This window comes from Xenopus tropicalis, chromosome 1, assembly GCF_000004195.4.
Source record: "Xenopus tropicalis strain Nigerian chromosome 1, UCB_Xtro_10.0, whole genome shotgun sequence".
Taxonomy (NCBI): domain Eukaryota; kingdom Metazoa; phylum Chordata; class Amphibia; order Anura; family Pipidae; genus Xenopus; species Xenopus tropicalis.
Window position 1 is genome coordinate 107,369,214 of NC_030677.2, and position 144,179 is coordinate 107,513,392.

Consider the following 144,179-nt stretch of genomic DNA (forward strand, 5'->3'; position numbering starts at 1 on the left):
GGAGGAGGCAATGTAAACATTAGTATAACAGAGTTGTTTCTAAACAACCTGTAATTATAACTGTTATTTCTCTGGTGACCAATTAAAAATAAGTGAGGCCTGGGTGTTGACTGATAAGCACATGAATCCTCAGACAGCAAGTCTATATAGAAAGATATAGTGCTTTAACTGGAACAATGTGGGAAGTGCAGCTCTATTGTAATTGCAGGAGCCAAGAATGTGACGTCAGCTTGAGAGGCAGTAGTTGTGTGCCGAGAAGTTCAGCCAATTGTTCCACTGCCGAGAGCTCTCCATTGAACTGTACAGGGAGCAGCCTGAGAACAGTCTTTCTGCACAGACAAGTTCATCCTGGCCACACAGCTTGCTTAGCTCTCTGCCTATAGTGTGCTCTGCAGAGCTGTACTGCATTCAGTCAGTAAGTACAACTTTTATTCCTTATTATACCACAGACCTCACATTGCTTAATCTGTTGCCCGTGCATCCTTGCTGAGCTAGGACCATATCTGGTCAAAATATTCAGTTGTCACCAAGGGGGACTGAGCACAGCTTCCCCTCTATAAATAGCATGAGACAGATTCAGAGAGAATCAGGAGCCTGACTCGATCTCTTTGGGATTCACTGAGAATGGGGCTTAGGGATTCAGATACTAGACACTATTTCTAATTATTAGTTTGTAAAGAAGGGTCTTGATAAATATGCCCCCCCCCTTATTTATTCATTAGACTTTAGGAGTATTATTTATCGGTTATGTAAATGTTATAGAAGCACAGTGGGCTTTCTATTCCTCCTGTTCAGCTGTTTTTAAATCTCCTCATGGCACCAAGTGGTTTTGACCTTGGCCCATACGTTGCTTGCAGGATGCAAACAGCTGTTGCTGGTAATATGCAGGGGGCTAAAAAATGTCACTGAAAATCTGCACTGCTGCTCACACAAGGCCAGTCACTGGGGAAAGTTCTCATACTTTCCTATATAGCAACTACCACAGTGCCTATTTAGCAAATATATGCCACCGTAATTCTTTCTATTTTAAAAACAGTGAAATTTGCAAAGGGAAATTATTCCAAAAAAAAATAGTGCATGTTTAACACCATGGTTTGTAAATCCCAGGTGTTTCATAACAACATTATGTCACATAAGAAATTGAATCCAGAATGTTTTTCTTTCAGCAAGCTAGGGAAATGATTTTGGCTTGCACCTCTAACTTCTTTTCAGGAGATTCTAATGTCCTGTTGCCAGTACTGGCCAGGTGGCAACCCTAGACAAATTCAAAACACAGTGGTAATGCCAAGTTAAATTGCTTCCCCTAGGTGCTAAACCGTGCCACTTATTCCATGGGTTTCATATCACAGTTTCTCTTGGAACCATTTCCCATAGATAGCAGTGTCACACAAAAGCACTCACTATTTTACTGTTTATACTTTAGTTCTGTGCTTTCTGATGAATAATGATTCCTTTGACGAGAAAGCCAGTAACTGAAATGGAAATGATTGCACCAAGAGTAAAACAGAATATAGAGGTTTAGGAAAGTATGCCACTGCTTACACAGATATCTCTGTAAATATTACTATGTGCTCTGTTATATATGCAGCTTTTGCATGAGTAATGGCTTCGGCTCTTAAAACTGCCTTCAATTAAACCAAATCAATGCACTGTTTTCTTCTACTACTTAATATTTTTCCTTTTCTCCCATGATTGCATCTTTAAGCTTCAGTATTCAGATTAGTAGAGGCAGTCCTATAGAAAAGTGCTATCACACTAAGTGGCACATCGATGACGGTTCTCTTTGCTGTGTTTGTGACAGTGGCCAGAGCTTGTACATATCAACAAGATAATCATGTTTGCTTGATGATAAGCAGCTCCATCAGAATGAATTATCAGGGACACACTTTAGCTGCCATACTGTGCTAAAAATATTCTAATACAGGTATGAGACCTGTTATCCAGAATGCTCAGGGCATGGAATTTTCTAGATAAGGTTTTTATGCAAAATTTGGATCTTTAGGGCTCTGGCACACGGGGGAGATTAGTCGCCCGCGATTAACTCCCTGTTCGCGGGCGACTAATCTCCCCGAGTTGCCTACCCCTGCCATCCCACCGGCGAACATGTAAGTCGCCGGCGGGATGGCAGACGCGGCGGGGCGATTTGCGCGAAATCGCGCCGCCGCGAACAGGGAGTTAATCGCGGGCGACTAATCTCCCCCGTGTGCCAGAGCCCTTAAGGGTAAGGACACATAGAGCTACTAGTAGCAGCTACTTGTCGTGGCTACTATAAAAGACAATGCTGATCATGTACTGATAATTGTCTCTACGTGTGTTTTAGCAGGGGCAGTTCTGATTGTTGTCTATGGCAGGGTATTTTCTGGCATTTAGTAGCCATGACAAGTAGTTGCTACTAAGTAGCTCTGTGTGTCTTCACTCTAAATCTACTATAAAAATCATTCAAACATTACGCCAGAATCTCTCTCTCTGTTTGTTGGAATACAAGCAATCGTTCTTGCTGTATATTCATACAAATAGCAATACTCATTAGAACTGCTAAATAGCATGTAGTTCTATAGTCATATATAAGCTTCGCCAACCAACAGGATGTTCCTAAAATCTGCTTTTTTTATCCACCCCTTCACTGGGCACTGTGAGGCTAGTGGAATGGAATCAATAACTAAAGATGACCACCTTGAGGTGGGCAATATCAGACTGATCCAATCGCTTGGCCATCTTGATGTGGGCGATATTAGACTGATCCAATCACTTGGCTCTTGGGCCAAATGATTGAATCACAATGGGGATAAAGGCCGTCGGGGCAAGCACTACATAAATGAGCTGATGCTGTCATCGCTCCAATAAACCTGTCTGAGCGATATTTGTCCAATTTTTAACCAGATATCAGTGGGTAGGCCTCTCAAAAGTGCCTCATACACAGGCAGATAAGCTGCTTACTCAGAATGATGGCAGCTAAAATCTTCCTGTGTCATCTTTAGATGCTCACTATACTGGATTCAATAGATATGGAGTTCACCATACCACAGAAAAGGAGCACAAAAGCTACAGTTCAGTATTTCTGTACATGTAACCTGTATAAAATGGTTTGGATCTGGGGCTGATATTATTTAATGTCTGAACATGATCATAAGATATGCAGTAGCATTCCTACCCTGGCATTACATCTCCAGCAAGTATTACTAGTTAGGGAAAGGAATACTGTCATCGTGTAGGTATACATCATTCTGATTTGTTTATACTTTCTTTCGTAGTTCTGTCACACACACTGATTCATTTTTCTAGTTATGGGATCTATTACTAGGCTTGTGACCTGGGGCTTTCCAGAATTTGTACCACCCTTCCTTAGGTCTATTAAAGACATTTAAACACAAAATTGTAAACATGAGGATTGTTTTGCCACCATAATGGATTCATGCAACTTACTAACCATCAAGTACAAGGTGCTGTTTTATAATTATGACAGAAAAAAAAAGGAAATTGTTATAATATAATATTTGCTTAAAATCTAGATAATGGGTTTATAAATAATAGATCCCATGCCTATTTTAAAAATGCAGTGCTTTTCTTTGCTATTACCCTGTCTTGTGGCTAAATCAGTAATATGTATCTCCAGGCAGCAGTGTTGTTAACATAAAGGAGCATTTTAAGAGAAGGGTTGTCTATTCATACTTGAGACACTTTAAAACTCTGATCTTAAGTATACAAACAGTGTCATACATCACAGGATTGCTTTTTTTCTCTTTATGTTTGTGAGCCACAGAGGGAGTACAACTAGGGGAGTAAACCAGTTTTTCCAAGACTTAACCCATATATTTCAAAATGATTCAATTAATTATTATGAAAGTATTTCTCAAGGTGAAAGTACATTTCAGTTTCTAAAGCACTTCAGGCATGGAGGCTTCAAATCACTGAGACATTGTTGTTTTATTAAAAGTAAATTGGATTTTAGGCTAGTGCTACACAAGTCTGATATTCAGCCTGTGTAGAAATGGCCTTTGACGCTCACAGGCACTGCTTTTGCCTTGGAGCGGACACACAGAAGAGACTTTGGCATGAATATGCATTTTCGTGGAGAAATCCACTCTGTGTGTCTGTACCAAGACCAACGCACAGGCACAGTAGGGGGCAGAGGCCAAACAATTGGAGAGTCTCATCCCCTTGTGATACAAGTTTTACAGGGTTATATAATAAAAAGTGAAAATAGCACAACCTAGCAATCAGAGCAGGTTTATTTAGAGACCAGATTTTCATTAGTTTTTATTATTATTTATTGTATTTAATTTATTAAAGGAAAATTAGAACCCCCAGAAAGAATATTTAGTGCATTTTGCTATTTTACAACTTTTATCTTGTGCCACCATTTAGTGATGGTCTGTGTGCTCCCTCAGAGATCACCTGACAGAAAATAATGCAGCTCTAATTGTAACAGGAAGAAGTGTGGGAGACAAAGCTCTGTCTATTAATTGGCTGATGTGACCTAACACCTTGGTTTGTTTGTGTGCACCATGAATCATATGATCATTTTAATACTTAAAATGGCAATTTTCTATTTAGGTTACACAAAAAGTATAATTTTATGAAAATGGTTTATTTGTATGAAGTAAGGTTTCTCATGAGCTGTTTTATGTGATATATTTTTATAGAGATAGAGACCTACATTGTTTGGTGGTAGTTATTTATTATTTTACTACAGTTCTTCTTTTCATATTTTGTCTATCACTCAAACTACTGTCTGGTTGCTAGATTAAGTTAGACCTTAATAACTAGGTAACAATTTACATTTCAAAATGGGGTGAAAAAATTCAAATTGACCTTAAAATAACAATTTCTACTTAATTCCAACAGTTAACTTTAATATAAACATCCTTTTTAATATAGACAGTGCCTGCATGTTGTGATCAAAATCATGGCTTTATATTATAAAAACTAGTACAATCTGGTATGCATATCATTAAGGACTTTATTTCTTTTGATCTCCATCTATCTCTGTGCATGTTCCTGAGATGTGCTTAAAGGCTTTGACTGAAGCAAAGTTTATGTGCTTGTCTGAATGTCACACTTCATTCCTATTGGGTTCTACCCAAGTTCAGTCTCTTCTTGGAACGTACCAGGAGAATTAACTTTTATAGTGAAATAATGGATGTGCTTGATAACTGTTGGCATTCACAGCTGCCATTAGACAGCAATCGATTATTAAGGCTTAAGTGGTACTGATGAGTTTGATGGTTTTGTTTTTCATTCTGCATCATTTAAAAAAAAAATCTAATAGCTTGGGGCCTGGTTACTGCCAACACCTATAGTTTAATACACTCAGAGAAGATCCTTGGGTCTGTCATAACAATATTTTCTCAACTAATGGGGTTCTGGGTTCAAGCCCTTGTTGCCACACTGGTGAATATGTACACTGCATTTATTTACAACCAATGTAATATAAATAGGCCTACATTTTAGACACAAGTTGTGTCTTGTGAGCCAGATGCCTTTTTTTCTGCTGAAAAAAACCCTTACGTGGTATCAACATCAAATGTTTAAAAGAGAATGATCAAAAAGTGGTACACAATTTCCCGACAGAATTAAATAAAGACATGTCAGAAATATAATACAAAGGCTTATTATTTACAGAAGACCAGGGCAGTTTGGTTTAAACCCAATCTAGAGGTTATTTGCTTTGGATTAACAACTACAATTAGGTTTGTTTGGAATTAGAATTATTATATATAATGATTATATTGTTTTTGTATTGGCATTGTAATATATAATTGCACTTGCTGATTCATGGCAGTTCTCTCATAATAATGGGCATGTATCAAAGGCTCTAATTATAATCTTGAAATGACACCAAAATCTTTAGGTGTTCAAAGAAGCTGTTTATGGCCTTTGTATACTTTGTATACCTATGTTGTAGAACATGGTACACTACCTGGTCTTCCCTTTAGTACATATACTTTTTTGACCCATAACTCTGTGCCTGTGCCTTCCTACACATTTGCTATAAGCTATAAATAGCTGAGCAGTTGCAAACATTCAAACGCCATTTACAGACAACATGGATGTTGGATGTTTTCTATTGTACAGGAATTAACCTTCTCATTTATTATTATTTATCACAGAGGAAGTGATAAGGAGATAGAAGCATGAAAAGGGACATTGCGGCTTATATGATACCACTGATTATGTAATACCCAGTTGTATACTTGTAATTAGATTGCCTTACATAAAAGGTTGAATATACTGTTTGTATTCAGGTAATGTAGAGTACCAATTTGAATAAATATGATATTGATGTCACAGTTTTCTACACAGTTTTTCACAAAAAGCCAAATAAATGGTCTTGTCCCTTTCCAAAAGAATTATTACTATAAAGTACATTTACTGTTAGCCTTCCAACAATATCAATCATGTGCCTATTTGGCTTATGTGTCTGATTTGTGATAAATTTCAGTTACACAGTATTAAATTAGGGATAAAACACCATCAGGGCCATTTTACTAAATGGGCAATAGGGGCATTTGTCCAGGTTCCACTATGACAGGAGGCTCAATATAAGACATTTCATCTGCTATAACTCTTGAATGAAGCATCCCCCTAAAATGGCAGACTGCTCATTTTGATCCACTGGGAGAGCATAACAGTTATCCAATCTCTATAAGACTGTATTTTATATGTTTTATTTTCCATTTTGTAATTATGGTTTAACTGCTTCAATGGCCATTAGTTTAGGGAGGAGCACCTGGACCTCAATTCTGTTTTGGTAAACAAAGATTACTTATGTAGCATTAATGCAATAATAGCCAATACATTATATTTGGGCCAGAAGTCTTTAGTAAACCTGCTCTTGCTTTTTTCTGGCCAGGTCATTAATCGCTGTCTATCGCACCTTAGTAAATGGACATCCACGTAGGGAAATAGGACCAGAATAATAATAGTATTATACTCAAGAGGAGTCCAAATGGTAAAGCTCTGCACTGCTGTAACAATTGGATCTCTGTTTAAATGAGTAGAAAATATAGATTTTTTTACCCAGTTCTGATCAGAGTCCATTCCATGTAGATACAGGTTGTATTAAAATCAGTCAATTAACTGTCAATATATCAGTAAACTGATTTGTCGACCCCCTGGAGAGCTGTCAGGCAATATGCTAAATGTTAAGACAACCAAAAAATGAAAGAATGCTTACCACTGGTAATGTTGAATCCAGGTCCACACACAGGTCCAGGTGTGTGCAAGAACACCAAAGTAGTTGAGACCAGGAGCCTTGTATTGTTTGAGCCTTGTAAGACTTTTTGTCTTATGTATTTCGTGTCACCAAGAAACACTTAGGGGCAGATTTACTAATCCACGAACGGTCCAAAGGTGTCCGAATGCGTTTTTTTCGTAATGATTGGTATTTTTGCGACTTTTTCGTCACCGTCGCAACTTTTCCATATGTTCCATGACTTTTTCGTCGCCGGCGCGACTTTTTTTTGTATATTTTCTGCGACTTTTCCGTCACTGGCGCGAAAAAATCGGATTGGTTTTTCCGCCGTTTACAAATGCTCAATACGAAAAAATCACGCCGGCGACGAAATAGTCGCGCAAAATACGATAAAGACGCAGCGGCAACAAAAAAGTTGCGACAAATACGAACAAGTCGCAACGGCGACGAAAAGACAACAAAATTTTTGTTTAAAAACCGAATTTTTCCCTTTTGGGATTCTGATTCGTGGATTAGTAAATCTCCCCCTCAATCTCACAGTAACAAATATAGCATTCTATTTTCTTCATTTCTTATCTTTTTGAAGGACAAACTGTCGAATGTGACTATTGTTGTACAACCTATATTTAAATAATTTGTCATTATTCATCCTACATGTTTATTGCAAAACTTCAATAAAATGTTTAAAAAGAAACAAAAAAAACAAATATACAATATTTCAGCCCAATTAGTGACTAAGTAAAAAATCCATTTTGCTTCCATTATAAGAAGCTTAGAAACTGTATTCCTTCTCTTACATTTTGGATAATTTTGTCTGTACCTTTTACTTTTAAAAACTCATGTCAGAGGTAAATCATATTTCCAAAGTTTCCCAAAGCTTAGTTTTTTGTAGACACAAACTTGTATCCTTTTTTTGCAATATTTTCTTTAAAATAGAGCCTGTCTCCAAAACAACAAAATAATTATTAATAATATTCTATTGTAATAATATGAATAATATTCTTTATCTTATTATATGGAGGACTGTAGGTCAGGATACAGGAAACTACTTCAGTCCGGAATTTGTGCCAGCTGGTATTTGTGTTCTAAGGCAAAATGCTGAAACATGGCACTTGTGTTAGCATTTAGTCTCAGAACACAAGAATTTTATGATGGTATACAGAATTAAATACCTTTATATCTCTATAGTAACGTAATAGTCTCTGATAGTGCCCACCCATCCAATATACAGAGCTCACATTATTCCATAAAACTAGAAAAACACGGACCATAATTCCATCAAAACAACTCCTAGATCTTTAAATGACAGAACTAGAAGAGAAAGCCAATGCTGGCATTGTATACTGGGCTTGTAGCAAGTAGTTAAATGAAGGTACATGGTGGTGGGTGTGTAAGATCTTCGATCTGGTCTGATGAAGCATTTTGGCTTTTGTGTTTCAGGGAGGGCATCAACCAGTAGTTCAAGTTGCAGTTCAGGCAGCAGGTTTGAACAAGTAAGGTTTGGGGGAAATGCTATACTTAATAAGCCCTGTTTCTGTTTTTCCTGATTTTTTTCCCTTCATACCAAATGATAAAGAACCATAATTGCTTTAGCAAAACTGATTTTTTTGTTAGGATATGGAGATGTGAAAGTTAATTGCCATCTCTGCAAACTGAATGTTTTTGGGGAACTTGGATAATTCAAGGCCCATAGTATTCTTAATAGTAGAAGAAAAGTTTAAATCACTGGGGTGCCAAAATTTTAGACCCCCCCTAGTGATTAAAATCACTTACCCTGGGCCAGTGCTACCTCTTCACTAAAATCTGCGCTGGCCATACGCAGTCAAAACCGAACTTAGAAATGAAAAGCCGGCTTTTTCTCTCTATTGCGCGTAGTGCATAACGCAGTGAAAAGAAGAGAGAAAAGGAAGAAAGATTGCACCAAAGAACGACTACAGAAATATCCCCAGGCGGTGTGGTTTTCTGCTAATAGGAGCACCGGCTTGGGGTATCAGGTAAACTATTACAATCACTGTGGGGCACCTAATAGTTATGGGCAAAATTTTTTGCCAAACATGGATTTGCAGCGAATTCCGAGTTTCGCCATTGGTAGATTTTTTTGCAAAACGGGCATCAAAATTCACCACAGAAAAATGCACCAAAAAATTGTCAGCCACATAAAACAAATTGTTGCATGCATCAAAAAAATGGTCACGCGCACCATTGTTGCCCTTTCACTAATATTTTGAAAGATTTGCTAATTTTTCGGCAAAGCAAAACAGGGCAGATTCGCTCAACTCTAGTGCCTAACATTTGGCACCCCCAGTGATTTAGACTTTCCTTCTGCTTTAATGCACTACTGGCGATGGAAAGGTTAATATCTGCAATGCTGCCACAGTACACAGTTTACATATTAAAATGTCAGAAGTACTATATATTATTTATTTAGTTTTCTTCACACTCCATCAGTGCACAACATCATGTTCACACATTTTCATTTTAAAGTCTGAGATAATGGTCTTGATATTCAAAGTAGTTTGATGGTTTTCTTTATACCTTTATACATTATTAGCATTATTCATGTACTGCAACCACAGATAAAAGCAGCAGCATAACTGCTGGGAAGCAGAACCTGCCAATGCTGAGGTGTCTGGGGTAGAATGGGCCTTGTAAGGACTGGCAGAGTTGGTGCTTCACCTCCAAGTGTGTACATGGGTGGATGTTGACCAAATCATGAATTATCCATATATGACTATCACTGGTATATTTACAGCACATATTTGCACTGGAGGTGCCCACATTTGTCTAACTGTTAGAATGGGGATTAATCTGCATGTGTTTGTAGTTGTTGTGGGTTTGTGGTACATATGATATGTGTGTTTTTCTTTCCATCTGCACCCTGCTCATTATACAATATGTCCATTATTTGCTGATGTTATGCTTTATTGTACATATTCTGCTGTGATCTGAGAAATATTTTTCAACTTTGAAATGGTGACTTTTCCATCGCTAAACACACTTTTCTGTACCAGGAATCAATCAAGGTTCAACTGTAAAAAGCTTAGAAAATGTCACGGAGAAAAGACTTAGAAAAATACAGAGACTTGGATGAGGATGAAATATTGAACAAACTTACAGACGAAGAGCTGACAGCCTTGGAGGGGGAACTGGAAGAACTGGATCCTGATGTAAGTATCATCTAGGTAAAATCTAAATATACTCCTTTTAAACCTGGATTTTAATGTAGTTTGCACCATTCCAGATAATAGATCCCATGCCATATAACATAAGCATGTTATCCTATACCATCTGAGCTATGTAAAATAAGCTTTGTGTGTTTAGGTTGAAGGTCGCCTTTGAGACTAGTCTTGCTGTGTTATAATTACTGTAACGTAGTATAAATTGTCTTTGAAAGTATGCAACATTAATAATGTTCTCTATGGGTATTTTAAACAGTTTATAGAAGGTTTGGCCCTGTATAGTATAACTTTTGTGTACATTTCTGCAAAATTTACAAAATTCACCATATATAGCATAATACAGTTATTGCAAAATATATAGTAGGTGCGTTATCAGCACATTTCAGATTTTAAAGTACATTTTCTTTTTTAATTAAAAAAAGTATTTTATTGGGTTTACAAAAGAAATTAGGTATAAAAAGAACAAGTTATGGAAAAAAGCATAAAAAAACCATCAATGACAATGACAATATAAGTGAATGTAATGTACATATTTTAGTGTTATAGTTCTCTTAAAGGGGAAATAACCCCAGATTTTTACTGCTAGCACCCTGGGTATTCCCCACTGCCCCCTCCCCCATTACATAAGCCAATTGCTTAAAAGTCAACTATTTCAAAATACTTGCTGCCAAACTGCTGACTTCTGGGGGAGGGGGGTGGGTTGGCATCCATCATTGTTTCACTTACATACCCAGGAACCATGGCTATAATCACCAAACAGAAGGTTGTAGTTAGCGATCATTGCCATGTAGCCTCAGACCAGGACTGGCACAACCAGAGAGCTCTGCAGTTTAGCACCATGTACTTAGGCACAGTTGATTTAGTCAATAGGGTTAATGCAGTTGGGAAAGATGCAGGGGGGTCCTTAAACCATGCATAGTGTATGGAACCTTTAAATTCCAAAGCAGTGCCATCCTAAACCAACCAAAACAGCATGGAAATGATATTCTGAATGAAATATAAACATTACATTTAAGTATCACGTTCTTAATCCCAACTTGATGTATGTTTATATAGGCCCTTGAGTTTATATCTACACCAAAGGCTTCCTGTAGTTTATGTCTTTTTGCCATGTATTCTTCTTTCTCCTTGAATAAGGTGTATATGTTACTGCATGCTCATTTCCCAGCAGTTTTTGATCGGCCTTAGCAAATATAGTAAATGCGGTGCAAATGCATGTCTACTCGTACTAGTGTTTTATTAAACTGCATGCCATTAGCTGGTTTTGGATTACAATCTGAATGAATCACTATACATTACTCTTTACTGTCTCTCATAAATTATTTAAAAACATTGTTTACTGTGAATGACATAGTTTTGGCTCAGACTAGCACTTTAATAGTATACTATGTCCCAGGCACCCAAGAAAGGCTCTGCTAACAGGACCTTAACTTAACTTAGAGATGAACAAACATTTCACAACTGTAATCAGGCAGTGAGCATGCCCCTTCCATAACACTCCATGGGATTTTTTCCAAACTTACTTGCAAATGCAAATTCATAGCCCCCCCCCTCCCCAAGTGGGGAACACAGTCATAGCCTAATGGCAAGCCCATTTATTTCCTCAATGGAGCTCAAGACTGACTACCTGGCATCTACCTAGGCCTCACAAACCTCCATACTTCTCTAAAGCTTTGTTCTTCCCCAGCTCTAGGAGGCCAGAAAGCACATTCCTGCTGCTGAGAAAGAGAGCCCCCCCTGACTTATTCAAGGAGTTATACAATACACAAGTAGTATTAACAATCCACAACTTGTATAAATGCAGTAGTTTTTGTATAATTCTGTATTGTACGTATAATTCAAAGTACTTTTACTTTTAATATTTGTATCTGTTGATCAAGCACCTAAAATAAATGCAATAATTTCATAGTTTATTTTTTGTCACAAAATTTCCTGTTTTAGAAAGGTTTTCATTTTATTGTGTTGTAGAGAGCCATGACTATCATTTGACCTCATGTTTATTTTATTGTTCAAGAACAAAAACAATTGTATTATATTTATAACCCTGATTATACCCCAGTTTACATGCCCTGCACCAGTGGCCACCATGCTCTGTGTCATTACAAGGCACAACAGACACTAGGATGAAGAGCACAGACCTACTCTTCCCCAGCAGCAATGCATACAATATAGGTATCATTTATGACCTTCTGTGCAGTATGCAAAAGGCAAAAGACCTAGTGTGCCCTTTTTTGCACTTTGCACATTGCCTTTTGCAGGATGGCTCCATTGTGGAGCAACTTAACCCTCCTCAATGCAATATTGTATGTGTTGAACAGCTCTCTGTTCAAAACAGACAGGCACTGGGCTAGCTGTCCCTAACTTGCACATTTTTCAGATGTTGAAATTACAGTGGCAAAGGATGCAGGCTGCAGGGGGATGCTGTCCTTACTACCAGCCCCATGGTGCAATCTTTTATCCTGTTTTATGTGTCAACCGCAATCAGACTTGTGAAAAAATTCCTTGCTAAATGAGCACTAAGGATCATACTGTTGTGCCCTTTAGCACTCTGCACTTCTGCTTTCTATAGTAAAAAAAAACATTATGTGCATGCTAATGGATGCTATGGTGTGCATAGTTCTTTTGCTTATGCTTGTGTATTAAAGAATACACCTTTTACACTGTTTAGAATTATTTATTATCTCAGTCTGTAAAATAAAGTATTCTGCCAGTATATGGAGCATGTAGAAAATATTAAAAGCAAAGAAAACAGCCATGCCCCTATGTTGGTGCAGCCGCCAATTTAATAAACGTTCCCCACAAGAAAGAATAAAGGCATATGATTATCTTGTTTTTTCTTCTCAGAATGAGCTATTACCTGCAGGACTAAGGCAAAGAGATCAGACCAAAAAAATGGCAACAGGGCCTTTTCAAAGAGACGCCCTTTTGGATCATTTAGAGAAACAAGCCAAGGAAATTAAGGACAAAGAAGACTTGGTGCCCTACACTGGAGAAAAAAGAGGTCAGTTTCTTCATTTTACAAAGTCACCTTATTATATAGTGATGTTTACAATTTGTAGTCTGAAAAAAAACAAATAGTTGAATGTCACATAAGGGCACATGTATTTATTTTTTGTATTAACGTTTTACTCAAATTTGTGGTTCCATATCTACAAAATTGCAAAGCACTGAGCTATAGAACACTCAGCACTCAGGTGCTGGGGTTGGGCAAGGGGAGGTGGGCTTATCCACCTCCCCATTACATCAGTATCTGCTTTTTTTTAATCCCATTACCGAAGACAGCACTGCAACATAACACTGCCTATGCCATGCTGACCATGGGTCAATTGAAAAATACATTGTACCATTACCCAATTACTAGCTAAGGCACTCATGCATAATTTTTACATTCAAAGCCAAGAAAATACTGGCCAGCCAGGTGACACCCAAGTCCTGTATAGTTGCACTAAAATAAGAAGGCAGAACAATGAGTATGTAAAAGGTTTCCTAGCCTAAATGTTAAAGAGCAAAAACTTCCCTAAGCAAAGTCACGCAAAGCAGGTTCTTTGTTTTATGGGTGGGGAGCAGAAAAGGCACACAGCTGGTTCATCTTTGGAAGGCTAGTAAGCATTTAAGACAGCGGAGTTTTATCTTGCTCAGTGCCTGCTAAATTCATTCTTGATGAGTGTTTGTTATATTTGGTCGTTGGCTGCTATTTTAGAAGAACAGGGCTGCTCCTTTGTTCCCTTTGTCTGGCTATCACTCAAGCTTTTCTGACTCTTCCTTAGGGACATGCCATAAATAGCTCCTGTGTCACATTCTTGTTTTATCCACTGTGTGGAAAACCCCTCAGTTCTTGAGTGATAAAATCAGCTTATTTATTATTCATATGCTGCTTGTAATACATAGCTTTTACAATGAGCAGAAACATTTTTCATCTTCTTACAGACAAATAGCAAATGTTTTAAATTTGGGCCCAGAAGCAAATACACTATGATCTGAAAAGGTCACAATAACTTTGCACTACCAGTGATAGTACTGTAATTATATGTCAAAAACCTCACCAAAAACTCTCAATTGCATTTTCAATATTATGGTATATATACTATGGTTATTGCATTAGTGAGTCCATTTATTATATAACTTTGGTTTATTGGTATTGATCTTTTATGAAAGAATGTAGGAGATATTGTAGTTGCTGTTTTATAGGAATGGAAATACCTGGGGTAAAAACTAACCATACAAGGATCAACACAGCTGAGCAGTTTGGCTGATTCTGACCAGAAAGGAATCCAATAGTGTTGAATAGTTTATTCTGTTTGCAGGTGCTCTGGCGAGACATTGTTATCTGCTGCTGTCACTTGGGAGGTGAGATGTGCTAGTTTCTCACTCGGGTTAATTAAGATTTGCTACTCCATCATTAATCAAATAAGGGAACAAGTGTCAGCCATAAAAAATCTACTATGTACTGTATATTTGAGGGTTTCTATGATATGATATGTTATGAATATGAGAAATCAACCTACACAAAAGGTCTATAGCTTCTCAACAGAACATGGGCGATAAAAGGGGTCATTTACAACACGCAAGGCAAGGTGCAAAGTGCAAAAACCATGCACAAGCCACCCTGTTTTTGCACTTTGCACCCTGTGCGCTAATTGAATTGCTGCAGGTTTGCGCCCACTCCCCCAAAATACCTGCCTGCATTCGAAAGCGCTGTATACACTTGGGGTGGGAGGGGGCACGTAACCTGTTGTAAAATTGTTGGGCCAGAAAATGTGCATGGATCAATCCATATTTTGTGTGTGTAGAAATGTTGGCCAAATCAGTTGCACTTCCATTATATTTTAATCTTCATTTATTTAGCTTTGGATTGTTCCCACAACCCCATTATAATTTTGCCTGTGTATTCAGCAGTGATAGAATTACCAGTATATTGTTATTAAAGAGGTGGTTCACTTATTGCTAGCAACTTTGCTATTGGTCGTCATTATTTCTTTTTTTTTTTTTTATAGTGTTTTTAATCATTTGCCTTTCTATTCTACTATTTTCCAGCTTACAGATGGGGGTCACTGACAAAAACCTATTGCTCTGTGAACTTACAATTTTATCATTGTTACTTTTTTATTTCCTATCCTTTTTATTCCATCCCTCCCCTATTTGTATTCCAGTCTCTCATTTAAACCACTGCCTGGTTGCTAAGGTAAACAAGACCATAGCAGCCAGCTGCTGAAATTCCAAACAGGAGAGCTACTGAACAAACAGCTAAATAACTAAAAAACCACACAAATTAAAAAATCAAAACCAAATATAAACTGTCTCCAAATAACACTGTCTACGTCATACTAAAAGTTAGTAGTTGTTCACCTAAAAGTTAGGTGAACAATGCCTTTAAATATCTGTCTGCATTATCCTGTGTTTTTACATTATGGTGACCTTTGAATTTGTATGTTTAGTCTTGTTGTGCTATGGCAGTTTTCACACCAATGGTATCCTTTTTTTCCCTAAGGATAAGGGCACAGGCAACTTTTTGTCTCCTTTGTGATATTGCCATTAAAAATGCCCTAAAATACTTTTGTATGAAAGAGGGTTGAAATGGCCTTATCTTAGCAAGTGCAATTATGTAATTGCGCAAAAGTACTAGGGTCTCAAGTCTCAAATATTGCTTATAATTTGTTGGTTATTCTATCCAGACATATAATTACAATTCATCACCTCACACCTCTGATGTAAAGGAATTATCTTATACTGTGTCAATCTTTTCAACAGGGATCGCTGCAAAAGATATCTATTGGCAGTTCCTAAAATAATTGTTATTAAATCAGTAAGGGCCTGGTTTATGTGCAAATTTGAATAAAAATTTCATTTTTCTCTCATAAAGAGTTTTTACCATTTAGGAAACATTTTTGTTTTCCAGCTATTTACTATTACTTTTTTGCCTAAACATTTAGCCTACTGTGATGTGTCAAATCCTATTTTGATACATTGACAAACTGTAACCAGTTTTCCACTCTGCTATCAAAATTGTATCTTTTAATAGGCATTGTATCTTTTAATAGGCATCTCTAAAAAATTATTCTTATTTTTTCTCAGTTTCCTAAAACTACTAGTAAATCTGCCTCTAAATTAGATGAATGTCAGTTTACTGCATGTTGTTTGGATAATGTAACCTCAAAATTATTCTGGTATTCATAATTCTGATAGGAAAGCCATGGATACCCAAAAAGACTGTTGTTGATCCTGTGTTAGAAAACGTAACTTTGGAACCAGAACTTGAAGAAGCTTTGGCCAATGCCTCTGATGCTGAACTGTGTGACATTGCAGGTAAGTGCCGAATTATGCTGAAAACACAATATGAGAAACAGCACAACATAGCAGATACCAGAGGTTTTAATGGGGTTATGTATTAAAAGGCACTAAGTTTGCCCAGGAGCAGTAACCCATTGCAACCAATCAGCAGAAAGCATTTACTAGTCACCTGTTTAAAAGCAAAACTCTTATTGGCTGCTATTGGTTACTGCTCCTGGGCAAACTTATTGCCTTTTATTACTTACGGGGTTATGTATCTAAATTAGACTTTAGCTAACAATATCTCATATCTCACAAGAATATATACATTAATCATCTATTACTTTACTTTTAACATCACCCTAAAAGCTGTAAAGAATCACTTTTCCAAGAAAAAGTTGCCAATTTACTCCAAATATGCCACCCAGACAGCTCCTTAGATAGCTGGTGATTGCTGCCAATTTTCATGCATTCCTGGTTGATTTTTAATAAATGTTCGATTAAGATAGTTATCCTGATACAGTCAGCAATATGTTAGCCTTGTGTAACTAGACCCAAAGTCTCTAACTGGTTGCCATGATTTATATTGGCACAATTTACCCAGTATAAATAACATTCTGATAGTACATGCTCATAGGAAAAGATCTCACCCGTAGTATAGGTATTCGTGAGAGGTAAAAGTAAAATCAAAAAACTTTTATTAAGTTAACACATGATACAGAGAGCCTGTGATGATAACACATGATACAGAGAGGCTCTCTGTATCGTGTTAACTTAATAAAAGTTTTTTGATTTTACTTTTACCTCTCACGAACAATTGCTTTTCATTACCAACAATACCGGAGTGCCTGCCCTCTCTCTACATTTGTGACAATTTACCCAGTGTTAATAAATGTGCCACAGTTATTAAAGCATAACTAAAATGTGCAGTAAGTTTATTCTTAAAAGTCTGAATCTAATAATTGTTAAAATAATGTATATTCTGGATATTTCAGCCAGAAAATTAATTGTTGTGAAAACTATGTTTATAATTATGATATAAATTTTGTTCCTCCAGCTATTCTTGGAATGCACACACTGATGAGTAACCAGCAGTACTATGAAGCCCTTGCAAGTAGCAATATTGTCAATAAAGAAGGTTTAAACAGTAAGTCTAGTTTTCTAATGTCATAAATTGCTTAAATTTACATTACTTCCGACACGTACATAGGGGGCCGCATTTGATTCTAATGGGGGCAGGCATGTAGGAGTCCTCCCCTCCTGCCCCTACCTTGCATTCTGAGGCTACTCTTTTCACTAAGTGCTGGATTTTTTATCTGACGAATAGTGCAGAGTGCAGTGTAGAGAGAGGTGCAAGTGCTCCATAGATGAGCAATATGGGGCACCACTTAGTGCTCTTGCACTTGCACACCCAGAATCTTAAATGACCCCTAGTAACATAGATTAAAAAAAGCCACCTGCTAGTTCATACAGAGCAAGGAAACAACTCCATTTGAAGCCTCTCTAATATGCCTTTAGAGGGGAAATATTCCTTCCTGACACCGACATGGCAATAGGACCAGTTCCATGCATCCTACATTTTCTTCAGCTTTTAGTTGCAAGATTAAATATTCTGTGACTTATAGTCAACCAGTCCAATCTGTACTATTGTTAACACTGTTATGCCCTTCTATGTCTGTCTGGCCCATGCTCCTGGCTGCCTGGTGCTGTTCAACATGAAAGAGTCATGGCGTATGCTTCCCACTGAGCTGCTGCTTGAAAACAAAATTGTGATAGAATATGGTTTCTATATTATGTAAAGAATATATAAGAAGGGTAGGCAGCAGGAAGGTTTCACTCCAGTTTCATAACCTTGGGTCCTCAGATGCCGCAGATCTACAACTTCCAGAATGCCTTGGCTCTTGACTCCCTGTTGGAGGATACCTTAAGTTGTAGCTTTATAAAATTGGGGACTTGTTTAAAAAAAACAATGCTTTTAACCCTCCTTTTTCCATTTTTTAGGTGTAATCAAACCAACACAGTACAAACCAGTTCCAGATGAAGAGCCTAATTCAACTGATGTGGAAGATACTTTGGAACGAATAAAGAACAATGACCCAGATCTTGAAGATGTCAACCTCAACAATATTAGGGTACCTCTCCACAGGAAGTTAAAATATTTTAATATAAAGTATAGTTTGACAATATGTTGTGTAAGAAATAATGATGGTGAAATTGTAGCATTAATAATATAGTAAATAATGTACCCACTACTGTAAATTAGGGGGATATGGTCTATGCCCATATATTGGCACAAGGCAGAAGGCCAAGTGGTTTTACATACACCATGGAACTCCTAGGTGACATCTATTATCATATTAAAGAGGGGTTCAGTATTTTTATAATACACAAGTTTCAGTGAGTCACATGACAAATTACATCACTGAACATCATTTATAACTGATGACATCACTAAGCAACATTTATAAGAAGATCATTTACAGGATATTTATGACTCCTGCTTACTAAATAGTGTCAAATATAAGGATATTATAAGTTACCAAGGAGTTCCATGACCATATACATACACAAGGCTGAGAAGGTAAAGGATCTCTGAGGTGACTTCTAATATCCTTATATCTTTCAATACTTTATTTATTATAATACAGTATAAAGTATAAAGTGAGTCATAAATAATGAATTATAGTATTACCAAGCATCCTTATCGTTTATAAGAATAGAATTTACAGGATATTCATGACTCTTGTGTATTTTGTGTATTATAAATATATAATTTTCCCAGGAAAAGTCTTTATCCTCTGTTACTTATAACTTCTACTTCTGGATTACAGAACATCCCTATACTAACATTAAAGGATTACGCTGAAGCAATGAAAACCAACACTCATGTACAGAAACTGAGCATAGTTGGGACAAGAAGCAATGACCCAGTTGCTTATGTAAGTATTACAGTATAGTAGCAAAACATTGTAACTTGAAATATTTATAGACTTGCATATACACCCACCTTGCTGAGCAGGGGATTATGCTGCCATGAACACTAGCGATACACACAGACTCATAAAGAGTATGTACATTCTTAAAGTGAATTACTTTTATTTGAGACATCTATTCTAACTGCTAAGGGATAATAACTTAGGTGCATTAAGTGCAGTGAAATGGGTCACTTGTTACGAGTTAGTCAGGTGGTTTGCAGTCAAACCACCTTAGAGTGCAGCCAGTTGTCCATTGAATGGAACTTGGATAAACTAAAGCCAGATGGCACACTTTCTGCTGTGAAATGGAAACATATATAAAATCTATAAAATTATTGGACAGAATGCAGTTATTGTCATACTTATCTGGGAAAAGTTCTTTCTGTGGCACACAGAACTTTTGTCTCAAGGTCTCTAAAGGTGATTAGTAGCTTGATATGCTAAAGTGCAAAAAATACCTATCCCTTAAATTGGCCTTTAATGAATACTTTGTGGTAGTTGTACTAGTGTGCTGTAATTTAAGCAAGCTGTGAAAATGCATTCAGATTGAAGGCATGTACTTTGTTCCAGGCTTTGGCAGACATGCTGAAGGTCAACAGCACATTGAAGAGTTTAAATGTGGAGTCCAATTTCATCAGTGGATCAGGCATATTGTCTATTATTGAATCACTCCAGTACAATACGTCACTGGTAGAGCTGAAAATAGACAACCAGGTACAGCAAGTTCACAGATAAATGTATATGTATGTGTATATAATGTCTGTGTATTCCTTTTCCATATATATATAGAAAATAATCATCTGTGGCCAGCACACCCTTCAATGTTTTATCAAAATTTTTTTATTGTAGATATATTGTTAAAACAAACGTTTCGGTCCTTAATAAGGTCCTTAATAAGGACCGAAACGTTGGTTTTAACAATATATCTACAATAAAAAATTTTTGATAAAACATTGAAGGGTGTGCTGGCCACAGATGATTATTTTCTATACAGACATAATTTTGGCTAGCACCCCGCAGAATATTGAGCCTTGGAGTGCGGACACCATTTGGATTGATATATATATATATATATATATATATATATACTGTGTATATATAAAAGAACCATAGATGAGCACTCCCTATATTAATGTAGCAACTTGCCCGGGTGCTGGTAGCAATGTTAAATAGAATAGCAAGAGCACAGTTGGTGTGTGTGTATATATATATATATATATAGTAGTAGGTAGTGACGGCACTCAAAGGCTTTGCGCAAAAATGAAAAAAAAGTCGAAGAATCACATATCAATTGCAGGTGGTGAAGATTTATTTGTCCAACGTTTCAGTCCATTACTTGGACTTTCGTCAGTCCAAGTAATGGACTGAAACGTTGGACAAATAAATCTTCACCACCTGCAATTGATATGTGATTCTTCGACTTTTTTTTCATTTTTGCGCAAAGCCTTTGAGTGCCGTCACTACCTACTACTAGAACTACTTTAGCTCTGGCACCAAGGTATCAATTTGTTTATTGGCGTGTGCTCCCCACTCTGGACTATATATATATATATATATATATATATATAATGCAAAAAATAGCTGCACTCATTATTGAGAATGCCTCGGTGCACACCGCTAAAAAAGTACTTAACAAACTTTATTTATTTTTCACCATACTTTTTAGCCCTGTGAGTGCCCTGATTTATATGAAGTTATATATATATATATATCCTGATGATGGTGCACAAGTTAATCAGTTTGAGTCCGAAAAACAAGATAAATCATTCACAATTATTCTGTTTTATATATATATATATATATAATGAAAAAATGTTATAGAATGTCCTATTCCTACTGACCCCAGCAGCAAGAAAACTTTTGCTTGGTGAGCAAGCAGTTTCTCTCGTAATCATATTCCAGTCTCTCATGCAATCCATTGCATGGTTGCTAAGGTAAACAAGGCTCTAGCTGCTGAAATTCCAAACTGGAGAGAGCTGCTGAACAAAAAGCTAAATAAGTAAAAAAACACAAAAAAAAATTAAAATCAATTGCAAATTGTCTCAGAATATGTCTTTGTCATGCTAAAAGTTAATTTAAAGATGAATAACCCCTTTAACTATATTTTCTTTTTAACAGAGCCAGCCTCTAGGCAACAAAGCAGAAATGGATATTGCAAGTATGTTGGAAAAAAACTCGACCCTTTTGAAGTTTGGCTATCATTTTACTCAACAAGGACCCAGACTTCGAGCTTCGAATGCCATGATGAACAATAATGATCTTGGTATGTCGCAGCAAGGCATGGTACTGAAGATCTGTGCTATTTTAGTGAAGAGGTGGCAACACAAGTGCAGGGTCTAGTTAAAAACCCTAGAGAACTAGAGTTAAAGGAAGGAGGTTGTGAGGTTTATGGGTTTAAACTCTGGCAGCCACTTTAACTCCCATCTGTAGCTACACTCTCCACCTAAAAGGTAGGCCCTCATTTGTTAATAAGATCTATTTTTAATATATGGACATAACTTTCTTTGCTAGGACAAGTAAACAACTACTACTTTACTGCTATACTACTAATATACTACTTTATGTAAGGTAGTGATCCCTAACCAATTGCAGGAGCATTATGTTGCTCACCAACTCCTTGATATTGCTCCCAGTGGCCTCAAAGCAGGTGCTCATTTTTGAATTTCTGGCTTGGAGGAAAGTTTTGGTTGCATAAAAACCAGGTGCACCACCAAATAGAGCCTCCTGTAGGCTGCCATTCTACATAGGGGCTACCAAATAGCCATTTACAGCTCTTATTTGGCACCCCTGGTAAAGTTTTTCATGCTTATGTTGTTCCCCAACGCTGTTTACATTTGATAGTGGCTCATGAGTAAAAAAAGCTTTGGGATCCCTAATATAAGCTAAACCTGTGACCTCTTTAGATTTGAAAGCTGTGGCCATTTCTTGCTATGCCATTATCTACATTATCTTTCTGACCCCCTTCTTGTTTACAGCTCGTATGCATAGAACTGATGGGCCGTGGCACAACTTTTCAGCTCTGGACCTGGAGGATGTATAAGTATAGATAAAATCTCTATACATTTCTCTTGGCTTCACCTCACCATACCTGTGCCACTGGCAGTGCTCTAAACTGCCTCCTTCTGGCTCTTTACAAGCCTTTACTGTAATTCTTGCTTTCTCTATTTCACCTTCAATATATTTTAACTTTTATCATCTATGGTTACATTTTTTCAGCTTTGATTTTACATTTTGACATGACTGATTGTAAAGCTTTACTCCATCAAGAAATTAAAGAAAGCTCTAGATTATACAATCTTATCTTAACAACTTTTCAGCTGGTCTTAATTTTTCTTGCATTTTTTTCAATTATTTGCCTTTCTATTCTGCCACTTTCCTGCTCTCAAATTGGGGTCACTGACCCCAGCACCCAAAACAACTATTGCTCTGTAAGGCTACAAATTTATTGTTATTGTTACTTTGTTTTCCTTATCTTTCTATTCATGCCCTCTTCTATTCATCTTCCAGTCTCCAATTCAATTTACTAGCTGGTTGCTAGGGTAAACTGGACCCTAGCAACCAGATAGGTACTGAAATTCCAAATTGGAGGGCTGCTGAACAAAAAGCTAGATAATTATACTAAGGGTAATTTTAACAGAGGGCAACCCCTTTAAAGGAGACATATCCTATAAAAATAATGAATGTACCAGTGAATTATACTCCTCTAGATATAGAAGGAATGCGCTTAAAAAGTTGTGTTTCTGACTGATTTATTGAGAAATTCCACAAAAACCCCACTAGTCCCGCCCATCTGTTCCACTTCCTGCTGGCTGGATTTTCTGGAAGTGCAGGGGAGCCGGCGGCCCTCCTTACACTGCACTGTAGCATGGGAACCAATCAGCAGCTAGGCTGACCTGATAGGGAACTGAAGCCGGTCTTTGCTTGTGTGAGTGCAGGGCTGTGATTGGCTCTCCCCCTCCTACTGTGCTTCTGGCAGGGACCGATAGGACACACCCACTCTTCATTTCACACAGGACGGACAAGTGATATGATTTATAGGGAGCTCCAATAAAGGGGCCATTTTTACAGAAAGGATTAATGTTTAGCCCAAAGTGAAACCAGCACCATATATTATTCATAATTGCCTACAAAATTAGCGTTTTTCCCATTTATCCAATATGTCTCCTTTGAAGTGTAAGCACCAGAAGAGCTTTCAACATAGCACACTATTAATGGCCCAACCAATCCTTGTTTGTCTGGATTCCATTAAGATTGATAAATAATAAAGCATATAAAAAGGCTATGGGTCCGATTCATAAACAGTTTTTATGACTTTTGACAACAAGGAACATTTTCTTGAGAGTCAGGAAAGTTTGTGAAGAAATGTTACACACATGTATCACGTGTCGGTTCATTGATGTGTAGCTGATCTGCAGGATGTTAGCGCTCAGTGGCAGCAGTCTTCTAACACCCTGTTCTACGGTACAAATGCTATCCGGGCTTAATGATCTTGATAATTATTTCCTGCATTGGAATGATTAGAAAATAATATGTTAACTCAGAAATCATCTATATTTTTTGACAGAATTATAACCACTCAATATACCATTAGTAAATCAGCACCTAATTGAAAAGATTGCTAAATAAGCAATTAATTAGAACCTACAGAGTAGGGTACCTGAAGCAGGAATTAGCATGTGGCTTTCTATGAATGTTATAACCCAAGATCCCTTTAGAATACATTATTTTTATATACTGTAATTCACTCCCATATATTAAAAATTCTGTATATTTGGTCTGTTAGTTGGAAGAGGTTGAGCAGCACAACATTAATTTTGTCAACTTAAAGTTAAGCACTTCTAACAGGAAATATTTAAAATCTGCTTATTTAGATAAGTCATGATATGTAAAGAGACATTTATTTTTTCCCTGGGGAGAAGTGCACCAGCACTAAGTGATACAAGAGTGCATCCCTTAGTGCTCATCCTGTGGGGGAAATCCTGTGCACTCCATGTCAGATAAAAAAAAATCCGGCACAAGGCACACAATGCAGTCAGGAGGCACAGGCCAGCCCTGTTCTTATGCTTCTGGCCTCCCAAGATGTTCACTGTTGGTGTTATTTTCAGCCAACTAGGTATTCCACTTTTTCCAACCTCCAGGCCTCAAAATGACCCCCCCTTCCTTATTGGAGACAACTTCAAGGAAATTCTAAGGCCAAACTTAGAGGTTACTGCCCTCCTGTAAAAATATGAAAATTCCATATATCCATGAAAATACATGAAACATAAAAAACACATTTATTTTTTTACAAGAACCATCCATAGGGGTTGCTCTGGTAGGGACTTAGCTACATAAATGCCTTGCTTACTGCTTGGAGTGTGGAAGGGGACAAGCCCCTGCAATGTTATTATTGGCTTCATAGAAACAATTTCTTCCAGTTTTCACTTGTGTGTTTCACAGGCTAGCATTAGGTATAGTGACTTGGAGCAACAAGTAAGTTTTCTTAAGAAGCTGCAATACACTGCAAATTAACATTATATCTGGTTCACAGGGCAAAATTCTGCTATTTATAATCCCTAAAAAAACCATAAATGTGCAAACAATGCCTGCTGTATGCACATAGCATATTTTCTTTGCTGGGAACTCTCCTGTTGCTTTCCTCCTCTGCAGCAGGTATTCTTCACATACTGCAATAGGATATCAATAAGTAGAACAAATACAATCCGATAATGAATAACATTGTACTGTTTAAGGCACTAAGAATGCCTTTCCATAACAAGCCATATAAAAACTCCCTATGAGTTATAAGCCTTATATCCTTTATATAGAAAACTTTAGGCTTGGCTGTAAAAGCTCTGTATTCAATATTTGCTGGTACATTAGAAGCACCTTATCACTGTTTTGTATAAATGCATTCTATAAACAGATACAATAAATTGCCAATGGAAACAATATGCACACTATATTGTCTTACAACCTACATATTTCTTACAATTACAATTCCTTTATTTTTTTATTTTTTTTTGCCAGTGAGGAAGAGGAGGCTGGCTGATTTGGATGGGCCAATCTATCCCAAATGCCGAAGCGGGGTGTAGAGCCAAGATGGAAACTGCACCATATCGCAGGGCCACTTCCAACGAATCTTTGTGCCAGAGTGGAATTTGCTGAGAAGAGTTAGAGCACAAACAATGAGATGTACCTTCTGTTACACTCAAGATGTTAGATATGCATAAATGGATCACTGCAATACCATTTACAACTCAAGCAACCAGATTTTAAATTCCTGTGTTTTTTAGTCAATTACTTTGTTTGTGACCTACACATTTTTGCAGGCATCTTGCAGATGATCAATCCACAGGTTCTTCTTTTGATCACAAACATAAAAGACAGCCCCTTAATGTGGAACAGAACACAGCAATGCTTAGCGGAGGGTGGTTGGTGGTGATGATATATATCATGTGGTGCTAAGGTGTCAATGTGTGGTGACGTAATTGCTGCAGCCAACTAAACCTGAGAGGTAAAAATCATATATATTCTATAAAGAACCTTATTATTTCTTTTGTTAATGTCAAAGCTAGTAGTGGAATGCATTTATAACTGTTTGAATATGAAAACGTCTAATTTCACCCAAAAAGTGGTCTTTCATGTTTTTTCAGCTTGTAGTATTTTACATTTACCAAGGATGTCTCCCCTACAATGAATAACATTGTACTCACATCTATTTTTTTTTTTACTGGTCCTTGATTCTCCACAAATAAGTAAAATAGAATTTGCAATGGCAGGGTAAAAAATGGCAAGAGTCAGCAAAAGGAAAAATAGTGCATGCACTTTAAAGCAGTCTTTTATATTGGTCTTTGGCTTAAACCTCATCCCAGTATTACCAATTGCACATGAGCCAGATACTACAGGGTTATGAGGATAAACAAAAACAGTGATAAACAGGTTTTTCACTTTAATAAATGCAGCTTCTACTCCTTGGTTAGCAACTCGTCCCTTTAATATTGATAGTGCTGAGTGAAATTTTTCGGCAAGCATGGATTTACGGCAAATTTACACGTTTCGCCAGGGCCTATTTTAAATCCCAGTCTGGGTCTGAGCAGGATGGCAAATGTCTGGTTGCTATGAACTATTACACAGAAGAAAATTTCACCTATATCAGTAAATGTGCCCAAGGGGAAGTAATCCTCAATGTTGAGAGATTTGAGCTTCAAAGCTTCAAAGTGACACAATTCTTTCACTGATGTTTAAATGCAATTTTAGCAGAATAAAATAAGTATCATAGTCAGAAATCTGTTAATGGGCCACACAGTCTGAGAGATTCCTGGTTGAATTTATAATGTTAGGTGTATGCACCCCGCTACACAGTAATTTGGCTCATCGTGCAAGCATGTTAAAGCTTATTAGCCAATAAAAAAGGGAAAACTTATAGCTGATTAAGCTGATGAGCCTTGTTTTCCAAATTGCAGAAAATGTGCACAAATTCCTGAAGTCACTCACATTTTCTTCACATAATTGATTCCAAATAGGATTTAAAAAACAAAACAAAAAACTAGTGTCTTTATTTTCACCACAAGCGTGTTTTTGCCCAAAATAATTGGCTTGTTCCTAAAACCTGCCAAGCTTCTTATTTTTGGCAAAAATCTGCATAAAAAAAGACAGTCAGAGGCTCATCTGTCCATAAATCTGCCAAATAATATGTGAGTTTAGAGCTTAATACATAAAAACTCACCCATGTTGTAATCATTCCTATGGGATTTTTAGAAGCATATTTATCTATGGGTGAAATTTAGAATTCGTTAATTGCTAAATTTGCTCCCATTGGAATGAATAGAACGTGGGTGAGTTTTTATGTATTAAGCTCTAAACGCACATTTTAATATATTTGCCCCTAAGAGGGTGTAATAGGTTAACATCTAAATTTAAAAAATAGGGGCTTGGCATCCCTGCACTTGAGTGATCTAATCAACAATTAGATCAATATGGCCATCTATATGTGCATGACCAACTCATACTGTAATATCTGGCCAAATGTCCAACAGGACATACAATCCATCTATTGTGGCAAATGCAATCCTTGACTTGTAATAACAGATTTAAATACCTGCGTGCAAAAATACACTTTAGAAAGGAATATTACATTTATGTGTGCAGCACACTTGCTATGTATGTACAATCAGTTAAGGCATACACTGTACCTTGTACTTCAGCTGCTACGCACCTATTTCTACATGAGATGTTTGAGTGATAAGATCCATTATTATTGTGTTTACATGAAATACTACATTGAGCAAAATATCTAATAAAATATGTAATTTTTAAATCTAGTAAGATTGTTTTTTTTTTCCAGTAACTCAGAGATTTACCTATTAAATAAAAATGAAATTAGTATACATATTCATGCAATGAATCAAACTGAAGTACAGGCATGGGATCCATTATCTGGAAACTCATCTAGCTTTTGCGTGTGTGAGCATTTAGGGAAAAGTAATCGTAACATGGTGCAAACTTTGCCAGTATAAGGGCATCTCTACATTATATTAACTGGGGAAAGCGTTTTACAAGGTTAAACACAGAAGGAATATCTTTAAAATGTTGCTTAACAAGTATACATGTCAGTATATTCCCCTTGTAAGCAAGGAAAGGCATTACAAAGCAAAACCTTTATGGTCTGATAGAAGCGTTAGTGTACTTTTAAAGCATTCAACTTAGCTAGGACAGCAGAAACTTTCATAGAGGTGGGCATAGAACGTATGGTTTCTATTTTTGCTGACAATACTAAATTGTGCAAAACTATAAGTTCCATGCAGGATGCTGCCACTTTGCAGAGTGATTTGACAAAATTGGAAAACTGGGCAGCAAACTGGAAAATGAGGTTAAATGTTGATAAGTTCAAAGTTATGCATTTTGGTAGAAATAATATAAATGTAAATATAAATATATCTTTCTATGCTATTATCTCGTTAGTCATGGGGCCCTGAAATAATACATAAAATCAAACAACAATTCCACGTATAAAAGCTGATTTGTTTCTAACAATGTAGAAGAAATACAGAGAAATAATAGATTATCTCCCCACAAAATGGTATGTCCTGGCAAGTCTCCTGAACCTTTTTTAAAGGCTCTACAGAATGTATCAGTATACTGCATCATGAACCCATACTGTAATAATAAAGCAATATTCTTCAGCATGACAGTGGCTGCTGCTGGCTGTGCCTTCTAATGTAATTATCACCTGATGAATGAAGGGTTATGTGGCCAAGAAAGGCAATGCTACTGGGGAACCATCCAGTTCAAAGCATGATGTTCACCTTTTAAGATAATTACTGTCAAAGACACAGCAAAAGAAAGCAGCACTAATACTAAGAGACAAATTTATTTACAGAATAGTTACAGTAAAAAACATGGCTTAGCTATCATTCATGAGTACCATGTTGATATTTTAACAATATGCAAAATTTCAGTAAGAAAGTCATGTTTTATAATTTAAGGTCAACATTAAATCAAGTAATGCAGGAGCTGTTGTACTGTATTTCTTTTTACTACACACACAAATAGTTGTTAAGGACCTCTTGCCACTTTACCAGTCATAACAAACAGCTTCATGATCCTCAGTATGCTATTGTAGTACTTCTTAAGCTAAGGAACCAAAGATGGACCCAGGCCCGTACTGGCAAGCTGTTGATTCTGGCAAATGCCAGAGGGTCTGCTGTAAGATGTCATAAACAGACACTATTTATTGGGCTGGTGGGGGGGGGGGGGCTGTTTGGGCTTCTATGTACTTGAAATGGCAGGGCCTATTTTAAAACCCAGTCCAGACCTTGATGCACCCCCAGTGCTCTGAATAGCAAGACTCTGTTCACCTTCAGTTGGATAGCTGGCTGGGGTTGCTACACTGGTAATAGTGCATACAATGGACATTTCTTCTCTGCATGTTTGTATTTATTCATTAGAGTGGAAGCCTGGCCTCAGTTTATCTATAGGGTTCAATAGACCAATGTATTTTGGCCACTGTTCTATTAAAGAAGGAAAGGTAAAAACTAAGTAAGCTTTATCAGAAAGGTCTGTGTAAATACAGCCATAAACACAGGGTTTTTTGTAAACATGTTCTTAGGGTATCTGACTTCCTCTCTCATAAAGCAGGAAGCTATGAAGATCAAGCTAAGATGGCAGCTGCTACCTTAAATAAACAGAAAGATTCTAGGGCTGATTACTCAGGTATGGTAATGCTTTCTGCAGAATAAAAAATGTTGGCAGGAAAATGCCAAAATGACTTTCCTTTTCCTTTAAAGTGATACAGACATGTTCTGGGTTGTACAGAAACAGAGTGCTTTAAAAACTACTTACTCCACTACCTTACAACAACTAGGTCCCCTCCTTTAATTAACAGAGTCGAGCAAAATATTAAATATTTAAGAGCAGGATTTCCATGTTTGTGGCCATTATAATATTACAATAATACCATGCGAAGAGATTTGTGGTGATCTTAGACATGATGGGCACCATAACAATATCACGGAGGGCCATTTTTAGCCACCATGCCTCCAATGGACAAGCCTTGGTTAGAACTCTGTTATAAACATTGTCTATGATTTTTTTTGCCACCCACTGAAGCCCAACATTACAGTTGCAGAAGCCACAGGAGAATAGATGTAGGAACTGCACACTGGAAATGAAAGGGGGGGGGGATGGGGCAGAAGGTAAAAAAAAGTCCTAATAATATGTAACCCAGTGCTGTCCAACTGGTGTCGCCCCTCCACCTGTCTGGCTGCTTTGATGTATTACCTTTGTGTAAGCTTTAAATGGTATCAGTACTGTGATTAACTGCCCCCCTGCATGGTTCACAACTCAGATTCAGGCTGTAAGCCCCTGTATTATTTAAAAATGTAAACCCCTGCACTGTTCGCACCTTTTAATGCCTGAATTATTCACACCTCAGGCTCAGACTGTAATTAACCACATTGTTCACCTGTTTACACCTCAGACAGACTGCAGGAGCAGTAGAAAACCACAAATAAACCCTGCACACTATAAAAAAACATATACTGAGGAGGTACTGCAATTAAAAAGTTTAATATATAGTTATTGTGCAAACTGTAGGTGCAGTGCCAGCATTGTGTCACTGTATGCTGTCTGTGTGTGCCATACTCTGCCTGCCCTATGCTGCCTGTGTGTGCCATACACAAAGGGAGCATAGGGCAGGCAGAGTATGGCACACATAGGCATGGTAGGGCAGGCAGAGTATGGCAGGTTTTTGCTGTACTACCACCATTAATTTGGGTATGTTCATGTGATAACACAGGTGTGGTTTAAAAAGGGGGAGTGGTCAAAACTGGCTTCCATTATCGGCCCTTCACCATGTAGGCCGGAAAAATTCCAGCCCTCGGTACCACAGAAGTTGGACAGCACTGATGTAACCCTTAGATACCCTAGAAATGTCAGCTAACCAAATATATCACCCAATTAACAGTTAATGTGGGGAAAAAACCCAAAGCAGATGCATGAAATCCAAAAGTCATTAGCAAAGTAATATCAAGATAAATATTCTAGTCTATCCCACGTGATACTGCAGAATGTTTTCAGCACTTTTTATTATAATTTTTGTAAACATGAGGATTTGCTCATCAGTTTTTCTGATGATTCTGATCAGGTACTATCAGGTACAATGCTACAGTGTAAACAGCTGATAGTAAATAGGCACTTTACTATGGATTGAAACTGGTTAAAGGAACAATAACACCAAAAAATTAAAGAGTTTTAAAGTAAATTATATATAATGTACTGTTGCCTTGCACTGGTAAAAGTTGTGTGTTTGCTACAGTAACTCTACTATAGTTTATATATAATAAGCTGCTGTGTAGCCATGGGGGCAGCCATTCAAGCTGGAAAAAAGGAGAAAAGGCACAGGTTACATAGCAGGTAACTGATAAGCTCTGTAGAATACAATAGTGTTTTATCTGCTATCTGCTATCTGCTAAGTGCCTGTGCCTTTTCTCCTTTGAATGGCTGCCCCCATGGCTACACAGCTGCATTCTTTATTTAAACCATAGTAGTGTTTCTGAGGCAAACACACCAGTTGTACCAGTGCAGGGCAACAGTACATTATATTGGAATTTCTTTTATACACTTGAATTTTTTGGTGTTACTGTTCCTTTAAGCCAGCAACAGTTTGGACATTTCTGAACAATCGGCATGTCCATTAGATCACCTTCAAAAGCTTCACTTATGTATATGTATGGAATCATTGGCTGACCCAAGACAGATGGATTGAATAAAAATCTGTTAGCAAAAAGTTTGACTCTTCATTAGATGGTATTTAAAGTCAAGTATAAAACAAAAGCTCCTACGGCTTCTTCTAAGCATTCTTGCAAATCACTTTAATTTTCTGTTTTTAATCAATTATGACATATTGTTTTTCTACTACTAATTATGGGTTTTTGGCTAAAAAAGCTCAGTGGCTCCTCTGGAAGGGGGTTTGTTAAAGGAGACATATCCTATAAAAATTAAGAATGTACCAGGGAATTATACTCCTATAGATATAGAAGGATTGTGCTTAAAAAAGTTTAGCCCCGCCCATCTGTTCCACTTCCTGCTAGATTAATTCTCTGGATGAGCTGGGGAGCCGGCGGCCCTCCGTACACTGCACTGTAGTACAGAAACCAATCAGCAGCTAGGCCGACCCGATAGGGAACTGAAGCCTCTCTTTGCTTGTGTGAGTGCAGGGCTGTGATTGGCTCTCCCCCCTCCTACTGTGCTTCTGGCAGGGACCGTTAGGACACGCCCACTCTCCATTTCAAACTCGGACAGAGAAGTGATACGATCTATAGGGAGCTCCAATAAAGGGGCCATTTTTACAGAGAGGATTAATGTTTAGCCCAAAGGGAAACCAGCACCATATATTATTTATAATTGCCTACATTAGGGTTTTCCATTTATCCAATATGCCTCCTTTAAATAAACTGTTAGTGTCTCTACTAAGGGCAAACTAAGTCCTCTTGATATTTTAGTGCTGTGCTAGTTCCAAAGTACATTTACAGTTTCAGGAGGGCTCAGTTAAAAACCTTCATTGCCCAAGGCTGGTATATGACTGATATCAAATATACCCCCATGTCTAAACACTAAGTTTGCCCTGTGAAGACACACAGAGCTACTTAGTAGCAGCTACTAAACGCCACCATAGACAATACTGAGAATTGCCTCTGCTAAAATACATGTAGAGACAGTTATCAGTAAGTGATCAGCATTGTCTATTTTTGTAGCTGTGACAAGTAGCTGCTACTAGGAGCTCCATGTGTTTTCACCCTAACACTTAGCAACCAATAAGATGTTTCCTTTAAGGTGAACAGTAAATTCTATTAATTGGTTGCTATGGGTTACTGCACCTCCACAAACTCGGTTCCTTTTATTATATAACTCCCTTCATCTGATCCAGAGTCTGAAACCAAGATAAGCAGGATAAGTGATACACTTGCTCAGTGCGTACCATCTGTCCAAGTGAAACTCTACAAAAAATGTCAGTGGTGATTTAAGCAGCACAGTGGTTGACTGCTTATTAAACTAAGATGCGCTGAGTATATAAAAGTCTCAGATTTAACAGAAGCATATATACATCAGAAAATAATCTTGCATATTTAGAATCTGTGTAATAACTCTGGAGTACTCTGGAGTACTCTGGTTGTCCAATGTTCTTATTCCTTTGTAAAGTAGACTTGGCTGGAAGGTAGCTTCCTAGCTTATTCCTAAATGTGCATGGTAAGTGTTCATTGTAAAGCTAGCCAAACTGATGGACTGCCAGACTGATCAAAAATCCAATTTATAAGGACCCCAACAGCTCATTTATCACTAGACCCAAATAGGTGCTCATTATGGCACGGGGGCCAAATCAGCCGGTTAGACCCAACTCAAGGGAGGCCAATTCAAGGAAAGATCTGCTTGTTTGGGAACCTTACCAAACAACTGGATCTTACAGTGTATGGCTATATGTTCATGCAGCTTTGAAAAACACCCTTGCCCACCTGCAGCCATTCCCTGTCATTCAAGGAAATGACTACAAAAGTGAGCATTCCCAAATATTTCTTGCAGTGTGAGCAACTGCAATAGCCAGCACATTTCTGTTTAGAAAGCAGCTCCAGGGGAACAAGAGGGATTTTCCTGAGAGGTCCTTAGTATTAAAAACGGTACGGGGCAGATTTACTAAAACCCTATTATATATTTTTAAAAATTTGACTAAACTCATTTCCATAAATGTCTGACATTTACCAAAAAATCCAAACTGAAAAAGTCAGTGTGTGATAAACTCGCAGACATGACAACTTTTCCGAGTTGTTGCCACGAAAACTCAAACTTTCCAAATTGTCGCACAAAAACCAGCATCAAAACTGTAAAACCTTCATAAAAGGGAAGGGGCATCTGCCATTGACTTCTACATGATCTCGGCAAGTTTTAGCTGGCTGATTGTCAGATTCAGACTTTTAACTGTTTGGACGCTCAGTATATCTCAAAAAAGTTGCAACTTTTTTCCTCGCAACTTTTAGTGATAAAAATCAGAAAAAACCCCCCAAAAACCAAATCTGTGCCATAAACCCGAGGAGGCACAAGATGACAACTAAAAAGCCTTTTCCATATATATTTATATATATATATATATATATTGAAATATATAGAATGCCTGAGCTGATTTGTAAAAATAGTAAAAAACACGTATCTTTAGCATTAAAAAAATGTTTTATGTTTGGCTTAAACCTATTTTTATCGATCGGAAGATTTAGTTGTTTTCAGTTGGTATTTTAGGTCTCTTGTCTGTGCATTCACACTCTTCTTTAAAATGTTGCTGACTTGATTCAGGAGACATGTTAACCTCTTTCAGCTGACATGTGGGGCAACATGCTGTGAGGCCTTTCCTCCGACATTCTGCGCACGTCAGTACAAGCTGGCAGCAGCGTGTAGTGGAGCAGAGCTTGTATTCATCCCAAGCTATACCACAGTAACAGCAGTCTAGACAGAGAAAGTAGGAAGGAAACACTACGTTAGCCAAGTCACTGTTAGCAGAATAATTGTCAGTATATCTGTTAATGCAACACATGTTTCAATGTGCTCTCACTAGAATATGTCTCATTTTAGAAGTCACTGTTCTAGACACAATTCACTGTTATAAAGAGCTTTAGCAATGAGATGCACATATAAGCAGACTGCTGCACTTACTGACTATGCGAGTGTGCCCCACTGTGCTAGTATGCCAGCATTAGGAGCTCCCTACTGCTGCAGGTGATATTGCGGTTAACAAAGGGGGGGGGGGTTCTCTAAGAAATACTACTGTTTCCCCCAACAGCAGTGTGACTGTAAAGTAGAGTTTCTGGTTCCTAGGGCCCAGTTTACCCTGGCAACCAGACCAGAAGTTTAAATGAGAGGCTAGAATATGAATAGGAGGGAGCCGTAATGGAAAGATAAGAAATAAAATGTTTAATTTAAACTGTAGCCTCACAGGGCAATAGTTATTTGAAAGCTGTAAGACAGACAAACAGAAGGAAGAAGAGGAAGGCAAATAATCCAAAAACTATAAAGAATAAAAAATGAAGACCAAATAAAACATTTCTAAGAATATGCGATTCTATAACACTAGGGGGCACATTTACTAATCCAGGAACTGGCCGAATGCGTCTGAATGCGTTTTTTTCGTAATGATCTGTATTTTGCGATTTTTCGGAAAATTGTCGCAGCTTTCTCTTTTTTTTTTTTTCGCAGCTTTCGCGCCGAGTACGAAAGTTTCGGATTCATTCAAGCTTCAGTATGGTGACTTTTCTTGGGCCAGGTTGGAGCCGCAGAGTGCAATTGAGTCCTATGGGAGGCTTCCAAAATCATGCTATGTCTGAAAGTTTCGCCCGCCGCTTACGAGCGCTCAATACGAAAAAGTTGCGACAACATACGAGCAAATTGTAACGGCCACGAAGAAGTCGCGACTTTTCGCGCAAGCCGTAATGGTTACGAAAAAGTCGCAAAATGTTCGTTTTCCAATCGGAATTTTTCCAATTCGGATTCGTGGGTTAGTAAATGTGCCCCTAAAAGTTAACTTAAAGGGGAAGAATACATAATTGAAAAGTACAATGCCTATTTAGTCAGTAAGACACAGACAAACAAGAAAGAGTAGAAGAATGAGGCTGAAATTTTTAATGGACAATTGCTTTCCCCTCAAAACAGGGAACTCAAGCACTCTACTTACTGGATATGATGTCATTGTTAGAAGAAATTGTATAACGTCCATCAAAAACAAAAAGCTTCCCTCGGAAATATCCATCCGGAAACTGCTCGAGGTATTTATGTATGCCACCTTTAAGCTGGTAAACTTCTTTGCAGACAGACTGACAACAGAAAAAAATACTTTCATTAGCAAAATACATATACAAAATAGGGCCACCATCAGGGGGTACTACAGTGAGGTGCCCCAAAGAGATATAAAATTGCAATTTTCTGTGGTTGTAAGGCTTACAGGAGAGGGGCTGAGGTGGATCAGGGGTGTGGCCATATGTCTGCAGGTCTTTTTTTTTCCAGGGGCTCAGGTGACCAATTTATAATTTGAGGCCCCTTTGGAGGGGGGGGGGTGCGATCGCCCTACCAACATAGTAGCATGGGGCCTACATGATTCTTGTTGGCTGCCTTGTACAAAAATATACAGACTGAACTGGATCAGATGGGCAGACAGCTCTTTAGAATGAATATGTTGACTCTTCTATGAAAATTCCATCATCTGAGTAACTTTTAGGTGAACAAAAGATTACAATACAAACCCTTTTAACTCTTGGGGGCTCACTAAACTCAGGCTCTTAGTGCCTCATTACCATCAGTCCTCTGGTTAAGGCAGTAAAACAATAACAATGCAACCGCTTACTGTATCTTTGTTGTACAAAAATAAGTGCCTTTCCAGGCATTCTCCAGGAAAGAATATTGTATAGTAGCTTTTAAAAGCAACATTCATATGGAAAATATAACATTTAAGATTTATTAAAAGAAAAAAAAAAGTGATATAAGAGCTCACCACAGAAAAATTCACCTACTTTCTGTTCATTCCTATTGGATTTTTAGAAACTTATTTATCTAATATTGAACTTTAATTTTCACCCATTGATAAATACAATTCTAAAAATCCCCATATTTTAATAAATCTTCCCCTAAAAGGGCAGCACAATGACTAAGAAAGTAGCACCTCTGGCTTGCTGGGATGCGGTCCTGAGTTCAATTCAAGCTTGGGCACTATCTTGAAGGAATTTGTATGTTCTCCATGTGTTTGTGTGGATCTCCTCTCTATACTCTGGTTTTTACTCACACTACAAAAACATACAGGCAGGTTAATTGCCCACTGATTAAAAACTGACCCTACTGCTAGATTGTAAACCCCACTGGCACAGGAACTCATATGAATGATATATAATCTCTGTAAACTGCTGCGTAAATGAGTTGGTGCTATATAAATAACAGATTAAAAAAAGGACCTTTATAACTGGATACAGTCTTGCACTCACCTTGGACCTGAGATAAGCAGAGCCCCTTTCACAACGAATTCCTCCAGTGCAATACATTAACACTGTCTTATCTTTAAAGAGCTCAAGGTTTTGATCGACGTAGCTTGGAAAGTAGCTGAATTTTCTGATATCTGGAGCCAAACAATTTTGGAATTGACCCTTGAAAATAAATAAAAGACAGGACACACTATAAATGCATAATGGGCTAATGCCACAACTGTTTTGTCAGCATTTTTAGCCATTAATTACAAAATTAGCTGTTACAAAACATGGAAAGTAACACAGAGCAATTCCATTTCTTTTGTTACCATTACTGTCACATAGGGAAGCTGCGGCCTTTTATACAGACTGCTTGGAACCTGAGGTTTTCCTGTTAAGGGATCTAATGTGAATTACCATACTTTAAAAAATAATTTAAACATTAAATAAACACAATAGGTTTATTTTATTTTTTATTTATTATAGAGGGAATGGCCATCCTGTAATTTGGAGGTTTCTAGGTAACAGGTTTCCTGATAAGGGAACCCATACCTGTATCAACAATAAAGAAATGTGTTGTAGATGATTCAAAGGTAGTCTGGGTTGCTGAATTTGTCACTGCACCTTATGGGAATGAGCTGATATAGAATGCATCACTTAACAAAATGATATTTGGAATCATAAATGACAGTTACAAATCATAAATAGACAGCAGGGGGCGAACGATCCGAGGTGTTTCTGCATAGTCTAGCTATGGACACCACAGCTCATACCTAGCAACAAAAGTATCAGATTATAACTAATCAAAAATAATTAGCAGTCAAGACTCCAACACAGTAAATGCAATAGCACACTTACGATTTTGCTTTCATAAAAATTGCGACAGTCCAGTAGAATTGTATTCAGGTCTGGTTTACTAACTTCAGATAAATATTTTGTAACTTTTTCATGAAATTCCTTTGGGGACAAATGAATAGCTGTAAAAAATATATATATTATTATTAACATTTATTTATAAAGCGCCAACATATTTTGCAGCGCTGTACAATAAGTATATAAACACTACAATCAAACTTACAATAAATCTATTTACAATCTGGTGATTCCACACTTGTATAGATTTGCAGGCTATCTTTACTTTAAGCCAATATCCATAAAACACGTGTTAATTCTCTGCTCAAACTATTTTGCATTACAGGAATGCAGGGTTATACAGTTATGTTATTGAAATCTATGTTAAAGTAGTAGTTCACCTTTAAATTAACTTTTAATACAATGTAGATTTTGATATTCTGAGACAACTTGCTATTGCGCTTAACTGTTAATGGTTTTTCAGTTATTTAGCTTTTCGTTCACCAGCTCTCCATTTAATATTTTAGCAACTATCTGGTTGCTAGGGTCTTATTTACCCTAGCAACCAGGCAGTGGTTTAAACGAGAAATGATAATATGAATAGTAGAGGGCCTGCATAAAAAGTAATAAAAAGTAACAATAAGAACAAAATTGTAGTCTTACAGAGCAATAGTTTTGGGCTGCTGTGGTCAGTGACCACATATTAAAAGATAACTTAAAGGTGAACCACCCCTTGAACATACCACCATTAAAATTACTTCTTATAGACTCTCAGCTGCGAAGAATAACTCATCTAGACAATTCCTACCAATAAAAAGAACCTTAAACATTTATTATTGGCACATACTACAATCTTATATTTGCATGTTATACAATTGCCTGAAGCATTCACATACCATTTTCTTTGTAAGAGACTTTTTGTGGCTCAATTCCCATTGGCACAATTTCTTGGAAGACACCAACTCTAAGGTCTGGAAAGCAATGTGCTCCACCATCACTTGTCTAAGAGTAATTCAGAAATACAAATAACAATGCACATATCTTTACACTAGTTAAAGAAAGCATATTTTCCATGTTTACACTGTATAAGTGCACAGTAGCATAACATTTTTTATGGAATTAATAATCATAGTAGGATGTTGTTGAAAAGATATTTATGGGTCTATTTTAAACCATAAAAAGAATAATTAGGCCTAAAAATTAATGGCACTGAAGTTGCTTTAAAGAGCAAATCTGAAATAAAGTGAATGGACTGTAATAAGGTAATATGTTCAAAGGTTTACATAACCATATACAAGGGATACTACTTATGTATATGTGTTCAGTGCTTGAGCACTTGACCATCTTTTTTTTAGCTATGATGACCATCAAATGTAAAAGGGTACAGGATCTATAATCTGGAATGCTTGCTGAATTTTTTTGATAATGGTCCCTCCAAATGTGATGGAGCATGCCTAAAGAGTTGTAAAAACATAAAAACCCCAATTCTTACACAGAACTAATTATGAAGGAAAAAATGTTCCGTGTTTATTCTATGGAACTTTTAAGCTGCACAAATAATTATCTCATGATATGTTCTATAAAGGTACATTTGGCATTTAGATTTGGCAATGTTCCACCATACTACTGGTGTTCCTTTAGTAAGCTGCTTTACCTACTTTATATGCAACAGCTTACCTTAAAATCTTCCAAACACATCATATCCCTGAAAAGTGGATGTGACAGCATGGTACTAATATACAGCTTGGTGGATACTTTGCTTCCGCCAACAGTTCCATTGATTCCTTCTGCAGCAATTCGGATCTAATAAGCAGAAAAGAAAACAATTTCTATTACTGAAGACCTCAGACTCAAAAAAGCTGAGGGTTCAGGCAGGGACAAATACAGTAAGGGACCCATTATCCAGAATGATCGGGACCTGGGGCTTTCCATAATTTGGATCTCCATACCTTAAGTGTACTGAAAAAGCATTTAAACATTAAAAAAAAACCTCATAGGATTGTTTTGCTTCCAATAAGGATTCATTATATATTAATTGGGATCAAGTACAAGGTACTGTTTTATTATATAATATTAATTAATAGCCATCCTGCAATTTAGAGCTTTCTGGATAACGGGTTTCCAGAAAACAGATCCCACACTTGTACTTGGTGCATTCCAAATCTTTATCAGCAAAAAACACAAAGTACACCATCCAAGTACACCAAAACCATCACTGGAGGTTGGGTGCAGTAGTTTAAATGATGGTTAGGCTGTTCAGCATTAATGTTACACTATGGGGGAGATTTATGAAGACACGAACGCTCGGAGAGTACTTTCGCCGATTTTTTCGCAACTTTTTTTGTACGCCAGCGCGACTTTTTGGTACGCTTGCGTGAAAAATTCAGAAAGGTTCGGCCGCTGTTCACAATTGTTCTGTACGAAAATTTTGTGACTGTCGGATCGGCAATACGATATTATCGTGACTAATATGATTTTTTCATAAGCATTTTCGTGATATTTGCGATCTTCAGAAATTATCGCATCCAATCCACAAACTCGTGTTATAATGAATCGGCCCCTATGTGACAGCATTTGCAAGACCTCTCTGACAGTCAGATGCACAACCTAAAACAATAAGTGAGGTGCAGACTAATTGGAATTGACTCTTTACATACAGTAACATGGCAAAATATGCATCTGATTAGTATTTTAAAAAAGATTAATTTCACAAATAATATTGAGGTAAAACGGACATTTTGGGAACATCAGGACAAAATTGTAGTGTAAAACCTGGGTAAACAATGTAAAATCAGGGAAAACACCCACTTAAATACACTGTGGGATCACAATCAGGGTATGTAAAATTGAGGTTTCACCGTAGTTAAAATTGAATATATATTACACAGGGTTTCTACACAGCACTATTCAGAATGCAAATAGTACAAAGAACTAATTGGCACGTACTTTTCCTGTTAGATGAAGCAGCTGACACATAGCCCGTTGCCAGTTACAGATCCACTGCGGATCCTTTACATCACAGTAGCAGTAGTATAAAAGTACTTCCCCTGGCTCACTGGTAAAACAAAACAAAATGATTAAGTGTCACTGGCATTTCTCAGCAAGTATTTACTTACTGTATATTTCATGCAAACCCTCTGCCCCACTGACTTCGTAAAAATATGTCATGCATAAATCTAAATATGTTACATATAGCTCACTCAGCGCTTAAGTCACCAATATAGGGATACCGCTATGCTATAGGATATAATATTAAAGTCTTAAATGTATACTTAAGTGTACATGGGAACAAAAAGGTATTTTTTCATGAAAATAGGATTTGAAATGGCAAATCCATATGTATTGTAACCAAAAGCTCAGTTGTCAGACGTAAAAACACTCCCCATTGGTTTTCAATGACAATGGCCTGCAAACGCAAAAATGCTACTTGTGCTATGGGAGGAGGGAGGATTAGAGGAGAGTTAATACCATTGTTATTAAACTCATATAGGAGATATAAAATATGGACAATATATGAGAAACATAGATATACATCTATGATCTCCCAGTAGGACGAAATCTTTGGGCAAATTTTTTTACCTCACTAATAAAATAAGCTCAGCGTGTAAAAACACTCCTGCAAACAGTCACCCTTTACATCAGCTTTAATGGTACCCCTGGACCTGTGGCACTGAGGAGTACCTGGGCCTAAGAAAAGAAGTAGATATTTATCTAGGTGGGTGTGCACAAATATTCATTTAAATAACCTCATTAAATGATTTAGGAAAATAATTTCGAAAAAGTTAAAATGTTGTAGAATATTTCATAGAAAACCAGTCTACCTTGTTAGATCATCTTGGCTGACGTCACTTGTGTCTGGTAACCAATCAAAAATAGGACACCTGTTCCAAGAGTCTATTAAAGCACCAGAGTTTTCTGAGGGTTCAGTACATGGCACAGTGGTTGCAGCAGCTAGAGCAAATTCTTCTAAAATGTATTCTGTTAATTGCAAAACTTCATTTGAATGTTGTGCAGCAACGTGCTTGTGAATAGTTGTCAGGTCCATGAATTCCAGCCCACAACATTTCCAGTGAACATCAGAATGCATAGTTTGAGGCTTATGAACAGTTGCCTGAAGTTCTTTCACAAAAAGAGCAAAGGCCTGTGGATCAAAGGCATTGTAGAGGTAATTCAGGCTATTTTAATTAAACATATTTTCAATGTATTTTAAAGTTTAACATATCCCCAGAATATAATTTATATAGTATTTATACAATTTTATTAAATAACTGTGAAAAATAAACTGCGAGGTACTTAATTATAATAAGCTTTTGCGGTTTAGAAATTCTACAGTGTTTGTAGCACAGGGGGCATGACCTTCTTCTACAATCTACATTTTTAGGTAAGAGTACAATGTACAGTTTTATTACTACAGAGAATTAATAATCCTTAATGAACAAGTAAAAGGCTAATTCACAGGGGAAGGGGGGTGCCAAAATGTTAGGCACTCCTAGGGGCTGATGTACTAAGACACGAATTCGAATTGGAAAAATTCCGATTGGAAAACGAACATTTTGCGACTTTTTCGTATTTTTTGCGATTTTTTTCGGCGCCTTTACGACTTTTCGGAAATTGTCGCGACTTTTTCGTTACCAATAGGATTTTCGCGAAAAAACGCGAGTTTTTCGTAGCCATTACGATTCGCTCATATCTTGTCGTGACTTTTTCGTATTGAGTGCTCGTAAGCGGCGGGCGAAACTTTCAGACTTAGCATGATTTTGGAAGCCTCCCATAGGACACCAATGGCACCCTGCAGCTCCAACCTGGCCCAAGAAAAGTCACCATACTGAAGCTTGAATGAATCCGAACGCTACGAAAAAATCGCAACATTTTGTGCAACTTTCGGAATGGCTACGAAAAAGGCGTGACTTTTCGCGCAAGTTTTAACGCTACGAAAAAATCGCCAGATTTTGCACAACATTCGGAATGGCAACGAAAAAGTCGTGATAATTTTCCGAAAAAATCGCCAAATACCGATCATTACGAAAAAAACGCAGTCGGACGCATTCGGCCGGTTCGTGAGTAAGTAAATGGGCCCCCTAGTGAATCAAATTAATATTTATTTTTTTCCATTTTGTATTCCTTTTTGGAATAAAATGCACCAACCCAGGGATAAAACATACCCATCTTACTCTATTCCCAGGCATCCCTTGCTTGGATTTGTGTAGTAGTGTAACATTTTATAATTTTACTTTACTGCACATGCTCAGGTGTAAGTCAGTGCTAGGGACACCTGGTAAAGGTAAGTAAAGTACTTACATTGTAATGGGGACAGATCCATCCTAAAAGTGGGATTATTTGTTACACACCAATCTATTAAGCAACTGCTTGTAAACTGGGAAGCTAACCTAACATTTAATAAATCACTTAATAACAAACTGTTTAATGTAAATATGAATATCTATACCTGGTGTATAGTGTAATACAGAGTGCAGGCAGCAGCATATTTTAACTAATAAAGCTGGCCATACACGCACCGATGATATCGTATGAAACCTTGTTTTGTACGATATGGCGGCTCAACGAGGTGACAGACATTGGAAAAGGTTGCGGCTTTTGGGACCCATGGCAAAATCTACGTTCAGGGCTGAATTGGCAGAAGAAGGTAGAATTTCTATTGTTTCTACCTCCATATCTGACGATTCAACCCTGAACGTTAGTGGAGGGTGGGAACGATCTTTCGCGTGACCAATGGTCGTATGAAAGATCGAAAATTGCTACGTGTATGGCCACCTTAAGAAGCAGTGAAAAATGTATAACGTAAACCACAAGTCTGAAGTTAATGTTAACAATAGACACTTGCAAAAAAAAAAAAAAACCAGTTACAATGCCTGCTACTGTACATACACAAAGGTACACACACGGCATGAAACTTATAGACACAATACCTTCTTTTTTGCAAATGCAAATTTCTTCCTTGTGTTGACATCTAGTCCAGCTTTGAAGTTTCTTGCTGGGGTAGTGGTTTCAGAGCCATTTACGTCTACATCAGGGAATTTCAGGTCAAGTTCCAAGCATGTCAGCATCTCTGTTCCATTGCAGCAGGAAGACAGGGACATTTTCACAAAGAATAAAATCTTGGATCAATCAGAATAATAATTTATGGTAAAAACGATTTTAGTATTTAATATAAGGCACACCTGGCACAAGTCAAACGAATGTATACAAAAAATGCCGCACATTAAAAAAAAAATGTATCTTTTAAAAGCTTTTTGAATGAAAAACCAATATCCCTTCCGATTCGTAAATTTAACAGGCGTTCCAATAAGAACTACTTATGAAAGTGCAATGCAGGAAGGCACAGCATAAGGAATCAGACGCTGTGTATCTCTAAAGTCTGAATGAAGTAGCTTCTTGGCAGAGCATGTTTGAGGCCAGCCCCCTCAATAAGGGATCAGCTGCATTTCCTAGCTAAATCTAGAGAAGCAGAGACATATTTACATGACCTGCTCCAAGAAACAAGCAGGTCAGCTTTTTGCACACATTCCCTTGACTGAAAGCAGGTTCCGGAAGTTAACGCCCTCCGCAGCCATAGACACCAAGGGAAAGAACTGTCAAGAGCGTCTAAAAAAAACCTTTTTTTTCCCACCTGTAGTCCGGAAACGGGATGTTAGTTTTTTAGCCCCCTCCCCTCAGCTTTACGCACTTTCCTGGTCGAAACAGGGTTTTTGATTGGCGTTCAGAATAGTGCCGGCTGTAGGAATCGCGTAAGAAACTCAGTGGCCAATTAGAGCGTGTAAAGAAGACGCCGCTCTTTTTCCAAGTTATCGCGAGAGCTTGAATAGCTCCTCCATCAGTTCGGTTCGCGCGACTGTCCCACGTTTGGCTTTGTGAGAAGCTGCCGGTCCCTGCGGGTGTCGCTTTACTCTGAGGCAAAGTAGTGTTTAGCATCATGTCCAGGAGGAGGCACAGTGATGAGAATGATGGTAAGCTCCGCTGTCCGGTTCTTGTGTGTGAGTTTGAAAGTAGTGCTACATATAGTATGGTGGCTCGCTTGTACTCTGTGCTGTATAAGTAGCGCCGCCAAGTCACTGCTAGATGTTTCCATGTTTTACTTATTTTAGGAGAGTGTAGTGGCTAAAAGCCGCTAGACAAGTGTAACCTCTATTTCAGCTCAATAGTTGCCTTCCCGGACTAGTACCAGTAGAACATGGGTTACACAGTACTCACTTACCCAGAATGGGCCTTCGCTAAGTGGAAGAGGAAGGTGAGGGTGTTGTGCAACTACACCTCTCTTGCTGCTATGCAGAAAAATGAAAACAGAGGGCGCCAGAGGTTCTTGCAAATAACAAAGTAATAAGTGTTTATTGAACATCCACAGGGTTTACTCACAATACAGCTTCAGAGGCCATTGGTACATGCAACACATACCGAGTGTATATTCAGACTAACACTCCCCTACGGGCAGACTGGCAGGAATCTCCCTTCACCTCTGCGACACCCTGTAGTGGATCCCTCAGGGAATTCTCTATCCTGATTCCATATTCACTTGGATCCCTACACTACAGGCAATATGGCCTGGGAGAGATATCTCCAGAAAAACTGCAAATCCTATGCAGGAGCTCAGTACTGCTCATTCTAGCTCAACCCTAACTGCCTTACACTCCTAGAGTGTACTATAACGGGAGCTACACTTGCCACTATCTAATGCCTCATTCACGGGGCCCTGTTCCCCGACTTCACTGGGCCTGGGCATGCCCTGGGCTCTTAGCACACATCCACCTTGTCCCTAAGGTGGAAGCAAACAGACAGGAATGTGCCACTCCTCTCCCAACACTATAGCAAAGTCAGGCAGGATGTGGTCACCATACCTTCTAACCAATAGCACACATATGTTAATGAACTCACTTAGATACATACAAGGTGGTCGCCAAATTAGACTTAGGGCTTGCTTGCACTGATGCAGATCCAGGTAATAGGCAGGGAGGGTCAAAGTGGAATAATGTACAGGCGATTTTTCCATCTAAGTGAATTATTGGAATCTTTCCAATCTTTTCTTATATGGTGCCCAATGAACAGAAGTGCGTGCTACCAAAATTTCTGGCCATGCCCCTTGTGTGTACAATATAAACAGCTGATGTTACTCTGTAATAAGCTGTTCATATAAAGAGTTCCATTAAAGGAGAATGAAAGTTACAATCAATTGGGGGTGTTTGCTGTTTAGAAATTCTACAGTGTTTGTAGCACAGGGGGCATGACCATTTTCTGCACCTGCCTGGGCTTCATGTGACCAAGTGACCCTCTTCTTTTATTTGTTTACAGTTCATATAATCAGTTGATAATATAGTTTGTGTGCTAATAAGTTGTCTTTTACTTGATATACAAGTTCATAACTTTCCGGAAGTTACATAAATTGTGTATGGTTTGATGTATCTTTATATGTAACTTGCACAATTTTCATAACTTTTTTGACAGTCGGGCCCCCTTCTGAACCAGATTTCACCAGGCATGGCACAACAGTACTCCTCCCCCCTGATAGTGGCCCTGCAACCATCAGTAATTATGGGGCCACACTACTAAGTAAGGGGAGTCACAATGGAAGAAAAATTTCCCCTTGCCTTCATGAATAGCCACACCCATTATGCCAACGCTAGGTGTAGAAGTGCCAGGCTTTGTTAGCTTTGATTAGTTTAATGCAAACTAGCCTAATAAATAGACATGTTTGAGTGCTATAATTTACTATTAGTAAATGATCTTCCTTGTGTCTGACTGCCTATGGAACTGAACCATTCTTTATTCTGTTTCAAGAGCCTCCATGGGTATATATGGGCCAGTGTGTGATCATTCATACTGAATTTATATTTTTACTCTACACAAACATGATTCTATAGCTGAGGGTACAGCTTGAAAATATTCTCTACAGTCGTCGGCTTTCTATAGGGGTTTTCTCATGCAGCAGCAGCTTAACAGTGCTAAAGTTCTTGCTGGTTCGATTGTCTGAATGCACATATTAAAGGAAGAATATACCCTGTTTTTACACTTTGTTTGTATAAACTGGAAAAAAAAATGCAAAAAATCTTGTGTAAAAGTGTCTTGTGCAAATTATTTCTTCAGCAATATGTTACTTGGGTAGTAGATTTGCAAAATAACATTCTTATGTTTTTTTTTCTTATAAGGAGGTCCACATCATAAAAGGCGAAAAACATCTGAACCCCTTGAGATTGAAGACCGATTGGAATCCTTGATATGCAGAGTTGGAGAAAAGGTTAATATTGAGAAAATGTAAAGGGCACCTAATGGCTTGTGCTACTGTTTTATTATTATCCATGTCAGAATATGTTTTTAGGGAATGACAACTTTTTTTTTTAGTGCTAAAACATTTTGGTTTTAAAAGGAATTATTGCCAGACTGACGTGTTTTGCAAAATTGCAAGTGTTTTTTTTTTTTTTGTTTGTTTTTTTTTACAGTAGTGACCCCTAAAAACACTACAGTTGCTATTTAACTTCTTTATATGATGTTATGCATAGTACTAGCAGCAAACTTAACTCCTATTAGCTGTGTCTCCTGTCAGGTCAGTCTGTCACAGGCAGCAATGTCAGAATGCTGCAAGAAAACAAAACAGTATGTTAGATTTGTGATATGCTGAGTATGTTTGCCTGTCATTGCAAGGTAGAAACTAATTTCAATGTATGCAACTGGTTAGAGTAGGGCAGGAAGAAAAGTAAGGGCAAAGCATATATGTGATAATGTAAGCATATAGGAAGTATATAGGAAGTATAGGAAGTAAGACTGATTTAATAGGTGTGGAGGGCCCCCCCCCCCTTTTTTTTTTTTTCATTTTTTTTTTCTGAAGTTGCTTCCAGTAGCCCTCTTCCATCTACTTTTCTGCTAATTCACAATTTGGTAGCCTCCATGTGAAGTGGCAACCTACAAGATGCTCTATTTCAACCGCATAATTCTTCATTTGTAATGCATACTTTAAAGCAGTTAACTTACAGTACAAATATTAAATATGAGTTCTTCATTGTTATTGATACTGATGGGTTTTAGTTATTTAAAATCAATTATATCGTCTTTTTCAGAGTACATCCTCACTGGAAAGCAACCTAGAAGGTTTGGCTGGTGTCTTGGAAGCTGATCTGCCTAACTATAAAAGCAAGATCTTAAGAATTCTTTGTTCAGTGTAAGTATGACACATCTTTAGATATTGCCGTGTGTAGCTTTGGCTACTAGAGTGGTGTGTGAAGGATAAAATATAATTTATGAAGATTTAAGGGGGATGTAAACTCAAAATTATAAATGCTGCCTAATGAAAGAAATTGGCATTTAAAATTTATTTTTAATTGAAAGCTGTATTTGTCTGTCCTTTTCACATGTTGTTCTGAGTTTTGAAACAGAGTAGTAGATTCCAGATCTCATCCAGCCAAAGACCAATATTCTGAAAGTGCAATCCAATTTACAGGTATTGCAACTTTTGCAATTGGTCTTCATTTTTTACAGTTTTTGAGTTATTTGCTTTTCTCTTCTGCCAACTTTTAAATCAGGGTCACTGACCCTGGCAGCCAAGAAACATGTTTTTAAAAAGCTGAAATTTTATTGTTGATACACTAAAATAACAGAGAAACCACATATTTAAAAAATGAAGACCATTTGCAATTTGTCTTAGGGTAAAGACACACGGAGCTACTAGTTGCAGCTACTTTTTCATGGCTACTAAAGCCAGAAAATACTGTGAAATGGCTCTGTTAAAAATCAGACAGTTGTCAGTAAATGACCAGCATTGTCTATTTTTGTATCCATGACAAGTAACTGCTACTAGTAGCTCTGTGTGTCTTCGCCCTTAGGATATCAAGGTTTACATAATACTAATTTAATTTCAAGGCAAACTACCACTTTAATCACCTGGCTTTTCTTAGACACTTATTACAGTCAGAACCAGCAAGGCAATGAATAGCAAGATGTAGACAAATGGTGCTTTCAGTAGCAATTATATTTACAAGAAACTTTAAAACTAGTAAAAGTTTTATTGCTATAACCTTTTTAAGACCAGGTTGTAGCAAGAGGAGTGCCTTTATATCCACTAGTTTTCCTGGCAATGTAATAGCATAACATGCTACAATTTGCTTCTTACATTGTTGTCTGCTGAAATCATGTAGGTCAGGGGTTCTCAACCTTCCTAATGCCGTGACCCATTAATACAGTTCCTCATGTTGTGGTGACCCACAACCATAGAGGAGCGGTGTTTCGGTTACCTAAGACCATTGGAAATGGTTCCGATGGTCTTAGGCAACTCCCAAAGGCGTCCCGACCCACAGGTTGAGAACCACTGATGTAGGTGGTTATTACTGGAGTCACAGACTGTGGGGAATGACTTAAGGTTATTTTTTTTTTTTTTATGTCAAAGATTATTTTCTACAGTTTTAACCTAAAAATGCACAAGCAAAAACGAACCATTTCTGGCCATTTTCCCATAGGCAGCAGTGGAATGGAGGAGAATGGATGTGCATTGTGTTCTTAAAGGGATACTGAACACTAAATAAAACAAAATATTACTGTACATTAAAAGTTGCCTATAGGTCATGTTGATAGAGTTTGTAATGTTAACAGACTACTGCTGCACAAATTTGGAACCCTCCTCATAGAGGAACATGGGTATCAGATAGGTAATGTAAAAGCACTGAGCAAATACTTTTAAGGTAACATTATAAATACCACGCAAAGACAATGTTATGATAGATGTAAAAAGGGGTTTAATATATGCTGTCAGTATCTCTTTAATATGATCAACACAGTTGTCATAGACCTCAGATTTGCAAAACTGCTGTACTTATACCACTGCTTTTTTTTATGTAGTGCCCGAACGCTGCCTGAAAAAATGACTGTGTACACTACATTAGTTGGGTTACTTAATGCCAGAAACTACAATTTTGGTGGTGAATTTGTGGAGGCTATGATACGTCATCTCAAGGAGACAATTAAACTGAATGCTTACAATGAAGCTGTATATTTAGTAAGTGTCCATTTACTCTTAAATCTGTGTCTAGTTTGTTTTGGCAGTTCTTTTGCACTCTCCTGATGCATAGATTCAAACACTATGGGGGTTATTAATCAGTGGTTTTTTTTTTTTTTAAGATTTAAGTTTTTTGGACTAAAAGCCATGATTTTGAATAATGGATTAAAAAAACACAAGTTTTCAATAATTAAGCAAAAAAAAAAAAATTGTCGACCCATTAAAAATTCAAGGTATTGAATTGGGTAACAGCACTTTTAGCATTTTTTTTTTTACATGTCGAGGTTATTCAAAGTTTGAAAAAAAATTACAATTTGAACGTTGATAAATAATGCCTGTATATCCATGGGGATGCCACATTCTCTTCAAGACTCATTTGGTTCATTTGGCTTAAATGGTTTTTCTATACACCGAGAAATAGCATTGCATTTGGCATAACTGCTTTATTATTCTGAAAATATTTAATTGGGTTGTGACTCTTACACAAAGCCACTTTTATTTCCATATTAGTTATGGTGCATACAAACGGTACCTTCTTAAACACTCCTTTTTTTGTGTGTCACTTAAAGGAGAACTAAAATTATTTTAAAGCCCCTCATAGGTTACACCAATCACTTAACTAGACTCCCAAAAGGGGCCCCCATAACCTTGGTACTGTCCCTGACCAGGAGCATGCTTGCTAGCAGATGGACATAGGTCAGTCTTCTGTGGTTCAATTTTTCCTTGGCAGCTGCCCCTGTAGAGCCTCAGACAGGATGTGACCTGCACAAACATGATGGCCACCAACCCAGATTCATAATCTGCTTTGGGCGCACAGGAATGGGGGTCCTATTCAGGAGTTCGGTTGATGCAGTTGGGAGGGGCACTTATGAAGGCACCTAGGCTTTTTCAAATATCTTTACAGATAAATATCCAAGTAGAAAGACTTTTCTACCTATAATTACTTTTGAGAAAAAGTTGCAGAATACTGCAAATCTGATCCACAATTTTCACTTTCTAATGCTGTATTGTATGCAAATATCAGATTAATCAAGCTACTAATTCAGCCCGATGGATCTGACTGCCATCACACAATATGGAGGTATACATTAGGCCTTTGAAAAAAAATCTTGCATGCTAGTGGAATCTATGCTTCCAGGTAGCATTTTGACAAACTGAAAAATCTTTTGCAGTCGAGAATGTGAAATAATTCAGCCCATTAATTGATTTGATTGCAGTTGTTTTTGGATGCAGTATACAGTCAGTCACAACTGAAGAAGGCACTCTGAGTTTTCTTGAAACCGTTTCACCACTCAAAGTTTAGTTTTAGACTTAATTCTACTAAAAACTGTAGTCACTACGTTCATATTTGCTTGGTACTGTGTGAGGTAAAAATGTTTTGAAAAGTTACAAATTCATTTTTTCCTCTTGTATTCCAATGACTCCACTTATAGGTTCGTTTTCTTTGTGACCTTGTAAATTGCCATGTAATCGCAGCTCCATCAATGGTAGCCATGTTTGAAAGCTTTGTTGGAGTCACTCAGGAAGAAGATATTCCCCAGGTAAGTTTGAAACACCAGCAAAAGAAGGCAATATACATATGAAGAGACAGTGATTAAAATAAAAATGTAAAATTAGGCCATAAAATATCCCTAATGTGTTTCATGCCTGTTGGGGCACTTGTAATTTAATTACCAATGTGTTTTGTGCCTGTTGGGGCATTTACTCAAATGCTAGTCTATTATTTTTGTTTACGTTAAGGGATGCCTTTGGATAATGACAATTTTGGACAATTACACCATTCCTATTCTTTAAATAGCTTTACTTTATAGTGTATATCTTTGTTTTTGGTCTGTTTAAACACAGTATTCAGTATACATATGAGTTCAAAAAGACTGCCTGCATAATTGATTTATTTTAAGAAAATGATTTGTACCCTAAAGAAAGCCTATAGAAACTGTTTTCTACTGATATAATTAAAAATATTTTCTTTTGTTTCTTCATACTTTGGACAGTTGCAAAACTGCAAGTGTTGGAAATGTACGCAAATGTTGCCTAAAGAAGCCAATCTGCCACTTTATACACAAAAAGAGTTTTGCCTATACTCATAGTGCACTTGTCATTAGTGATGTATGGGTTGACCCGAAACCCACAGTTTAACTTGCTGGTGGGGTGGGTTTGGATTTAGATTTGGGTGACCATTGCAGGTTCAGGTTGGGAGCAGGTCAGACTGGTGAAGTACACTCCTGCTCCCAGAGGCATGCACAGAAAAAGCATACAGAGTTGGAAGATGCGGGTGGTATGGGTTGGGTGCGGGTCCTACAATGGCAGTATTTTGTGGGTTAGGGTCTGGTATGGATTGAGTTTTTTCTGACCAACACACAGGGCTGTCGAGTCGGTACATAAATTCTTCGACTCCAACTCCTCAGTTTATGGTACCTACAACTCCTCTGAACACCAAAAAATGAGAGCAAAAAATTAATATATTATATTCTTTTGCTCTACACTGGTAAAAGTTGTGTTTGTTTCAAATCTCTACTATTGTTTATATAAACAAATGTGCTGTGGGGGTAACTATTCAGATTGAAAAAGGCCCTTGTTACATAGCAGAAAACAGATAAATTGTGTAGATTGCTATTGTATTCTGCAGAGTGTATCTGTTATCTGCTATGTAACCTGTGTCTGTCTTCTTTTTATCCAGCTTGAAAGGCTGACCCCGTGGCTACAAAGCAGCTTTGTTTATATAAACTATACAAGTCTTTCTGAAGCAAACATGACCCTTTTACCAGTGCAGGGCAAAAGTAGATGACATTTTAATTCCTTTAAAACATTTTTATTTTTTTGGTTACTGTTTCTTTAATATACTAATGTATTTCCATGTTGCTTGAAAGAACTAAACATACAAGACACTTCATCACTGCCAAAGCTCATCAGCTTTAAAGCTATATCAAGATGGTGTCTTCTTTTAAGAACAAACCAAAGAACTACTGGCTAGGAAGCTGATGCACTAACCTACTGGCCATCCAAGCCTGGCACTGCCAACATGGATGAGGATACTGTTCAAGTTTGGGTCTAATCTATAACTAAGCCTATGTCATTGTGGCTTTTTGCTTTATTAAAGAAACTACAAACATTCCTTAAACCTAAAGTTTAAACAGAAGACAAATATGAATACAATAAGCTTCTAAAAGCTCTGCTGGACTTCACCCTAGTGAAACGGCTATGCACTGGGCTATATTCTTACAGCAGAGAAGTACAGGTATGGGACCTGTTATCCAGAATGCTCGGGACCTGGGGTTTTCCGGATAAGGGATCTTTCCGTAATTTGGATCTCCATAACTTAAGTCTGCTAAAATTCATTTAAATATTGAATAAACCCAATAGGATTGTTCTGCCTCCAGTAAGGGTTAATTATACCTTAATTGGGATCAAGTACAAGGCACTGTTTTATTATTACAGAGAAAAAAAGAAATCATTTTTAAAAATTGGAATTATTTGCTTATAATGGAGTCTATGGGAGATGGCCTTTCCGTAATTCAGAACTTTCTGGATAACGGGTTTCCGGATAAGGGATCCCTTACCTGTACTTTATTATGACTATTATCTTGGAAATAGGACATTGTAACATATTGATTTTTTTTTTTTTCATTACAATTTAAATTTGTTAGGTGTTGGAGTCGGTACATTTTTGCCAACTCCAGGTACCCAAAATTGCTTCTGACTCCACAGCTCTGCCCACACATTACTACTTGTCATATATCCAAAATTAGCTGGAGTTAGGGTTATTAAATTAACCCTTTCAAACTGAATTCACACCTTCTTTTAGAATCTTACTGCAAAATGAAATATAAGAATGCTTTGATTACCTCTCTAATGTGACTCTCAAGCATGTGGTCAGAGCCATTGTGTAGTTTAAACCCATTATTTTAATTGCAGGTGCGAAGTGACTGGTATGTATATGCTGTTCTTTCTTCACTGCCATGGGTTGGAAAAGAATTATATGAGAAAAAAGATGTTGAGATGGACCGTATTTTATCCCAAATTGAAGCTTACCTGAAGTGAGTTATTTCCCAGTTCTTGTTGTGTATTTGTATTCTCTAAATTGAGCCCACAAGTTTTGGCTTGTGCTAATCATAGCCTATAAGGTTTTATGTATGTACAGTCAGTGTTTATTTTTTAAAAAAACGAAAACTAAGATTTTATTTTCCACCCTTAAGGCAACGTCAAAAGCTCCATGTATCTATTCTACAAGTATGGTCAGCAGAAAAACCACACCCACAGGAAGAGGTAAGTTCTTGTCTTTTAATGCATTCTTTTAAATATATAATATATACACAAAGGATGGCACACCGCTACATAACATACCTCGGGTGCTCGGTAAAGGGTTCCAATAGTCCCCGATGGGGACCGAAACGTTACGTCGGCTGTTTATGCTACTTTGAATATATGTTTTGATTTTTCACAAGAAATCCCGGAGTTGCTGGTCTTTTTTTATTATATATATATGTATATATATATGTATATATATATGTATATATATGTATGTATATATATATGTATATATATATGTATATATATGTATGTATATATATGTATGTATATATATGTATATATATATATGTATATATATATATATATATATATATGTATATTAAAATTTAGTGGCCTGCATTTTTTCTTCAGATGCCTAATAACTTACCATTGCAGGCTTTAAAGGGCACCTATTATCTACAAATTGTTTCCCCAACTGGAGATGCAGCCATATTTTAGTCTCTAGGCTCATTCTTTATTCACATATATGTGATGCTACACGAGCATAACATCGATACAAGTGTGCGGACCAAGCCAAAGCTGGGAAGCTGTTGTTAATGTCCCAACATGGCCACCTGCACCAGGAGATCCCGGTGGGTGACTAAGCATTTAGTGGGGTCAGGGGAACATTTTTTGTATGGTAGGTGGCCTTTAATGTTTAATGGATGCTTGTAGGTTTTTCTTCACATTTCTGAATGTGCTGATTTTAGCCTTGAAAAATGCACAGGAAAAGGTCAGAGTGACTCCACAGTCCTTAGCAGATGGTCAGGACTGCAGATCAAGGCCATGCTGCTTTAGGGCCATGATTATTTTAGAGACCCTCCAGCCCCCTGAGGAAGATTAAACCTTTTAGGGTGCCCAAATGCCTTCCCGCTTCATGGAGGTCTGCAGGCAAGTTTTCCCCTGTCTGATGCTTCATTTTTCTCTCTCGGAGAGGTCTGCACCTGTCTAATATGCAGGTTATGCATTGGCTGGGGCAACACTACGGCTGGCAGGTAGGTGAACAGTCCTTTCCAGCTCATTCTACTCGAGCCATCAGCACCCAGGGGTCTGCTAAGCAGATTTACAAAACAGTTACCTGGTTTTTCTTACACTTGCTTTCTTCTCTACAAGGTTTACATACAGTCCCTAGATCAAGCTAGCTTTGGGATGTGGGTATTACAGGCAGTGTTTTCTGAATGTTTCAGGGGAAACATCATGGGTTGCTTCGGCATGTCCCCATGGTGCCTGTTTCCCCCAGTGTAGGCAAGAGAAAGATTAAAGAAATTGTCATGATTTTTATGGTATACTTTTTATTTCTAAATTACACTTTTTACATAGTAAATAATTCTACCGTTTAAAATATTATTCTTGAACCAACAAATGTATTTTTTTTTGTTTTTTAGCTGTAATATTGGTGTGTAGGCAGCCATCTCAGGGCATTGTGCTGAGCTTTCAGAAGGAGCCAGCGCTACATATTAGAACTGCTTTCAGATAACCTATTGTTTCTCCTACTCCCATGTATCTGGAGGAGTCCCAAGCCGGACTTGGGTTTCCTACTATTGAGTGCTATTCTGATATCTACTGGGAGCTGCTATCTTGCTACCTTCCCATTGTTCTGCTAACTGTGTTCTGCCCCATGTGAAATTTTAAAATTAAATATAAAAAATCTGTTTGTGCTTTAAAAAAAACTATTTCAATGCAGGATTCTGCTGGAGAAGCTCTATTAACTGATGCGTTTTGAAAAAAACATGTTTTCCCATGACAGTATTCCGTTAAGTAGTTTACTTGCTGAAAAGCCAGATAAGGGGCTTCTTTTCTGTTTTAAAAAAAAAAATTAAAGGGGAGAATATGCTACGTGCCAATTGGTTGTACCAGGAAATAAATGCCTAGAAAATCATACAGATACTAAAGTTGGTGATCTAGAAAACATTTAACAGCCTTATAAGAGTGAATCAAATTAAGTTGATGGATTTTAAGGTGTTTCTACTTTAATTTACATTTGAAAACTTCTGCATTCTCTTCAGTATTTAGACTGCTTGTGGGCACAAATACAGAAGTTAAAAAAGGACCGTTGGCAAGAAAGACACATCCTACGTCCATACCTAGCCTTTGACAGCGTTTTGTGTGAAGCTCTGCAGCACAATCTTCCACCATTTACACCACCACCTCATACTGAAGATTCTGTGTACCCAGTGCCAAGAGTTGTTTTCAGGATGTTTGACTACACAGATGCACCTGAGGTAAAGAATAACGAGCGCAATCTTATAAAGCTTTGAGCTTTATGGACATCAGAGGAATGTGTTCAGATGGGTTGAATAGTTCCTGTGTCTAACAGGGCATCAGCTAGTTTCGACCTTTCATATGTTTTTGAACTACAACTACTAGAGAGTTTGGATGCAATTTCATATAAATGTTCCCATTTTTTTTTACTTCATGTAATGTTTATACAAGTTAATTTGTCAGTCCTAAGTTATTTGTGTAAACTATTCTTAATGCAGACATACTAACTGAATTATGCATATGAGGCCAAATTTATTTAGAGGTTCGGCGTTTCAGTGAAAATAAATGCACTTCGTGCAATCTCTTTTATAACTTACATTGGATATGAGGATATGAATAGATTGTGTGGACATGAGGGAATATATCCCGGCATAGTTGGGAAAATTATTAGAATTGTTCCTGTATGGCTGCTGCCCAAGTGATGTCTGCAGGGTCCATCACTCAGTTTAAATAATGTTCTGGCCCTCTTCCACACTGAGTTTTCAACCAAATTTGAAATTTATTTAGTGGACTATTTTGAATTGTGTATTAAAATCCCTATTTTATTTTTTTGTTACCCACAGGAATTTTACAATATTTATATTCTTGCAGGGTCCAGTCATGCCTGGAAGCCATTCTGTAGAGCGCTTTGTTATAGAAGAAAATCTGCATTGCATACTTAGATCACATTGGCGTGAAAGGAAAACATGGTATGACTTTTTTTCTTTTTTTTCTGTTTAATTCTGAAGTTGGCCACCTAGTGTTCTATATTTATTAGATTTAATAGATTTTTCTCTTTAATACTTTTTTTGTGCGCCCCAGGCTTATAATTGCTGATTTAGTGAAGGAAAGTTACAATCACTAGGGGGGGGGGGTTTAATCCCTTACCTCAGTGCTGTCCAACTTCTGTTGTACCGAGGGCCGGAATTTTTCCGACCTATGTGGTGGAGGGCCGATAATGGAAGCCAGTTTTGACCACTCCCCTTTTTGAAACCGCACCCACTTGAAACCACACCCATGTTATCACATGACCATACCCATATTAATGGTTATAGTACAGCAAAAACCTGCCATACTCTGCCTGCCCTACCCTGCCTGTGTGTGCCATACTCTGCCTTCCCTACCCTGCCTGTGTGTGCCATACTCTGCCTTCCCTACCCTGCCATACTTTCACTGTGTTTACCATTCTTGGCTGGTTTGTGCCATACTTGGCCTGTGTGTGCCATACTCTGCCTGTGTGTGCCATACTCTGCTTGCCCTATGATGCCTGTGTGTATGGCACACACAGGCAGCCTACAGTGACACAATGCTGGCACTGCTCCTACAGTCTGCACAATAACTATATATTAAAAAACTTTTTAATTGAAGTACCACCTCAGTATATGTTCTTTTTGTAGTGTGCAGGGATTATTTGTGGGTTTCTACTGCTCCTGAGGTGTGAACAGGGGAACAATGGGGGTGATTACAGCCTGAGCCTGAGGTGTGAACACTGCAGGGGGTGAACAATGCAGAGATTAAAAGGTGTGAACAACACAGGGGATTACATGTTTAAACAATACAGCCTGATTACAGCCTGAATCTGAGGTGAGAACCATGCTGGGGGGGCAGTTAATCTCAGTACTGATACCATTTAAAGGTTACACAAAGGTAAGCCATCAAAGCAGCCAGACAGGTGGGGGGCCACACAGAGGGCCGCCAGTTGGACAGCACTGCCTTACCTGATACTTGGGCTGGTGCTTCTGTTATCAGAGAACTGCAAGCGGGGTTCCAGCGACCAAGCAATCCTTTTTCACTCGTCTATCTTCAGAATCCTACATGCGCAGTGGAGTGGAAAAGCTGACACTTTTGCTACAGTTTGGCTTTTCACTCTAATGCACATGCACAGGTGCCTTTCCTTTAAGAATTTCAATGTTTAATGGATTGGGGAAACCTAAGCAGTAGGCTTTTGTTGGTTAAATTCACAACCTTTTTTAGTATTCCATTGAAATCTGTACAATAGGGTTTAAAACTAAGTAGTATGCACTGCTACTTCCTATAATCTGACATGTCACAAAGTCCAGTTTACTGGCCAAGTTTCTGTTTTCAGGGAATCTATCTAAACTTTAACATGAAATAAAAGCACCTGTCCTTAAACACAACACAGGTTTGGCTTGCTGAGATGTTTATGGCCTCCGTTTGTTTTAGTGCCCTGCAGAATTTTTTTCTATGAGGGCATACATTTTGAGAATATAATATTTAACAAAGCTGTATTAATACAGAGGGGTGAGTTCATAAACAACATAACTATGTTTATATCATGTAGATTTCATCATTCTGAATTTAGCTTGAGATGTGCTCTTATTACTGTTTTTACTTTCTAGTGCTGCTCAGCTGTTAAGCTACCCGGAGAAGAACAAAATTCCTTTGAACTATCACATAGTTGAGGTATGTAGTTTCCTTTTAATAGGGTTATTGTAGATGTTTACATTTTATATTAATGCTGTTACCCATTGAATAGGCTTGTTAAATCAAAACCAGCAAAAGTGAATGATCACACTTTGCTTTGTTTAGGTTATAGACCACATGGCTTTATAGCCAGATAGCTGTTATTAAAAGCCTCTTTAAAAAGTATATCTAAAGGCAAAAAATAAAATATATTTTTCAGGCTCCTTATTTATAAAGAAACCTATTTCCAAAATATTTTCATTAAAAAATCGGTACTGTTCTTATATAAAAAAAAAACAAACCTTATTGTCTATTGGAGATAGGCGTATCTTTGAGTAGAGAAAGTAAAAGTGGGATTTTATTTTTTTTCAGTGAACCATGGTTTATGGAAATATCTGATGCTATGATTGTACTGGGCCAATTGTTTCCAGTGGGAGTGCTGAGGCTAGTCAGCAACATAGTGGGTTGTCTTTTTCATATTCAAATTTATATTCTAAACATCAGTTCTTGCAACAAATCATAATTTGGCTAGAGTGTGTACAGCTGGGTCATACTTGTTTTTTTTTGTTTTTGTTTTTTTGTGTGTGGTCTAGGTGATCTTTGGAGAGCTGTTTCAGTTACCAAATCCACCACATCTTGACGTCATGTATACTACACTTCTTATTGAACTTTGCAAACTGCAGCCTGGATCGTTGCCACAAGTGGTATCCTTTTTTCTTTTCACAACTGACTTAGTTTTGACAAAAACTCCCTTTTAAATAAATACTTTTTATTACAAAGTAAGCAGTTGTCAAAAGTCCTTGCCCTTGTTTATGGCGCTGTCATGAATTCAGTCATTGATAGGGCTAATTTTGCAGCAGCCAAAGTAATAAGAATGAAAATTTCTTTGCATTATTTTCTTTTGCTTGATCTCTGTACATATGGATTTGTGGGAGATAAGTTGTCTTAAACTGAAAGTTTTCAGGCAGTTTTTACAAAAGTCATCAATACTGCTTGCTTTAGGAAAGCTTTGCTGTTTGATAGTTTGGAGAAAAGATATCTAATAATGATTTAGGATTCAGGAAAAGTGTGAACATCTGGTAGTGGAAAGGTTCATTTTTACAGGTATTTGCTCCTGAAAGCAGTATTTGCCTGGCTAATTACATTATCTGAACTGGTTTTGATTCCTGAAATAATGTTGTAAGCCAGTTGGTGTAAGCTGATTAAGATATCTAGAGGCTGATTTCTGTTGCATGATATAAATCTTGTATAAAAATACAGCTGCTCGTCTAGTACTCTTCAAATGTATTATGCTTAACCAATCAATAGCTTGCACAAGCCTCTGAAATGTTGTATACACGTCTGGATACGATGAACACAATTTGTATAGACAGGTAATAAGCTGCACAACTGCATTTAAACTATTGCCCACTGTATTGATTTATATAATTTATGCAATAATATAGACGTTTACCTTAAAACTGTTCTGCCTGTGAATGATTTCAATTGCATACTGCATTCATGGTAATGATCTGTGTCTGTTAACTGGAAAATTGGTTTTCGTGACCAGTGACTTATACTAGAGATATTTACTTTTGATTTCTTTCAAAAACTAAATGAGCATCCTCATGCTCTTATTAAATGTGTAGTTACTATTGTATTATGGTGAGCGCTAAAAATATTGTAGTTTAAAACAACTGATTCATTTTATTTCTACTTAGAATGATGGCTTTTTACATTCAAATAATGTTCTTTCTATTTTTCACTTAAGGTTTATAAACTGGTTTTCACACCATCTAAGTAATTTTCAGTTCCGGTGGAACTGGGAGGATTGGTAAGTGTTAAACAGCAAATTAATCTTCACAGACTACATCTTTAGGATAATAGCATTTGGGGTATTTTAACCCCCCAAAAAACTTGGGACTAAAAGCTATTGTGGCCAATTAGGGCAAGAAAATGGAATTATGAAAATAAAAAGGCTTATAATAGCATCCTTGCAGCTTTCCTTTAATTATATTTTTGTTACTGAGCCTAATTGTGTCTGGAGCAAAGCATAAGGTATACTCTATACCTCACATTTGGTAATGGCACATTTTTCACTTGCAATGCAATGCATCTTGAGCAAAGCCATTTTACTAGTGTCTCCAATAAACTTATCCTTTCTGCCTGTGAGTGCTAGCGCAAAGGGTATAAATTCTCTTACTGCCTACTTTAGGATTGTGGGTTCTGTATGACAGCTGCATAAATGAGAAGCTAAATGCCATCTAATTTACTTGATATTGTTTTTGTTTATTTTTAAAGTTACATTTAAGTGTTTATTTTTCTTATAGGTCAGACTGTCTTTCTCAAGACTTAGATAAACCAAAACCACAATTTGTTCGTGAAGTGCTAGAAAAATGCATGAGGTATGTGCTTACGGGGCTAAGTATCTTTCTCACTATACCACACTACATTCTATTGCCATTTCATGTACCTTTTTATTTTTAGGCTTTCCTACCACCAGAGAATATTGGACATTGTACCTGCAGCGTTTTCTGCATTATATCCAGCCAGTCCCTCATGTGTGTTTAAATATGGTGATGAGAGCAACAGTAAGTAGTGGTTGTGTTCTTTTTCAGTGTATGTTGTAATTGTGTAGGTCAATAGTGTCAACATTTTTAAACGTTAGAGGTAACATTTTTCAGGTGTTAGGGGCTGAAGTATTATATGGAAATAATGTCATGTAGAGAGGTCTAAGCTCCTGTGCACTCTACGGATAATTAATTACATTGTCTGCTTGTAGCCAACAGTTCTCCTGATTTACAAAGTAATTTTTTTTTTTTTTACATAGTAACTTCATTGTAACACATTATAACGAAGGAAGAATAGAAAGCGGAGGAAAGGATAGCATGGGGAAAGTGGAGTGGGCATAAAACAGCATTACTGTGGTTGCTGGCAAGTCAAGCCAGGGGTTCCATATCTTTTAAAATATTTATATTATAACTATGGCTTAGAACTTGCAAACAGGCAGCAGTTTGGGAGTCACAATGAAAAATAAATGGAAGTAGGCCTGGATAGAAATGTAAGCAATAAAATTAAAGGCTTAGTTGGTGGGGTTTTTTTTTTTTTGTGCTGGTGCGCCACCATAAGTACAAATGTATTTATTTTAACACCAAGTTCTTTGCATACATCACAATTGTAGGTGTCCACACAAGACTTTAAATAAATATTGCACACATTGCATCTGTTTTTGTTTGCCATGATCTATGACCTTACAAGCAAGGATAGTATTAGTTTCAGGCTGGAAAGAGGCAGAACAAGAAAGCTAATACTTTAAAGGCCATAAAAAAATTATTTGAAAGTTGCCTAGTTGCCCTTTAAGTGGTGTCAGGGTTGGTATCAGTAACGAGGAGGAGCACATCTGCTCTATGGCTATTAAAATGATTTAGCCTAATTGGTCATTTAGAATTTTAAAATCTGTTAAATATTTGAGCTGTGTTTTCATTCTCTTCCTAACAACCATTTAATTTATTTTATTTGTGTCCTCCTAGGTGCTTTGCCGGGATATTCTGTTGCTGTTGCATTAACAAATGCAATTAAAAATAAAGCAAGCGATAAAGAAATTTTTAACATTTTAAAAGATATCCCTAATCCTAATCAAGATGACGATGATGGTAAGGGCTTATGAACTGTAATTCTGCCTTTTGCTGTATGACTGATCCCTATGAATTGAATCTGACAAGAATATTCTGCTGTACAAATCTAAATGCTACACCAATCACACACATGGTGCATAACAATACAAATAAAGACCAGCTGATTTCACAATTAGATGATGAATTTACACTTTGTTCAGCCACAGCAAAATTAGTATATCACTGTAGCAACTGATTTAAACATTCACAGTCCTGTTGTTCCAACACTTTCATTTTTTGACCTTATAGGATAAGTAAACCTTAAAAGAACCTGAATGTAAAATTACTTGGGATGCTGTACTGTACAGGCAAAGGAAAAAAAGAAATACCATCAGAAGGAAAACAGAAGTGCTCTGATCTTGATCTGCTTAGGAAGGAGATGGGAAAGGGCATCCAAGCCTTCTGATCTTTCCTGAGAAGAGCAAATTCAGAACACTTCTCTGTTTTCATTTTGAAGGTATATCCCCTTGACTTTACAGTTAGAGCTGTACCAGCAGGTGGCACAGTTGTTACAAATTCATTATATTGCTAGTTTATAAAAAGCTCTGAAACTGAAAAACACAAATAATAGAAATTGCAAAAGTGCTTAGAGAAGCACCCTGAATAACCTTAAATTTGGTTTAAAATGATCTTTTAGATGGTTCAAAATGTATGACAGGTGATCACCTCTCTCCAAATGGGATCTGACAAAATTCTGTTATACTTATAACTGTAATAGCTAAACACATTTACTTAAGATAATGTCTTATAAATAATTATTTCTGCTTGATAGAAACATCACTATGCACCCATTGCCATTAGTTACTTTTTTTTTTCCAACTAGTGACATTAGTTTTATTATAATTAAAGGAGACATATCCTATAAACATTATGAATGTACCAGGGAATTATACTCCTCTAGAAATAGGATTGTGCTTAAAAAAAAGTTCTTTCGAAACTGATTTATTGAGAAATTCCACCAAAACCCCATTTGTCCCTCCCATCTGTTCCACTTCCTGCTGACTGAATTCTCTGGATGTGCAGGGGAGCAGCAGCTCTCTGTACACAGCACTGTAGGATAGGAACCAATCAGCAGCTAGGCTGACCTGATAGGGAACTGAAGGCTGTATTTGCTTGTGTCAGTGCAGGGCTGTGATTGGTTATCCCTCTCCTGCTGTGCTTCTGGCAGGGACTGTTAGGACAACCCACCCTTCATTTCAAACACAGACAGAGAACTGATAGGATCTATAGGGAGCTCCAATAAAAACATATGAAAACATACAAAACCAGTAATCTATACTGATCTTACAGTGACATCACTGAGTTCATGGCTCTTATAAAAGTTTATTTTATATAAGATATTTTACAAATATGGTATTATTCTCAGCAGCTGTCATATTAAGTGAAAATGCTTGTTTTTTTCCAGATGAAGGAATCAGCTTTAATCCACTCAAAATTGAGGTTTTTGTACAGACCCTGCTTAGTCTAGCATCAAAGTCCTTTAGTCACTCCTTTAGTGCTCTTGCAAAGTAAGTTTACTATTTTTACATTTCACCAGGAATGTATTTTCACTTGTTTAATATACACCTTTGCTCCATAGGAGCACAATAAATAGAAATGTGTTGAAAATGTGTTCTGCCTGTTTCAATTAATCTATATCTCCCAAAAATAATTTTATTATAAAACAAAGATGGGAAATTACATTATTCACTGAACTAGCTCACCTTCTCTCTTACTAGAATTGAAATAAAGGACCTTTTTATAAACAAATTACTCCTTGCAATAAAAAAGCAGCTTTGTATATTGAGCTTTTCCCTATCTTAAAGCTTTTCTGTTGACTGTTAATTTCTTTTAATGCCTTATCCTCCTCACACAATAGCTTTATGTGACTCGTAACCTGAAAACTGGGGAAAGTGGGTTTAGCTTGTCTTGTTATAAAAGCAAAACTATTTCATAAAATAAAAAGTATGTTCAGCAAAAGCCATATAGATGAAACTTGCTGAAAAAGGTGGTATGCTGCCTCTTTAAAGCACTAGCATCCCGTTTTGATGAAAAATATATGCTGTAGGGATCTCTCGGCTATAAAATAAAGTTTATGCCATTTTTTTTTTTGTTTGGTAACGTGTGTTTTTTCTGTAAAGGTTTCATGACATCTTTAAAGCATTATCAGAGAGTGATGAAGGGAAACTTCATATTCTAAGAGTTGTTTATGATATCTGGAAAAATCACCCACAGGTGAGTTTATATTAATCAGAGTTTATATATCGTAAATATATTTCTGATGGTAAATACATCAGTAGTAGATATTGGGATAAAGGGCAACCAGGTTGTTCCTTGTTAAATTGTAAAGGTGTTCTCAAAAAAACTATAATTAAAAAAAAAAAAAACATGCAACAAAGTTGTAACCATAAATATCTGTTTATGCTTCATAAGCTCAAATCCTCTTAAAGAAATGTAAATACAGAGTTTGCAGGACTTCAGGGCTCGGTTTCTATAGCAAATTAATATGCAGCAGAATAGCTTTAACTTGTGTTTATTTGGGCCAAATGGCATTATTAATGGCCCGCAGCACCATTACATTATAAAATGTAATTGTAAAATGTTATTTTAAAATAATGTAGTATGACATTATAGAATTATACTAATGCTATAATTGTAAGCTTGCTCTGCTTTTTTGTTTGCACTTTAGTTGTATTTGAATCTGTGCAACATTTGCATAGTGGTAAAAAGCAATCTGCTTGTGAAACTACAAAATATTTTGACATTTTGTCGTCATTCTGTCGACAGATGATTGCTGTGTTAGTGGATAAGATGATACGAACACAAATTGTTGACTGTGCAGCAGTGGCAAACTGGATCTTCTCCCCAGAGTTATCACGTGACTTCCCCAGGTGATCTATTTATTATTTGGCCTTACTGTAAAGTTTGATGGTGAAAACTATGCATTATCGAAACCACTAATAGGCAGCATTTTAGATTTCATGTACCTCTTCTTTCCTTAGGCGCTTCAAAAGGGGCTATACATTATATACTTAATTTGTGATCAAGCTTATACAGTAGCTTTTAATTTTTGAGTCTTCCCTGAGCTTGGTTGCCCTTTAAAATGTTTTAATTTTAACAGTTTGTTACTGTCCATGTCCTATTCTGCTTCCTTCAGATTTTAAACTTTCTTTACAGGTTTTATATATGGGAAATCTTGCACTCTACAATTCGGAAAATGAATAAACACGTCCAGAAAATCCAAAAAGAACTGGAAGACATGAAGCTAAGGCTAGCTAAACAGCATAAACATGTATGTAACTTAAAAGAGGAAAAGAGTAGGGCATTTGGTTTCTGAGTTACTGAGTTTCCAGGATAGTTTTTCATGGAGCCCTTTTAGGTATTCCTATATTTAGCTCATATGGCGAAGTATCTAGCAATTCTTGTATACTCTTTGTATTTAAACAATGTTCATAATGTACAGTGTCCTGGTAGTTGTGTACAAGTTAGTGCTTCAGAGAAACTTAGCTGCCCACACTCCGCTCTTTACTTTTAATTAAAGATTCCTTGCCTTGCATTGCATGTTCAGAAGTACAGTGCCCATACACAGTAACCTTTTGTGTGTACACCATTTATCAAACTTGAATAAAAGGCTGTATGAAAAAGACAGTCACTTTCTCAACAGCTGGTTTACCTGCTGGCAAGGTGTACAGGCAAATGAAATTATAAATTTGCATATATCTATGATCCACAAGGATCATGTGGTTGACTGTCTGCTGATGCATTTGCCCAGTCAGGCAGCATTCTTGAAATTGACAAAACTGTCTGAACAAATGGTCATATATTGCCAGCTTCAGACTTTTCCCAGATAATTTATAGTATGAATAAAGGTATTTATGTGCCTCCGCTTCATATATAGCACAGTTTTAAAACCAAAAATGAGAGGCATGAACCTTTACTTAAGAAGTGAGGGGTAAAACTCTCCAAGTGGAGGACACTTTAGCTCTTTTTATCACTGCATTACCTGACCCCTCTCGTTTTTCAGTTTGATTGCTTTCTAACCCTGATACCTCAGAAGCCACATTCCAATGTTTTGCAGCTGGGGAGATCTAGCAAGAAGCTGCATTGGTGGTCACAGGGACAAAAAAGAGCAATGTGAATGTGTCTGTAAATATTTGTGTCATTTTTGCCTGAATGCTTGAATGTGTCTGGCTATAAATCATTTAGTTAGCGTTAATGCTTTTACTGTTTAGTTTTGAGGACATGCTATGTTTGAATGTATGTTATGTCAGTATCCTCTGATTTATGCATTTTTAAGAAGTCGCTTGGTGACAGTTTTATTAATTAGGTAATTTAATGTTTTCTATGAGCTGTGGTTTTTTTTTTATGCAATTAAACCCACGTGTACTTTGTTTTTCTCCTCCCTCCTTCCCCCTCCAAATCTGACTGACTGGTTTCTAGTTAGAAAAAAGTATTATAGGACACAGAGATTTTCCACCTGAAATGACCAATTTTGGTCAATTTCATTTCAGAGAGACAGTGATGACAATGATGAAGACAGTGGCAGAAAGGATGGTCCTCTAGAAGAACAGATTGAGCGGCTGCAAGAGAAAGTTGAGTCTGCTCAGAGTGAACAAAAGAACTTGTTCCTTGTCATATTCCAGGTAATCTATCCAGATGCCAAATATTTTGTATCTAAACTAAAGGCAACACAATGTGCAATGTTATATTTGTGCTGATTATGCATTTTCCCTCAGAGGTTTATCATGATCCTTACGGAACACTTAGTTCGCTGTGAAACTGGAGGCATTGATGTGAATACTGCTTGGTATAAGAACTGCAGAGAGAGGCTTCAGCAGATATTCCTACAGGTAACACGTGTAGAGCAATCCATCTGTGCTTGATATAATATAAGACTTTCTACGTATTAATTCAAGATTGAATAGGTATATAACAAAGTGTTGTTGGTCATTTACAGCATCATCAGATAATCCAGCAGTATATGGTGACCCTGGAGAACCTCTTGTTTACAGCAGAATTGGACCATCACATCCTGACCGTCTTCCAGCAGTTTTGTGCATTACAGTCTTAATGAAACCTGTGCCGGAGTTTTTCTCGCCCACAGCTGCCTTCTAGGCCTGGAATGTTAATAGGAAAAGACATTTTTGGTCAATAACACTGAAAATGTGATTGGCAGTAGAGAAAAAGCCATCATTTGCAGTGTTACACATATTGGTTATGATATTTGCTTCTTTTTGAACATTATAGCTATTTTATGAGAGAATATTTGTTTTGGATTTGTCCTGTGTTGCTTACTGTATTACCCCTCCCATTATGGTATTGCTACTCTTTGTAGACATACTTTATGTAGTTTTTTTTTTTTTCTTTTAATATTTTCATTGGAAGTTTCCTTCATTGCAAAGTGAGTGAAACTTCACCTTTTGTCAGTGTGGCAATGACCACATGGTTTATTTTATATTTGTCCTACTACAATGAACATGTCTGAGGTTTTCATTCTTTCATTCTAGATTTCCCCCATACCCTGATCCATCCTAGAGTTCTTAATTCTGGCTACAGCATGATTTAAATACAACTGAATTACTTTTTTAAGGTTCTTGTCCTTGGTGGTGTTTTTTTTTTTTTTTTTTTATATAAAGAAACTTAAAAATTTGAATACTTCCACTCCTTTAAAGAAATTAAGTTATGTCAAGAGAATGTAAATATTACATTATATCTAACAAGTAAGACACACAAGTAGCTACCTCACAGACATACGCAGTGTACAGTTTGAGTTTAACTATGAGATGTTCTTACATAAAGCTTTGAAACTCAAGAGTCTGGAATTACAAATAAAGGCATAGGGGTCTATTATACAGAATGCTTGGGACCTGGCATTTTCCAGATAACGATATTTAATTGGGATCACCAGACCTTAAGTCAGCTGCAAATAAGTTAAACATGAAATAAACCCAATAGGATTCTTTTGCTACTAATATGAATTCATACAGCTCAGTACAAGGTACTGTTTTATTACAGAGGAAAAAAAAGGAAATTATTTTTAAAAAAATGAGTTATTTGCTTAAACGGGACAGTATGGGAGATGGACTTCCTGTAATTCAGAGCTTTCCGGATAACGGGTTCCCATACCCATAAGCAAATGTTTTGGAAACAAATATTGCAACATTTTATATTTAATATTATTTGTAGCTTTTTATTATGTTTTTTTATTTTGCAAGTTATGAAGTATTCATTTAGTGGATGAGCAGAGAGTTTCCAGTAATATAATGAAACACTGACATTTTAAGTGGATAAACAACAAATACTATGAATACTAAGAACTTTCAAGCGCTCCTTAAAGGGGTACTTCACTTTTTAAATAAATTTTTGCTATGGTGTAGGGCAGGGGTTCCCAACCTATTTAATTTGTAAAAAGCCTTGGAGAGCAACACAAGCATCATAAAAGTTCATGGAGGTGCCAAATAAGGGCTAAGATTGGCTATTAGGTAGCCTTTATGCACACATCAAAGGGGCTGGTGAGCAACATGTTGGGGATCACTGGTGTAGGGAGTGTTATTCTATGACAATTTGCAATTGGTCTTCATTTTTTTATTTGTGGTTTTTGAATTTCAGTGGCTATCTTCTTGCTTGGGTCCATTTAACCTAGCAACCAGGCAGTGGTTTAAAAGAGACAGGAATATGAATAGAGGAGGGCCTGCATAGCAGAAAGATAAGTAATAAGTAACAATGACAATTAAATTGTAGCCTCACAGAGCAATAGTTTTTTTTGGCTGCTGGGGTCAGTGACTACAGTTTGAAAGCTGGAAAGAGTCGGAAGAAGGAGGCAAATAATTCAAGAACTATAAAAAAAAAAAAAAATATCAAGACCAATTAAAAGTTGCTAAGAATAGGCCTTTCTATAACATACTAAAAAATACCTGATGGTGAACCAATGCTTGAAGACCTACATGTCTATAAGTCCCCATTCCCCTTTATCATGGCTAAATCCTGTTGCTGTATACAGAGACTTAAGGTGGCCATACACGCACCGATATTATCGTACGAAACCTCGTTTCGTACGATAATCGGTGCGTGTATGGCATGTCGGCGAGTCGAAAATTCTCCCTTCAGAGCTGAATCGGCAGAAGGAGGTAGAAATCCTATTGTTTCTACCTCCTTACCTGCCGATTCAGCCCTGAATGGTGTGTGGCGGATCTTACGATGTTTCGTGCGACCGATGGTCGTACGAAACATCGTCGGATCGCCACGTGTATGGCCACCTTAACAGTCTGTTTGACTGGAAGTGACATCTTCACAAGGAACAAAAGCGTGCACAAAAGAGTGCTTTAATCAAATTCTCACAAGGCCTCACCTTTCATCCGTGTAAGAGCTAGGTCCTGTGGTACTAAGGCAAAAAAAAAAAAAACACTGTGCACCAATACATGAACATTGGTGTAAGGCTGGCATATCACATATCCTGTGTTGCTTACAACTCTATAGCTCTTCTCTGTTGACACTGTGCCCACTTCAACCCCCCCCCCCATCCTTCTCAAGTCTGTTAATCACAAAAAATGCAAGAATTGAACTTTATTCAGCAGTCAGGGAAAGCAGTGTAAAAATAGTAACGGACAACTTTTATAACAAAACTTTAGCTGCTTAAAATTACATTTTCTTTCTTTGTAACAAAAAAAAAAAAAAAATATATTTTCATATATAGTTTTAATTTTATATATAATAATTTTTTGGGGAAGAAAGCCCCTTTAAAGAATGCAGGCCATGCAGTAGGAGAACACAAAAAAAAATAAAATAAAATGTACACAAAGAAGACATTGTCTCTACACAAAAAGATAATAATATGAATGTATGTATTGACACTTTAGGTAAAAGCTGTCTTGAGGATTTCAAAAGGGCAGCACCTACTATTTCATGGAAATGATTTAGCAAAGGAAATGTTTGGTGGTCATAATATGACATATTACTGGTCACAATGGTGGTGGATGCCCAATTTCAGCTCCCACAACAAGACAACCTGACCAGTTTCCCTGAATTCACATATGTTGGATTTAAAGAGATACTGACACCAAAAATTTAACCTTTTTTTACATCTATAACATTGTCTTTTCATGGTCCAGGTATGGGGTCCATTATCCAGAAAGTTCTGAATTACAGAAAGGCCATCTCCCATAGGCTTCACTAGAAAATTCTAATTTTTAAAAATGATTTTGAGGCAAAACAATCCTATTGGGTTTAAATGATTTTTAGGAGACCTAAGGAATATAGATCCAAATTGTGGAAAAATCTTTTATCTGGAAAACCCTAGGCAGGGTCGGACTGGCCCACCGGGAAAAATCCCGGTGGGCCCCAGTCCTGCAGGGCCCTGCTAACTGCTTGCTATTGTGCTTCCATACAGACTTCCACCCCCTGCTGAGCACCACTTCAACCACCCACGGAACACAGCCACCACCCAGCTGGGCCCCGCCGAACACCACCGCAGCGCCGCCCCTTCTGGGCCTGTCCAAACACCACTGTAATGCTCTCCCTTATGGCCCTAGTCAAACACCATTGTGACACCCCCCTCCCCTTCCGGTCCCCTCCAACACCACTGCAATGGGTGAGTTAATGCTTTCAGTCTAATTTTTAATCCTTAAAGGACATGTCAACCGCATTAGTTACGCTCCCACAATCTCCTTGTACAGCCAGCGCCGTTGCATTCTCTGTTTCTTTGCTTTTTGTTTCTTTGCTTTTTGTCATCAAGCACTTCTATCTCTTTAAAATGCGCATGCCCCTCCTGCCTGATCTCTTGAAGAGATCAGGCAGGAGACATGCCAAATAGACAGATATTGGCTGATATGCGCATGCTGAATAAAAACGGTGTATCATTGCGCATGTGCACCACGCCAGGCAGACAAGCAGAATTCTGAAGGGAGGGGGGAGAGGGAGACCGATCAAACGATCGCTGCAGCTTCACTTTTTGCTTTTGAGTGGCAGGTATTTAATGAATGCCTGGAGGCATTTCACTGATAACATTTTTGGTTGGGGGGTTGACATGTCCTTTAATGTTTTCAAAACATTTTCTACAGTGTTCTTACTGGTGTGTCAGGGGTTAAAGAAGTGCTCATTCTGTAGGGATCTTACTGGCACATCAAGGGTTAATGGGGGTGCTCATCCATTTCTGCAGTGCTCTTACTGGCATGTCTGCTGTTAATTGAGTGCTAATACAATTATGCAGTGATCTTACTGGAATGTCAAGGGTTAATGGAGTGCGCATCCATTTTTTTTGTGATCTTACTGACACATCAGGGGTTAATGGAGTGCTTATCCATTTCTGCAGTTACTGGCATGTCTGGGTTTAATGAAGGTATATAGAAGGTGGTGGAGGGGCGTCAAGTGCTGTGAAGGGTGCTGGTGATGGCAGCAGTAGCAGGTGTCCTTATGGGGTGAGGCTCTCTGTTGTGCCCCAGGCACCCCAGTCCGACACTGGCCCTGGGTCCCAAACATTCTGGATAAAAGGCCCTATACCTATTTTGAATGTTCTCATAAAAATATCTGCCGATTGCTTTTACCTATCATGTCCCCCATGGTTCTCTATGAGGGGGCTGCCATATTTGTGCAGCAGGAGTCTGTTAGCATTAGAAGCTATTACGGACAGGCTGAGGAGGGACAGTCAGGTTTAGGAACTTCAAGTAACACAAAAGCAGCCCTATCGTAACCTATATGTACATTTATATTTTTACAAGTAGTTTTTAACTCTTGTTAACTTTAAAAATAAGAATTCAAGGGCCATGCCATTAAAGAACTCAGGGGTCCCATCAAATGCCATACCTACCTTGTTACAGGTCTGCAAACCGGCATCTTCAAAGATCTACCATAAGGTATAAAAGATGGGTCATGGAAGAAAGAAACATCCACTCCCTCCTCCAAGAAGGCTTAACTAAAGCATTAGCTTTCTGAAGGTACAGATTTCAGCATTTATCTTTCTTTATCAAGAGCAGTTAGCACTACGTCTGAAAGTATAGACCTTCATACATGGGTTTACCAGATTGGCTCCCCCATGGGACCAACTTGGTGCCATCAGTACTAAAGGATGATCTTTATAAGCGCCTAGAAGCCATTCTGTTGCTCATACTTATGGGACACTGGCGCTCAGCACATCCTTGGTAGTTTGGCACCAGCCTCTGCTGCAAGTTTGTAGAGCAGCTGCTTGGTCTTCCCTACACACCTTTGCTAGCTTTGGGAGAAAGGTGCTACAGGCCATTATTGCCTGAACACCTCAAGGTTTCGGGGGTTACTTTGGCACATCCCTGTCTGTCCCCCAATCTAGGCAAGAGAAAGAGGGATTTTTGTACTCACAGTTTCTCTTTTCTTACATTGGGGACACTGGCCTTCCCTCCATTTTATCCTAGAGTTATATCTTGCTAATAGTACATATGCTAGGTTCGGTTTAAGTTTAGAGTTCACACTAGAGTTTTTTTCTACAGCAAGTCTAGGGGGTTACAGGTTGCTAGACTCTGTCTTTACTCCTGCTATGGTCAGAAATAGGTTGGCAGGAGGAGGAGTCACTTTTCACATTTTATTGTCTGCTCTTCAGCTACAGGATCTTCATTCTCCATAGTGCCAGTGTCCCCAAATGTAAGGGAAGAGAAAAGCTTCATCAAGTACACAGTACTATTTTATTACAGGTATGGGATCCGTTCCAGAAAGATCCAACTTACGCAAAGGCTATCTCCCATAAACTCAATTTTAATAAAATAATTATTTTTTAATTCTAATGATTTCCCTTTGCTCTGCAATTATAAAACAGTACCTTGTACTTGATCCCAGCTAAGATACAATTAATCCTTATTGGAGACTAAACAATCCTATTGGGTTTATTTAATGTTTAAATGATTTTTTGGTAGACCAAAATTACAGAAAGATCTAATTTCTGGGAAAACCCCAGCATTCTGGATAACAGGTCCCATACCTGTACAGAGAAAAAGGAAATCATTTTTAAAAATTTTTATGTTTTTGATAAAAATGGAGTGTATGGGAGATATCCAAACTATGGGAAAGTTCTTTCCAGATAAGGGGTCCTATACCTGTACTATGATAAACAAGCAGGGTGATCGATCATGAGTAAAGTGTCTCTACTGCCTCTAGCTGGCCTGAAACCTGCATTGGGCCAAAAGAGGTCATTGTATAAAGTAATTTTCAGGCAGCAAAAGTAAAGTTTAAAGTAAAAAAAAGTGGCCCCAGCATCATGCTCCATATATGGTCAGTTGAAGCGTTTCTATATTTTCATATATTTTTAAAAAGGCCTTCAGTTGCAAGAAGCAGTAAATGCAGTTCCATATTTTATTACAAAATATAAATATTACATTTTTTCATAGTTCATTTCATAGCCACATGTTATGCATGTCTTTTTGTATGAATCTTCCTCTACATGCTCTTCTGGCCCATACTCATGCTGGTGGCCACTGGCTTCTTTTTTCCATAAACTACTTCTCACAGCACGACGTAATTCTATGGAGTGAAACATATAAGGAGCCCATTGAATAAAACTGTGACAGATATGTCTAACAACTTATTTTTTCACCCTAAATTAATATTTGACAGGTTTTAATCTAAGTTTCAGTGGCGGCACATTAGTATAGAGCAGCTTTATTCTGGTAAAGTTCAAATTGACTTCTTAGGCTAGGGGCACATGTGTAGATGCCCTCGCCATAGCTATGCCAAGCGCATAGGGTAGGAGCTGCAGAAGTGGGCAGCCATGTTTCTTAGCAAAAAGAAAAAGGTACTGGCACTGAAAAGCAATTGCAATGGGGAATTAGTCCCTTGTGTTTAATTTGTCATACCCCTTTTTTCACACTTTAAACACAAGAGACTAGTTTCCCCATTGCAATTGTTTTCAGTACCTTTTTCTTTGCTAAGATTTGCTTGGGGGAGTGCTATCTCCTCAAAGAATAATGCACCAGGCTAAACTGCTTCAAAGGCCCAGGTGTGCCCATATACACTTTTGTGGCAGCCATGTTTCCTCACATGCATGTGCTTTATGACAGAGTATCCTACAACAATTTGGCCTTTAAATGTAATTTCTTCCTGGCTGCATATTTACAACTTATTCCATACAACACCTCCCCCCCCCCCACCCCACACTCCCCTGTCTTAAATCTGATGGATTTAATAGTGACAAGTCAATGTTGCGGTTTATTTATTCAAAAATGCTATTGATATGCTTACCCCAATAGTAAAACACTTTATTGTATATAAACCAGCACTCACCTTTAACCTTTTTATCAAACTTCTTTTGTTTCATCTTATCTCTGTTATCTTTTCGGACTTCCTTTGCTTCTTCAAGAGCTTCTTCAGAGCCCCATACTTCTAGTGAACGTTTAATAACCTGCAGACCAGTGAATGAAATGTAAGGAAAGGTGGCCATCTTGTTATTATTCGTATTAAAAGCAATAAAAAAAAAAAAAAAAAGATTTAGAAATAAAAATATGACAGCCTTTTTTTTTTTTAAAGGGGACACTAAACTCAATAGATGTTTTTGCTTCACAAACTTTTATTACATCATGTCACTATATAGCACATATAGCACTATATAAATAAAGATATACATACAGGAGAGAAAACTAATGTTCACCTTGCTACTACAGTGCTATCCAATATATTCAAAACAGTGGGCCTAATAATAATAATGTAATAGTTTGAAGATGTGTTTTATACTTCAAAATTAGTTTTATGAGGGCCATTAAAGTCCCTTGGAAGGAAGAACAGGTAGAACTGAACACCGTATGGCATAGACATTGATATTCTGAGACAAGCTATTTAGCAGAAGTCAATACAAGAAGTCTAAAAACCTGTATTGTATTGTAAGCATCACCGACACTGCTTGACCAAGAAGAATAGAACTGAAATATTTCTTCTTGGACTGACTAAAAATGACCAGCACTAGGGGCTGCTACAAAAGTTACTACATCAAGAGTTTACAACTGTCTAAAATATCTAATATTTTAAAAAAAGAAAAGTAAATTGCAAAAGAACTTGGAAGAGCATTTTGAGCAAATTGACATTCGTTTGTTTTCAGGGTTTATGTATCCTCTAAATTGTTAGTGTACCTTTCACAAATTAGTGATCCCTATATTCTCTCCATCTATAAGGATGTATTGTGGGATCACGCATACAATTGACAACATTTATCAGTATTTTATACTGAAGGATGTAACACTTCACCTGCATTTAAACATCAATATGTCCAAATCTTTTGTTTTATTAAACATGAAGCAGAATAGGTATTCTGATATTGGTATTCTGATATTCCATAGGCTGACTAGTTTTTGGGCACACGTTGTTGTTACCAGAAATCATCTATATAGTCAGACAAAGCCCCTACCATGAAGATATTAGTATCTGTTATTATATACCTGTGTTTTAAGGTAAAGTTTCATGTCTCCCCAGTTAGAGTTGTGAGGGTTTTTCTTTAATATGAATTTTAGAACTGGTTCCCTTCTGTCAATGTCACAGTCTTTCAGTAGATACTCTTGCTTGGCTTCAGTACGTGTTATTAGTTTGTGCTTTTCTTCTGCATCTCTATAAAGGGGGAAGGCAAAAAAAACACTGCTTAACAGAGGCATTGTACACCTTATCTAATCAGTGAAATCATATCATTTTGACCAGGTAGCTATTTTAGAAAACACAAATGTAACACCTAAGGGCTCTGGCACACGGGGAGATTAGTCGCCCGCGACAAATCTCCCTTGTCACGGGCGACTAATCTCCCCAAACTACCATCCCACCGGCGAAAATTTAAGTCACCGGTGGGATGGCACACGCTGCGCAGGCGATTTCGGCTCTGGCACATGGGGAGATTAGTCTCCCGCGACAAATCTCCCTGTTCGCAGGCGACTAATCTCCCCAAAATGCCATCCCACCGGCGAAAATGTAAAACGCCGGTGGGATGGCATACACGGCGGCGCGATTTCAGTAACATCGCGGAAGTTGCCTTGAGAGGAAACTTCCGCAATTTCACTGAAATCGTGCCGCTGAGTATGCCATCCCACCAGCGATTTACATTTTCACCGGTGGGATGGCAATTCGGGGAGATTAGTCGCCCGCCAAAAGGGAGATTTGTTGTAGGTGACTAATCTCCCCATGTGTCAGAGCCATAAATAAGCAACATATATATCAATACTATTAATAAAACATCCTTCTATTAAAGTACGATCTTAAAAAGCTATAACACTAATAAAATAGTAGCATTCCTGGGGTGTCATGCGTCTTTGAAAAGTAGGTTACGTCAGTGAGCACAGACAAAATTAAGGAAGAAACTAGGTTAACACTTCCTGTATATATATATATATATATATATATATATATATATATATATATATATATATATAAAACTTATTTTTACAGGTATGCGTTAATTAGAAAGTTGAATTACAGGAAGACCACCTCCTACAGACTTAATTTTAATCAAATAATTATAATTTTTAAAAATGAATTCCTTTTTTTCTGTTATAATGAAACAGTACATTGTACTTGATAATAAGTTGCACAGATCCATTATGGTGGCAAAACAATCCTACTGGGTTTAATTATTGTTTAACAACTTTTTTTTTTTTGGCAGACTTGAAATATAGAGAGCCAAATTACAAAAAGACCCCAGGTCCTGAGCATTCTGGATAACAGGTACTATACCTGTATTCTCAAAATATTGGGAGCTCAGTATGCCATACACTGGCCGGTAAAAGCTGTTGACTCAGCACTTCTGAGCCTTCTGGATGCCAATTATTACTTTTATTAACAAGGGGCAACACAGGTTCCTCGGTGCAATAATACGGGGTATACAACAAACTATTTCATTCTTACCTAGCTACTTCAAAGATTTTTTTTTAAAGTGGTAATTTCTCTTTTCTTCTTTTATATCTTTTCTCATATACAATTGTGTTTGATCTGGTAGAAGAATCACATTCTGTACATAGATTGTCTTACCTGCAACTGTCGCAGACTGCTAGATCAAAGTGATTGCTTAAGTAGGAATCCATAAAATCTTTGCCGCACTCCTCACAAATTAGATAATCACATTCCAAAACAGGTCCTGCGTAAGACAAGTTCTCAGTGAATGGTTCTTGCCTTTACTATTATCTGTCATTTATATAGTACTGACCCATTTCCACAGCACTTTTACAGAGATTATACATCATTTACATCAGTCCCTGCACAATCTAAGGTCTTTATCACATTCCTCAGGGCAAGAACTTCATTTGAACTATGAACTACGCTACCTCAGTTAAGCTTTCATATGCCCCCAAGAAAGGTTTTGAGGCTCCAACCTATGTCCCAAAAAGAGACGGATTCTTCCGCCTCATCTTGTACCTGAAGCAACTCAATACCTCAATCTTGGACCTGAAGCAACATCACAGATTTTTCACAAGTATTTCCATTAAGTGTGGTACTATACTTTTCTATTTAAGATATTTACCAGTACTCAGGCAAGTTGCTGCATTAGTTTAGGGAGTGCTCCTCTACGGAGATATAGATAAATATATATAAATAATGGGACAGCTTTAGTATGTCCCCATGGTCCCTGTGTCCCACAGACACTGGCAAAAGAAAAGGAGATTTTGTGATACTTAACATTAAATACTTTTCTCCCAGGACGTCTGAGGGACACAGGGACCATGGAAGTGGGCATATCCGGACTACTCTCTGCCTATACGTACATTGTTCTGGTTACTTTATTTTATTATTCTCTTGTTGAAAAAACTGGCAGTGTAAGGAAGTGACAGGGGGTATAGTAGCAGAAAGGCGGGGTCTTCTTCCTCTTCTAGTGTTCTGCCTTCTGCTGGTACATACTATACCCCCCCCCCCCCCCCCCCCCCCCCATGGTCCCCGTATCCCACAGAAGTTCTGAGAGAAAAGGATTTAACAGTGAATATCACAAAATCTCCTTTTTTATTTAAATTTGAAAACTGAGACTTTTTTGACTTGTCACACAATAACTATAACTATTTCGATCAGTGCACAGAAGCCAGAGCCAAAAATCCTCTAAAGATTCAAAGAAAGATCTTTCAGGGAAGGAAAGGTACATTTGCCATTGACTTCTACATGATCTTGACAAGTTTTAGATGGAGTATTTTTGGATTTTGAATTGTTGATATTTTGTCACATAGTAAATCTCTGTTAGTAAATTAGCAACTTTTAGCACTAAAAAATCAGAATTGGAAAAAAAAAATACAACCATTAGATGGTCCCTAAGCTTTGTTTTAAAAGATTAGAAGCAAACTCTTTAAATTTAAGCAATAGTTTCCCTTTAAATAATGTTTCATAAAATGTAGAGGAAGGCAGGTTTGGGTGGAACACTGCATGCCTTTAACTGGTCTTACTGCTCTCTGGTGCCAAAACTAAAACCCTTCTCTACTACACAAATACTGTAGTAGGGATTCCTGTGTCAGCTCCTTGTGACACATGCTTTTTACTTGTCTCTGTCTTAAGTAACACTATCACTGGTTTACATTCAGCACTGTATAACACATCATTTATGGTAAATATAGATGAACATATTTTACCAGGTTGATGAACCACATTTTCAACATGTTGCTCCTCCGCATCCTCCTCTTCAATAAAAAATCCTCCCCCTGAATCAATTACCTTTGGCAGTGCTTTAACTGTAGAAATACCTGTCAGAGGAAAGGAGAAACTATTTAAAAGGGCAGAATACAATCTTTTTAAACATAAGTGCAATGAATGGGGCTTGGGCTGATGATAGACAAAAGGGTTATGGTTTTTGTTATTTCTTGGGCTAAACAGGGCAAAAGGTTAAACTGAAGGTACTCTATGTTTGGTCTTTGTAAGGTAGATAATTCCATTACTAGTATATAATCACCCTCACCCGTTTTTTTTTTTGTTTTGTTTTTTAGCAGGAGTCCTTTTTGCAAAGCTTTCTGCCTCCAGTTGGCAACATTAGCAGACATAAATAAAGTGCTCTTATTGGTAATGCTAAATTTGCAGTAAGCACCTAAAGTTTATCTTAGCCTCTGCAGGACCACTGATGCCAACTTGTTGCATGGGTTCTTAGAATACAAGTATTCATGATTTAGCATTCTTTGACCTAATTGTTGAATCTGACAATTAAAATCGGGGCCTCAAAGTCACTTTTAATTTACTTGCCGCAGCACCTTTAGCAGCTGACAGCAAACTGCTACACCCTATTCTAAGTAAATGAAGTTATGTTGGACATGGCATACTACAGTCAGTGAACATGCAATTCTACTTGTCCACTGTCACATAATGCACACAAAAAAAAAACAAACTTCAGCAGTCACACTGTGACCTGAATACTGCTATTAAGCCACTGGGCTGCACAAGCTCTCTATAACTTTCAGCAACGTTCAAGTATGCATGAAAATAAACCTATACAGATTTTAACAAACAAAATAACTTTTTCAACTAAGAAATCATCTTTATGAGCACATAAAGCAAACAGGGGAATAAAGACACACAGGCCATATTTGTATTAAGAATTAAAGATTCATATGCTGACCATTCTAAATTTTCACCTTCACCAGTGGGATAGGGCCGGCAGGCCAGCCTGGCCTGTCTCAGCATAAGTGCTCTTTGCCTATTGCGCTCTATCTTGGCTCGGACTGCTGCAGGAAGTATCTTCTCTTCTTCCTTACAAGCTTCTTGCACTAACTCTGGATCCATTTTGGTATGTCTGAAAGAGATATAATAGTAAATAAAATGGATCTATTACCACAAATGCTTGGGACCTAGGGTTTATCTTCCTCCTGTAATTTGGATCACCATACCTTAAGGCTAAACAATTTGAATTATTTCATTATTCTATGAAAGATATTCATAGAATAGACTTAAGCTATGGAGATCCAAATTACGGAAAGATCCTAAATTTCTAATTTAGGACTGCAAGCACAACTGAGTTCATGCAAATTTTGATGATGCAAAATAGGGAGCATATTTAGGTCCGGCACAACCTGTATTTAGGTCTGGTGGCACTGGACTTTAATTCAGCAATAAATAGGTGCACCACATACTGCATTATGAGGGAACAAAAACATGCAGATAGCATAATGCAGTCTATGCCATCGAACAAATACTTCAAACGTAACGGTTTATAATTCACAATATGTGATAAATCAGCCCCATACTGTTTAACACTGTTGTTGGTGTTTCTGTGCCAATTTCACACAAACCTATTCTGGCTTGGGACAAACAGGAATGAAAAGTAATATAGTTTATGGCTTTCTACAGTTTCCATCATATTTACCCTCGTCCCCTAGGCTCTACCTTATCTATTGAGAAACTGGGCTGCTATTCACTTGAATTCAACATAAATCATGTCTAAATTAAATTTAAGACTTTAGCTTTACTTTCAGTAACCTTTCAGCATAGCACATGGTATGAGATGGAAACTTTAAAGTGCACATAAATACATCCAAAGCATATATTTTGGAACCTATACGATCTGTCCCCAGTTAAAAGCAGTTACCTTGTAAGGCCGAGCAGGCCAGAATGAGACGTTTGTTATTTCACATTATGGTTATTAATTAACATATATTTTACTTCTCTTGTTTGCTGATTATTGTATGTATGTATGTATATCTTTATTTATAAAGCGCTACTTATGTACGCAGCGCTGTACAGTAGAATACATTAATACAGACAGGGGGTTAAAGATAATGGATAAATACAAAAGATAATGGATAAATACAAAGTACAACAATAAATACAAATAAATACAAGGTGCCAGGGCCGCCATCAGGGGGGCATAGGGGGGACAGTGGTCCACGGCCCGGACGATCGGCGCTTTAAAGGGGGCCCGGGCCCCATTGGTCCATTGGTGGCCAGCGGGAAATTTTATTGGTTGCGCCCCGTGCGTGCATCCCTACGCACGGGCGCAACCTTTTAAAATGTTAAGATGCAGCGGGGAGGATGCAGAAGAAGAAAGTTGCCGGTGGGAGAGCTGGAGGATGCCAGAGGAAGCCGCAGGGGAGCAGGAGTAAGTAGCTGGGGTGGAGGGCGGGAGTAAGTAGCTGGGGTGGGGAGCCAGAGGAAGTCACTGGGGGTTGAGCTGGGTCAAGCCACAGGTGGATTCTGGGGGGGGGGGTGCTGTGCAAATGCAGCAGGGAGCCTGGTGGGAGCTGGAGGATGCTTGGGGGGTTTGGGAGCTGGACGATGCTGGGAAGGTCTCTGGTGGGGGAGCTGGAGGTTTCTGGGGGGGAGCCGGAGGATGCTTGGGGGGGTGGGAGCTGGAGAATGCTGGAAAGAACTCTGTGGGGGGAGCTGGAGGACCGGGGAGGGGGGTAACTGGAGGATGCTGGGGGGCCCTGGCTACCAATGTTTTAGGGGGGCCCTGGCTACCGATGTTTTAGGAGGCCCTGGCTACCAATGTCTGTGTGGAGGGGCCATTGGGGGGCAGGGCGTGGGAGGAGGGGGGTCCAGAAAATTGTGTTGTGAGGGGCCCCGTGATTTCTGATGGCGGCCCTGCAAGGTGCAGTTGCAATAAGAGTCAGAAACACAAGAGGAAGGAGGTCCCTGCCCCGTAGAGCTTACAATCTATATGGAAGGGGTAACTAACAGACACAAATAGGCAAATGTAAGTGCTGTAGGTCACAGTGGGTGCCATTACAGTATAAGTGCAGTATTATTGTTTGCAAACATATTCATATGCTTTCAATAATTGTCTTATGCTATTGTAAATCTACATTGGCGGACACCCGTCTCTTCCGCCATTGCTGCAAATCAGAAAACACTATGACAAGTGGAAGCGATAAATAAGCATCTCCGATACCAACATTATGAAATCAGTGCCATACACACCCAAAAGACGCGCTGTTTGAGGAACAGAGCCGATTCTCATTAGCTGACAGCCCCTGATCGCTATTTAAATGTCCAGTTGTTGGGTTCCAGCCGGCTGGTTTCCTCAAACGTCACAGGGCTGATCTCGCGTTAATGGGACATCACGACTGCAAGCGTAAAGGGGAGCGGCGCGGCACGGAGGTGCATTGTGGGTAGTGGCGCGCAAGTACAAGTTGGAACACTAACACGCTGCAGTCAGCCATGATTTTGCTACTTTAATCGCTCATACTTTTGAAGAAGAGTTTTTTTTAAGACTTTACATACATTTTTGCTCTGCCCAGAAAAGCTACTTGTGCCAGGGAGCAAAAATTCTGGAAACATGTTTTTTTCCTGGTTGCGATAAATAACTGTAGCGACATGTGGCTTGGCATTTGCCTTGTCCAGCAAAGGGAAACATTTCTGTGGACGCTAGGGCAAGGTGAAATTAGTGTGTTGTTACTCTGAGGGGCCGGTGTGTTTTTGTGCAAACAGTGCCACCCTTTTCACAATTGATGAGCAGACCAAAGGCAACTCTTCATGTACTTTTGGGTTTCCTGTTGGTTCTGCAGCAGAAATTTCCAGGTCTCCAAAGAGTGTTGGTGCAGGCAGATGATGGCAAGGGTTTCTCTTCTGTTTAATGGGGACATATTGGATTAATGGGAAAAAACCCTAATGTAGGCAATTATGAATAATATACGGTGCTGGTTTCCCTTTGGGCTAAACATTAACCCTCTCTGTAACAATGGCCCCTTTATTGGAGCTCCCTATAGATCCTATCACTTCTCTGTCCAAGTTTGAAATGAAGGGTGGGCGTGTCCTAACTGTCCATGCCAGAAGCACAGTATGTATGTATAACTTTATTTATAAAGCGCCACAAGGGTACTAAGCGCTGTACAATCTTACAAAATTACACACAGGGAGGACAAGTGATATAATAAATAAATATATATAAGTGCCATGTGGTATGAGACACAGTAGGAAGGAGGTCCCTGCCCCATAGAGCTTACAATCTAAGTAGTAGGAGGGGGATAGCCAATCACAGCCCTGCACTCACACAAACAGGCTTTAGTTCCCTATCAGGTCAGCCTAGCTGCTGATTGGTTCATGTACTGAGAGCTGCCAGTTCCCCTGCACATCCAGAGAATCCAGCCAGGAAGTGGAACAGATGGGCGGGACTAGTGGGGTTTTGGGAAAATTTCTCAATAAATCAGTTTGAAACAACTTTTTTTTAAGCACAATCCTTCTGTATTTAGAGGAGCATTATTCACTGGTACATTCTTAATTTTGTTACCTTAACAAAGGTGTTAGACCCCTCCAAATGCCATCTAGGATTCCCAATAAACTCAACAGTTATTTTAAAGGAACAGTAACACCAAAAAATGAAAGTGTATAAAAGTAACTAAAATATAATGTGCTGCTGCCCTGCACTGGTAAAAGTTGTGTGTTTACTTCAGAAAGTCTACTATAATTTATATAAATAAGCTGCTATGTAGCCATGGAGGCAGCCATTCAAAGGAGAAAAGGCACAGGCACATAGCAGATAACAGATAAAACACTATTGTATTCTACAGAGCTTATCTGTTATCTGCTATGTAACCTGTGCCTTTTCTCCTTTTTTCCAGCTTGAATGGCTGCCCCTGTGGCTACACAGCAGCTTATTATATAAATTATAGTAGTGTTACTGTAGCAAACACACCAGTTTTACCAGTGCAGGGCAACAGTACATTATATTTTTATTACTTTAAAGCTCTTTCATTTTTTGGCGTTACTGTTCCTTTAAGTGCAAGTTGGCCATGTTTTTAACAATATTTTGAAAAAAGGGAGCAATTTATTTACCTTATTTTCATGTTATAATGTTTATTAAATCTAAACAAAGGAGAATGTAGGAAATTGTATCTGTATGTACAAAGCATTGCATCAGAACAAGGATTTGCCAGGCATGGGTGGGGAAATAGAAGGTGGTAGAGCAAAGGTTGGAGGGAGGAAGGGGAGCGCTAAGGAAAGGGGTATAAAAAGGGTGGGATAGTAAAAATAATGGGGATCCCAACTCAGGTTCTCAAAGCTTCTTTATGCCTAATGAAAGGCTCAGAGCAATAAAACAACTTGACTCTTTAAATTGCAGCCCTCTTCATCAGATAGCCGTAAAGTGAGTATGGTGCATATCTTTTAGGGATGATATATATTTATAGTGGAAGAGCTCATAACTTAAAGAACTAAACCCTGAAAAAAAGTGGGCACTGCTGCTAAAACAAAATTTGCAGAGGAGGCTTTACTTTTGTACAATAGGGCTAATCAAAAACTTGTCCTCTGACAATAGGCTGCAAATCCCTGCTAATGATCCTCCAAAAGGGCTCCTACAAGAGGTGTAAACGGAGGTGCCAAATGTGAGGCACTCCCAGTGACTGAAATAACCTGGTATCTCGGACCGGTGCTCCTGTTAGCAAAAAACTGAACTGGCCCAAGGTATCTTTCTTTGAGATCCCAGGGCTGACACATGCACAGTTGTTTTTTTTGTTACAGATAGTCTTTACACTATGCTGCTCATGTGCAAGTGGCACAAAGAAGTAGGAAGATGATCAGTTGTTCACATTAAATTTTGCTGCTTATTGCACTAGTTTCAGAGCTGCCATGCACTAATAATCTGTATTATTTACTAATCAGCCTTATATAGTCACATTTATATTCTCTCTATATATAGTATATTGTGAGTCGTCCCTTAGCTCAGTAACTGACAGCAGCACAGAGCATGTGCAGTGAATCAGCAGAAAAGGGTGGGGCGAAATGCGGAAATTTGAAGCAAACCCATGCTTGCCGAAAAATTATGCCCATCACTAACTGGCACCATTGCACTTTAATAACTGACAAATTATAGTATAATAATTGAATGTACTGCAAAATAATTAGACAAGAACAAGGTTTTCCTTGTTAAAGTAGTAAGATGACACAACTTTGTTATTCCATTCAGAAAGTTATATCCTGTCAAACCTAAATAAAAAGATATTTACAATTGACAACCTAGATTTATCACCAATACAATTTTTTTCAGTGTTAAACTCCTCCCACAAAACAAAGCAACATTTTCAAAATGTAATCCATTAAAAATCTCCTGATTTTACATATTGCTTTTAATTTTTCTTCCCCACTCAAAGTGAGGTAAACCTGCTGTATCTAAACTTCATCTTGAATACGTGTTCCGGTAAATCAAAGGTTTCACTAGCATTTGAACAATTTTGAACAATATTATAAAATGAATTTCAGCTCACTTCAGCCATGTTTTACAGTACCTGCTGCCTAAGGTTGGTATTTCTTGTCAGCAGACAACCGCCAATCTGCCCAAGTTCAGCACTGAAAGACATGGCAACTGCTTGTCAGTGCTCACCAGGGGCAGATTTTGGCCGAAAATGCACAAGTGATTTGGAAGAGAAAATACTTTGTGCCTCAGAGAATCTCCTGGTCCCTGAGATATTTTGTCACATTCTGTGTGCAGATAGGGCCATTGCATATCGGTGCTTGATAAGGTTTTTTTTTTGTTGCATTTGGTCATACTGTGTCGGAACGCATAAGGAACAAAGCTGTAAGGCTTACCAGGAGGGATCAAGTTTTTGACAGTGACCCCCAAAGCACCTCACACTGCCTTAGAACTCGCCTGGGGTTGATACAGGGAGCAAAGGAGTGAAGTGTAGCCAGTGACGCCAAATAGCGTAGTACACAAGGATGAGACAGAGGTTTTGTCAGACAGATCCGGGTCGAGGGAGGCAACAAAGGTTCTTGAGCGAGAAAACAGGCCAAGGTCAGCAGTGGAGAAGGGAAGGTAAATCAGGCAAAGGTCAAAACCAGGAAATCAGGAACATGCCCAAGACCAAGATAACCAGGCACTGACTAGCAGTTTGGAAATGCTTTAAATTAGCCCCAGAAAGGGCATCATGCCACACTCAATGCCTTGAGATTTACATGTTGAAATGCATGCAGTGCAACATGTCATTTACGTTGAAAAACACACACAGCATGGCGAATCCCATGCCGAGGCTGGCGTACAGATCATGTCACCGAACCTTTAAATATCCTTACAAAAGCTACAAAAAATAGGCAAACAGTGTTGCCAGTTTTGTTGATCTTTATTTTAAATGGGAACCAGATTAAATCTCAGATGCACCCTTTACACTCGAGTTGGTATGGAAGTTGCCACGTCACCGCAACTTATATTGATCATGATCTTTGATAAACATGTCCCTTGCAGGTTCTGTAGTACAAATAAGGAAACTGCCATAAGCAGAAGTTTACAGCAGGTGTCAGTATAACTGAGAGAATGTGACCCAGACATAGTAGCTACACTCCAGAGCCATAATTTGCATACCATTTATCATTGTGTCATTTTTTCCTTTATGCCTGTCAGTGACAGATACCATAATGAATGTCTTGCAACAGCCTCTATTTACTCTGGAGCCACATGACTGGCAGACCTACATACCAGTCACCCAGAACTGAAATGTGTGTTGCAACATAACATTATTTCCTACTTTTATCCAGTGCTCGTCACACGGGGCTCATATGTTTTATACGTTTTTACTTGCGGTAACACTGAGATATGTTGGCATCATTAATCTAAAATGGAAAGAAGCAAGATGTGTGCTTAATTATGTTTCTAAACAGCAGCAGGAGTCAGTCTGCCTTGGTTTAAAAAAATGACATGAGACCTTTAGTGACTAAGAATTTATTTAGACAAGGTGTGCATACAGACTTTGTGAAAGGTTGAAGAGAATTGTGCTACTTCTTTCCATCACACCACCAACTAGTTTTTGAGAATTATGGTTTAAAACATGATCATTATATGTGTTTATTTTGTTATACAGGTATATGATCTGGAAACCCTTTATCCAGAAAGCTTAAATAACAGGTCCCATGCGAAAAAATATCTAAGCAATGTATGTATGTTTGTATGTATATCTTTATTTATAAAGCTCTACTTATGTACACAGCGCTGTACAGTAGAACAATGGATTGATACAACTGGAGATTATTAAAATAATAATAGATAAATACAAAGTATAATAATAAATACGGGGTACAGTTGCAATAAATTAAGAATCAAAGAGGATGGAGGTCCCTGCCCCGTAGAGCTTACAATCTAAATGGGAGGGTAACTTGCAGACACAAATAGGAGGATATTAGTGCTGCAGGTTACAGTGGGTGGCACTGCAATATAAGTGCTGTATGTATTCAAAATGGCCATCTTACATGAAGTTACAGTAGCGCTAGAAAGTTTGTGAGCCCTTTTAATTTTAAATACTTGTTTATAAATATGATCTAAAACGTGATCTGTTTTTATGCAAGTCCTAAAAACGATAACCCATAATATATTAAAGGAAAACTATACCCCCAAACAGTGTAGGTCTCTATAAAAACATACTGCATAAACAAGCTCATCTGTAAAACCCTGCTTCATCTAAATAAACCATTTTCATAGAAATATACTTTTTAGTAGTATGTGCTATTGGGTACTCCTAAATAGAAAATTGCCATTTTAAGAATTAAGGGCCGCCTCCTGGGATCATAGGATTCACAGTGCACACAAACAAGCCAAGGCACACATACTGTTAGGCCACATCAGCCAATCATTGGACAGAGTTCTCTTTTTTGCTACAACATGTCTTCCTGGTAGAGCTTCATTATTTCTGGTCATGTGATCTCTGAGGGAGCACACAGCCCATCACTAAATGGGAGATTAAGGGAAAGGATGTAAAAGGGCAATATTTACTGATCTATATATATATATATATATATATATATATATATATTCCAGTTTGGTGAGATTCTTTAATAGGTCACTTAGCATGCTATAAACTATCTGTTAGTTACGCATTCATTCTGGGGGTATAATTTTCCGTAATAACTCAGCTAAACAAAAATATAATGTTTGTTCATTGATTTATTGAAGAAAATGATTCATATGTATAAACACATGGATCACACCATGTACCCTAAGCTAGAAGAACACGCCCCCTTCTGATTTCATGCAATGTAATAATAACACAATAGAAGGGACATAATATGTAGTCATTGCCAGCCTGCTTGCCTAAGGTAGCTAGCAAAGTACAGTATTTATACACTTCTTAATATTTACATCGATTTACAGCAATCAAATGCAAATTAAGAAAAATTTGTGTGCAATCCCCATGAAATATACAAGAACTTGCAGAAATGCAGAATCTATGCCAACTGAAACTGATTTGGCTTCTATGTTGCCAGCAAGTGGAAAATATATGTTTAAAATTGGAAAATAAAGTAAACTACCACAACCTGGATATAATACTTTCCTAACGGGTCTGCACTGCGCAGGTTCCCATGGGTTCACTTCATTGGCCCAGAGTTGAAAAATTAACCACGTGTAGCTAGCTGCTGGCTCAACTTATTTTGAAAATGAATAGGAGCAGGAATATATGTTTTATTGAAGTTTTTTCCCTTATGTTTGTGCTACTAACTTTTATACTTCTGATGGCAGCTATCTACTTTTTGACTAGTGCAGTCCACCCTGTACGTAGTTGCAGCTTTGTGAAGTCTTTGTATGGTAAATTATGCCATTGCTTAGTTGATAAAGCCTTAGTTACATGTAGGTTGGTTCAGTAAATACATTTTATAGGGTGTTGTTGGGGAGTCTAATTTTAAGTTGGTTATTTTTCTTTTGATATTACTAAAAGCTGCACAAAAACAGCATGTTCAGATATTTACAGTTTTGTTTGCAAATATCTATACTAATCATTGAGCTACTTGCCAATCGATTTTACTATGTATCGCTCTTTTTATACATTCCTTTTGCGCCACTTATGTTGTGTCGATTTATTTGCTTGTATAGAGGGTGGTACAAAATGTTTATCTTTATGTATAAAGATATTCTGATAGGCCCATTAGGCCCATCTTCACCACTCCAACTCACCATAATTAAAACATTTATAGTAGTACAGGTATAGGATCTATTATCTAGATAGAATGTCTGGGACCTGGTGTTTTTCAGATAAGGGACCTTTCTGTAATTTGGATCACCATTTTTTAAGTCTTCTAAAAGAATGTAAACATTAAAGAACCCAATAGAATTGTTTTGTCACCAGTAATGATCAAGTAAAGGTTCTGTTTTATTATTACAGAGATAAAGGAAATATCTTTTTTGAACTTTGACTTATTTGATTAAAATGGAGTCTATGGGAGACCTTCTTGTAATTCAGATTTTTTGGATAACAGGTGTCTGGATAATGGATTCCATACCTGTAGTTGCATTGGGCCTTCCTTGGGTTAGATAATCTTGGTGTTATATGTAAAACAAGCCTGACAAAACTGAGTAAATAGCATTCCATTTAAATTAGTATATTTTTAATATTTTTTTCTGTTTCAGTTATTTTTCCTTACCAAGCACCATCCTTTTATTTGTGATGAAAAATAGAACAAACTCTTACTAAGCAATAGATTTAAAATCTAAGACTATATTACCCTGGCCTGTAGGTGTTATGTGCACAAGGGCAATAAGGCAGGTGGTCTTTTCTTAATCAAACTTTACTAACAGTGTCACTCATTTACTAACACTGGACACTTTTGCCTTAGTGCTGAAGTAAGTCACAGAGAATCATTTGAGAAGAAATATGAAACAAAATGGTAACCATACACGTACAAAGGTCAGAGGTGCTCATTGTTTGTAAATGAGTGCCATGTGGGGTCTAAGCACCCCCAAAAGATGAACTGCATTTTTTTGGCATTTATGGAAAGCCTTTTCAGCTGATTAAACAGTGGAGTCTGGGGAGTCTGCGTACTCCTTGATTAGTGTTGCTAAATGTTACAACCAACAAAGTGTTTCATGTGACTTTGTCTTGTGCTTTACCCCCTAGGGAGCTATTGGAAGCCTGCTGCATTTCCCTTATGAGCAATATTCACAGAGTAATGAAAGGTCCAAAAAATATATGTCACATTACCTAATGCTAAGTGACAAATTAGACAAAACATAGCTTTTTTTGTGAAGCTTTAGTACACAAATCCCCTGCCACAAAAGAACTGTCAATTGACCCATGTATTGGTTCATGTCCAGAGCCACAGTTCCATCTGAAATATTCAGGAGAGAGAGAGCAACTTCAAGCAGCCCTGGATGTCCTCAGACCCTCTGGAACTGATTTAGAGAAAGGATCAACATTACAAGTTTTAGAACTGCCTATTGATGAGACAGTCTAGTTTAGTTTTTTTACTTGCTTTTTAGTTTTCACCATATTTAACCAAAAATGAAGTTAGTTATAAAAGATATATTGGTGACAATTGTGACCATACCAGATATACTGTAGCTCACATTCAAGCTACATCCACATTTTACCCCGAGCAGGAAAACAAGCCCCTGGAAACCTACTCATACCACAGGGTGGCCTCTTCTCAGAACATATTGTCCCTTGTCTTCCAATTCACCTGGTCGAACCATGCATGTTAAGGCAAACTAAGCTAAAAGCATCTTCTCAGCGGTCTCAAAGGCTAGAGTGGAGGTTGCTAGATGCTAAACTCTTGAGTAAATTACTTCATTTATTGATCCCTGAAAATACACAGATTTACCTGAGCTTAAAACTGTGGTATAGTAAACACATAATTTAGTTATTTTAGTCCTTAACGACTACCTAATTTGGCATTGTAACTAAATGGTCATATGCCAGCTGAAGATGTGGTGCATCTCACAAATGTTTTTGAAAAAACATTTAAAAAGTAGTATGACTATTTTTTCATTTTATGGAGCAATAATGAAAATGAAATAAAATAAAAAAAACAATATATCACAAATCTTTAGTCATGGAACTATGCCTTTTTTTGCCATTACACGTTTATACTATGTCTCCTGCATACCAACTTCTATTCAGTTTCAAGGCATGGCTTTCAGCACCCCGGAGATCTTCCTAATTGCTTAGCTTTCATTCTTTATCGCATGATATCATTCCAGTATGATAAATGAAGCAGAAAGACAGGTTCGACTACTAAGTATATCCACCCCCACAGAGCAAAGGCAAATGTGCAAATCCCATAGAAATAATTCTTTTTCACATACAGGTGTAAAGGCTGTCATCCACAGAGCATTCAAATAACCACATTACTAGATAACAGAGGCAATTGCTGAAAAAGTCTAGAAAACAATGTACACTGTCAGAATTTATTGGGATTCTCAGAAAGTTATTTATGATTCTATTAACAGTTGTACATGATTTAGTCAGTAACGGCAAATGTGTATATGTTGGCCCAGGGTTCAGCTGGGGCTGCAAGGTTTATGATTTGCGGTAAATGATAAAGAGCCTGGTGCATCTTCTTTGTTAAATTATCTAAATACATTCCAATACATGATAATAATGTTGACTATTTACTGAACAGCCACTTCTGCATATTTGTTACATTATCTGCCACAGAAACAGAGAAATATGAAAACAGGCCAACAGGTCCATCAGGTTCTGCCATATGAAAAAGTATAATAGTTTAAAGACATACCATAATACTATATTCTTCAGATTTAAAAAAACTAGTTAATTTACATGTTAATCATAAAAAGGTGCATTCATTTCTGATTGTTAAAATGGTTTACTCTGTAAGTGAGTGAAAGGGAACATCTTAGTCTAAAAAGCAAGAATGGAAAATAAGTATAGGGTTTTTGTCTACTATAGTCTGGACTGAGCAAGAAGGTATTTATACAGTGGCATAGCAAGAAGTTGCTTCACTCTGCCCTACAAGTTTGGAAATCTCATTTTATGAGCCTGTAACTCAGTGATTTTTTCCTGGATCAGTTACTACTGCTTGTTTAATAATGTATCCCTATAGTAAAATGAAGATATTACTAGGATAGAACTCACATTACATTCATTGCTCTCTTACTATAAATCATTATTTTATTGTCCCCTTTTCTAATGGAAAGGCCTGGTTGCGAACCCCAACAAAGATCAATCCATTACTGTTCTTATAGTACAGAAACCCTTTGTACCCTGATGTTTAAAGCACTGTCCAGCTTCAGCCAGCTTCCTTGTCACCTGCAAGTAACAAAAAGTATGGACGTTTGAGCACTGCCTGTGTAGCTCAAATTAAAGGTCTAGCCCTGCATAGGCCTGATTTTTCCCTTTCATTCAGTACCTCAAATGCTTCCTTAAGACCACCGCAACTTTCAAAGGCCCATCTGAAACATCCTCAATTTATCCATAAACGTAATCATCATCTCTAACAACCATATGTATAATTTTCATCAGGGCCTTCTAAGCCACTGTTTCATGCAAACGCTTTTGTTCTGTAACCCTTATTTTGTGATTTATTGTTATCCCTTGCTTGTTTATCGCATGATATCATTCCAGTATGATAAATGAAGCAGAAAGACAGGTTCGACTACTAAGTATATCCACCCCCACAGAGCAAAGGCAAATGTGCAAATCCCATAGAAATAATTCTTTTTCACATACAGGTGTAAAGGCTGTCATCCACAGAGCCTTCAAATAACCACATTACTAGACAACAGAGGCATTGACTGAAAAAGGCTAGAAAACAATGTACACTGTGAGAATTTATTGGGATTCTCAGAAAGTTGTTAGTGATTCTATAAACAGTTGCACATATTTTAGTAAGTAATGGCAAATGTGTATATGTTGGCTCAGGCTGCAGCTGGGGCTGCAAGGTTTATGAACTGCGGTAAATGATAAAGAGCCCGGTGCATCTTCTTTGTTAAATTATCTAAATACATTCCAATCCATGATAATAATGTTGACTATTTACTGAACAGCCACTTCTGCATATTTGTTACATTATGTGCCACAGAAACAGAGAAATATGAAAACAGGCCCATCAGGTTCCGCCATATGAAAAACGATAATAGTAAAAAACATACAATGATACTATATTCTTTAGCCTCAAAAACTAGTTCATTTACATGTTAATCATAAAAAAGGCGCATTCATTTCTGATTGTTAAAATGGTTTACACTGTTACTGAGTGAAAGGGAACATCTTAGTCTAAAAAGCAAGAATGCAACAAAAGTATAGGGCTTTTGTCTACTATAGTCTGGATCCCTGACTGAACAAGAAGGTATTTATACAGTGGCATAACTATAAGCTGCTGGGCCCCCTTAAAAGTTTGGAAACTTAATTTTTATGAGCCTGTAACTTAGTGGCCCTGTTTCTCTGGATCTATATTTACTGATTGTTTGATGACTGTTTCATATCAGATTCAATAAAGAATCAACTTCTGTATACTTTTACACATATTTCTGACCTAGACATGACTTTACAATCTGAGAAAGTTATATATGGACCAAAGTAAATTAGGTTGAAAACAAAACAGCAGTCCATTAAATATAACATTTTGAGAATACTCTACAAATTCATCAAAAAGCAAAAGTCCCCAGCTACTTTATCCTCAAAATGAGAATGAAAACACTTCTTGATTTTTTCCTGAATCACTTAATACTGCTTGTTACTATAAGAAGTAATGTATCCCTATGGTAAAATAAAGACATTAGTAGTTGCCACTGATTACACAACTAAGCACAATTTATAAAGATAGAATTCACAATAGATTCATTGTTCAATTGCTATAAATCATTATATTTATTGTCCCCTTTTCTGACAGAAAGTTCTGATTGTGAACCACAACAAAGATCCATCCATTACTGTCCTTGTTGCCCAGCCTTAGCCAGTGTCTTCGTGTCACCTGCAAGTAACAAAGGATGGACCTTTGATTCCTGCCTGAGTAGCTCAAATTAAAGGTCTAGCCCTGCATAGACCAGGATTTTTCCTTCCATTCAGTACCTTAAATGCTTCCTTAATACCACCCCCAGTTTAAAAAGGCCCATCTGAAACACCTTGGATTTATCCATAAAGGATAATCATCTATCAACCGTACATACAATTTTCAGCAAGACCCTCTAAGTTACTGTTTCATGCAAATACTTTTGTTCTGTTACCCTTGCTTGTTACATAATTGTTGTAAAGTGCTGTCTAACTTGCTGCTATACAAATAAATTACAATAAGCACTCTGGTAGGAAAGGGAGAAAAACAACATAGAAACATAATCCTGGGAGAGGAACCTATAAGGTTTCTCTTTTAGAAAGGCTGACAGAGGCAGACCCGTATAATTATAGTAATGGAGTCAGAAAATAAGCATTGTACTAGTTCGTAAACTGGTATAAGAAAGACGAATCCAGAAATAATATGAAGCATGAAAAAGAAAAGTCTTGACCATTCTTGGTTTATAGTCAAATGAATTGGATTGGAGGCCACAAAATGTGTTATAGATTTTTCAGATAAATGTTATAGTACAGCAGTTGCCCTTCTTTCCATTCAATTTTAATGATCAAGCCTTACGTAACACAATAGGGCCTAATTACATTCACAAACACAGTGGGCAAAATGCAATTTCAAGTGCAGTCACCATGTTTTTTTCCAATAATGCAGTTCTTACCCAATGCAAGCAGCATTGTAGCCACAAGCAGTATTGCGCCTGACACAATTGCCTCCACATGTGCTTGCATTTTGTCACAGATCACATGTAATTGCATGGTAGTTTGTCTGCCGTCATTTCTGGTGTGTGGGTGATGTTTGTGCATGATTCTTTATTGCAAGTGTGCTGTCCCTATTGACTCAGGGCACGAAGGGAACCCCTGTTCCCCAGTGTCAATAGGCGCAGCAGTGTCTGATTTGGAATGGAAGGCAGGAAGGACTGAGAAGCGGGAAATGCAATCACATGGAAATGCAAAGAGGGCATTTTGCCATGACCTGTAGTGGTTAAAAAGCCCAAAGTTGCCAGTCACCAATTCATAAAGCATCTGTGCTTCTGGCAGATGGTGTTAACAGGCACATATCACTCAGAAATGTCCACTTTGAGACTTTCTGTGCTTTGCTATGGAAGTAATGATAGGCGATTTCATTTGGGCTATGCAATGCTGTGGCAAAGAACAATAATTTCCTTTAATACTGTAGTGTTAAGAGGTGCTGAAATAGGGGGTGTTTATCTTTTGTTAAAGTGTGGCTTTTCACTTTACTGTGCACGTGCAGCCGGTGCAAAGAGAAAAGATGGAAGAGGATTGCTTGCCTGCATGTACCCCAGGCCGGTTAGTTTTTTCCTAACAGGAGCACCAGCCCAAGGTATAAGGTAAGTGAATATAATCAATAGGGATGCCTAACAAGGCACCCCACAGTAATTCAACCTTTCCTTCTCTTTTGACGGTTAATAGTAAGGCTGCAGAACCCCCTTAATCACTTAGGATTCCTTCTCCTCCTCTAACCCACACGGTGCCTACCTCAGGAATTTACTTTAGCTGTTGGCTACTGAGCATGTTCAGTTCTTATCACCTCAGATTGCTAATCACACCCTCCAGTCCAGCAGCCAGTGAACACATGGCATTGTTGGTTTTCATAGAAATTCTGCTCCTATTTTTCTCCTAACCTCCTCTCCTGAGCTCAGCTTAACCATTACAGCACTTAATCAAAGCAGAACTTTTTATCAGGATAAGTTCTGCCTATGCAAGTCTACAATGTTGATGAAATTTATGCTGAATAAGGGTCTTTGTGTAAATCTGTTTGCAGATTTAAATGTTACTGATGATGTGTCAGAGGAAGAATGGCCGCTGGGTGAAAGCTGCTATTTGTTTTAGGAAAATGTGATGGTGCTGGCAAACGGAGGGGATATATGCAATATAAATGATGTAGTTTGAGTGAGGGGGATGTGCCCAACTTATATACATGTATGGTTTACGTGTCCTTTAATGGTATAGGAATCGCTCTGCTTTTTATGGCGCATGCCATATACAGTATTATTGCATCAATAATAGTTATAATAAAAAGTTTCACGTTCTGGAGGGGTTAGGGTGAGGAAACTACCATACTACCAACTACTTTGTCTTCTGCCCCACCCCCCCCCCCATGACTGCGGGGACTGCTGTACAGTAGCTTTACCACTGTTTGCCTCCCCTATGAAGTGCCTTCCAAGGCCAGGTTATTACCTTTTTTCATGTCAGTAGTCCCCCTGAAGAGATCCCTGTAAACTTCTGCCCTTAATTAAACCCTTAACTGATCAGTAAAATCTCCCTTTTCTATTTCAATTTCAAGTTCTGTAAAAATGTCAAACTGCAAAATTGCCACCTGGTAGAAGAACTTCTTATGTATTTCACGATGTTTTGAAATTTGGGAATATTTTGACTTACAAAGGAAAATCTATTTCTGAGATACATACTGTATGCACATGAGTGCAAGACTTACCAAACAAATTGATAAAATGTGTGTGGTATGTTACAACAGATGCACCGCAACAATAAGGCATAATAGAAAGTCAGCGGTGAAATATGAAAACTGTTTACGCTACATTTTTCATAAGACTTAGCCAAACAAACACCAATTGTTTTTATCTGAAACTTCCTTAGTAAGTAGCTTGTCTGTTTCAAGGAATTTTTTTTTTAAACAGCACTTGCATAGCTCTAATTGGAAACACCGGGCATTTTTGTACACTTGCCCAGTGACCCTGACAATGAGAAAGCAGGTGCAAGTCAGGAGCAACAAAGCAGACCATATTGTCTGAGACAAAAGCAAACAAGTCACTGTTAGCATGACGAGAATTAAATGAGACAAAGAAAGGGTCACATGAACTCTGTGACAGACAGTATATCCAAGGCATCATGTCTTTAGCATAATTCTTAACAAGATTTAATGCAAATTGCTTATGTTAAAAGTACATTGTAGTACAATTATTATTTCTCTGTATAGCAGTTTTTTGTTATATGGTCTAAGCAGTAGTATTCTTATACTTTATTAACATTATTTGCTGTGCATGGGGGATGCTAATCAGTTATATAAGCCACATCAAAACAGTGAGCAAGGGGGCGTTATTCCTGAAGAGAACACAGAACACTCCAAACATTTGTCTGGCACCCTCTCTACACTATACTAAAGGTTAAATTAAAGGTGAACAACCCCTTTAATTATCAGCTTTATTCTGTAGCAATGAGACAAAATCACTGCTAAGCAGTGTGCAAAGCTTGTGTCCGTAGTTCACCTTTCAATTAGCTTTCAGTATAATGTAGACAGTGATATTCTGAGACAATTTGAATCTAATGTTATTTTGTGTGGTTTTTGAAGCATTTTGTTAAGCAGCTCTCCAGTTTGGAATTTTAGGATCTATCTGGTTGCTAGAGTTCAAAGTTACTGTAAAGCAACCAGACAGACATTTAAATGAGACTAGGAAATGAATAGAAAGTAATAATAACAATAAAGTTACATTTGGACCCCTGCAGAGGAATACTTGTTTCAAAGCTGAAAGAGGCAGAAGAAGAAGATTAATAAACTTTAAAAAACTTTAACAAATTAAAAATAAAGACCAACTGAAAAGTGGCTACGGATAGGCCTACAAAGCCTATAAAGGCTCTTTGCACTTGAGTGTTTGCTTGTGCATGCCTCTTTGCTGGATCTTTCATGTATTCTACCACTGGAGAATGCATAAGTTAATGCAGCCCTGTAGTTCTTACCAGTTTATTTTTTGTGGTGCAGAAAAAAGTGCTAAATTGTGGAATGCAGTTTAATGTGTCCCACTTGCATCTCTTCTTTCTTGTGCTACAGTAAGTACAACCCAATAGAAATGACTGGGCTGCGTTAACTCAGTGGTCCACTGCAAGGGAAGCCACAAGAAAACACTCATAAAGGACACTTCAATATTTCAGTGTTTTTAGAGGTTAAAAACCTAATTAGCTGGGAAACTGATATTGGTTATATTAGAGAAAAAAACAAGAAAATATACCCTTTAAGTATTCTATGCCCACAGTTTTTACTGGTGCAAATATGCTAAGTGCCCCCTCAGAGGAAATGTTTTTTTCAGCATACAGGTATTTGACCCCTTATCCGGAAACCAATTATCCAGAAAGTTCAGAATTATGGAAAGCCCATCTCCCATAGACTCCATTTTAATCAAATAATTCACATTTTTAAAAATGGTTTCCTTTTTCTCTCTAATAATAAAACAGTACCTTGTACTTGATCCCAACTAAGATATAATTAATCCTTATTGGAGTCAAAACAGTCCTATTGGGTTTAATTACTGTTTAAATAATTTTATTAGCAGACTTAAGGTAGGAGATCTGAATTACAGAAAGACCCCTTATCTGGAAAATGCCAAGTTCCAAGCATTCTGGATAACAGGTCCCTTACCTGTACTACAAAATTACAAAATCAAAATTTCATTGTAGGACAGCCATTAAAAACTCAACCCAACCATCAGTATTTCAGGCTCTAAACCAGGGGTAGGGAACCTATGGCTCGGGAGCCAGATGTGGCTCTTTTGATGGCTGCATCCGGCTCGCTGCCAAATCTTTAATAAGAAATATATAACGGGGGCATGGCCTGTGCTCGGTGGATAGAAGACGTATTCTAAGCCTTAGAACACGTCTCTATCCGCTGAGCGCAGGCCACGCCCTCATAGTAGCATAGTAAGTTAGGGTGAAAAAAGACAAACGTCCATCACGTTCAACCATATTGCCTATATATAACCTGCCTGCCTTAGAACGCGTCTTCTATCCGCCGAGCGCAGGCCACGCCCTCCTCCGCATTGCATCCGGCATCCGGACCCGCCCTACCTTGCCCCGCAGCATTCGCGGCCAATGATATTATATGGCTCTCAAGGAATTACATTTTAAAATATGTGGTGTTTATGGCTCTCTCAGCCATAAAGGTTCCCGACCCCTGCTCTAAACCATTTACCCTTTTTGGGTCTCCCAATGGGAATATTCAGGGTGATTTTGTAACTTGGAACGCTATGGTGAAAATGATTATAACATATTGAAAGGTTACAAAAACACGTTTTGTATAAATATATGATGGATGGACAAATATTGAGTAATGAGCATTGTCTTGTTACAGAGCAAAAGAAATTATTTACTTTTTACTTATTTACTTTAGTATTCTTGGATTATGCTTGGTAATGGGTTTCAGGACAATTAAATCCAATTACCTGTGTACAAGAGCCATGAATGTACTGTAAATTATATCCCTATAAATGATGCTTAGTGATGTCATCAGTTATAATCAGTGAAGTCATTTCTATCAGATGACTTGCTGACATTTGTGTATTATAAAAAATAACGCACCGCATTTGTAAAATATGACACTAATTAGAAGTCACCTTGGAATTCCATGACCTCTATAAAAAGCACTTTGCCTTGCTCTTTTATATGGTCATGGAACTCCTCGGTGACTTATAATATCCTTATATTTGAATATAGGGGGTACATTATTCACTATATAATGGCCAGTTCCTGGTAAACGATATTTAGTATAAGCATTCTTTGGATATCTAGAATTGGCACTGAAATAAATTGTGACTGATGTGTGACTGATGTTCACACATGTGGATGTATGAACAATAAATGCTGGCTGACAGACCACCCACACAGTGGGGAAGGAATAGTTTTACACAGTTGGCAACCTGCAGGTAAATGGTTTTCATTTTTCCATTAAGTCTGCCTTTTGATGAACAATGGTTATTAGCAATGGTGACAGAGTTCAGCTTTCCTCTCTCTGTGTTCATGCTGCTGGCATAAAGAAAGGCTTTTCAGTAGATGAGAAGTGATTTGGCTGGGAAAACTAAAATGATTATTGCTCCCACAATCACACGTTCACACTGCTGTGGCAAAGGGCTGTCTGATGGAGATTTGATTAATGGGAAGACACGTTACCTATTTCAGTCTATCCACACTCATTGTTACTTCCTGTAAAAAATGTGTCTTGGTTATATTCAGGTTCATTATTGTGTCCCAGCAATGCAAAGCCGTCATCACATCATAATTTCTGCTAATAGAGACTTTAGCAGCACATATATATCATGAGAATTCAGAGTCTTTCTCTTGCTGTTGAAAAAAAAGATTTTTTTTAATGTAGAGAATGCTTTTGAATGTGTCAAAAATATTTACATAGCAAAATGTCCAGACATATACCCACCCAAACAGTTTCTTGCTCTTCTAAGTACTTCCTGGTGTTCTTTTGAGCACTGTTTCAGATTGCGTTAATTATTTTGTCTTTTAGTTTTCTTTATAGTAGCAGTTTTATACTGTTAAAATCATGACTTAGCAATGATAGCGCACTCTGATGCTCTAACTGGCTGGCTAGGATGACAAAATGCCTGAAGCTTAAGTTGGGGTGAGTTGTTAGGCACTCCCTAGTGATTGCAGTCATTTTCCTAATGCCCCTCCTGTTGGCAGAAAACTGCTCCAGCTCTGGGTTCTCCTCATCTTCTTTCTTTGCTACCCTGGGGCTGGTGCATGTGTAATACAATGAAAAAGATGTCTTTTTTTGTAAAGTTTGGCTTTTCAGTTTACTATGCATGCGCACCCGATTGAAGACAGAAGAAGTTGCAAAAGGATCACTCCATAGTGCTCACTGAGAAGAATCAGGTAAGTAAACAAAATCACTGGGAGGAGACCCTAAAATTTGGCACCCCCCAGTCATTTTAAGTTTCATTCTCCTTTAAAGGAGAAGGAAAGGCTAATAATGAGTTAATCTCAAGCTGCAGGCATACCTTCAGTTGTCTCAATAGTGCCCTTAAGTTTCCCCATATTTAACCTGTTCAGATGATCAGAAGCCACACAGCTGAGCTGTGTAAAAAAAGTTCCCATAATGCCTCACTCCTGCACCGAGACCCAGACCAAGTGTACATGCTCAGTTTGTAAGACTATGAGTCAGCTTCCTGCTGATTGGCTCAGATCCACATTCCTAAGGGGGGGGGAGTGAGTTCTTAGCATTCTTGAGGGGGGGGGAGCAGGAGAGGGGAGAGAGCTGTGTGTCTCTGGCACATGAATTACAGACACAAGAAATCTTTTCACAGAGAAGTCAGTGCAGCGTTTCTGTGAGTGCTTAGGGCTGTATTTACAGACCTTTCTGATAAATCTTACTTAGTTTTTACCTTTCCTTCTCCTTTAAAGTGTCTTTTAAAAGTTGGAAAATGAATGCAAATAATGAATTGCTAATGTTGCTGCTCTAGTGCAATTTAGCACCTCCATTTATTAAAGTTTGTAAAACTTGTCTATAAACCATCACCCATTATTGATGCAAACGCTGTGAATATTCTTGCATCAAAATTAACACCATTCCTGTGATTACTACATTGTGATGAAACAGATTTGTCTTGCGATAAGTGCCATTATTTATGCAAGCTTTGCAGTTAATTTCAGCGTTATTTCTGGCGGGTTGTGAGTGAATTATTGAATATACTTAAGGAAAATAAAGTAATAGCAGCAATCAATTATTTTCACATTATTCTTAATAAATGAGAATAATCCCCAGAGCAATCACTAATTTCCATTTCTCATGTTAAAGAACTGACTTTACATCTCTCCCACTATACAACTCCTGTCTTTCTTTTACATAACGCCACTCTCTGGGTGGCGATAATTTTGAATATATTTGGCAACAATTCTAGTGATAATCTTTAGTAAACCTTGTGAGGTATGCAGCATAAATGTGAAAGATGGTGATAATATATATTTGCACCAGAAAATCCACAATGACAGAAATGCTCGCACTTTAGTAAGACCTGATTATGCAGTTTTTCTGGCGCAGGTCATTATCACTGTCAGTCGTACCTTAGTAAATGGACACATATGTCTGAAATTAGCCCCCTTGTTACATTATAAGCCATTGTACGACTGATCTCTTTGCTTGACATAGGCAGTATGTGAGTGCTGCTGTAATTAATTTATTCAGATATAGGCCCTTACTAACATTTATATAAGATCTAACCCTCTCCAATAAAAAAATCAACATTATAAAAGTGTAATATTTACTTTTAGACTGCAATCCTGCATATCTGGCTAGCTAGTCTGTACATACAACAACAAACAAATAACATTTGAACTCAGCTTGTAATAAAGTTATAGAAACATAAGACAACTAGTTTAGCAACTATGACCCAGGATGAAAAAAGGCTCTACTATCAATCTCTGTAGGTTTGGAATTGCAGAGAAGATGATGGTAGTTCCTGCTGATAAAGCTTTGCGCGTCAGTACCTAACTTCTGCAAATACTATGTTGCAACAAAATGGCTTTGAGAGTTGTGAATATGATGGACTGGTAATAATTCATTTGAAAAAGACTAAATACAGATGACTACCAACACGCAAACATTCGCATGATTGCCAGCAGCATTGCTATCGCAAGGTGTTGATGGAAGTAGAAAGCTAGTTCTACTTGCTAATACTATTTGTTGATGCAGATTAGATCCTTTAGGTACACAAAATGAGGGCTGTTATGCTAGTTTAAGTACAATGCATACTTTAAAACATTGGTCAGAAAAGTATTTGCTGAATCAAGGGCTGCAAAAATGTAGACAAGCTGAAGTGCTAATCTACCATGACTTGTATTCGCCACCATTTGATTTTTTTAATACTGCGTTCAGCTCGAGTTGCTACGGGAAATTCTTAAGGTGGAGCTGAGTTCATTAACACACATGACAAATGTTTATGGTCATACTCCATTGCATTTAGTTTTACAGCTTTATTTTTTTAGTACACAAGCTGAGAATTATATTATTGTATATTTATCATTTTAATGCTAGCAGACAATTTATGAATTTCAATTTGAGTTTCTGAAACTGGAATTTTCGAGGTTTATTAAGCACAAAAGATGATGTGCGGGTCGAGAAATATATTATAAATGTATATTATACATGTATATAAAAATCAAAGCTGTCAGTCATGTATTGACTGCCCCACCTTCATGTCTTAGGCATAGAGTCGGGGCAGTCAATTACTTTCACTTTCCATTCAGCACTTCCTAGATGTCACTGCACTACTCTCATTCCTCCAATAATTATGTAGTCTATGCATGGACATTAGGTTCCCCATTCTGGCAACTAAAAAAGATTTTGGGGTGATAAAAAACTTGCCTTAAGGACAGTCTCCACAAAATGGTGCCTGCCTGCTTTCTGTTATTGTGAATTCTAGCACTGAAGGAAACAACAATTAAATAATTTATACAGTTTTAGTAAAGTTTATTTTGGTCAACTATTAATGATAGAAAAGGATTTGGATTTGTTTCTCAGGGTGGCAGACCCCATTTAAAGTCGCCTTCAACCAGCAGGTGTTTAGTAGGGATATCTATTATTTGCTGTAATATGTGATTAAATAAAGCATGAGTTGGTGAATTCAGAGCATAAATGTTTCAAATAACATTAGGGATGCAATCCACAATTTTGGGAACCAGTCAGAGCCCAAATCCTTTGTGAAATATTTGGCTGAATACCTAACCAAATCTGTCACAAGAGGTTAAGGAAAACTGCAAAAAAAAAAATGTACCTTTTTTTTGTTTATGTGACGAAAAGTCATGTGTTTTTAAGGATGCGGATTTGGTTCGGCCAGGCAAGAGGATTCAGCTGAATCCAAATCCTGCTGAAAAAAGGCAAATCTTGGCCGAATCATTAAACAAATCCTGTATTCGGTGTGTCCCTAAATCACATATGTGTTAATTCATCCTTGGATAAAAAGATATCTGCTATTTGGGGTCCTCGATTTTGTAATTTCCAATGAAGTTGTTTTATGTATTAATTTACATAGTTACATAGTTACATAGGGTTGAAAAAAGACCTGTGTCCATCAAGTTCAACCCATCCAAGTAAACCCAGCACACCTAACCCACACCTACCAATCTATACACTCACATACATAAACTATAAATACAACCACTAGTACTAACTGTAGATATTAGTATCACAATAGCCTTGGATATTCTGATTGATCAAGATCTCATCCAGGCCCCTCTTAAAGGCATTAACAGAATCTGCCATTACCACATCACTAGGAAGGGCATTCCATAACCTCACTGCCCTCACCGTGAAAAACCACCTACGCTGCTTCAAATGGAAGCTCCGTTCCTCTAATCTAAAGGGGTGACCTCTGGTGCGTTGATTGTTTTTATGGGAAAAAAGAACATCCCCCAACTGCCTATAATCCCCTCTAATGTACTTGTACAGAGTAATCATGTCCCCTCGCAAGCGCCTCTTTTCCAGAGAAAACAACCCCAACCTCGACAGTCTAACCTCATAGTTTAAATCTTCCATCCCCTTAACCAGTTTAGTTGCACGTCTCTGCACTCTCTCCAGCTCATTAATATCCTTCTTAAGGACTGGAGCCCAAAACTGCACTGCATACTCAAGGTGAGGCCTTACCAGGGACCTATAAAGGGGCAAAATTATGTTCTCATCCCTTGAGTCAATGCCCTTTTTTATACAAGACAGCACTTTATTTGCTTTAGTAGCCACAGAATGACACTGCCTGGAATTAGACAACTTGTTATCAACAAAAACCCCTAGATCCTTCTCCATTAAGGATACCCCCAACACACTACCATTCAGTAGATAGTTTGCGTTTATATTATTTCTACCAAAGTGCATAACTTTGCACTTATCAACATTGAACCTCATTTTCCAGTTTGCTGCCCAGTTATCTAATTTTGTCAAATCGCTCTGCAAAGCGGCAGCATCCTGCATGGAACTTATAGTTTTGCACAATTTAGTGTCATCAGCAAAAATAGAAACAATACTGTCTATGCCCACCTCCAGGTCATTAATAAACAAGTTAAACAGCAAAGGCCCAAGGACTGACCCCTGCGGTACTCCACTAACCACACTGGTCCAATTAGAAAATGTTCCATTTACAACCACTCTTTGTACTCTATCCTTCAGCCAGTTCTCTATCCAATTACAAATATTATGTTCTAGGCCAATATTCCTTAATTTGATCATTAACCTTCTGTGAGGTACTGTATCAAACGCTTTAGCAAAGTCCAAGTAGATGACATCAACTGCCATTCCAGCATCAAGGTTCCTACTCACCTCCTCATAAAAGGCAACTAAATTAGTCTGGCAAGATCTGTTACGCATAAAACCATGCTGGCACAAACTAATAGTATTGTGAACTGCAATGTATTCAAGTACCCTATCCCTTATTACCCCTTCCAAAAGTTTTCCTACTACTGATGTCAGACTAACAGGCCTATAGTTTTCAGGCTGAGAACGGGATCCCTTTTTAAATAACGGCACCACATTAGCAATCCGCCAGTCTCTTGGCACCATGCCAGACCTCAATGAATCCTGAAAAATTAAGTGAAGAGGTTTGGCAATCACAGCGCTCAGCTCATTTAATACCCTGGGATGAATCCCATCCGGCCCTGGACCTTTGTTTACCTTTACATGTTCAAGTCTCTTTTGAATTTCCTTAATTTGGATACTCCTTTACTATGTGTTGAATATGGGGCCACATAGCATGTACTAACCAAGTCCTTTTGCTGAAAGATGTGTTTCTTGCAGTAGTGCTATTTTGGATTGTAGGAGTTTAAGATGATGAAGGATTTTGTATCACTTAACTGGGTTGTTGGTACCCACTACATTCCAGGACTTGACCCCCAGTTGTTCAGCCATTTTGGCCATGTGTTAAATTTGTGTCATAAGGGCATATAATATTGCCTACATTGCTGTAGCCTGTGTATCTGTTACTTAGTAACATGGGATGCAATCTTGATCCCAGTCTCGTATAGAAAAGGTAGATAAAGAGAAAGCAAAACGTGTTACAGTAGTAATAACACTGAGCACATATAGCATAATAATATTTGATGGGCCATCATTGCCTGTTTTGAATCAGCGGGAATTGGGGTTGAAGGAGTGTACAGGATGAGGAGATGGGAAGGGGTATTATGGAGGAAGAAGTTAGTAGCACACATACAATTTATTTGTTGATAACATTTGCCATGTCTTGGAATTATCTTATTTTTGATATCTGCTACCATAAAATAGATTTATGGTGGGGAAACCATAACTAAAGCAAAGTAAATCTAGAGGAGATGAAAATATAGCACATAGATAAAGAAAAACAACAATATGAAAAGGTAATGAAGAATAGCAATTATGCTCACGTTCTCCTGCTAATCTCCATCAGTATATATGCTACTTTATTAAGAAAGTCTGCCTGCCTAGTTGCAATGAGCAGGTCAATGGCTAAATAATAGTGGTGTCCATTAAAGATCAGGTATATTTAGTCATAGTCAAATCAAATAGTTAGGAGTATTAAGAAAACCTCACAAAACGAGGTTTTGTACGATAATATTGGTGCGTGTATGGCCGACTTAAGCCTTGTCCTACCCCCTCCCTTTACTATCTTTATTAATGGCATGCTCATCAACCCTGTCAGCACGTTGTTTTGTGGTGATTTTTGACTCTTCTCTTCTTCTCTTACCATACTAACACCACTGTCAAAACCAGTCACTTTTTCTTAAGCAATATTGCCAAAATCCATCCCTTTCTTTCTACTGCAACAGCCAGACTGCTCATGCATGCTCTCATCTATCCCACCTAGACTACTGTAACCTGCTACTAACCGGCCTCCCTAACTCCCATCTCTCCCCCCTACAGTCTATATTAAATACTGCTGCCAGAATTCTCCTCCTCTCATCCAGGAGAGTTCAGGCCCTTCCCCTGCTAAAGTCCTTATCATGGCTTCCTATTAAACAAAGAATATCTTACAAACTCATTCTCTTAACCTTCAAAGCCCTCCATTCCTCTGCTCCTCACTACATCTCTTCTCTTGTGTCTGGCCGACTCCTCTGCTCCTCACAGAGGAACCACTTAGTTGCACCTCCCACCACTACTGACGATTCCCGCCTTAAACCTTTCTGCCATGCTGCCCCTTACATTTGGGATGCCCTCCCTGATTTCCTCTGGAGAGAATCCTCCCTCAGTCTTTTCAATCTAAACTTAAAGCCTACCTATTGGAGAACTCGCACAGCACCTGATCTGGGAACTAGCACTTATATTGCAGTGTCACCCACTGTGACCTACAGCACTTATATTTGCCTATTTGTGTCTGTAAGTTACCCTCCCATTCAGATTGTAAGCTCTATGGGGCAGGGACCTCCATCCTCTTGTCTCTTTGATTCTTAACTTATTGCAATTGTGCCTATTTATTTATATTCATTGTCATACTTTGTATTTATCTATTATTATTTCATTAACTCCCTGTTTGTATTAATCTATTCTACTGTACAGCGCTTCATACATAAGTAGCACTTTATAAATAAAGATAAATATACATACATGTATCCAAGAAGACTTTCGGTTCTGAGGAGACTCAGGCCTTCATTTGTCCAGGAGGGAGGATCTCCGTATCGTTATACACTTTGGGCCTAGGGTCTTAGAGGTCACGCCAGCCCCAAAGTTCAATGCAGCTCCTCCATCCACACGCCAGTATTAGTTCTGATAGCTGTGGATGACCTTGCCCAGAGATTAGTGTTTTTAAGTTAGAGGAATGGCAATATATTTAAATGCATCTGTTCTTGCTCCATGTTAGGCATGCCACCTCTCAAATGATAATTAGAGAAAGTCTGGTCAGCTTTACAAAAAGCTAGTCGGGTTTCATTTGCAAAATCAACCCATAACATCAGTAGCAATGTTTCAGGAGCTGCCTTTGTTTAGAACCAGGGACCTGAGGTGCAATGGCCACTGCTCCTCCGGGTTACGCCCAGGAGGCAGTGTAGTTTAGGTCTGGTGATAACATCAATGATTTTTCCTTTCTTCCACTTCCCTGGCTCACACCACCTGTGATCCAGCAGCAGAAAGCAGTCCAATTAAGTGGCTATTTAAGCCTGCCTCCTCCTGTACTGAATCATTAGCCTTTTCTGCTACAAGCAAGCCATCCAAGTTCCAGTCCTGTAAGTCAGTGACTGCCCCGTACTTGATTCCCCAGTTTTTACCATAGGCCTGTAATATAGACTTGTTTGATTGCTGCCTGCCCAACCAGTTGTCTGTACTGGGACTTGTTTTCTGTCTTCTCTTTACACATTTGTGCTGAGGTCTGTAATGTTTTCATAATTCATTTTGAGAGTGCTTACTCAGTACATTGGTGAGTCCCCCCCCAACAAATAGTAAAAACAGAAATGTTTAATTACATAGCACTAGAATCACATAGGACTAATGTTTGCATCGGACTTGCATAATCATCAACAATAAACCTCTTTTCCATTTCAGGATTGTTGTGGTTCTCTGTGGAGCTGTCTTGCTGACTTTACAACCCACTGACCTTTTTGATGTTGTTGGAAAAAAATGATCTTCTCAATGATGATCATCATGACATGAAACATACCACTTCATGGACAATAATGTAATTCTGGTATTTTGGGACATTACAAAGTTCATGTGAAGAAAACCTTTTTACAAGGACCACCTACAGTTCTAGACTTATATAAAAAAATATATGAGTGCTTTTATTGTGTTGGCTACAATAAGCAATCTCATCACAACGTAGTGACTTTTTGCTACTCATTGTTGCCCAAATGAATCCCTTCTTCCCAGTGTAATCAATAGAATAGTAAGGCATGCTCTGACACTAACTCTACTAAACTACTGCAACTTGCTACTAACTGGCCTCACTAACTCCCATCCCTCTCCCTTATATTCTGTATAACTGTACTGTGAAGTTCCTCACTTTCCAGCTTCACTTGCTACCTTGGATGATAATCTTTATATGTAACTTCAATGTCACACAATTGTGGGCTGCTAATGTAGCCAGGCCTCTCATCCTCCCTGTTGGCCAAATGTGAAGGTGCACATATGTTTTTTTTGTGTTGAGTTTGTGTTGTGTCATATTTACTAACATCTGAACTGTCACTGCTGTCATTAACATGAATAGGTATTTCAAATTTAAATTAACATTTACTAACACTTGCATGTTTGGTGTTTTGGGCTAAATCTCTGATCTAGAAGTTGCTTTGTTCCTTTCTGATTTCAACTGTGTGTTTTGTGTATTGTGACCTCTGTTTTTTTACTGTGGTGTTTGGTTTTTGGCATCTGTGAGCACTCATGCCTCCTTCATGTTATTCACTTGTTTAATAATGCCACTACTGTGTACAATATTGGTGTTTATTTGGTCGCTCCACAGGCGCTAATTGCGCATCTGCACCTTTTGCGCTCTCCATCTCAAGCATCACAGCGGAACTGCACAAAATGGTGGAAGCCATGTGGTATGCGATGCATAATGCTTACTTGCAGAATATCACGCGGTAATATCAAATGCGAAATATATTGCACACGGCAGAAAATACCGCTTGAAAATGTGTTATCGCCAGATAAATAATGACAATAAAATTGCTTTTTAATTATGACACGTGTCCTTTTAGTGAACTGAGCGTTAAGTTGCAAAAAATAAGAAGCAAAAAATTTTTTAACGTGTGCTATAAATAGCGCTCGTTTTATCAACCTTTAGTAAATCGGCCCCAATGTATTATTAACCAGCAGCCAGTACATTCTTCCAAACTATTGAATAAAAACCTTTAAAATAAGTCCTTTAAATTAGGGCATCAAATCAAATCAGTGACCTTAGTGAATGATATTCATTCTGTCAACCTGAAAAAACATGCCTAAATAAAAACTTCCTGTTAGTCCACGGCTGTGGTTAACATGTGGTATTTTAGGTTAAAACATATAATAACACACACAATGTGCCTATAATGTCACTCACAGTATACACAAAGGATTTGATTTACAAAAACTGTGGATTACATCAATGTGTTTTTTTAATGCAGTCTACTCTGTCAACATTTTTAGGTAAAGACGTTTTGATGGCTGATCCTATTAATGCCTTTAAGGCTTGGATGATTTCTTGAACAAGCATATTATCCGAAGCTATTGTGATACTAAATCTACAATTACGGTAGTATAGATTTTGGTATATAGGGTTTATGTATGTGAGTATATAGATAGGTCTGTGTAAGAATGTGTTTATATGTGCGCTGGGGTTGGTTTAGAAAGTTAAACTTGATGAACTTTTGATGGTCTTTTTTAACAATTCTATCCAGTTGGACTACTGTTGCCATCTTTACAGCATTCTGTTTAAATAGCAATTTGAAAATTCAACAACATTTTTCAGTGGCACATTTCTCTTTTTTGCTTTTGAGGGAAAATCATGTCTGCGAATAAAAAAAAAAATTGTCCATGCTTTCAAGTGCTGTTCAAGGTATGAGCAGATTATGTGAATATTTTTAAAGGCAGTTCTGGAATTCCCTGTGGTGGGGTAATAAAAATTCTATTTAGCTCCAGGTCTAGTAACACGGCGAAGTTTACTGTTGTGCGTCAAATTTTTTGGCCGCACAAAATTATTTCGCCCATCCCTAGTTACTATACCTGGAGCTTCCTTTGACGCAGGCGTTGCTTTCTATGACATTAAAAAAACTACGCATGCACCAAAAGCCGATGCGTGTGTCATTAAAAGCGACACCCACGTCAAAGGAAGCAGCGCGCGGCAAATTTTACTGTCATGTAGCAAATTTTTTTGCTGCACAAATTATTTTGGCCATTTCCACTAGTAACCCATAACAAAGTTTTACTCGTCACTGTGTTTAAAAGGAATCATCTAGTTGGTTGCTATGAATTGTTGCTATGGCTTGCTGGGCCATGTGAAAACAATGCTACTTTTATTACATCCTCCATTATAAATCTTTTTATCTAAGTACATGTATTGCAAACATGCAATATTTTCACAACAGGAAAGAAAAAAAAAAACCAAATGACTATCATGCTTTCATGCGTTCTTAGCATTCTACAGAGCACAATGATGGAATACAATTCTTTGGGGGGAATTCACAAAAGTGTCGGTAAGTACACATTTCTCAAAGTGTCAGTTGCCAAGCTGTAAAAATGTCGCAAGCACAAATTCGCAGAAGGTATCCTATAGTTTTATGGATTTGTCGTAATGCTGGCAAATTTTATGTTTTGTATATTTTTATATTTTATATGTCATATACATGGTAAAAAGATTGTCATTATTGCGCTGTGAAAATGTTGTTTGTATAGGAGACGTTTTGTCCAAAAAAAAGTCTGTTAAAATGTTGTGGGAATGGCTAATTTTCAAAAAGTTCATACACAATAGCCACGCCCACTTTTGAAAATTTATGGTAGAGGCGGAAAAATGGCAGAAAATTGGTCTGTGAATAAGTCGCCCCACAAACGGCATTCTTATACAACATTTTTACAACATTTTCCTTTACCTACGTTTTTTGTGAATTCCCCCTTTGTCTTTCATGAATTATGGTGTCGTTTCTTAGCCTAACATTTTTGTTTTTTATTGCAATCAATTCAACCATGCTGTGTGCCAGTAGTGCGATGCATCTTACTGACTCATGCTGAAATCAGCCAGTTAGACAAAATGGAATCTGTCAGGGACTCACAGAATCAGTGTGTTGGTTGCAGTTTCAAAAAATTTGTTTGAGGAATATATATATATACATATTATAATTATATAAACAACTGTAAACAAAATTCATAAAAAAGATTTGTGAAACAGATTACTTAAACAGATACTACAGTTTAGTGGATTTTTATAAATGCAACAGTTTCCCTTTAAAAATTTGTATTGATTTTCATAATGTGGATGCTTTGAGATGATGTAATTTTTGCTTTTTGCAAAAATAGACACTGAGTTATATTCTTGGACAAATATGATTTTACACTCTTAAAAGTCTTAGGCATGTCATGGAAGAACCAAAAGAGAGTTGCTCATTGTTGAGGTTTAAGGCTTCTGATTCTGAGAGATTGATTTTAAAATTGCTCAATCTCCCAAAATCCTTGAATTCTTGCAGAAAGCTAGGGGGGATATATGGGGTTGCAAGATAAAAAGTAGCAGATTGTCTGCATATGCTGCTATTTTGCATGTTTTGCATCCAGTTTAAAGTCCCTGGATGTAGGGGTTTAGAGTTTAGAGTACAGAGAGCTAAAATTATTTGTATTATACGGGGGCCTAGAACTATAGCTTTAAGAGTGGCACACATAAAGCTTCAGTTTACCCTGTCAAATGCCTTCTCATCTGTTGATAAGAGAATGACGGGTTGCTTATCTCTGATGCACCTAGGCATGATGCAGAAACGTTTGTTGGTGTTGTCTTCTACCTCGCAATTTATTCTAGGTTTATAATATGTATCGAAGAATTGTTTGCAATCTTTGGGCCAGGACTTTTGTTTTCAGCTTAATGTCTACATTTAAGAGGGCAATGGGTCTATATGCACCCAGGTCTAAGGGGCCATTGTTTTTCTTGTGTATGACTGGGATTTGCCCTCCCACGGGTAATGCTGGCAGATTTTATTAAATGTAAATGCCATTTTGAACATGCACAAAGTTATGCAACCCCTAACCTGAAAATTCTAGATGGAACTGTATCTGATTTGTTTTACATCTGTTATAATGCATCAGGACAAACGGCTGCTAGGAGAGCAGCTGCAATTATGGAAACAAATTATAGTATTACTGGTAAAAAAAAAGCATGGAAATTTGCTTCCAAAATTGTAGTTTGCACACCGCACTTGCCTCCATAAAGGAACCATGTTGATGTTGAGTATCAAATGTTAGATATTCCTTGTCTCAGGGCATTCATTGCTTCTTATTCAGGGGCATTTCTAGGCATTTTGTCACATGAAGCTGCACCAGGGGCAGATTATGCATCCCCCACCACCTCCTGCTAACAACACATTTTCTTTTATTGCACTCAGGGGACAGGGGAGGGGAACCAAATCACTAGTTCAAAGAATGCAACTGTACTCTCTGCACTAGAAGAGCTAAATTTCCATTTTAGAAACATATAGTTACCAGTGGTACCTGTTGCAACCCCTGGTACCCTGAGGCAAAGTTCTCACATTGGGCAGCCCTGCCTGAACCTTTTGGGTTTGCTTGTATTTAGTGGAGAGTTGCACTCCTCCCCTTAATTCATGGCAAAAACAGCCCTGTTCAAGTTATTTTTTCTTATCCCCACCCCATCTATGCTTTTTGCTGGTATGCTGCACCCCTAGCCTAAATCAACTGTGTGCCCTATGCCTTGTGACTCCATCTAGTGTGCTGCTTTATTATCCAGACTACATTCCCCTTCATGGGAAACAGACAGCAGAGCCAGGTGCAGTAAAGACAGACAAAAGACAGCTATACAGTTTTTTACATTTCTAATATGAGAGTGTAAACTTTATTTCAATTCTGGTAACCCTTAGCAACTAGATGTCTGGTTTCAGTCCAGTAAATATTACCTGCTGGTAGGTTGCTACGAGTTACTAGAATACAAGTAAAGTTATTTATTATATGAGCTCTTCTGCACTCAAGATGTTCTGACCAGTTAGAAAGGAGAATAGAATTGGGGTTAAATGTTTTAAAGGGGAGTGTCACCCTAAGAAACAATTCCAAATTATTTTCTATTGCATTTGTCAAGCAAAATAAACTTCATTTACACTATAAATTTAATATAAATCTTGTTTCCTTCAGTCTTGGAATTACACAGTCACAGCAAGCAGGCAGTTGCCATTTTGTGGGCATTGTAATTAAGACAAGCTTTAACATCCCCAAAATCTTGTTTATTTGCCAGAATGGGGGACCCGATGGCCATGCTCATGCACTGGCTAAAGAAATAGATGATGAAGAGGAAGGGGGGAAGGGAGTGCTGAATGTAAAGTGAAGGTAATTGTCTGAAGTCAATATGTAATTGACAGCTGGAATTGTTAATGCCTTTATAATGGGTATGGATGTGTTAATAAAAAAAGATATTTGGGTTTAATGTGACTTTTATTATAGCTTTTTATGTCTGGGTGATAGGACCCCTTTAAGATAAAGATTACAAAAATACTAGAAGTGGATGAGAAAGAACAAAGAAGTTAATAATATATTTTAAGATAATTATATATCTTTTAGTGTGTCCTATAAAAGTGTTGGACTTGTGGACAGTGTGGTTCACTGTTAATAGAAATGTACTGTTTCTGTATAGTTTATAACAATAGTAAATAAAGCAGTAAACACAGTAAATACTATAAGAAATATAAGGGAGCACCACTTTTGAGTTCTTTGCTTCTGCTGTGGTGGTAACCATAAGAGTTTTTTTAGCCCATGATAAGTGTTCTGGCACTTGATACCTTTATGATGGAAACTGCACCTTCAGGGCAACTCACAGAGCTTTCTATTCAATTAAGTGGGAAGTGATCTTAGAATGTTGGAGGTGACAAAAGCTTAAATTTAAATCTTCTAGGATCATCATCATGCCGTATATAATATTGATGCAGTGGAACAAAATGTCATGTCATTTAAGCTTACCAAATTCTAGAGCTATATTTAAAATGCTTGAAACATGCTCTTTATATTTTGGCAATACAGCCGCAGGCTCCTGCTGTCCAAAAATGTGGAAAATCTTGTATGTTAAAAAATGACAATGGCATCCTGTATGCCCGCGCTTCTTTCACATGCTTCACTTACAGAAGTCAGGCTCCCATGTAGAAGTCAGGCTCCCATGTAGAAGAAGACTAAGAGAGTGCTGACAGCACTAAGGACTGTCATGATAAAGTTATCTCTGGTATCTACTGTACCTCACAAATTTTAAGCCCTGTCTAAGAAGGGATGAGAAAGCAAAGTTTTCCCTCCAAACTAACTGAAATTTACACTGGTTTATTTGAATCATCACCATTTTTAAACCATATTTATAGTTTGGGCTCTAGAGAACTGGACCTGGTTGGTTTATCAAATTGTTAGAGACTGTAACTATAAAGAACTATAATTTTGTAGCCCCAGTACAGTATGCCATAGCAGCCAGTGTTTGCACTAATTGCTGTTCCTAAATGTGCACCAATGTGCTTTATTGTGGTTTATGTATGTTTAACTAAGGGTAGTGTCACACAGGGCATTTTTACAGACTGAGAATCAGCCCCTATGCTGGCAGTAGCCAGCACTCAGAAGCATTGTTTCCACCCAGGCAGTTAGATATCAGCAAAAAAGCGCAAGACTTCACGTTTCACAGCCGATATCTGCCACATACAAAGTTAAACATCTGCTAGCAATTTAGGACCATAGCAGCATATATACAAGTGATCCCCGACCAGTGGCTTCTGAGCAGCATGTTGCTCACCAACCCCTTGGATGTTGCTCTCAGTGCCCCCAAACCAGGTAGTTATTTTTGAATTCCTGACTTGGTTTTGGTTGAATAAAAACAAGATTTACTACCAAATAAAGTCTCCTGTAAACTGATAGTGTGCATAGAGGCTACCTAATAGCCATTCTTAGCCCTTATTTGGTACCTCCATGAACTTTTATGATGCTTGTGTGTCTCTCCAAGCCTTTTTACATTTGACTGTGGCTCACGAGTAACAAAAGTTGGGGACCCCTGATATATACTAACAAATATAATCACTACAATTCACAAGTGCAGTTACCTACAGAAACCAATAAATATATACAGGTATGGGATTGCTTACCTGGTAACCCATAATCTAGAAAACTCCAAATTATGGGAAGGCTATCTCCTTCTAGCTAAATAGTGTTTGTTCAGAGTTTGAAATTGCATTGGTCGTTGAAAATGCAGTAACCCCATTCTTCATATTGTAACTTGTAGTACTACAAAGTGGCCACCTGTTATGCCAAATGTCAAACATTTTCTTTGTTTTGTTTCCATTGAAGTCTGCAAAAGTTAATTTGCAGGATTTGTGAAATGTTTATCCTTATTTTAGATTTCTACACCAAGAATGAGTATTTTTCTCTAATAGAGAGAAAAATATATACAGTTATATACTACACAAAATAGTATCCATTTTAAAAAGATACTTTCATCATCTTTGGAAATTCTGTTGAGTTATATTAGCGTCAGATACAACTAACTTGTAACTGACACGGCTATCTAGGTGAAATAAAAGATCTCCAGTTTCTCAAATGTGCTTTGACTTTGTACACAAAACTGTTCAGTTCTGTTAGAGCCTAAAATAGCCATACACAGAAAGACCCGCTTGTTGGTGAGGTCCCCAAACAAGCAGGTGGCAGGTGACATTAGGCTGTTCTGAGTCTTTGGCACAAGGGCCACTCATTAGATCTCAAAGGGGACTACACAGAGTTTTCAGGGGGCCATGGCACCAATGGCCCAGTGCGGACTTGGTCTGACTGGATTTTCAAACAAATCCAGTATATTAGTTTGGCAAGCCATCATTTGTCCTAGGCCAATAAGCAATTTGTTCCTAAAGCAGACGGAAAAGTGTTTGTAATCATTCATCTACTTAGCAAGCATCACAGATCTTTCTTTGCTACCCTGAGGCCGACAGGTGCTCAGTAGAGGGAAACAGGTTAAAGTTTGGCTTTTAGAGTTTTACTTTACTGTGTATAGGCACCCATATAAGCAAAGAAGATGCTCTTCTGTGCTCCACAGAAGAACCCTGACCTGGTGCAATTTTCTGCTAACAATAGCACCAACCCAGGATTTAGGGTAAGTAACTATAATAACTTGGGGGTGCCTAACCTTCCCTCGGGTGACCTAACCTATGCCCTCCAACCACTGAACTAGCACATAATTAACAATTAAGGTCTCAGCTTGACTGTAGCCACCTATTGGTAACATCACATGTGTGTCTGTACCGGCATTTATGCACACACCTTCCTTACATTTGCAGGGCTGGAGATAATATTAACATTATGGGGCTAGAGGTAAAAACCCTCAACTAATATAGTATTTTGCCTGAAACCCTGTGTAAGTTTCTTAACTTATGTAGGGTTTCCTTTATGATTGCTCAAGCTGAGAGGCTTGCGTAAAAAAGGTATTAACTTGAGGGATGAAAACATAATTTTGCCTCTTTATATGTTCCAGGTAAGGCCTCACCTTGGGTATGCAGTGCAGTTTTGGGCTCCAATCCTTGCAACGCTTTTGATGGGACATGGTTACACTTTACAAGTATATTAGAAGACATTATAGACTGATAGTGGGGGATCTTTTTATCATATACAAGATCAGCGTACTAGAGGACACCCCTTTAGAATTGAAAAACTAAACTTTTATTTGATGTTGAGAAGATGGTTCTTTATGGTAAAAGGAGTAAGGTTGGGGAATGCCCTGCTGAGTGATGTTGTGATGGCAGATTCGATGCCTTTAAGAGGGGCTTTGATGATTTCTTGAACAAACATAATATTCAAGGTTAGTATGATCCTAAAATATAGAGTTAGTATAGGTATATATAGTTTGTATTTGTGAGTATATATATCGGTGATCCCCAACCAGAGCAACGTGCTGCTCACCAACCCCTTGGATGTTGTTCCCGGTGGCTTTAATGGAGGTGCTTTTTTTTTAATTCCTGGCTTAAAGGCAAGTTTTGATTGCATAAAAAACAGATGTACTGACAAACAGAGCCTCCTGTATGTTGCTGGTCTACATTGAGCTTACAAATAGCCAATCACAGCCCTTATTTGGCACCCCAGGAACTTTTTTCCTGCTTGTGTTGCTCCCCAGCTCTTTGCTCTTTTAACATTTGAATGTTGTTCACATGTCAAAAAGGTCAGGGACCCCCAGAGTAGATATATGTGAGCTGGGGTTCTTTGGGGGATTAAACTTGATAGATTTTGTACTTTTTACACCCAAATTAACTAAGGAACTGTAATATTACTTCACTGGTATAAAAGCAAAAGCACAAGTAAAACTAGACTGTATAAATTGACTATGTTCAAAAGTCTAATTAGAGCAGTAACATGGGCTGCACATATACACATTCTCTTTAGGAAATCAGTGGCACATTCTGGTTACACTCTGTTCATGTGTGTACAGAAGCAGCATGCACATGTTTTGATCCGGTCTTGAAAGAGGCGGTGAACTGAGGCCACCAAAGAGTTTTTAAGCTTTTGGTTCTTACTTGCATTAATTAGGGGGCAAGTCGACACCCGATCCTCCTGGATTTAAAATTGCTAGGTGGCCTGATGCTAAGCCCTGCTCTGCTCAAATTTGCAATCTAATGTATTTCCATTATCACCCTATCATCTCTATGAAAGGGCTGACAAACTAAGAGATATGTTGGTAACCTTACTGTTCTAGATGTTGGAAAGGTATTATCAGAATAATAATGATTTGAGAAAAAAACTTTTAAAGATATTAAATCATATTTCTTTAATCAAGCATTGCTATATCTTTGTACAGGTATGGGACCCATTATCCAGAATGCCCGGGACCTTGGGTTTTTCCGGATAAGGGGTCTTTCTGTAATTCATATCTCCTACATTGTCTGCTTAAAAAAATATTTAAACAGTAATTAAACCCAATAGGATTATTTTGGCTCCAAAAAGGATTAATTATATCTTAATTTGGATCAAGTACAAGGTACAGGTATAGGACCCATTATCCAGAATGTTAGGGACATGGGGTTTTCCGGATAAGGGATCTTTCTGTAATTTGGATCTTCATAACTTAAGTCTGCTAAAAATCTTTTAAATATTGAATAAACACAACAGGCTTGTTTTGCCTCCAATAATGATTCATTATATCTTAGTTGGGATCATGTACAAGGTTCTGTTTTATAATTACAGAGAAAAAGGAAATCATTTATAAAATTAGAATTATTTACTTATAATGGAGTCTATGGGAGATGGCCTTTCCATAATTCGGAACTTTCTGGATAACTGGTTTACAGATAAGGGATCCCACACCTGTATGTTTTATTATTACAGAGAAAAAGGAAATATGTGAAATATTTGATTAAAATAGCGCTTGCTCCTTCTGAAAGCTCAGACTCAGACTGTCCACCTTTTCCTACAATGTTGAGTTTTCCAGCATAATTGCATAATAATAATTGCATAACTGTTAAATAATATTTTATTGCAAACACTGTAATGTTTGCCATGCAGCAGTAGCACTCATTGTTCCCTGAACATTCTTTAAGCCAAAATCCACTACAGCACAAAAAGGATGGAGACACACCGATTTTGTGTATCTAAAAATATGTATAGGCAGGATATGTAAAAGTTTGGGCAAAACTCACTAAGGGCTGTATTGCTTTTCAACCTGGTGCATGTCAGCCAGATAAAAGGCACCATGCCAACATTTATGACTCCCATTGGGGAATGTCCCATTGTTTATAACGGGGAAAACAAGTAGCTTTTCAACCAAAATGCAGTTTTGCCATGGATGCCATAAGCCTAATAGTAAATGGAGGTCTAATAAAGTAAAAAGGCAGAACAGGTATGGGACCTGTTATCCAGAATGCTCGGGACCTGGGGTTTTCCGGATAAGGGATCTTTCCATAATTGGGATCTCCATACCTTAAGTCTGCTAAAAATCATTTAAATATTGAATAAACCCAATAGGTTTGTTTTGCATCAAATAAGGATTAATTATATCTTAGTTGGGATCAAGTGCAAGGTACTGTTTTATTATCAGAGAGAAAAAGGAAATCATTTTTAAAAATTAGAATTATTTGCTTATAATGGAGTCTATGGGAGATGGCCTTTCTGTAATTCGGAACTTTCTGGATAACGGGTTTCCGGATAAGGGATCACATACCTGTACTTTATTTGTGAACAGTCCTTATATACATGTTTGCAAAGAATAATGCATAGAAAGTTTTTTTAATTTATTTTGTATTATGTATTATCTGTTTTTTAGGGGTTTCCTTAAAGGTTAAGGGTGATGATGACAATACTTGTTCTAAGCCCATGCACTGGGTGAAATACTGTTATATAGGAAACTACAGCACATGCAATTTTATACTTTTTGTAACATTTCCTGTCTTCATCCATCAATGTGTGGCCAACTTAACACCTAAATATCCCTAATGTTTCATATCTCATCCTAGATGAGTTGAATGACCATCCTAAATGTTCCTACAGTGACTGCAATTAATATACAAGATATTACTGGATCAAGGACCAGGCCAATGATGTGCATTATATATCTGTGTATAATAAAATAGACCAATTATAGGGTACACACTAGAACTACATAATCCTAAGTAGACTAATATTTGTGAATGAATGCATTATTGATACAAATACTGTAGATAAAGCAAATAAGGCCAATGACCAAATACATTATAATAATACTTATATACTATAATTATAATGTGTTTTTCAGTGTAGTTATTTAATGGCCTACCTACTGCATGCAGTGCCCTGTGGTTCCAGGGTGGTCTAATTGAGACTTCAAAGATTAATGATAGAGCAGGGCTGATGGATGAGGGAAAAGAATGAGGGAACGTTAACCGCACCCACATTTTTGCACTGCCCACTGACTTCATCTGCTGAAATGTGGGATGCATTTTCTTGTGTGTTTAGTAAAGTCTGACTGACTCTATAGAGATTCACTGATATGGAACACTTCATGTGACTTCATGCATTGTATCTACCTGAGCCCAGGCATTAAAGAGAAAATCTTTCCTTAATAGACTGTATAGTACATACCAGACAATCATAAAACAGTGAAAAAAGAGATTACAGCCACATATTTATTGCATAATTTTACCTTGCTTCTTCTGAAATAGGAGGGAAAGTACAAATGGCACAAATGTATTCGATGATGGATGAAGGTTTGAAAGAAAAGGATAATAATGGTAATAAATTGTACTGTGCTGTCTAAGGAAGGGATAGGCAAGATTTGGCAAATTGTGCTGTTGCAGAAGTGGTGTCAGGAGTTTTAGTTCTCCAGTAACCAGCCTGCTACTGGTACAGTTATTTTCTACAGAAAAAAGAACTAATTTATCAAAGTTTGAATTCAAATATTTTCCATGATTTCCAAGTTTTTTGAGCTAAAACTCACAAAATTCGAATTATGGTTCATATTTATTAAGTGCAAAAAAAAAAACAAAAACGCAAACATAAAACTAAAAGCTTGCGAGTTTATGTAGAAGTCAATGGAAGTTGTCCTAGGCAAAGTCAAGCCATATTTTCAGTTCGAGTTTTTTTCGAGTTTCAAGTTTTGTTTTTTTTTTATTTTGTTGAGTTTTCCATATTAATAAATAAGCAAGCATTAAAGTAAGAAAGTTTATTCGAATCAGAAAAACCTCTCCCATTCACAAACTCGAAAATAAGTCCATAAATGTTCAGCCCTCTTTCAACAACAATACGTGTATAAAAACAATAGTAAACTAATCATTTCTATATTTATATATATATATATATATATATATATATATATATATATACTAGATTTTTAATAGGCAATGTGCCAAATTTGAAATCTGTCTTGTGAGTTTTGCACGTCCATAAGTGCAGTGAGCAAAGTGAAATTTCAAGTGCAATCAGCATATTTTTTTTTCCAAAATTCCAGTGTCATTGTGGTCACAAGGGGCAATGCTCTTGACACAACTGCACTGAGCCTATCACATTTTTGTCTGATTTGGCAAAGCTACCACAACTGTGTGTGCAATTTGCCACAAACTGGCAACCTTTGTGTGGAAGTTACCTTGGTGTCATTTCTGGTGTTTGGCATGGGAGTGTCATCTGCGTCTGATTCTTTAGGCTGCAGCTTCAGGAAAATTGCAGGGACCGCAACTGCACCTGTGGACATACATGAGCCCCAGTATATAATTATATATGTGTATGTCTTTCTTGTTGGTCGAAAAAGTGGAGTCTGATCTAAAGGCACACTAATTGTAACCAATTGCAAATAGATTTCAAACATCTTTCCATATTATTATATTTATTGTACTATTTCTTTCAATCCTGCTTTATATTGCAATTTTCAAATCTTTCAAAGGAATTTATATAATGTTATTTCCTGCACTCTATTAACAGATTATATGGATGGGAAAGTGTAATGTCAGCAGTTAGCAAAATTGTACCTTAGCAAGGCAGCCGGAATTGAGAAAAGGATTTACTTCCCTGCTGGGCGGTATCGAGAGGCTTTTAACTAGGGATGCACCGAACCCAGTTTTTTGGGTTTGGCAGAACCCTCAAATCCATTGGAAAGGATTTGGCCGAATCCTAATTAGCATAGGCCGAATACCGCATCCTGGATTTGGTGCATCCCTACTTTTAACCCATATCCTTTGGAAGATGTATTTAGCTTGTTAAAATATACATTTCAAAAATATCACCTTTATATATGTATCTACACACTTACCAGAACAATTTTAAGTCAGACATGTAACTAATGTAAGAACATTGTAAAAGGAAGTGAAAAAGATAAAATATTGCCCTAAAGGCAAGAGACATGAGAGAGGAATTTCATTGGCACACTAAATGTTTAAAAAAGGTATCAATATGTCAACTTGTTGGCTCATTTATGAGCACAATTGCATAGTGCAATTGTCACTTGTTTTCTATGCACAGAGTAGCATTTTCCCTACAATTCCAGTATAATTGTGGTAGCTAGGTGACGATGCACCTGACACAATTGCAGGCGATGTGCCAAAACGCGTGCAGACATATATGTGTATTCTTAGAGCTTGTTTTCCCTTCCTTGCTAATGCCTCTGTCTTGCTTGGAAACAATTGACTAAAATGTATAGAATCAATCCTTGGCTTTAAATTAAATATATGCTTTGTAATTGCAACCTGTTGGTGCAACAAGCATATAAACCTACACCAGGTCCAACTTTATACCTAAGCAGTTTATTGGTGTAATGTAACAACACATGTGGTAGAATTAACCAGAAAAGAATGGTACATTATACTGAATTGGACTCAGGCCCAATTCACCAATGGGTAGTTCCCAGTTTAGGCATAAATGGGTGAATTCCTGAACTACATCTATCAGTAATGCAAATCTCAGATTTTCCTAGCCACCAAGAATCGAAGTTGAGAAACAAGTGAAACGTAGTGTCATTTTTTAAAAATGGTAAATCATTCCATTCCAAAGAAAAATTCACATGATATTATGCATTATTTCTAGATTATCAAGTCTGGTCAGCATTCTAGGTTTTATCATACACAACACTCATTTACTTCTTTTTGTTTTGGTGGTCTCCAGGACCCTTTAAAATACTGTTTATGCACTGACCAGAGGTCATTTTTGCTTTTGGTAACAAAGCTGTTTGTTGATGCTGATGACATGACTTCTGATGCACAGCATCAATACAGGTATTAGCTTCCACTTCACTGGATGCAAGTATTTTGCGTTAGTTGATTCAACCCACTAGGACAGGCTTCAAATTGAGTCTGGGAGTCTGCTTTGTGACCTAAAACATTGATATAGAATTGATTATGCACTTTAATTACTGTTGCCTGTTTAATAAAGGAAGTGATCACCTTTAAATTAGCCTTTAGTACAATGTATTATACAATTTTATCATTTGTTGTTTTTTTAATTATTTAGCTATGTAGCAACTCTCCTGTTTGGATTTTCAACAGCTTACCTGGTTGCTAGAGTCCAAATTACCTTAGCAACCAGGCATTGATATTAATGAGAGATTAGAATATAAATAGGAGAGAGCCTGAATAGAAAGGTAAGTAATACAAAGTAACAATAACAATAAAATTGCAGCCTAACAGAGCAAACTGGGGACAGCGACCCCCATTTGAGAGGTGGGAAGAGGCAGAAGAAGGAAAAAAATAATGAAAAAAATATAAAAAAGAAAAAAAGAACTCCAGTGGAAAAGTTGCTAGGAATAGGGCATTCTATAACATACTAAAAGTTAACATAAAGGTGAACCACCCCTTTAAAGTGAGTTGAGGCACCCAAATCAATTTTTATTGACCCCTAAAACCACAGGCTTTTTAATTATGAACAGTTCGTTTTTGCGTTGCCATCTATATATTTGCCTATATGGCGTTCAATTACAAGACAATTACAAGGTCAAATCATATATTACATTTTCTGTCAGATCTATCTATCTATCTATCTATCTATCATCTGCCTGTCTATCTGATCAGCTTCCTGGAAAGTGATGGCGTGTTGGTGAGGAGTGCAAGGCAGATAAAAGACAGTGTTGTTTTATTGTGTTTTAGAGGGGCTGGATTAAGGCGAGGTGTAAATATTTAGAGGGGAGGCCTCCAAAGCAAATTCTTTCACAGTTGTTTTTACTGTATTACTTTAGGGAAAATTAAGTCTGTTTTGCAGTCTTTCATTCAAAAACTTTGCAGTCCAGGCATGGGACCTGTTAACCTGAATGCTTGGTTCCTGGGAATATGAGGTCTTTCCATAATTTGGATCTCCGTACCTTAATTAATGTTTCAATGATTTTTTAGCAGACTTAAGGCTTAATTCTACTAAACAATCATTGAAACTTTAATTAAACCCAGTAGGATTGGTTTGCCTCCAATAAGGATTAATTATATCTTAGTTGGGATCAAATACAAGCTGCTGTTTTATATTACAGGGAAAAAGGAAATAATTTTTAAAAATTAGAATGATTAGGATTTTCTTTTTGAATTTTGTATAGTGTTTGATATGAGTAATATGTACAATTTGCACTTGCACTCTGCCTCAGAGTGTCACATAGTATGCATAGTAGCTGAGAAACACTTCATACACACAGCTTGTTTTTTAACATGCCCCACACAAGTTTGTATGGCAGTAACTCAATAGCTTTTTATTAAGATGCCTCTAGAAGGTGTTTGGGATCTAACAAGAATGAACAGGAAAACAGATCAATATGACACTAAGCAAATAATAATGAAATATTTGCCAAGATTTTCTGGTAATCATATATTTTGCTAATTTACATGCCACAGACTGTTGATGGCAATTGCTAACCGGCGAACATACCGCATGAAACTATATCTGTTTCATATCTCCGTCAGCCCATTGTGTTCTGCTCAGGGCAAATATTTATCTACAAGTCTACTAATGGAAAGCATGGAAAAGTTTGTCCAGACGAGGGAATGAAGAAAAGCTGAACTATAAACATTGTAAGTGTCAAGTGAGCTTAAAATAGCTTTAGATGTAAAGCACCTGTATTGAAGCGTAGCACCTGCATTGTGTGACAAATGGCAAGACAACAACATATAATCTGAAGGAAAACGAATGATAAAATATAAAGGAACAGCAATGCCACATTCAGATGATAAATATATAGTTATTTGATATGTTATTCTAATTTAAGAATTAGTGATATTACATCTTACTTTTTTCCAAATGGAAAAGGGGGAGGAGTATTTCCAGCACAAAATTTTTATAAGAGAAGGGAGTCAAAAATCTGTTCAAAGCAAAATTGCTATTACCTCTGTATGCCTAGAAATACAAGGAATGCTAACTATATATATATATATTTCCAGTTCCCTTTTTATGTGTAGATTTGACATAGATACACATGCTTATACAGTATGTTCATACATATGTTTATACATTAGTCCTGCAGGGTAAATGTCAAATGCTCTGTTGACTTTGGCTGTATTTAGGTTTACCCAATTGGCAAGAAAGTGTACCAAAGAAAATACTGTAAAAATCAATTGATATAACTTTATTGTTTATATTCCCTTTGTATTTACCTATGGAATATATTGAGAATTAATTTGTTTTGTTTTTTTTACATTCCTTTATGTGGTTTCAGCCTTACTGAAGCCTCCATTATTATCACTGTCTGATTACTTGCTTTAGCACTTCATATAGCGCTCTTTTATTGCCATCATTACTTCAAGTAAGTCAAGTAAGAATATTGCAGTGAGGTCCAGAGTGCTTGAGAAAACATTTTCGTCCTATGTTTCCCCAGCATTTAAAGGCCATCATAGTACTTGATTCGGTACTTTGCCCCTGGTTCACTGTAAATGTTTCTAGATATATATATATAGAAAATAAAGGAAACAAAAGGTGTAGATGAGGTATGTAATAGATTAATAAGTTAACAAATGAGTTGATTTGAGGTCATGGTTAGGGTCATAAATAAAATGTTGGTGAGGCACAGAGAATAAATGGAAAGAGGCAGGGTTGTGGGGGTTCATTTGACAGGAAGTACGGTAAGAAAAACTGATCATCGACTAAAGGCAATTGTGCACAAAGTTTATGTGTTGTCTAAGTAGTTCCCTAATCCCTAGTAAAAGGGATTTGCACTTAAGTAAATTTAAAAACACAAGGAATGCACCAATGACATCATTTTTGGATTCTTTGGCTTTAAACAAATACTGAATCCTTTACCAAAGATTCCGCCAAATACCAAAACAAATCCAAAATATAATGTGTGTATTCAGATTGGGAAAAACTCCCACTAAAATTAGAGTATGTGGTTGTCCTGTGTGTTAAGGTCACATGACTTGGGTTTGGATTCCGTTCGCTAAGCACTGAGGATCCTGCAAAATGTCCTGTAGTTAGGTCAAATCATAACTTTTTTAAAGGTGCAACATACACCTACAGTATGTTCTTTATATCTTATATATATTTTATACTGCTAATTGATCAGTATATGTTTTCATTTTACTTGTACTACCTACTGCTCCCTCACCTTAAAATCATCAGCCTTAGTTTAAACAGAGACCAACCCTCTCCTAACCCTAGTTTTTATCTGTTTGTGAGGCTTGTTAATTATTGAGAAGTTTAATTAAAAATGTTATTAATTTAGTTGCACAGTTCAACAAACTCAAAAACATAAAACATGGTGGATATTTATGGTTGAAACAATAGGTAGATGTGCAAGATATTACAAACGTTTTTTTGACATCACATGGCTCACATGGAACAAGTCACCAAATTCATTTTTGGGGAACAATGTGGCAATATGTTTTATTATGCTGTGGTATGATTAGATTGGCTGAGACATCACATTTAAATGCCATCTTTACCCCAGGGGTGCACAAAGAGTTGCCTGTGTTGGCAGTACTAGCCAGAGTGGATGATAGGCGGGTGGTACAAAATTGTCCCTTGGAAAGCTCCCTAACATGTGTGTCATTGAAATGTGCCAGCTAGGGAGGACTGGGGGTCAATAAGCACTGAAGATTCCTGTACTTGTCACCTGTGGATGATAGGCAAGTGGCACAAAATTGTCCCTTGGAATGCTCCCTAACATGTGTGTCATTGAAATGTGCCAGCTAGAGAGGGCTGGGGTCAATAAGCACTGACGATTCCTGTACTTGTCACCTGTTTGCAGCTGACCAATACATGCTAGGTGCTGGTTTCTTGCTATTGAATACCATATTGAGTAGAAGCAAGCTTTGCAAGTTGTATTATATTACCCCCATATCTTCACCATATAAAAATACTGAATGGGGCAAAGTAGGACCATGAGTAGGAGACTTTCTTAGTTTCAAATGTTACCAGCCAGCCCTCCATACATGGGCCTCATTTTTCTGAAAGTACCTTTAGGCGTGTGCCAAGATTTCTAAGCCTTTGCCAGAATGTCATACAGGAGGTCAAATGAACAGTTATAAAATGTTACTGTAAAAATGACAAGAAGTAAACAGAGCTTGAACGGGGCCAGGTGTTTGTTTTTGAGTGATGTGAAAGACAGCACTGCCAATAACCAAGTCTGTTGGAGAATTTCAGTTCCAGCTATAAAATAAATATTTTCCTTAGGGATAATGCATTGAAGAACTCAAAGAAAAGGCTGAAACATAAAACAGTTCTGTTTATCTGCTGTGCCAAGAGCATTTCAGTTATCCTCATCAGTGCAATCAGAAAAGATATATCTACTCAATCACTTGTTATTCTCTTCTTCCTCCATATCACTCATGTAGTGATTCAAGACAGTTCCTGTGTCTGTAGAGACATGCAGGTCTCTGACAGTCTCATCAGCTCTTCAAGTGATATATTTTCTCACTGTTTCATAAGTAAACTTTGCAACAAAACTCATGCTCGTACATGCAATCCAAATTTCTGTGGGCTTGCCTCAATGCTAAAAGTTAAGGAATACTGCAAACCTCCCTTATGTTAATAACGTTAACCTAAAACCTCTGTAAAGGCATGGGGGTATTGTGCAGCTTATTGTATTCATAGAATTCATGTCAGTCTACATATGAGTAGGATAATGTTATGCTGCTTGCATCCAACCCAAAGACAAAACTACAACAGAACAGTAGTCAGAAATGTAGTCTATCTATCTATCTATCTATCTATCTGTCTGTCTGTCTGTCTGTCTATCTATCTATCTATCTATCTATCTATCTGTCTATCTATTGTGCTTTACATCCATAAAAAACACTAACTAGGCAGTGTACTTAATTTGCCCCTTTTAATCTTCTAAAACTTCTGTCTATCTATCGATCATCTACTCTTATAGAATGTACTGTAAATAGAGTATCTAATAATTCTGGATTATTTCACTTGTTATGGGGAAATAGATATCCTACATTTGAGTCTAGGTTTGTTAGAGAATGCAAACCCCCTTAGCTTTGTTACCAGCATCACTGCCTCCATGACACAGTTAAAATGCATGGAATTATATGACTATTTGGAACATACACGCTAAATATAGGTATACAGTTTTTTAGAGACCAGCATCTCCATCATGGTCATTGCCTTGGTGTAGAAGCACCTGCAGCTAATTTACACAGCTCACATTGCCAAACAGGCATCGCCAGACATAGAGTAACTAGACCATAACATGGGCGTGTTTCTGATTTGTCTAGCACATTACTAATTTAGTTTATGGAATTCATTGGATTCCACAGAAGTCACCGTGCACTGTTTTTCTTTCCTACCAGAAAAAATGTAGTGATTTCCTTCTAATACATAATTCAGTTACAACTAAGCACATACATTCTGTTTGTGGTTAAAATAACAGAATATAGATTATGTAAAGGACCTTGATCACCTTGTACTCACCCACTCCTTATTAAAGTAATGTCACTGACAAGAGTCCTGCTTAAATTACTATATACACCAGTGTTCCCCAACCATTGGCTCTGGGGCAACATGTTGCTCACCAACCCCTTGGATGTTGCTCTCAGTGGCCTCAAACCAGGTAGTTATTTTTGAAGGAATAGTTCACTGAGTGAAGTAGAAAGGTAGAATTTCTTTATTATTTTGTTTGAATTCCCTAAATCTGTCAAGACTGGTGTATAAACTGGCAATATGTGTAAATGTCCTTATGTTTGGCCAGTTTGCCAAATAAATAAAGAGATCTTTTAAAAATATGGTGTTTTTCAGCCCTTGGATTGTGCAGGGAACCTGTGCAGAGAATGGGCTGTATCCTGCATGCACGGGCCTGCCACAATGCTGCAAACAATTTATTTAAAAACTTAGATGGCCAATCTACAAATTTATAATACCCAACCAACATTTTAAAAACGGCTGTTCTTCAAATACCTATATACCTTCCAAAAAGGGTACAGTTTGGCTATAATTGTGAATACCACAATAATTTAGTACAGTTTTTTGAAGAAGACTGGCATCAGTTATTAAAATGTTACAGTATTTGTCTCAGGGAATAATTTTAGGTTCTGTTTTGTACTGTAGATTTCACAAAAGGTGTTTTTTTTGGGGGGGGGTTTGCTTAGTTCCTCTATTAAGAAAGTGTTTAGGGGCCTCGGAGGAACCAGCTATTTGGGCTTCCGAAACTGTTACTGACTTATCTTGATTGGAAAAGGTCCTGCACCACACCCCACCAAGCTGTGACAAGTTTTGCAGGAACTGCTAGGCTACCTGCATCAGTTGGAAGTCAACAGGGCAACGTGAGTGGCTTCTTAAGCTCAATGGAGAGAGTTAAGCTTATGGGAAAATAACTAGTAGCAGTGATGATCTCGAAACAAATATGTGAAATGGTCGATATCCCGCAACTTTTTTATGCCTGCAACATTTTTCATGCGACTGCGTCTTCATTTTTTGATGCGACAAAGCAAAATTTTGTGGCACTTTTGCAAAATGCAGAATTTCACTGTGATTCCATGCTTGGCAAAAAAAATTGCTCATCACTAACTAGCAGGTATGTTTACTCTCTTTAGTACAATAAGCACAAAAATACACAGATTATAAAACAACAGGCAAAAAGTATATTCTGCACAAGCCATATTCATTGCACTTCTGTACAAGGGGGTGTACTGCCCTAATTTATCAGAAAAATAGTAGAAAAATTAGTGAAAAAATTACAATTATAAATTTATGACTGTAATGAGCAGAGGGGAATTTTAGCCCTTGATCACAATTGTGCTCCTTTTAGGGATTCTACACAAAGAGAAAGAAAGTTTGCCAGCGCTTAGTTTGCCTTTAAAAATACTTTTTACAAAAAATGAGGTGTTAGTACCACACTTTGGCCAAAATATGTAAGCTCACATGCCACGTCAAGGCTCCTCATTGTATGTGAATCCTACACTGTCTAATGACTTTGAGTCTGTGATGCAATTAAAATAATGTCCCCCAGAAAACAATGTGACTGAGTATTAAGACCTATTGCACCTACCTTTAGCTCAAAAAGGCTCTAGTGGGAAAGCAGGGAGCTTTTAAGCCCCAGCTCATTAGCACACACATGAACGTGATTCATTGGTTTAAAGGCTACATAGCAGCTAGAAGCAAAATTTGGCTACAATTTGTACACAAAACACAGAAAGAAATCGCCCTAACAACTCTTAGGGCTCTGGCACACAGGGAGATTAGTCACCCACGACACGGGAGATTTGTCCCCGAAATGCCATCCCACCGGTGAGAATGTAAATCGCCGGTGGGATGGCATACGTGGCGCCGCGTATGCCATCCCACCAGCGATTTACATTCTCGCCGGTGGGATGGCATTTCAGGGAGATTAGTTGCCCGCGTCACGGGAGATTTGTCACGGGTGACTAATCTCCCCGTGTACCAGAGCCCTTACATTTTCTTTCTCATGTCTGCTTCTGATAATACGCAGTGCAATATTTAGAGCTTCAGGGAGCTCCCCAACAACGCACCATTTGCAGCTAAGTGAGTGTCACGACAATGTGAGTGAATATGAAGTTAAAATTTCGATTATCTAATAATGATGACAACATTTTTTCTGGTTTAGTAACAAGCAGGAACCAACCAACAGTTCACTTTTACTAGTTCAGTTAGGATAATGTAAGCAAACATCTCACTGTATGCAAGGATTACTCGGAAAAACCCATGTTCCTATGTAAGCCATCATTTTTCTGTTTTGTGTATTCCGTTTAACTGATGAAGGGAAGCCCTGAGATTTTGCTTTTTGTTACAATTGCATATTAAATTTTGCACAGCTGTCATGCAAGTCTTGAGGGAAGTCATTTTCTTTTCATGGATTACTCTGGTACCCTTATCATAAGAACCACAAGCACCAGTGTATTTTCTATTTATATGTGGTGGGTTATTCTGTTTTTTTTTTTTTTTACATTTCTATGAAGTGTACATTAAGCTTTCTTTGAGACTTATTGTGATATCAGGTCTGGGAATGCCTGAGAGTTCACGCTAAGTACATAAACTTCTATTCAAAAAAAGAAAACAAAAACTTGACAAAAGTAAATGTATTATATTTTTTTTCAGAAACTGGAAAAATAAACAAAAACAAGTATAAAGGCCCAAAGTAAAAAATAAAAAAAGGAGTTGTTACTGAAATAGAATGAAAGCCGTGGGGATTTCAGTAAAACTAAGATTTGTTAAAATGTGTTGAAATGCTATAATTTTTCAAAACTGGAATGAAACAAGACCAATTGTGTCCTATCCGACAAAACAAACACAATTGTACAAGCATTCATTCATTGTGGCTACAATTTTTGTCAAGGGATAGTATCACTTCCAAAATGTAGTGTTAAAATTCCATTAGCATGTAATTCTTTGGGGGAAAGTCTGGAGCTCAAATTGATGCATCATGCTGAGGGAACTCTTGAGCAGGGCTGTCCAACTGATGGTCCAAGGCGCCCCTCTATATGGCCCCCCCACCCTGGCCCCTGGCATGGGTTTGTTCTGGGAGTTTGTTAGCAATTGAAAATAGTCATTATATGGTCCCTAAAGTGTGTAATTATGTCCTGGGGGTTGCTGTGCTATCTACAGGGGAGGCATATGGATTTAAGGGTATGAATGAAGGGTGATATCCCTACAGTGAGCACCAACCATTTGGGCTTTTGCTGTATTACCACCATTAATGTGGGTATGGTCTTAAAATCTCTTCTGATAACATGGGTGTGGTTTGAAGTGGGTAGGGTTTAAAAAAGGGGAGTGGTCAAAACTGGCTTCCATTAAAAAATGATGGCCCTCAGCACTGCTCTAGAACAACTACCACAGAGCCGGAACTAGGGGTAAGCAGAAGAAGCATGTACCTAAGGTGCAACCATGGAGGGGGAGGGGCCCTAGGCATATACCTCTTCTTTTTCCTACCCCTAGTCTGAGCCCTCCTTCTCCACACAAGCGACCGGGCACCACTCAATTGCACACTCCCCCCACCCCAATGCAGCGTCAATGTTTATACATGAAAGAGAGTACATGCATGCCGTGACTCTGCAGGTGGTGGGGGGGAGAACGCAATGGAGCGGCGTTGGGTTGCCTAGGGCACCGGGGGTGACTTGGCCTGGCTCTGCCTGCACCACATTCAGGGTTGATATAGCTCCAGGGTTCCCCAACGTCAGTAGGTGCACTTGTGCATGATCCCTGTAAGTGTCTTGGATAAATGAACAGATGTTTAGCACAATTATGTGGAAGTGCAAGAAGTACCTTTAATGGTATATACAGTATTCATGATGACTGCTGCAAACTTTGTGCGACAACAACTGCAGTAGCACTTTCTAAGTGACCCCTTTTGTATTATATCTAATTATGAAACTTTAAGTTACTGGGTACCCCAAAAGATTGGGGCAAAAATTGAAAGACGGTTATACAATAAACAAACATATTGTCACAAATATGTGTCACTGGTTCTGTATGATTTCATTAAAGATTATTTACAGCCATATATACAGTACATTGGCAGGAAGAGTTGAGACTAATCAAGAGGCTGGTATGGTTGATTGCATAGTGTTACTATTTGTTACTGTCATAGTTCACCTTAACCTGATTCCCACCAGGGACTTTACACCCTTTCAAATTTACATGAGGTGCCCCTAGCTTAATAAGTGAGCTTGATCAGAGGGATTACAGTTCACTAGTTTTTTCAAGGAGTTCAGGGTGGGAGAAGAGGGTCGCATCCAATGCCTTTTAATACATTTTTTAGTGTAAAAAAAGTAACAAAACAAAATTGCGCATGGGTGTAGCAGCAAATTGGATGCAACCTGAGTGGAAGTACTACTTCTGGTACTCAGAGTTAAATTGACGTTTGCATGGGATTCTTTTGGTACGAGTCTGCAACACCTATTGATGCAACCCAATGTGAGAACCCTGGTCTTGTTTTAAAGCACTAACTTATAATTTAGCAAATAGTGAAATGAGCACATGTGGATGCAACTACCTTTAATTGATGGCATCAATAAGCACAACCTTTGGTCTGATAACACATGAACATTAGTGATGAGCAAATCTGTCCTGTTTTGCTTCACCGTAAAATTCGCAAAACGGCAGAAAATTTGTGAAATGGCAAAAAATCTGCGAAACACATTTGTCACACGATTTTTTTGTTGCCTGCGTCTTTTTTGTTGACCGTATCTTATTTTTTAACACAACCGCATCTTATTTTTGACACAACCACGCCCAATTTGATGCGACTGCGACTTTTTTTGATGTGCAACAAATTTTTTCTTGGCGAATTTTCACAGAAGTTTCACGAAACAATTCGCCAATGTGGAAATTCGCTGTGAATCCATGCCTGGTGAAAAAATTCACTCATCACTAATGACCATACTTACAGCTGCATTCACTATGAAAAAAAAGAGAAAAGACATAGGTTACATAACAGATAAATGAGAAGCTCTTTAGAATACAATGGTGTTTTACAGAACTTATCTGGTATCAGTTATGTACCCTGTGCTATTTAGCCCTGTTTCAATTTGAATAGCTACCATCTTTGCTACACAGCAGCTTTTTTTATATAAACTATAGTAGTGTTTCTGAAAACAAATACACCAGTTTTGCCAGTGCAGGGCAACAGTACATTATATTTTAATTACTTTAAAACACTTTCATTTTTTTGTTGTTACTGTTTCTTCAAGTTTGCTGTTCTGGACATGAATGGTTGTATGCGCATAAGGATAACTATGCTGTCAATGTTGTCATATATCTCTAACTTTGTTATGAGTTGGAAGGACCTGCCCAACTGAACCCAAAGTCCCTAAATACCTATGGATTACACAACAGCAGTTTTCTTCAAGGTCAATATAAACAGCATAAATTATTTGCAACCTGATCCTTCCTTGTCTTGGCTTACCTAAGATGACTATCATTAAACACAACCACCACAAATGACCCTAAGGAGCAATCTAATTAAAATTCAGGATCACATTTTTATTCAGCGATTCAATTAAATTGCAGTGATAAAGTACAATTTTTATTTTTTTTATTTGATTTCTCTAAACTCACATTTTCACGTTTTAGCAATCTGATGAAAACATTCAGCAAACTTACAAATTTGACAGCCAAACTGGTAAAACTGATTTTCATTTCAGATTTGTGTTTTTCCAATTCCAATAAACATATTAGCTGAAAAATATAATCACAATTTTTTGTGATCAAATTGTGTGAAATCTGAAGCAAAATCATCATTAAAAAACATGGTAGCACTGTTATATTAAGGTAAAAATAAACTATCATCTATCTATCTATCTATCCATCTAGGGTTCTTACCTTCGTAAAAAACCTTAACTAACTAGGTGGTGTATTTAATTTGCCCTTCTAACCTATGCCTCACCTGGCATTTACCTTAGAAGAAACATTCAGTATATAAGAAATGTGGAATAAATTGTCTGTACTCCACCCATGTCAGCTGTACATTTCTCTGAGCCTATTCCCAACCTCTGGCAGTTGCCTATCAATAGCTAGGGCACTGCACTGTGTCTCTTGGATTAGGGATAGGTACTCGAGACTTAGAAATCTCATTCATCAAGCCATGGGAAGTAAAAGCTGTTTGACTTTGGATCATCAGAAGGTATTCGGAAGGATTAATCTGGGCATTGTTTTCTTAGAAATACCACACAAAAGAAAGATTCAGCCTACAGATTTGTGTGCATGTGGGTTGCATGTCTTACTATCCACAGTTGTCTTTTTATTTTCAAGCAAAGAAAAGTCTGTCTCCATTTTATATGTTGAATAAAAGCCAATATAAAGATTGAGGTATGTTGGCAATATGTTTTGCGTGAGGAATTCATTGTCTTTATTCTAGCTACAATGGATGAACTTTATAACTCTCATTAGCACAAAGGGCAGATTTCACTAAGGTAGCATACCATAAAGTAAAAAAATGCACTTTCTGTCTAAAAACACAATATATGATTAGGTCATATAATGTGATGTTTAGAGAAGTTAAATACTGAGCGTGAAATCAAGTGAATACAAGTCATATATATAATACTATAAGTGATGAGCTGAGACAGAGACAGTATACTGCACCAGGTCTATTGCCTTGCATGTTTGTAAATTAGAGTATCCCACAGCTTTAACATCAACATAAATATCAACAAATGACTTACCCAACCAAATTTTATATGGAGTCCACAGAATTCTGAACTAATAGCTCTGCTTAATTGTAATATTTTGTAAAGAAGATTATGTTGGAATTGTGGGAAAAAAATGCTGCAATGTAGATAAAAAACATGGTACACTCCCAGAATTGCACTTTGCCCACTTGTGCACATAAAGGAGCCCTTATATTTCCACTTTTTCCACTCTCATGGAAGTCATGGTAGTCATGTAACTATTTACTTACTGTCTCTCAAAAAGAAGAATTTTGTCACGCTTTTATGAACCTTCATACAGCATCTTTTAATTAAAGTATGTTGGCGCTTTAAAAATAAATGTCAATAATAATAATAATAATAAAGTGAAAATATTAATAGTTAGTAAAAAAGTAAAAAAACTAGAAAGGGAAGTTTGAGAACAAACTTCATGTTGGGTTGAAAAACGTGAAGTCACTGAATGAAATCTGATCTGTTGTTGGCTCCGCCCACTTTTTCTAACCTTGGACCACAGTTATATAGTAAAAACCACTGTGCAAAGTTTGGGGACCCTGGTTTTAATAGTGTCTGAATGGCAGCAATTTAAATTTCCCCACTGAATGTCAACGAGTGACATCTGATTGGTGGCTCTGCCCACTTTTTCTAACCTGGAACTGCAGTTACCCAGTGACTAACTCTGCAAAGTTTGGATCCTAGGATTAATAGTTACAGAATGGCAGCAGTTTACATTTAAACCAATAAAAGTCAATAGGTAAATTGTGATTGGTGGTCGGTGGGTGTGCCCACTTTTTCTAACCTTGAGTCGAAGTCACTCAGTGACAAACAGTGGGCACCCTAGCATAAATAGTGTAAGTATGGCAGCATTTTAAATTTAAATCAATAAAATTCAATGGATGGAATCTGATTTGGCTGTTAGTGGCCCAACCCACTTTTCCTATTTTTGAACTGCAGTCCCCCAGTGACCAACAGTGCAAAGTTTGGGGACTTAGGCATAAAAATTGTGAGACTGACAGCATTTTACACTTCATCATTGAAAGTAAATAGGTGAAATGTGATTGGCTGTTGGTGTCCCACTTTTTTCTAACTTTGAACGGCAAATACCCAGTGAGTAACTCTGGAAAGTTTAACAACCCTGGAATTAATACTTAAATAATGGCATCAGTTCAATATAAACCAATGAAATTTAATGGGTGGAAATGGGTTGGCTGTTGGTGGCTCCACCCACTTGTTCTAACCCTGAATATGTAGTCAGCCAGTGACTGACTGTGCAAAGTTTGGGAACCCTGACATAAATAGTGTGAGAAAGGCAGGATTTTAAATTTAAACCAAAAAAAAAAATCAATAGGTGAAGTCTGATTGGCTGTTGGTGGCTCCACCCACTTTTCCCAACTCTGAACCGCAGTTACCTGGTGACTAGCTCTGCAAAGTTTGGGGACCTTAGTATTAATATTTAAAGAATGGCAGCAGTTTAAATTTAAACATATGAAGTCTATAGGTGAAATCGGATTGGCTGTTGTTGGCCCCACCCACTTTTCTAAACTTGGAACATAGTCACCCAGTGACAAATTGTGCAAAGTTTGGGGAACTTCTGATGAAGTGGCAGTAGGCCACGAAACGCGTCAAGCTGATGGTGTGGTGTGTGGCAACATGTTTTTAATAGAGGTATGAAATAAAGTATTTACTATTTTTATGAAGAAGTAGTCTTGGCGTGCTCCATCCACCAATACCGATTTCTCTTGCAAAGTTTGGGGACCCTGACATTAAACATGTGAGAATGGCAGCAGTTAAAATTTCCCCACTGAAAACAATCAAAGATATGTGATTGGCTTTTGGCGGCCCCGCCCACTTTTTCTAACCTTGAGTTTGTAGTCACCCAGTGACTGACTGTACAAAGTTTGGGAACCCTGGCATCAAACCAATAAAATTCAATAGGTGAAATGGCGGCTCTGCCCACTTTTTCAAAACTAAAACTGCAGTCCCCTAGTGACCAACTGTGAAAAGTTTGGGTACCCTGGTGTTAATACTGAGAATGGCAGCAGGTTGGATTTCCACATTGAAAGTCAATAGGTAAACTCTGATTGGCTGTTGGTGGTTCCGCCCACTTTTTCTTACCTGGTGCCTAACTCTGCAAAGTTTGGGGACCCCGCGTTATTACTGTGAGAATGGCAGCAGGCACCTATTGGAAGTCAATAGGTAAAATCTGATTGGCTGTTCACAGCTCCGCCCACTTTTGGGCATCCAACAATCATCAAATTTTCATTCAGGCTGACCCCATGACTGTGTGATTCAAGTTTGGGGAGTGTACCTGTAGACTCAAAGCTGTAAGATTGGCAGAAGTTTCAATTTCCCAATAAAAGTCAATGGGTGAAATTTGATTGGCTGTTGTTGGCCCCTCCCACTTTGGGGTCATCCAACAAATGTCAATGTTTCATTCAGGGTGACCCCATTATTATGTTATTCAAGTTTGGGGGCTGTAGCTTCAAAGCTGTAAGTGTGGCAGCAGTTTGAAATCTTCCCTGTCAAATTCAATGGAAAATTGGGGGGTTCGGAGGGGCGGCACAAAAAGACGGGAAAAAGCACAAGCAACCTGCTCCGCTATAGGGCGAAGAAGTGTGGGGAGTTTGGGTGTTGTACCCCTAAAACTGTAGGAGGAGTAGAAATGAAAAGTAGAAAATGGGGGGCGCTAAGAAGAAAAAGAGGAAGAATAAGCCAAAGTCGAAGAACCGGATGTGGGGTTTTCAACCCAACACAATTAGAATACAGACAAAACTCAACCACGACTCAAGCATTTATAAAATGCTAATTTGTTTTCTATATTCTTCTAAGCCAGAGCTCCTACTCGTAACCAGTATCTCAAATAGGAATATTTGGTAAAAAAAAGACTTATTTATCAAAATGTGAAAATAGAGCTCACTAAAGAAAAACTCACCCGCTTTCTATTCATTGAGGCATCAGTGGGGTATATGTTTAAAAATATTTATTTCAAAGAAAACCAGTAAACTAGCTCTGTAAGTGGAGAAGAGGGTCAACAAAAACATCAGGCACTGGAGAGTCTGGTTGCGGGTGGCCTAATTTGCACACAAAGGTGCTAGTCTGGAGGGACCCATGGCACCCGACTCGAGTATAAGCCGAGGGTGACTTTTTCAGCACATTTTGGGTGCTGAAAAACTAGGCTTATACTCGAGTATATACAGTAAGTGGTACTCAATCCTCAAAACTGTAAAAGTAATAAATGCTCAGCAAGTATGAATAATAGGCAAATAAACAAAAGGAAAAACCCGACAGTTCACCCCAGTCTATGGGTGCATAATACAAAAATCAATAGGAATGATATATATGTGGGTTAAAAATATGTAAATTAAAAGCTCATTTATTAGCACAAGGATTAAGGCTTAATCCTTGTCCTAATAAATGAGTTTTTAACTTTATCTTTACTTATTTGTGTCCCTTACTTTATGGGGAACCCACAGATATACCTTTTTTTACTGATTTTTGAAAGATAGAGTTCTTTCCCACAGGAATGAATAGAAAGTGGGTGAATTTTTATGTAGTGAGCGCTAAAGGTGGCCATACACAATTTCAGCTGCCAAATCGGGTCCTTCAGACTAATTCGGAAGCTTATCTGCCTGTGGGCCTAAAATTGGCAAGATCTCGATCGTTAATGCAGTCCTCGGTCCAACAGCGCCTATGCCCTCCATTTTAGTTCATTTGTTTGGCCCTAGGTCAGGGGTGGGCAAACTACGGCCCGCGGGCCTCATCCGGCCCCTTGGCCTTTTTAATCCGGCCCGCCGACGACGCCAAGTCTCATCACGCGAGATTTGGTGTCATTGGCGGGCCGGAATTAAAGAGACGAAGGGGGCCGTAACGCTGGCCTGGCCCTGCCCGCCCTGGCCCGGTCCGGCCCGGGGGTGAGTAAATGTGGCCCGTGAGCCAAAAAGTTTGCCCACCCCTGCCCTAGGTGCTTTTGACTTTAGTTGGGCATATTGGGAGAAGATCTGCTTATTTGCTGACCTTGCCAATCGAGTGGATCGTAAAGTGTATGGACACCTTAATTTCACATTTTGATAAATCTTCCCTTAATGGCAGAGGATCCTTTAACATTGTCACCACATAGTTCAGCCAGGTCTGGACTGGGATTCAAAATAAGCCCTGGCAATTTAAGTACATACTGGCACAAATAGACCCCCACCAGCCTGATCAATAGTGACTGCCTATGGCATCTTACAGCAGCCCCTCTGGCATTTGCCAGAATCCACAGATTGCCAGTCTGTGCCTGAATTCAGCCGAGAATCAATAAATGTATATGTTACAGAGCACGGGGCTATACTATAAGGCCCTTTTATCCCCTCCCTACACATGTATGTACGGGTATAGTGAAAATTGGTGTATAATGGAAAACTTGCTTTGAAGATGCTAAAGCTGATTGAAAGATTGCTGTCAGCCTCCGCAAATTCAGTGTGGGATGTAATATGTAATTAAGGCATCCTTATGCATCCTTATGCTTGATGGATACGTGGTGTGTTTCTATACTTAACTTTTTTTTTAATCTTGCCTACAATAATAATGTGAAAGAATTTTCCACTTGGATTTCTTACACTGCATTAAGTCTTTAAGTTGCCATTGTCTGTGGGCAGCCAGGGCTAGTAAGCAGGCTCCAGACTGAGACGTTGATCTCTGCAGTGCCGTGAAACCAAGTGTGGCCACAAGTGCATTGCTTGTCACAACTCCTAAGTCCAAAACAAAGAATATTTTAGCTGCTAATAGGGCATGAAAGGACATTTCTTTAAACAATGCTATTTTTAATATTCAGAGTGCTCTTGTATGGCACCATATATGTGGGTATTGAGTGACCAGTCTAGTATTTTGTCCACCTAAGCATGACCATATATACAGTATATATATATATATATATATATATATATATATATATATATATATATATATGTATAAAATAAATGATGTTTTCATAATTTGACTCTTCCACCTTAAGAATGCTAAAAAACATTTAAAGGAGGAGGAAAGTCTATCATTAACTATATGTTAGCCTTACATAAATATTATCATATGCAACCAGAGCTGACCTACCCTCTTCCGTTTGCTTGTAATCTCCCAACCTGTATTGCTGCGTAAGCGATGGCCTGGGGCACGCGCATGCCAATACTGATCCATCTTAGGAAATGGCTTCATTGTAGTATACTATTTTACCATCATACAGTTCAACATACTGTTTTATCTGTTTTATACTGTGTTATCTGTTTTATTATTATCCCTCCTGACCCATTAAGCAGCTTTTTAAATATATTTTATTTTTATAAGCATTGAATAAATAATTTGCATATGTTATTATGTCGTGGACACCTTATATATTTACACCCTTGTGGCTATTCTTATTAGTGAGAATAATAATAAGTGAAACTACTTATATGTCATCTAAAACAGTGGATTGCCATTCCCAAATTATGTTGAAAAATGGTGGATACTTCTAAGAGTTTGGACAAAACTGGAGGAGTATAGACAAACAGAAAATCTGAATTGTCTTACAGAGATCCCAAGGTGATTAAAGTTGAATCATATCTTGAGCTGGCAATACATTCCTTGATTTGATTGAAAAGTTTGGCTAATTTCAAGCATACTGCCCGACCAACATAGTATGCATATCTCCTTGGGTGCCATTTTGACAGGGCATTGTGCAATCTCATCAGATTTTAGGTGATCTGTCCAAACTGAAAGCATTATCTGCTAAGATACTTTGTTAGCTGCAGATGATTAAGTGAAAGGAGCCACATCTTTCCATCCACGGCCAGATCTGCTTGTTAGGCAAGGTTGCAAAACAAGCAGATCTGGGCCCCATTTGGCAACTAAACATGCTGGTCCATATTAGGCTGATCCAATAGTTGGCCTACGGGGCAAGTTATGGATAATATATTGCACCTACAATATACAATATATTGCGCCATAAGATAGAGAAATGTATCAGAAACATGTTTTTTTATACAAATGCAGAATTATTGGAAAATTTAGAAAACCCTAAGTCTCTCAAGCATACCTTGATTCCTTACTTGTTTAGATCAAAACCCAATATCAGTACAATATTATGTTTTCACAGCACCACAGATAAGCATTCTTTATCAATATTCAGCTGAAATAGTGGATTTGATGCATCCCTAATATACTTATATTTTACATGGGGATACTTGTGTTTGTGAGGCTATAGCCTTGGGTCATAAGAGGAAAAGCCTGCCTCCCCACAAAATCATGAGATTGGCTGACTCAATAGGTGCAGGTAAAAGGCCCTGGATGCCCAACATGGAGAGGTAAATGATCACTCTGTGGGAACAGATGGCTAGCATTCTAATACATTTTCTCTACTGTTCATGAATCGCTCTGACTGTGGCTTGTTCTGAATAATGCTTCTTGCCAGGGAGTAATATGGTAGCTTCTGCTTACATTGTGCATATAAATATATTGCAGAGGTGGGAGACTGTTTGTGCACTCAAGTACCAATATTTATAAAACTTAAAACAAACACAATAATATGCAGAAAAATAAAAAAATAAATACCCCAAAAGTAAAGTAGAACATGGGTAACAGAATAAAAGTGGTGTGTATCTAGTGAAAAAACAGCCTCTGCCCACAACGAAAATGATATACACTTTACAATGTAAACGCTTCACTGCATTTTTCTAAGGTTTTCCAAATCTGCATGTAATAGAATGCTTTCTTTTCCCAGAGTGTAAAATCACAAAGAAATAAATACGCATGGGGGTGGAAATCACTAACTGGTAAATTGCATTTGCAAATGGATATGCAGTGAAATGCAAAAATACACAATTTAAAGATAAACTTGTATTTTGCATCAAGTGCCTAGTTCCAGAGAGATAAACATCCCTTAATCCCATTGTGGTATTCTTGTTGTCTAACATCAGTAGATATGCCCCTTTTAATTGGAGGACATAATCTTTTGACAGCCCTCTCACTATCTTACTCCCAAGTACTGTAGCTGCTGTGACTTTTTAATAGTACCGTACAGTTGAATGACATAGTGGTTTTAAAGCATTCTGATTCTAGCATTCAGTAGCAAATGCAAATTAACCATATCACCTTTCATCTACAGCACTGTGCTAACATGCCTGTAATTAAACTGCTGTGCCCACTCATAAAGGTTTATACTCCATGCCTTGCTTTATGGATATACATGAGAAACAAGTGTGGGAGGCATCCGCTAACGCAGTATTGCCCTAAAGGTGGCCTGGGGGCCAGTGCCTGAATTGGGGAGGGATGGCATTTCTTCACTATTTTATTTTTGTGAAATAGCATCTCCATGGGGGGGGGGGTGCGGGATTTTTGATTCCTGAAACATTTTATTCTCTCCACTCCATAAAAATAAAACAGAGAGGTTGAAAAGCACAAGAAAAAAGTGCAAATAGAAGATGCAATGGGAGAAAAGACTGCTGGGAAACAAGTAGAGAAGAGATAGAGAAGTGTTACACGGATGAAGAAGGTAAAGATCAGAGAGGGCTATAGAGAACAAGAGAGAAAAAGGAAATAGGGTAAAATTAAAAAAAGAAATGAAGGTAAATAACGGTAGCAGATTGAGGAATGGTGAGAAGATGATATACATTAAATAATGTGGGATGATACAGAATATGCTGGGTTGTGCTGTGTTGTGACACATAATCCGCAGGCAGGGGGCTGTATTTACAGAAGCTCAATTGCCAGCTGAAAAAAATCATATACACTTTCATTTTAGGGCTCCTGTAGGCCACATGTTTGGTAAATCTTTGCATATTGGGCATCAAACTGTTCAGTAGATGAAAATAGCTAAATGGCTTTAGTTTGATGTGGGTAAAACCAGACAGTATTGGTGGGTGAGGCTTATTATAACAGTAGGATTGGCTTGTAATTGTGGGAGCGGCTTCTTTTTGGCACATCCCATATAGCCCCTTTCACAATTATAAGCCACACCCACTGTTATGATAAGTCATAGCATCCCTCCACTATTGTTCCCCCAAGTACTGCTGGGAGCTGCAAATGGCAAAGAGCCTTTATTTGTAATCTACATAAATACTCTGGATTGTGTGTGTGCGTACAGAATTTAGAATAATTGCAAGTTTGATTAAAAGTTAACAGTGATACCTAATTTAGTAACTGCTCTTATATACTAACGTGCAATTGTCATTTACAAATTGGCGCAAAAGCACCATTTTTATACCCATGATGCACATTGATCCCATGATGCCTACTGCTGTCAGACACAAAGATTTGCAGGAGACAGTGAATGGTGCCAAGTAAATGAATGCAGCCCATCAGCGTCCACATGTGCTCTATTTGTATGAGCACAATTCCACAGGTACTACAAAGTGTGTCTTTGCATGAAAGTGCATTACAAGTTTTGTCATTACAGCCTGTTTAAAGCAGGCCTTAAGTGTAACTCTTGTGCATGAGTGGTGCGCTTTGTGCTGTGTGCCAGATGCTGACTCACAGGGGCAACTGGCATATGGGTGCAATGTACAGCTACCCTGTTTCCCCGAAAATAGGACATCCTCCGAAAGTAAGGCACCCCCCCGATTTTTCAACCCCCTCGGAAAATAAGGCACCCCCCGAAAATAAGACACCCACCTAGGGCTGGGCGATAAATCTCGCCCAAACAATGGAATAAATGTGTACTGTATTCTTCTTCATGGAAAAATAAGACATCCCCTAAAAAATAAGACCTAGTGCATATTTTGGATTTT

General features: G+C 37.8%; 4 protein-coding genes across 9 annotated transcripts; 2 read left to right on the forward strand and 2 right to left on the reverse strand.

Annotated features, from left to right (window-relative positions):
• Positions 1–236: 236 nt before the first annotated feature.
• On the forward strand, positions 237–27,919 carry tmod1 (tropomodulin 1). 3 transcript variants are annotated; one of them, XM_002936690.5, is made up of 11 exons: positions 237–415; positions 10,207–10,362; positions 13,219–13,375; positions 16,558–16,677; positions 17,699–17,788; positions 18,643–18,773; positions 19,473–19,580; positions 20,187–20,330; positions 21,735–21,879; positions 22,592–22,656; positions 25,626–27,919. In XM_002936690.5, the coding sequence occupies exons 2-10, from the start codon at positions 10,243–10,245 to the stop codon at positions 22,654–22,656; spliced, it is 1,080 nt and encodes a 359-aa protein (XP_002936736.2). In that variant the 5' UTR covers positions 237–415; positions 10,207–10,242; the 3' UTR covers positions 25,626–27,919. The 3 variants fall into 3 exon arrangements, with proteins under 3 accessions (XP_002936736.2, XP_012809010.1, XP_004910958.1); XM_012953556.3 differs by lacking the exon at positions 22,592–22,656 and adding an exon at positions 8,636–8,688 and having other exon boundaries at positions 238–415; XM_004910901.4 differs by lacking the exon at positions 22,592–22,656 and having other exon boundaries at positions 238–415.
• A 5,408-nt stretch (positions 27,920–33,327) lies between these two features.
• Positions 33,328–44,653, reverse strand: tstd2 (thiosulfate sulfurtransferase (rhodanese)-like domain containing 2). 3 transcript variants are annotated; one of them, XM_012962476.3, is made up of 10 exons: positions 44,565–44,653; positions 43,864–44,003; positions 41,758–42,077; positions 40,883–40,991; positions 39,614–39,739; positions 38,833–38,938; positions 37,943–38,061; positions 37,106–37,264; positions 35,809–35,947; positions 33,828–34,586 (listed from the first exon to the last, which is right to left on the reverse strand). In XM_012962476.3, exons 2-10 carry the CDS (start codon positions 43,999–44,001, stop codon positions 34,357–34,359), a joined length of 1,446 nt encoding a protein of 481 aa, XP_012817930.2. In that variant the 5' UTR covers positions 44,002–44,003; positions 44,565–44,653; the 3' UTR covers positions 33,828–34,356.
• Positions 44,654–44,762: 109 nt separating this feature from the next.
• ncbp1 (nuclear cap binding protein subunit 1) lies at positions 44,763–68,105 on the forward strand. Its single transcript, NM_001006787.1, has 23 exons — positions 44,763–44,901; positions 47,092–47,180; positions 47,998–48,098; positions 49,769–49,925; positions 51,359–51,466; positions 53,841–53,962; positions 54,122–54,191; positions 56,222–56,437; positions 57,069–57,166; positions 58,817–58,880; positions 59,474–59,584; positions 60,189–60,253; positions 60,631–60,693; positions 61,190–61,264; positions 61,347–61,450; positions 62,390–62,512; positions 63,939–64,041; positions 64,654–64,747; positions 65,300–65,403; positions 65,690–65,804; positions 67,024–67,155; positions 67,249–67,362; positions 67,470–68,105. Exons 1-23 carry the CDS (start codon positions 44,868–44,870, stop codon positions 67,581–67,583), a joined length of 2,376 nt encoding a protein of 791 aa, NP_001006788.1. The 5' UTR covers positions 44,763–44,867; the 3' UTR covers positions 67,584–68,105.
• A 5,698-nt stretch (positions 68,106–73,803) lies between these two features.
• Positions 73,804–82,454, reverse strand: xpa (xeroderma pigmentosum, complementation group A). Of its 2 annotated transcripts, NM_001016736.2 has the most exon segments (7): positions 73,809–73,990; positions 74,750–74,867; positions 75,895–76,060; positions 77,465–77,570; positions 79,042–79,152; positions 80,032–80,189; positions 82,313–82,391. In NM_001016736.2, coding segments are annotated over 6 exon segments (798 nt in total). In that variant the 5' UTR covers positions 80,180–80,189; positions 82,313–82,391; the 3' UTR covers positions 73,809–73,841.
• Positions 82,455–144,179: the final 61,725 nt, after the last annotated feature.

Coding starts and splice junctions, on each gene's coding strand:
- tmod1 (XM_002936690.5), top strand. CDS start 10,243: ATGTCACGGAGAAAAGACTTAGAAAAATACAGAGACTTGGATGAGGAT. Junction 10,363..13,218: donor TGGAAGAACTGGATCCTGAT/GTAAGTATCATC, acceptor TTTTCTTCTCAG/AATGAGCTATTACCTGCAGG. Junction 17,789..18,642: donor CAATAAAGAAGGTTTAAACA/GTAAGTCTAGTT, acceptor TCCATTTTTTAG/GTGTAATCAAACCAACACAG.
- tstd2 (XM_012962469.3), bottom strand. CDS start 44,034: ATGTCCCTGTCTTCCTGCTGCAATGGAACAGAGATGCTGACATGCTTG. Junction 35,948..37,105: donor CTGCTTATCTCAGGTCCAAG/GTGAGTGCAAGA, acceptor TTCTGTTGTCAG/TCTGTCTGCAAAGAAGTTTA. Junction 34,587..35,808: donor TAACAATGACATCATATCCA/GTAAGTAGAGTG, acceptor TTCTCTGTCTAG/ACTGCTGTTACTGTGGTATA.
- ncbp1 (NM_001006787.1), top strand. CDS start 44,868: ATGTCCAGGAGGAGGCACAGTGATGAGAATGATG. Junction 61,451..62,389: donor ATATGGTGATGAGAGCAACA/GTAAGTAGTGGT, acceptor GTGTCCTCCTAG/GTGCTTTGCCGGGATATTCT. Junction 62,513..63,938: donor TAATCAAGATGACGATGATG/GTAAGGGCTTAT, acceptor GTTTTTTTCCAG/ATGAAGGAATCAGCTTTAAT.
- xpa (XM_012962808.3), bottom strand. CDS start 82,352: ATGAGAATCGGCTCTGTTCCTCAAACAGCGCGTCTTTTGG. Junction 74,868..75,894: donor AACTTTACCTTAAAACACAG/GTATATAATAAC, acceptor ACTGGTCTGCAG/GTTATTAAACGTTCACTAGA. Junction 73,991..74,749: donor GTTTGATAAAAAGGTTAAAG/GTGAGTGCTGGT, acceptor TTCACTCCATAG/AATTACGTCGTGCTGTGAGA.